This window comes from Podarcis raffonei, chromosome 10 (genome assembly GCF_027172205.1).
Source record: "Podarcis raffonei isolate rPodRaf1 chromosome 10, rPodRaf1.pri, whole genome shotgun sequence".
NCBI lineage: Eukaryota > Metazoa > Chordata > Lepidosauria > Squamata > Lacertidae > Podarcis > Podarcis raffonei.
In genome coordinates this window covers 68,364,116-68,501,104 of record NC_070611.1, presented here as the reverse complement: position 1 = coordinate 68,501,104, position 136,989 = coordinate 68,364,116, and the positions used below count along the sequence as shown (strand labels likewise).

At 44.9% G+C, this 136,989-nt stretch overlaps 2 protein-coding genes and 1 long non-coding RNA gene across 5 annotated transcripts; all 3 read left to right on the top strand.

Moving 5' to 3' along the window:
* The first annotated feature begins 44,333 nt into the window (after positions 1 to 44,333).
* On the top strand, positions 44,334 to 72,687 carry LOC128422744 (TRPM8 channel-associated factor homolog). Of its 2 annotated transcripts, XM_053407171.1 has the most exons (9): positions 44,334 to 44,910; positions 46,921 to 47,571; positions 50,829 to 51,479; positions 53,350 to 54,434; positions 56,521 to 56,615; positions 58,074 to 58,287; positions 59,700 to 59,939; positions 64,365 to 64,702; positions 71,472 to 72,687. In XM_053407171.1, the coding sequence occupies exons 2-9, from the start codon at positions 46,946 to 46,948 to the stop codon at positions 71,721 to 71,723; spliced, it is 3,501 nt and encodes a 1,166-aa protein (XP_053263146.1). In that variant the 5' UTR covers positions 44,334 to 44,910; positions 46,921 to 46,945; the 3' UTR covers positions 71,724 to 72,687. The 2 variants fall into 2 exon arrangements, with proteins under 2 accessions (XP_053263146.1, XP_053263148.1); XM_053407173.1 differs by lacking the exon at positions 44,334 to 44,910 and having other exon boundaries at positions 46,910 to 47,571.
* A 7,193-nt stretch (positions 72,688 to 79,880) lies between these two features.
* Positions 79,881 to 82,094, top strand: LOC128422760 (uncharacterized). Of its 2 annotated transcripts, none has more exons than XR_008332581.1 (2): positions 79,881 to 80,703; positions 81,350 to 82,094. It is a non-coding gene; the product is annotated as an uncharacterized LOC128422760 (long non-coding RNA). The 2 variants fall into 2 exon arrangements; XR_008332582.1 differs by having other exon boundaries at positions 81,202 to 82,094.
* An 8,893-nt stretch (positions 82,095 to 90,987) lies between these two features.
* IL2RA (interleukin 2 receptor subunit alpha) lies at positions 90,988 to 136,666 on the top strand. Its single transcript, XM_053406606.1, has 6 exons — positions 90,988 to 91,123; positions 123,789 to 123,983; positions 126,073 to 126,165; positions 128,430 to 128,660; positions 133,133 to 133,199; positions 136,144 to 136,666. Exons 1-6 carry the CDS (start codon positions 90,988 to 90,990, stop codon positions 136,163 to 136,165), a joined length of 744 nt encoding a protein of 247 aa, XP_053262581.1. The 3' UTR covers positions 136,166 to 136,666.
* The last annotated feature ends 323 nt before the right edge of the window (positions 136,667 to 136,989 follow it).

Genomic DNA, 136,989 nt, shown 5'->3' with positions numbered 1-136,989 from the left:
GCCTAAAGGCTACAAGGTATTTAATCTTGTCAAACTTCAGATCTTTGGCAGAAACTCATAGCAAATTATACCCTTTTTTGTCTAGCAAGTTGGAGTTGACAATGGGCTCAGTAAGTCTTAATTATGGTTAAAATGAGATGCCTCTGAAGTTTATCAGAGCAGCAAATGAATTTAAACTATTCCAGATTTTATTTCAAAGTAATTCTTGATCAGAAAGTTAACATCACAAAGTGGGTTATTTGGATTGACACAAAGGTTTTTTTTTAAATAAAAATATTATTTTTAGACATTTTTAAAATGGATTTGCTTTCTCTCTCTGTCTACACAAACACACACCTGGGGAAAAGAACCCTGGTTTTTTGCATTGGCAGAGAAGAAATGGGTCTAGGAAGATCTATATAAGCAACAAGGGTCTGCAGATGAGAAGAAATACAGTTGTACCTTTGATTCTGAAAGCCTTGCGAGTCGAACATTTTGGCTCCTGAATGCCGCAAACCGGTTTGCAAATGTTCTTTGGAACCCGAACGTCTGACAAGCTTCTGTGGCTTCCTATTGGCTGCAGGAACTTCCTGCAGCCAATTGGAAGCTGTGCCTTGGTTTCCGAATGTTTTGGAAGTCCAGCAGACTTCTGGAACGGATTCCGTTCGACTTCCGAGGTACCAATGTACTGACATTGGGATCTGCTGCAGTGGGTGGAAACTGCCGCCTGATGTGTTCACCTCATTTCACATTATGGGTTGTCTAGCCGGCCCTGCTGTTAGGGATAGATGAATCAAACTGGCTCCTTGCCATTTCTCCTCCCAAGTTCAGTATTCCCTATTTCTGTTATTACATGCAGTTTTACTTACGTTGCAGTATCACAGACGTTGGAGAAGTGTGGATTTTGTAAGATAGAGCTGCATTTTAGTTTGTGCACTGATTTGGAGAGGGCAAATTATATAAACCCCCCTTCAAATCCCAAGCATACAAATTTTCTATTCCATCCCTACCCATCGTATTTTAGACAATGACCACAATCTTATGAGATACCCATTGTGAAATATTAAGGGTTGTTGGTGTTTAGCTTCACGCGTAAGCATCAGGATTGACAGGTCAGTTAAAAAACTTTACAGTTGAAAGATGAAAGAATTAATGCCTTACCGTATTCAAAAGAGCTTCTGCCAAACTGATTACAGGCCCTCAAAGAATCCTTGGAAATTATACCAGATCATAACACTCTCCACTTATATGCCATTTGCATGAGGGGCGGGGAAAAGCAGATTCTTCAGAATTGTTTCAAAACGTTGGGTGGCTTTCGCAAGAATCCGAAATTGAAAACTGAATGAACTCAATAGAGCTGAGATTCCTGCATTTCAAGGGGTTGGACTAGAATGATCCTTGGGAATCTCTTCCAACTCTACAATTCTATTATTCTATGAGCAGCGGTCAATGTCTCTTTACGACAAGGCAGGGTTCCAACACGCCTCAAGGAGGCAGTTGCAAGACCTCTACTGACAAACCTCTCCCTGAACCCCACCATATTGTATCATTACAGCTCCATTTCCAGCATCCTGTTCCTGGGCAAGGTACTGGGGAGTGTGGCGTGCCTCCCCACCTCCAGGTGGGTTATCCAGACCCATTTCAATCTGGTTTCAGGCCGGTTTATGGGGCAGAGGCAGCTTTGGAGGCCTTGGTGAATGACTTCTGCTGTGAATTGGAAAATGGGAATGTGTCCAATCTGACTTAATTTACTCACCTGTTCTCCCCTTATTATTTTGCTTATAATTATATTTTAACATCCATTCGTTAGTTTTTATATAAACATATATTTCTATAAACTTAAACTTGCTTAAAACTTCGTAGAGAAAACAGTCCCTTGTACCCAAAAGTGCTACATTGGATGGGGCAGATAAAAGCCAAATATGGGGGGGCTAGCCCACCTGTCCATTTCTGTCTCTCTTTTCCCCCACCCTGTGAAATTTTGCTATTATATACTCTGTAATATTTATATTTATGCTATCTTTCTCTTTCCATTATGTCTATTCCCCCCCCCCTTTTTAAAAAGACGCCTACCCATTGAATCAAAATAAAATATTTCAATAAAGAAATCCATCGTTGGGTCACCTTGAGGAAACCGCTCAGGCTTCAAAGTTAGGGAATAAATAAGCATACATCATCTGGCAGAGTGCATTATGATTACTGCATCACACAGAAAAATCATTATGCGGTCCTCCAAGTTGCAGAATCCCTGGATTATTGGCATATTTATTACGATTCCTGCCCTGTTTATGATAGTGGGTGAGTTGATTCTTGGGAAATGTTTTGGATTATTGGAAGGGTTTCACAAGAACCTGAAATTCTTCACTCTCATAGTTGCAAGTAGTCAACATACAAAGTGCAAATTCATTCGAGTTTAATCTTTCACTTCCTCCCCCCCCCCCGCCTTTCTTGCGGTCACTTAGGCAAACAGACCAGTTCACTGGGTGAGGATTTTCAGGTTATTGCGAAACCATCCCAACAATTCAAAACATTTCTGAAGAATCAACTTGCCCATTATCATTAACAGCAATCCTAACCAACATGCCATAAACTCTTGAGTTTCTTAATCCACGGAGTTCCAAAACATGACAGACCACATAATGATTTTTCTACGTGGTGCAGCCATCATAATGCACTGTGCTAGACGCTGTATGCTTTTTAATTCCTTAGCTTTGAAGCCTGAGAGGTTTATTTTGCAAGGCACCCTTGTAAAAATGTGCACTTAAAATACTGTAAGGACACCAATGACACAATACTGCTTGAAGTAAATCTCTTTATTTCAGGAGACGGATACAGGGCCGTCTTAAGCATATCCGGTGCAAAGATCCCTCCAGCACCCCCCCCCGGCAACTCCAAAACAAGGGAGGGGGCGGTGGAAAATGTCCTCTGCCTCCCCCACTGCCCTGATCCCCGACGTGGTGGCGGCGATCAAGCAGGAAAACGTGCTGGCAGACATGCTCTCTGGTGTTGGGGAGCCAGAGAAGGCAGCCCTGGAAGGCTGCGCGCCACCTTCCGCCAGGAAGCAGGAGGACTACAATGACCGGGAGCAGGACCAGGAGGAGGATCGGGACCAGGGGTGTCTTTAGCAGATGCAGAAGCTTGGGAGGGAAGCTGCATGCCCGCCAGCCATATAGTTGGCGGGGCGCAGCTGGCAGGCGTGCAGGGAAAGGGGAGGCTGTTGGCACAGCCGCGCAGCTCCCCCACTCGCTAGGGCGCCCGAGAGGCCGGCGCCCTGGCGCAACGAACCACTAAGACCAATGGGAAAGACGGCTCCGGACTGATATACCTCTCTTATGTACCCCCAAAAGGCTTTGTTTGGATAACATATGTTGCGATTTCAGTTCCCACCAGCTGCGAGAAGCAGCAACATTGTTGACATCATGTGATGTCTCTGAGCGTGAGACAGGAAGTCTCTGCCAGTTCTCAGTGTAACCGGAGAGTTACTGAGTGTTGCTTTCCCTTCTGAGTCGAAGCTGGAGTCGAGTCGGAGACTTGTGTTGTACTGCTCAGGAGAGCAGACATGATTGTACAGTCTTAATAAAGTAGTGGAGTAGACTACGGACTGTCTCTTTCTTCTGTGATGGATTGGCAGAAGATTGTGAGTGTGCTCCTCTCAGGAGGGAGGGGTCGCTTATTGCCGGTCTCTCTGGACTGAAGGTGGATTCCAGCCAGAGAGTGACCATCGGAGAAAGGCCCCGGAGTGCCTGGGATGTTGGCAACCTTCCCAGGCGGGCGTTTTTCCAACAACATCTTCCTGTTGGGATGTGTCCAAGAGGACGGGGGCAATTTGCAGGCCCCCAGCTGGCTCCAGCCCACCGGCCTGCAGCCGGGCGATCTTCAGTCCTTGACACAGCATCAAACAGCAACTCACAGCTTCAGAAGCCTTCAGAAACTTGAGCACACTTTAACCAGCAGAGTGAATAACACGCAACAGAAGAGGCAGATAGAGGCTGTGTAAAGCGTATTTACAGGCATTTTATTCAGCATCAGGATGAAGGGGAAACATGTCTTCTCCCCTTCGTGTCCAAGCAAACAGCATAAGCAAAAGCTATACACAAACGGAAGTTCCCAGCAAGCTGTGCTGGAGTGTAAACAGGCATGTGACACACAACAGTCATGCCTGTTCCTTTTAAGGTGGAACGAAATATCCTAACAATTCCTCCCCACCCCACTTCCCATATGTTTGTGTTAACAAAATTTAAAAATAATGAAAATTATTCGAAAAGTAAGAAAGGAAAAGCAGAAGAAACCTCCCCCACTAATGCACTATTCTGTGTCAAGAGCACATTGCAGAATATACCTGTGATAAAAACAGAAGTCCGGAGGGCTCCATAATCTTAAGCGAAACCAGGCCACTTCAGGCACAGCAACACAGAAAGAGATGCTTATTTTTTAAAGTCAGCAGCCAAATAATCTACCTCAAATCATCTGTAGCTGGCAAGTGAATCACTACTAAGGGATTCATGTTGAGAAGGGTTGGTTTTATGTAGGCTCTTTCTGTTCAGTGAATAGGAAGCACAATCTCTGTCATTTTTCGCTTCTGCTTCCTGAGGAAGATGCATACTTCTTCACTGGACCCCCTGTCCATGGGGGGAAGGATGTGGCCAACTCCTGAGTGAGATTATCCTCAATCGGCCACCCCCAGGCTTTAAAGAAAGGGCCCAGATTCTTCTTCACTTCCGCAGAGAAGTGCTCTGCCCACAGGCTCATCTTGCAGATGTTGCCATTTCATTTGCTGGGCATCGTTTGGTACTCGACGAAGATGTGGATGTAAGGCTCCCAGCCAAAGGCCCCCTGCAACTGAAGAAATAAAAATTATTCAGCCCATTTCCTAAGGAATTTAAAACAATTTGTGGGTTGCCTGTCCTGTCTTTCTATTCTGCGAAACCCAAGCTCTGCTGAGTCATTACCCTGGTTGTGTTGTGAAATGCAAAAGAAAGGGCTAAGCCATGGGTAGGCAAACTAAGGCCTGGGGGCCGGATCCGGTCCAATTGCCTTCTAAATCCGGCCCGCAGACAATCCGGGAATCAGGGTGTTTTTACATGAGTAGAATCTGTGCTTTTATTTAAAATGAATCTCTGGGTTATTTGTGGGACATAGGAATTCATTCATTAAAAACAAAATAAAGTCCAGCCCACCACAAGGTCTGAGGGACAGTGGACTGGCCCCCTGCTGAAAAAGTTTGCTGACCCCTGGACTAGGCACACAATAAGGACTCCAAGATAGTCAGGTCACAATTTATTTGAACATCACCAGCTTAGCCATCCACCCAAATGTCTCCATTGGCTCTCTCTCTCCTGGGTTTTTTGAACTGAAAGTCAAATTCACACTTTCAGCTGTGTGGGTTGACTCCAACTCAATAACGCTTTGCCTAAGCCTCTTCATATCAAAGGACAGGGCTAAACTTAAGTCCATTGGCTCAGGTGAGATTAGCCTGAATATTGCAGCAACAAATGCAATGCTGAGTCATGAAACAAGGGGAAATCTGAACCTTCACGTGTGAACAAGCAGCAAGATTGACAGGCACATTAAAGTGCAACCCGAGAGCAATTTCATTTGTAGGGATTCCTACAAATACAGGGAGGGGGTTTGGGCTTGATGACACATTGGGTCCCTTGTTACTCTACAATTATATGGAAATCTCATTTCCAGCTGGCTGTGGCAACAGGACCAGTGTGGGCAGTTTCTGCCACTTCACTATATATGATTTTATTATTATTAATTGACATTAATAATAATTTATTAATAATTTACTTATCAGGTAAAACTGACAAGACAGAAGTACTGTTTTGGGGGGACAGGAGGCGGGCAGGTGTGGAGGATTCCCTGGTCCTGAATGGGGTAACTGTGCCCCTGAAGGACCAGGTGCGCAGCCTGGGAGTCATTTTGGACTCGCAGCTGTCCATGGAGGCACAGGTCAAATCTGTGTCCAGGGCAGCTGTTTACCAGCTCCATCTGGTACGCAGGCTGAGACCCTACCTGCCCGCGGACTGTCTTGCCAGAGTGGTGCATGCTCTGGTTATCTCCCGCTTGGACTACTGCAATGCGCTCTACGTGGGGCTACCTTTGAAGGTGACCCGGAAACTACAACTAATCCAGAACGCAGCAGCTAGACTGGTGATCGGGAGCGGCCGCTGAGACCACATAACACCGGTCTTAAAAGACCTACATTGGCTCCCAGTACATTTCTGAGCACAATTCAAAGTATTGGTGCTGACCTTTAAAGCCCTAAACAGCCTCGGCCCAGTATACCTGAAGGAGCGTCTCCATCCCCATCGTTCTGACCGTACACTGAGGTCCAGTGCCGAGGGCCTTCTGGCGGTTCCCTCATTGCAAGAAGCAAAGCTACAGGGAACCAGGCAGAGGGCCTTCTCGGTAGGGCCTCCCATCAGATGTCAAAGCGATCAACAATTACTTGACATTCAGAAGACATCTTAAGGCAGCCCTGTTCAGGGAAGTTTTTAATGTGTGATTTTAGTGTATTTTTGGTTTCTGTGGAAGCCGCCCAGACTGGCTGGGGAAACCCAGCCAGATGGGCGGGGTACAAATAATAAATTATTATTATTATTATTATTATTATTATTATTATTATTATCCATACACAATCTTAAGTACATGTACAAAGAAAAGGTAAAACTGATAACGATAGTAATAACAATCTTAAATAATTATACCGTTAAATATTGATTTAAACTTATACTTGTACATGCTCTTTTCTTATACTTTCTAGCTAAACAAAAATAAGCCAAGGTAAAAATCCAATAAACTAAATTATATCAGAACAGACTTTCTGTCATTTCCCGATGCAAGTTACATTTATGACATTGAATGTACTTATACTTCTTACCTTACTCTTACTATAATTTTTAGTGCTTTCTTATAACGTATCATACTGTTTTTCCTTATTTAATAGTATTTGATTTACGCAAGGGTCATTCAAACGCTGCCATAGATGTTATGTTGTTGTTATATAAGTTTTCTTGGTTTATAAAGGTATGCACAATGTCTATTTTTTCAAGTTACATTTTCCATAGGTCAGTTTCATTTGTTGAGACATTAGGGTTACACTAGGAAGAAAGGGGGTTGGGAGGCGATGTTTCTATTTTGCTTAATGTATGTGTGGGGTTTTGTGTCAGCGTTGTTTGTGCGGGTTCTCTTTGCTATTCACTTGTGTTCCTTTGGTGGTGAGAGAGGTTGGGGTTGGCCTAGGGTGCAGTCGCTTGTTTGTGATTGGCTGTGGTGAACTTTGTTTTCGTGTGTGAGTAGGGTGGATGGGCGTTTTTGAACCAGGTTAGCCATATTGATTTTGTAGGTATTTCTTGAACATTCATTTCTGCCACTTCTCAGTGAAGAGAACACTGGGCTAAATGGCCCAGTGGCCTGACTCTGTATAGGGCGGCTTCCTTATGCACTTGTAAATAAGGCTCCAGTGCTGCCCACCTTGTAAAGTCCTTCAGCTGAGCTCCACCTCCAATATATTTCTTCAACTTCTTCTTTCTCTCGTTTTAGTTTAGCTCTGGGTGGGCTCTCTCTCTCGGGATGTTCAGCACCGTCTCATTGACGTAAACAGGCCAGAGATTGCAGGTAGCTTGGCTGGTATGGGGCGGGAAGCTCCAGTCATGCTTCTGCTGGTTGTGACCCACCTCGTGGCTCATGTCCCAAGAGCCTTTGGTGGCTATATGTTGCATGTCCGTGATCCCTGTTGCAACAGTCACATTAGCCATGATTGGGTAACGGGCGTGCATCGAGCCTGCAGTGAGAGTTGGGTCAGGGGAGAGTTATAAGACCTTCTCTCCATCTAGCCCAAACCTCCTGCAAGGCAGGAATCTCATGCTCTACCGACTGAGCTATGGGTGTATTGCATTTTAAAGTATTTATACCCCACCTTTACAATGAGACAAATAAAGTAAAACCAAAACTGCACCGTTACTTAGAAAATGTATTTTCCTGCTCATTTCCATGTTTCCCTGTTGGCAACGTCTATGGGATACAGAGCTTACAAATGGGACCCTAAAATGGATTGTGCGCTCTTTGTTCCGTACTGAAAATAACAGAGTAAATTCTACGCTGAAGCACTTTTGCTACGGCAGGTTTCCAAGTGATTTGTTATCCCTTCATGCCCACAAAACATGGGAATGGTAGTTGAGGAGTATCTAGCTGTCTTTTCAGCCAAGCCACATATTCCAGATAGTCTTTGCAGAAGCCATGACAGCTGAAGTAGCCAGGTGCCAATACAGTGGTACCTCGGGTTACATACGCTTCAGGTTACATACACTTCAGGTTACAGACTCCGCTAACCAAGAAATAGTACCTCGTGTTAAGAACTTTGCTTCAGGATGAGAACAGCGGCGGCAGCGGGAGGCCCCATTAGCTAAAGTGGTGCTTCAGGTTAAGAACAGTTTCAGGTTAAGAACGGACCTCCGGAACGAATTACCCAAGTACTTAACCCGAGGTACCACTGTACGAGCCTGCAGCTCAGATACACCTCAAGATATGTATCTTTTACAGAACTCAGTGATTGCTTAAAGACAGGAGGGTTGTAAGAATGGTGGTGGTGCGTATATCACCAGTATTTTACTGTTTGCATCCATACATATATGAACAAGTTTGTACTTGCCAGCAGAGATTTGGACATCTTCCACTATCCTTTCTGGTCTGGAGAAAAGGGGGAGAGATGGCTGCTAACTTGACCACTGCACTCAGCATCTGGGTGGAGTAGTTCAGGAAGGTCTCCGGATTGTCCATGTGTAGTGAAGTTAGGAAATTTCAATAGACAAAACTTTGGTCAAGTAAGGAGCAAAGTATTATGGGAAGACCAAAGGCCATTAGGATTTATGGGGAATGTGTTTTGTTACTTTAAAACTGCAGACTAACAGTCTCCAAATGTGTGAAGTTGCTTATCTCAGGAAGGAACTTCTCCAGGTTGATGAGTGGCCTTCTTGCACTTGGTACCTAACCTATTCACACCCAGACAGCATTGTTAATCACTCTGGGAATGTGTATCTGCTGAGTATCTAAGGAAGGGAGGAACTCTTTGATCCAAGGTCCTGGGAACTAACGAGCTCAGCTGTCACAAGTTAAAATTATTAGTCAACCAGCTGACTCTTGGTGAATTTAAATATAATCAAGAATTTTGATTGGACCTGGGTTCCGTTTCTACGTGAGGTTTAGAAATAAAGATCCTAGGAAAGGGCTGAGAAAGCGCGCGCTCTGCAATCCGCCCTTCTGTCAGTTTGCTGACTGTCGTCCTGTTGCATTCACATGCGAGTCTTTGTAATGAAGATTCTTACTGCCTTTAAGATGCGGATCTATCCAAAGACTTTGAAACCATTCTAACTTTGTCTTTGTTCTTATATTGCGAGTATACTAGCTAGCCATATTCTGCAACGTTTTTGTTTTACCTGTTTGAAACGTATAAGAGACGTGTCTGCTTTTGTATGTTTAATCTTGTTTTTAAAATAAATTTTAAAAAGAGAACTTTCTCCTGTCTTGTGTGCCATTCTGAGGGAAAGCCTAATCCAGCGCCTGACCAATCAGTCACGCACTGCATCTGTGAATTTCTGCCTGCATTTTGTGGAAACAACTTGCAGGGTGGGGCAACCGGTAACTAGGAAGTATAATCTTCTCCCTTGGGTTATAACTTCTGGTGGCCTGGTACAGGGGAGTGGTGGCAGCAACTTCCCTTTTTTGATGCGTTTTGTCATGTAAAAGGTATATGCTGCTGGCCGTCTTTTCTCTAAACCTGTTCCAGCTGGATGGTAAGGACAGGTGAGGGAGGGGTGAGTGGCTGGAGCATTACTACATGGTGGCAGCGATGGGCTCGAGCTTCCCTAGTGATACGGAAGGAGGGGGGTACCTTTCTTGGTCCCTCCACCCACCACCAATGGACCCGAGGCGAGGACCTCGACGGTTCCCAACTTTCCCCTAACCCCTCAAACCCCACACCGTTGCACAAGCACCACACTGTACCCCTAGTCCTCTAAATAAAGGACTTTTCCCTCTTTCTACACGGGCGAAATAAGCCCACCATCTTTTCTTAAGCTTCCCTCTCGCTCCATTTCTAACGTGGGTAGACCGTGTCAAATTGTATCTCCCATAGACTATAATGGCCGCGCTTTGGCCAATCAGAACCGTGCATTCGCCGTGCAGAGCTAGCTCAGCGAGCTCTGCACGCCTCATTTAACCTCTTGACAAGTTGCTGACAGCTCCCTGCTGGGAGAACAATGGAACTGAAACTCCTGAACCCCTGAAAGTGTCAAAAGCTGCAACAATGTATCCATTTACTTCCGACTTCGATTAACAATATGAGAGTGAACTTGAAATAAGCTAAAACTTCTAAAATTCATATAAAATCAACCATAGTACCGATTTCCTTCGTTCTAGTGTCAATTGACTCAGCTCCTTCGGGACTCTATGACACCCTACTTGCCTCCATAATCCCTCAAGCGGAGAGTCACGTACACAGGAAGACCCTAATCCGGTCAGATCGTTCTGCCAAGCCCATCCTCCGGGCAATGCCAGGTGGCAGACGATGCATATCTGGACTATTGTTCTAACATCACCGGTACTTAGGAAGTGTTTGTCTATGCATATCTCTCACTCTGCATACTACCCCCTCCCTTCCCTGAAATGCTAATGCGTGTAACCCCACCTTTCTGTAATGTATTCATGATGTAAGCTGTGAAACCCAACCTTCCCATAATGTATTCATGACGTTTCTTGCACTGTATTCTGGGACTTGGAGGGAACTTTTAAAAGTTGATGTCACCCCATTCTCGGGGTTCAATCTCGCCTTGAACCTGCTGCGCAATAAACTTTGGATCTCCGCATCTTGCTCCTGTCTCCGGCTGAGCTCATTTTCTTCCGCTAGGACCCGCGGACTTAGTCCGACGAGCCGGGTGGCTGAGCAATCTCGCACCCGGAATTTTGCCGTAACATTTGGCGCCCAACGTGGGGCGGGCGGTTCTCCCGTGTTGCTGACCGGGGGCCCTGAAATCTTCAGCCGGCTCCGGGCCATTTTGCCTGGGAAGACCCTTTTGGACCCCTGGCCATCTTCTGGGCAGTAATCAAACGTCCCAGGGTTCAGCCGGGGAGCAAAGGACATCCAGCCGGCTTCTTCGATCCCGGGATCACCGCTGAAGACACGTGAGTATAGGAAACCCAGTGCACTGGTGGGAAGGGGGTGGAATCTCCTGGCAACTGAACTCTCTGCCCTCCTCTCTATCGCTCTTTCTCGCCTGTCTCTTGGTCCGATTGCTGAGAGAGACCGTGGACTGCTGCTCGACCCGAAAGGGGGGTTCTGAGCTCTATCTCTTTCTCCTCTCAAACCCTCCAGTCAGCCGCACCAATTGAGAGTCCGAAAATAAGACGGAGACACCCGGCTTGGAAAGACAGCCGACTCCCCGCAACGGACATCTCAGTTGAAAGCAAGGGGCTGGAGTTCTTCTTCCAAACTTCCCGAGCGCCCTTACGGAGGGGGCAGGAAGGGGTCTTCCTTTCTATCAATTAATCCCAGCCGCACCGGTCGGACCACGTAACACGTGTATCGTGCGTGAGCCCGCTTCCGAAAGCAAGGGGGATTTTCTGTCCAAAACTCTATCAAGGGATTACCCGATCTGGCACCGCACGGCGCGGGCGTCCAGTAGGGCCCCTTTTCCTGAGATTGTAATGATAGGTAGGAGGTTGCCAGGAGGGATAGCTCAAGAGGAATTGGGCGGGACTTGGCAGAGTGGGAAGGAAACCCCAGGAAATAGGATAAGTAAGGAAGGAAGAAATAAGGAATTAGGTAGGAAGAGCTCTCTAAAGGAAAACCCTGTTAGAAAGTTGCCAAGCAGCTGAGTATAGCATTCCCTAATAAACCCCAGCACCCCTTAACAAACCTCTCTCCCTTCTCTTTACCCAGACACGCGTGAATCTAAAATGGGTACCCAAGCTTCCAAACACGAGCGGGCTCACTCCGGGAGGAAGGCTTCCAGAAAGCCATCTGAATCCCAGAGAGACCCCGACTCCCCTCTCGAATTTGTCATCTCTTATTGGAAGGCTATTTCCGGGCATAAATTACTATCAAGACAGAAGTTAGAGGACCTTTGTAAAGAAACCTGGCCTACGGGCACAGCCTCCGCGAAACCTGAGTTACGTTGGCCAAATGGAGGCTCCTTTAATGAAGATCGCCTACAATATCTCAGGAAATACCTGATGGAGGAGAAGCCCCGTCAGTTAGAATACCTAGCCGCCTTTGAGACGGTCAGAGGACTACTCCAAGTTCCGAAGGAAGCTACGAACTATCAACTGCCCATCTTAAGTCCTGGAAGGCAACCTCTGCCCCCTTACGAAGGACACCCTGTAGATGACCATATGGAACAAACGCTCATCCCCTTCTATTATAGGGGAAATACTCCACCCGCCCTAAATGAGAACTCAGATAGCGATGAAGGAGCAGGAGAACCAGGGGCACGGGGGGGCATGAAACTGAGGACTACTAGGCTACGAATTAGAGAAAGAAAGAATGCTACCACAGAAGACTCTAGTCTTGCAGAGAAACCCAAAGAGACCCCAGGGACGTCACGGGAAACGGATCCTATAGCTACCCAGATGCCCCTAAGGGCCCTGCCGATCCCACCTCTGCAGCCAGACGGACCCCCTCGAATGGTATACACTCACCAACCATTCTATACGGCAGACCTGGTAACCTGGTCAAATCAAATGCCATCTTTAAGAGACGACCCGGACAAATGCCACCACCAGGTCAGCGCTATTTTTTCAACCCATAATCCGACTTGGCCGGACGTTCACGTTCTCCTAAACGCCCTTTTCAACGAAGCCGAAAAGGCAGATATTTTAGCCAAGGCTGCAGAAGCAATTGAACTCCCAGACTATCAGACGGGACGCCCAGAAGGGTTAACAGCACTCACGGCTCAATGCCTACGCATCGAACCGACCTGGGATTATAATACCACAAATGGGATCTGGTGTTTAAAGTTATTTAAGAAAGCAATCTTAGACGGCATTAAGGCTGCTGGGCAGCGTACCGTCAACTGGACAAAGGTCCAGACTGTATTACAAGGGGCAAATGAACACCCGTCCGACTATTATACCAGGCTGGTGTCAGCCATCAACACCTGGGGAGGGATCGATCCAGATAACTCCCAGCACGAGGTTATAGTGAAAGGCTTCTTTAAAGACCAAGCCTGCCCCGATATTAGAAAAGCTCTGAATCTACAAATAGGGTATGATGGAAAAAGCATTAGTGAAATCCTCTCCATTGCAAAATCTGTCTATAATTCTCGAGATGAGAGGAAGAGAAAGGACCCCAAGCCTGAAGTTGAGCAGATCCTTGCCCTTAGTATGGAACCACACTCCAGCAGGGGCAGAGGTTTCAGTCGAGGAAGGGGGGTCCGGGGAGGAGGACCTCCAAATCCCCATAGACCGTGGGGACCTACTGCTGGAAGATGCTTCTACTGTCAGGAAGAAGGGCACATAAAAAGGTTTTGCCCCTACCTCAATAATATGGCCTATGGCGTACTGCATCCTAATATGGCCCACGGGTATGGGAACCCAACACCCGTCACCTATACCCCTCACACAGCCTCTGCCTCTGCCCCTTTCAACCAACCAACGCCTCCAAATGTATCCGCTCAAAACCAAAGACCCCTACCAGGACCGAGGACCCAAATGCCCGCAATAACTCCACCCACTCACCCTTGGACAAACGCCACCGCACCCCCCCTACACCCCCCTAACCAACCTCCTCCGGACGATCTAGAAACTTATTGACAGTTAAAAGGGGATCCCAACCAAACTCAAACTATCTGCCCGATCCTAACTTTATCTTCCGAAGACCCGTTTTGCACCATAGAGATTGATGGCCATCCCTATCAATGCCTCTTAGATACTGGAGCCACATATTCCACTTTAACCGATAGCCATCTGGAACCAGGCTCAGAGACCAGAAAGGTTATGGGTCTGGATGGGATACCCCGTACTTGTCCACTTTCACGCCCATCTAAAGTTACCCTCGGACCCCTGCTGGCTGAACATACCTTCCTCCTAACCAGCAGCCCTGTAAACCTCCTCGGAAGGGACTTACTTTGCAAATTAAATGCGACAATTAAATGTTCCAAGGAGGGTATCTATCTACACATGCCTGAGGAATCCATCCCCGCGTTTCAGGGAATAATAGCAGAAGAAAAAGCAGACAGACAATTTCCGGAACTTCCTCCTGAGTTGGACGATTTACCCTCTTCTCTATGGGGCACCGAGTCAACTTCAGTGGGCCTCCTACTATCAGCAGTCCCAGTAAAAATTACCTACAAAACTGATTTACCTTTCCCATGCACAAAACAATATCCTTTACCCAAGGAAGCCATCGAAGGACTAACACCCATGATAGAGGACTTCCTCGAAAAGGGGATCCTGGTTCCTTGTGCATCCCCATGCAATACCCCAGTGCTCCCAGTAAAGAAACCGTCTGCAGAAGGAGCCCCAGTCCGATACCGCTTTGTCCAAGACCTCAGACTGGTAAATCAGTTTGTGATACCCCGCCACCCAGTAGTGGGCAACCCGAATTCCCTCTTGAACGCCATACCGGCAGAGACTAAATGGTACACCGCTGCGGACCTATACTCCACCTTCTTTAGCATACCCTTGGACCCTGCCAGCCAATTCCTCTTCGCCTTCACCTGGGGGCCTAGTCAATTAACCTGGACTAGGTTACCCCAGGGGTACGTGGAATCACCCGCGATCTTTTCAGCCATACTACACCAAGATCTGCAGGATGTACACCTCCCTGCTGGCTCCTCCCTCTTACTTTACGTAGACGACCTGCTCCTCTGTTCCACCAGTGAGGAAGCATGTAAAACTGACACCAAGCATCTCCTTGCTGAACTAGCCCGGAAGGGACATAAGGTGTCACCGAAAAAGCTACAATACTGCAAGCAAGAAGTAAAGTACCTCGGGCACATCCTAGGAGTAGGCACCCGAAGCTTAGCAACTGATAGGATAGAAGCGGTGACAAAAATTCCCCTCCCAAAAACTAAGCGACAATTACGGGGATTTCTAGGCATGGCTGGCTTCTGCAGAGCCTGGATCGCAGGTTACAGCGAAATAACGAAGCCCCTGTCCGCCATGACCCGCCAAGACCACCCAGACATCTTAATATGGGAAGAAGAAGCCTACAAATCTTTTGAGCGACTAAAACGAGAACTAAGATCTGCCCCTGCCCTAGGCTTGCCTGACTACAGAATCCCCTTCAACTTGTTTATCCATGAGCAAATGGGGGTAGCCTCAGAAGTACTGACTCAGCCTTTCCGAGACCAAGAGAGACCTGTGGCATACTATAGTCTGCAATTAGACACCACCGCAAAAGGGGCAGTAAGCTGCCTAAGGGCCATAGCCGCCGCAGCAATCCTCCTTGAAAAGGCTCAAGAGACAGTCTTAGGACACGAAATCATCATTCATGTTCCCCACTCTGTCTCCACCCTCCTAACTTTGAGAGGCTGCCATCACTTTTCAAACTCCCGACTAAAGAAGTATGAAGCCCTCCTATTAACACCATCAAACGTCACCATAAAACGAGTTAACTCCCTTAACCCAGCTACCCTTCTGCCTCTCCCTGATGATGGGACCCCACACCACGACTGCGCCACTATAGTTCGCCAAGCAGAGAGACCCAGGGAAGACTTAGATCATCTACCTTTGGAGAACCCGGACCTAATACTTTACACAGACGGTAGCTCAAAGGTTGTGGAGGGAGAGAGGAAAACGGGATACGCCGTGGCTACTGATTTTGAAGTCTTAGAATCCAACCCAATTAACCCACAGTATAGTGCCCAAGCTGCAGAATTAATAGCGCTCATACGCGCCTGTGAGATCAGTGAAGGCAAGCGGGCTACCATCTACACTGACAGTAAATACTGTTTCGGATTGGTACATACTACCGGTCAGATCTGGCTACAAAGAGGTTTCCTAATGGCCGCCGGCTCTAAAATTTCACATGCTGCCCTAGTAGAAAGGCTCCTGACCGCCATCCACCTACCTGCCGCGATCGCAGTTGTACATTGTAAGGCGCACACCCGGGGTAGGGATCCAGTATCAAGGGGTAACAGACGAGCTGATAAGGCAGCTCAGTCAGCCGCGCTCCGCCCTCCGAACGATGAATCAGAATTTCAAGCCCTACAAATCCCACTCAACATAGATCCCACACAAATTTACAAAGAAACCCCTGAGGAAGAAAAGACCCTCTGGCGTTCTGTGGGTGCATTCGAGCAAGATGGTGTGTGGATCCTCCCCGATGGCAGAACCGTCCTTCCAAAATCCTGGGTTCCAAAACTGGTGAGGGTCCTCCACCAACGAACACACTGGGGAAAAGGAAGGCTGATAGAGCATGTTAAGAGGTCCTGGTACGCTCCGGGACTTGCAGTCGCAGCCACAGCCGCATCAAAGAATTGTACGACTTGCAACTCCTTTAACCCCAAACGACAACCCCGAACGCCACCGGGAGCCAGGCTGTGGGCATTCGTCCCCTTTGAAAGCCTGCAATTGGACTTTATCGACCTACCGCACTGTCAAGGCTTCAAACATGCCTTGATCATAGTAGATAAGCTCTCCTCCTGGGTAGAGGGATTCCCCTACAGGAAGCCCACCGCTTCTGTAGTAGCCAGAGCCCTCTTACAAGACATCATTCCTCGGTTTGGCATTCCCCGTCGCCTAGACAGTGACAGAGGAACCCATTTCACAGCTCAAATAGTACAATTAGTGGCAAAAGCTCTACAAATAAAATGGGACCTCCACACACCCTATCACCCTCAGTCTTCTGGCCAAGTAGAGCGCATGAACCAGGAAATTAAAATACAACTGGGAAAACTCTGTAAACTCACTGGACTGAAATGGGTAAATGCACTCCCATTGGTTTTCCATAATATACGGAGTGCCCCAACTGGACCACTGAAACTATCTCCATACGAACTCTTATTCGGGAGACCTCCCCCCGTCTATAACACTATATTTCCCCTCTCTGAACTTGAACTAGGGGAGGCAGAACTCACTAATTATGTCATTCAGCTCCAGACACAGCTACAGCGCCTCCACCAGTACGCGGCCCTCGAGGGACAGAACCTGCCCATCGAAGAGGACTTCCGGTCGGCGCCAGGAGGACTTCCGGTCGGCGCCAGCGCTAATGGCCGCCTCCCGCTGAGCTCCGCTCAGGGAGGCTTCTTCACGAGTTCGGGTCTGACCGCTACGGCGAAGCGGGGACCCTTAAAATCTCAGGCACAGGAGCCTGAGAGCAAGGAGGCTCGGTGGGCACCTTAAGCGCCCCTCTTTACTGCAAAGGAGCCTTTTTAAAGGCTCCGGAGTGGCAGCGAGGAGCGCGGTGCTGAGAGCCGCTACCCAGCCCGTGAAGTGAAGCCGCGTCGCCATTGACGGAGAGCGCCGACTTCTTCCTGACATTTGGATTACAAATTGGACTACCGTGAGTAAGACTGAGCAACAAATTTAAAAGGAAATTATTACAAATTGGCTGAAAGCGGAGAAGGTAAAAAATAAGGAAGTCTGCCTTCTCCGGACTGCATGTAAATAAAGCATCGAAACAAGAAGCTGCAACTGTCAGAAAGTGCTTTAAAAGTGACGGACTCAGGCATTGGACTTAGCTCCCCCCCTTAGCAAGCAGGGGCAGGGGGGGGAAGATTTATGAACTGTCTTGCCTGCATGAAAGAGGCTTAGAAGGGAAAGTTCTGCCGTTTTAAACCCTTGGGGAGGACTGCCTGGGAGTGAGCTACCGGGACTGAGAACTGTCATTTGAGACTTGTTACAAAGTAGGTGTTCTGCTGGAATACAATTAAAGATTTGATCTGACAGAAGTCTGGAACTTTGGAAAGATACAATTTGGCTATTTAGAAGATATTGGACATTTGGTTGCCACTTTTGTTTATCTAGGAAGGGAACCTTTGTTACCTTGTATTGGAAATTCTGAACTGCTCCATCTAGAGGCTGTAGGGAAATAGCTATTATTTTTCATTGCAAGGAACAGACTTGTGGAATTTTCCACCTGAAAGTGATTCTCGTGGGAAAGACCTTGGGATATGAGTGGCCCAACAGAGGAGAGAACAACAAGGGCCAAAAGCAAAGCTGAACAAAAGAGAAGAGGTTCAATTGTACCACCTGCAGCTCCCTCCATGGATACAGTAACAATAACAAAGGCATTAGTCAAGATAAATGAAACCCTAGAAGTGCTAACAAAGCAGAGCACTGAAAATTCCAAACAGTTGAATCAATTATCAACAAAATTGGACTTGAATACAGAGACTATAAATAAATTAGTTCAAGAGAATGAGATAACTAGAAAGATTGCAGAGGAGGCAAAAGTTTCGGCAGAGGAAGCAAAACTTTCTGCAGGAAATACACAGGAACAGATAGTACCAGTCTGTAAAAAGCTGGAAGAACATGATGCTGCTCTGTCTTTATTGGAACTACAGAGAAAAAATAAAAATTTGAGACTGAGATCGATTCCAGAAAATGAAAAGGACAATTTGATAGACTATTTGACAAAAGAATTTCTGGAATTCTGGCAGGACAGCTTGAAAGAGGAGGAATTTAAGATAACAACTGCTTTCAGACTGGGAAGGAAACAGAACAGAAAGAGCCCAAGAGATTGCCTTATAACTCTGAGATCTCAGGAGGAGAGAGATAAGATATTGAATTTACATTTCCAAACAGCCCTTGAAATTGAAGACTCGCGTGTGCAGATTTTTAAAAATATTCCTAAAAATATCTTGGAAGCGAGGACCCATTACAAGGATTTGGTCACTCTATTGAGAAAGAACAACATACTATTCAGATGGGAGTTCCCACAAGGTCTGTCTTTTAATTACAAAGGAAAGAAAATCAAGATAAAAACAGTGCAAGACAAAGAACAGTTCCTGACAAGAAATGAGGAAGATCTTCTCAAGGAAACGGCGGAACCTACGGATCTAGAAAATCTACCAGATATTTCAAATCTATCTTTTGGAGCTAGAAAATCAACAGAAGAAGATCTCCTTGGTGCTGTTGGAGGGGCAACTGAATAAATAACAAGATGTCTCTGAAATTCTTAAGTTGGAACTGTAATGGTTTGAACCTTCCTAGAAAGAGACGAGAAGTCTTTCATATTCTGAAAAAAGAACAATTGGACTTGATTTGCTTACAGGAAACCCATGTGACTAGGGTACACCAAAAATTACTTATCAATAAAAGATTAGGACAAGAATTTATTTCATCGGATAAAGTGAAGAAAAGAGGAGTGGTGATTTATGCAAAGGAGAAGTTGGCCCCTAAACTAATATTTAAAGATGAACAAGGAAGGTATTTGGCAATTGAAATCCAAGTACAAGGAGAAAAACTATTGATAATAGGAGTCTATGCACCAAACGAAGGGAAGTCGGAATTCTTTAAGAAACTACATGAGACACTAATAGACTTTTTGGACTACAATGTAATCTTAATGGGAGACATGAATGGAGTGGTCTCTACAAATATGGACAAAGCACAAAAACAGGTGATCTCCAAGGATGGGAGATTACCTAAGACATTTTTTGAAATGACTGATAATATGAACCTGATTGACATTTGGAGAACAAGGAACCCTCTCGAGAGAGAGGGAACCTTTTTCTCTGAAGCAAAAATGACATGGACGAGAATCGACCAAATATGGATAACTAGTGGGATGGCAGCAAAGGTCAAGAAAGTGGAAATCTGCCCAAAGACTTGCTCCGACCATAACGCTGTAAAGATGGAAATGAACCCAACAACAGCTGGCTCCTTCAGATGGAGGATGAATGACTCCCTATTTAGAGATGAAGAGGTATATAAAAAGGCCCAGAAGGCGGTTAAGGACTACTTTGAGATAAATCTGAGAACAGAAGTGGAAAAAAGAATAGTTTGGGACGCAAGCAAAGCTGTCATGAGAGGATTTTTAATACAACAGAATGCCGTAAAAAGGAAGAGACAGAATGAGAGAAAGGATAAGATTATGGAAAAGATAAAAGAAGGAGAAAAAAGACTGAGATCTAAACCAAAGTCTCATGAAATTTTGAGAGAAATTAAGTTTCATCAGAGACAATATATGGAATTGATGAATCAAGAGATAGAATGGAAAATAAAACAAATGAGACAAAAGACATTTGAATCGGCAGATAAATGTGGGAAACTTTTGGCATGGCAATTGAAGAAGAGACAAAAACAGAATACGGTTACCAACTTAGAAGTTGAGGGAAAGAACATTTATAAACCAAATGAGATTAGAAACTGTTTTCAGAGCTATTTCAGGAAACTCTATGCACAAGGGCCGGAGAACGAAAAAGAAATTGAAGAATTTCTTAAAAAATATGGGTTACAAAAAACTTCGGAACAAAGTAGAGTGATTTTGAATCAGAAGATAACTGACCAAGAAATTGAGGGAGCCATTCAGAACATGCAATTGGGAAAATCTCCAGGACCGGATGGACTGACCTCCAGATACTACAAAGCTTTGAAAGAATGGCTTATGCAACCGCTGAAGGAGGTCTGTAACGAAATTTTGGAGGGGAAGAAGGCACCTGAATCGTGGAAAGAAGCTTATATTACACTTATACCAAAGACAGAGACTGATAAGAACCAGGTCAAGAACTACCGCCCCATATCATTACTCAATGTGGATTACAAAATCTTTGCAGACATTTTGGCAAAAAGACTGAAAAGAGTTTTGGTGGGGGAGATTCATAAAGACCAAGCGGGCTTTCTTCCAGGAAGACATTTGTCAGACAATGTGAGAAATATAATAGACATTATGGAGTTACTGGAAGTTAATATTAATACTAAGGCAGTTTTAATATTTGTGGATGCGGAGAAAGCCTTTGACAATATTTCTTGGAGTTTTATGAAAAAGAATCTCCAAGGGATGGGGGTAGGCCAAGGTTTTGAAAATGGTATAAGTGCAATTTATTCTGAGCAAAAAGCAAAATTGATTGTAAATAATGTGGTTACAGAAGAATTTGCTATTGAAAAAGGGACACGACAGGGATGCCCAATATCCCCACTACTTTTTATATCTGTCCTGGAGGTTTTATTAAACATGATTAGAGAGGACCAGCTGGTTAAAGGGATCCAGGTCGGAGCTAAACAGTACAAACTGAGAGCATTTGCAGATGATTTAGTTTTAACCTTACGAGAGCCAGACACTAGTACGAAAAGAGTTTTAGAACTAATACAAGCATTTGGTCAAGTAGCAGGTTTTAAGTTGAACAAACAGAAAACGAAAGTACTGGACAAAAATTTAACAGCGGTTGAAAGGGAAAAGTTTCAGAGTGAAACGGGTTTAATGGTAACAAAGAAGGTGAAATACCTGGGGATTAATTTGACATCTAAGAATGTGAACTTATTTAAGGATAACTATGAGAAATGCTGGTCAGAAATTAAGAAAGATCTAGAAGTATGGTCAAATTTAAGACTTTCCTTGTTAGGCCGTATTGCTGTTATTAAGATGAATGTCTTGCCTAGAATGTTGTTTTTGTTTCAAACATTGCAGATTTTAGACAAAATGGATTGTTTCAAGAGGTGGCAAAAAGACATATCTAGATTTGTCTGGCAGGGCAAAAAGCCCAGAATAAAATTTAAGATATTAACTGATGCAAAAGAAAGAGGGGGGTTTGCCCTGCCGGACTTAAAGTTGTACTATGAATCAGCGGCGTTTTGCTGGCTGAAAAGTTGGCTGCTTCTTGAAAACACAGACATTTTGGATTTGGAAGGGTTTAACAACAGATTTGGCTGGCATGCATATATATGGTATGACAAGGTAAAAATTCATCAAGGTTTCAAGAACCATATTGTTAGGAAAGCATTGTACAAGGTTTGGACTCGATATAAAGACCTGTTGGAAAACAAAACCCCCAGGTGGTTGTCACCAATGGAAGCTAAGGAAGTGAAAAAACTTAATATGGAATCCAAATGGCCAAAGTATTGGGAAATTATAGAACAGGAGGAGGGAAAAGTGAAATTGCAGAGCTATGAGAAATTGAAGTCAAAAGTAAGAGATTGGCTCCATTATTATCAGATAAATGAAGTCTTCAAACAGGACAGGAAAATTGGCTTCCAGGTGGAGAGGTCAAAATTAGAAACAGAACTATTGGAACCCAACACTAAGAACTTGTCAAGAATGTATAACTTGCTGTTGAAATGGAATACACAGGATGAGACGGTTAAATCAGCTATGATTAAATGGGCACAAGACATTGGTCATAATATTATGTTTGCTGACTGGGAGCAGTTATGGACCACCGGTATAAAGTTTACGGCATGTAATGCCTTGAGAGAGAACATTATGAAAATGATTTATAGGTGGTACATGACCCCAGTCAAGCTTGCAAAAATTTATCACATGCCCGATAATAAATGCTGGAAATGTAAGGAAAATGAAGGTACTTTCTACCACCTTTGGTGGACGTGCCCAAGGATCAAGGTATTCTGGGAAATGATTTATAATGAAATGAAAAAGGTGCTTAAATGCACGCTCGTGAAGAAACCAGAAGCCTTCCTCCTGGGCATGGTAGGCCAATTGGTGTCAAGGAAAGATAGGACGTTTTTTATGTACGCTACAACAGCAGCAAGAGTACTATTAGCGAAGTATTGGAAGACACAAGAACTACCCACACTGGAAGAATGGCAGACTAAGGTAATAGACTATATGGGACTAGCTGAGATGACCGGCAGAATCCGTGACCAAGGGAAAGAGACGGTGGAAGAGGATTGGAAGAAGTTTAAAATCTATCTTAAGAACTTTTGTAAAATTAATGAATGCTAAAATGTTTTGGGTGACGTAAAATAGAATTGCAGCGATTAGCAATTGGACATGAGAAATAAGATTTAAAGAAAGTATTATATTGATATTAGGGGATGCTGAAAAGATTGTCAACAGGGATGCAGAAAGGGGAGGTATGGGGAAGTCGCTGAAAGAAGGTTTATGAAATGAAAGGTCAAGAAATTATACGTGTTTGTATGTTTGTCTGTCTTGTATGGTGTTGTATTGTCTTGTATTATGTGTGGAAAAAAATAATAAAAAATTTTATTAAAAAAAAAGAACCTGCCCATCGACGTCGAAGCCCACTCCTTCCATCCAGGTGACTGGATCCTCGTCAAAGTCTATCAAAAGGAACCCCTTCAACCTGCGTGGGAAGGTCCCTACCAAATCCTCCTGACATCACCAACCGCCGTGAAAGTAGGTGAGAAAAATTCCTGGCTACATCACACAAGGTGTAAGTCGGCACCCCCCCCTCCAGAGACGGAAGAAAACCTCGGCGGCGACTTCACCTTTTCCACTTCGCCAACTTCATACATCGACGACGAAGATCAACAGACCGGACCAGATCGGGGCCAAGGTCGGGCTCAACAGACCGGACCAGATCGGGGCCAAGGTCGGGCTCAACAGACTGGACCAGATCGGGGCCAAGGTCGGGCTCAACAGACCGGACCAGATCGGGGCCAAAGTCGGGCTCAACAGACCGGACCAGACGCCACGACGCCCAACTGGACTTCCGAGATCATCCCGGACACCAACGCCATCAAACTTCGCTTTAAATGGGTTTGACAGCTCCATAGACTTCCGCTGGTTTTGACAGCTCGCTTTGACAGCCTATTTGACAGCTCCATAGACTTCCGCCGGTTTTGACAGCTCGCTTTGACAGCCTGTTTGACAGCTCCATAGACTTCCGCTGGTTTTGACAGCTCGCTTTGACAACCTGTTTGACAGCTCCATAGACTTCCGCTGGTTTTGACAGCTCGCTTTGACAGCCTGTTTGACAGCTCCATAGACTTCCGCTGGTTTTGACAGCTCGCTTTGACAACCTGTTTGACAGCTCCATAGACTTCCGCTGGTTTTGACAGCTCACTTTGACAGCCAGTTTGACAGCTCACTTTGACAGTTTGCCTCACAGCTTACCTCGACAACTCCGTAGACTACCTCCTTCCTTTAACCCCGTGTGACTACGACCTAATCATGAATTTGATCCTCTCCTTCCTTCTTCTCGTCGCCCTGACCAGAACGTCGCCTCTCTCATCAGACCACTGTACCGGACTACAAACGGATTATCATTTCCTGGATTACCACAAGGTCGAGACCGGGGGAAGGTCTAACCCTGACCGAATGGGGGACTTTGATTTCTGCCTTCCGGAATCCCGGACCCTTCTGCGCCATTCGCTTGTACCCCGACTCACGAACAATGAATACTGGGAACTTTTCATCCGAGATAAAGACCTACACCGCATCGGGTCAGCTGCCCTCACGCTTGATCACTCGTTTTACCGACTGCAGTGCTATAACGGGACATACCTTCTTTACAACAATGGGGAGATCACGCGGAGCCCTAATTGGACCGAAAGCAAGGTACGGGGAACTTCGCCGGCGTACACGGATTTGAACCATCCCTCCAAGAACTTGATCTTTGGATTCCAATGCCTCCTTATGACCCCAGGACCTCAGAAGTCTCAACTCCAGGGACTTTGTCTGAGGCAGTTCTGTTGTTTGTGGAACCTTGGAGTCACCCATGAGTGGAAGGGGGCCGAATACCTGGAAGGATGGCACCACCCCGTGCACCCCTCACGCTCCCCCTCATGGGACAATGTCGGACCACTGAGGTGCGGGGGCATTGCCAAAGATAGGCGGCTCCTCAACACTACCGATCCACTTCACCCAGTAGGTACTGCACCCCGGCGACTCGGCACAGACCCCTCCATCCCCGGAGAAGACCTCCTCTCATCCTGGGAGCAAAACTCCTACATCAAACTCCTCAGTCAGGTGGCAAAGGAAGCACCCTATCCTGACTGTTGGATCTGCACCCATGCGCCCAGCCACCTCCAACAAAGCCTACCCCTGGTCCCAATGCCAGTAACCTTGGAGCAATTTCGTTCCGGAGACGTCACCTCCTGGAATCTAACCGCATTGAACCTGACACACCAATACCTATATCTCACCGGCCCCACGAAAGGACCCCTTTGTCGTAGCTTCACCGGAGACAGGACCTTCATCGGATCTAGCACATGTAGTTCTAATTTGGAAATCCTACCCACCGGCGAGGTCACCGTTGCCGACACAACTGGCTCCCACACCTTCCCAAACCTCACTAGTGCTTGGGCCACTGTGGTCGGACACCCCCCCCATTGGAAGCCGCAGCCTATGGACTTTATGCTGCTGCAAGCTTTTGCCTCCGGGAGGATGGAATCCTACCTTAGCGGCTTATTCTGGGTATGCGGACACCGTGCGTACACTTGGATAAGCCCGCATATGTCTGGATCCTGTTTCGTCGGGTACATTGTTCCCGGAATCAGAGTGGTCCCACATCTACCCCCCGGGAGACAGAGGAATAAGAGAGAACAGAAGGAGCTGTCAGACCTGTCAGATGTTGCTGCAAATGGGGAGACGGTAGGCAGAGCCCTCTTTCCCGCTTATGGAGCAGGATCTAACCATGTGGACATTCTTCGACTCACCGACATCCTTCTCAAATTCATGCAGGAGGCAACCCAAATTACAGACTCCCTCGTGTCGGAACTGTCTGAGGTAAGACAGCTAAGTTTACAGACCAGAATTGCGACGGATTTTCTGTTGTCCAGTCAGGGAGGGACATGTGCCTTAATAGGTACCGAGTGTTGTACATATGTGACTGATCAATCTTTAAATATCACCGGACATTTAAACAATATCCATGAACTAGCAGGAAGGCTAAACGACATACAGCATGAGGGACTATCTGATATAGACTTGTGGGGATGGCTACCGAAGCTTGGATGGCTTCGACAATTGCTCAAGGTTATACTTATTACTAGGGACGCGGGTGGCGCTGTGGGTAAAACCTCAGCGCCTAGGACTTGCCGATCGCATGGTCGGTGGTTCGAATCCCCGCGGCGGGGTGCGCTCCCGTCGTTCGGTCCCAGCGCCTGCCAACCTAGCAGTTCGAAAGCACCTTCGGGTGCAAGTAGATAAATAGGGACCGCTTACCAGCGGGAAGGTAAACGGCGTTCCGTGTGCTGCGCTGGCTCGCCAGATTTAGCTTGTCACGCTGGCCACGTGACCCGGAAGTGTCTCTGGACAGCGCTGGCCCCTGGCCTCTAGAGTGAGATGAGCACACAACCCCAGAGTCTGGCAAGACTGGCCCGTACGGGCAGGGGTACCTTTACCTTGACCTATACTTATTACTGTTCTTATTGTAGTCCTTTGCATCTCAGTACTCTGCTGTACTATCCACTGTATAACCCCTTGCTGTTCTCTCCTTCGCTGTCCTACTCAATCTGCCCCTCTTTCCTTCCGAGCCTATTCCCGTTCACACAGCACCCCTGTCTTCCCTGAATACGTGCAGATGAGACACTTGGGAGAAGGGGAATACGAAATCACAGAAATATAGGGTGCGGAGAAAGGATTTGCAAGTTCTTACAGAACTTTAATGCAAATCTATCTCCGAATGGGGGACTGATACGGAAGGAGGGGGGTACCTTTCTTGGTCCCTCCACCCACCACCAATGGACCCGAGGCGAGGACCTCGACGGTTCCCAACTTTCCCCTAACCCCTCAAACCCCACACCGTTGCACAAGCACCACACTGTACCCCTAGTCCTCTAAATAAAGGACTTTTCCCTCTTTCTACACGGGCGAAATAAGCCCACCATCTTTTCTTAAGCTTCCCTCTCGCTCCATTTCTAACGTGGGTAGACCGTGTCAAATTGTATCTCCCATAGACTATAATGGCCGCGCTTTGGCCAATCAGAACCGTGCATTCGCCGTGCAGAGCTAGCTCAGCGAGCTCTGCACGCCTCATTTAACCTCTTGACAAGTTGCTGACAGCTCCCTGCTGGGAGAACAATGGAACTGAAACTCCTGAACCCCTGAAAGTGTCAAAAGCTGCAACAATGTATCCATTTACTTCCGACTTCGATTAACAATATGAGAGTGAACTTGAAATAAGCTAAAACTTCTAAAATTCATATAAAATCAACCATAGTACCGATTTCCTTCGTTCTAGTGTCAATTGACTCAGCTCCTTCGGGACTCTATGACACCCTACTTGCCTCCATAATCCCTCAAGCGGAGAGTCACGTACACAGGAAGACCCTAATCCGGTCAGATCGTTCTGCCAAGCCCATCCTCTGGGCAATGCCAGGTGGCAGACGATGCATATCTGGACTATTGTTCTAACATCACCGGTACTTAGGAAGTGTTTGTCTATGCATATCTCTCACTCTGCATACTACCCCCTCCCTTCCCTGAAATGCTAATGCGTGTAACCCCACCTTTCTGTAATGTATTCATGATGTAAGCTGTGAAACCCAACCTTCCCATAATGTATTCATGACGTTTCTTGCACTGTATTCTGGGACTTGGAGGGAACTTTTAAAAGTTGATGTCACCCCATTCTCGGGGTTCAATCTCGCCTTGAACCTGTTGCGCAATAAACTTTGGATCTCCGCATCTTGCTCCTGTCTCCGGCTGAGCTCATTTTCTGCCACTAGGACCCGCGGACTTAGTCCGACGAGCCGGGTGGCTGAGCAATCTCGCACCTGGAATTTTGCCGTAACACTAGGGAAGAATACTCTTCCTCAAAGACTCTTTTGTGCCAACTAAGGTCTGAGGACTAGGCAAAGGAGTAAAAGCGTCTTTTCAAACACTGACAGGTTATGGGCCCAGTGTTTCTGAGAGTGTGCAGAGTGCAAAATGACTGACAGCATCTCAGCAGGGAGCTGATGAGTCCTGGTGGTGTATGGAGCCAGTGGCTGTGTGTTGAAGCAGTTGCAAGCTGGAGTGGCTAGGATCTGAGCATCAGGAAAGCACTCAGCATCGGCTACTGGAACAGTTTGAATTGCTAGAGGATCACAGTAGGCGACTCACAGAGCAGCTACACCAGTTGCAAAGCCAGGCGGGACCTGAGGGTCGACAGAGGCAGCAACTAGAAGCCAGTGAGCGCCAGCCAGGACCGTCCAGTCAGACTCTGAAGAGTCAGGAGAGATTGCTGGAGGCCCCACAGAAGGGGCTCAGCAAGCACCAGCAGAGATGGCAGATTTCCATTCTTCCCAAGTCGTAAGTGTTGGGGGGGGGGCATTCCCTCTGAACTTCTCTCAGAAAGCAACTGGCTTGAGTTTGTTGGACCTGTTCCATATCTGCTATTGGGTCCCCGGAGCACAGATTCACACAAAACGGCAAAACGTCCTTGCAGGTTATTAACAGGGTTTTATTTGAAATGCATATATGCAGAACAAAGGTATAGAGCGATAAGCTCACAACCTGCACACCCCGGTAAGGGTGCGCCCACTTTTTATACCCCTTAGACACGTGTTCACATGTAAAACGTGATTTACACTAATAGCAGTAAGATGCGGCTTTGTTTCTTGTGTTACCCTCCTCCTTTTCAGTTCGCCTCCTTTTTAGTTTGCCTCCTCCTTTTCAGCCTCCCCCTGTCTGGGGTTACAATAACCCCCATTCAACTTTACTCTTATCTTCTATCCGCCTAAGCCAGACATTCCAGAGAGAGCGGCCCATTTTTACCGTAACATCTGAGAGAGGAGAAAAAGCCTAGCTCTTCTGGCTGCCTGTAAAAACCTCCAGGCCTTAAAGAAAGGGGTTTTTTGGATAACATATGAGAGAGGAGAAAAGGCCTAAAAGAGTTTTGGGGATCATATAGAGAACAATACTCTAATGGCCCTTCAAGTTGGTCGATAAAAATGCAGCAGTTGCTAAGGAGAAATGGACTGTGGGACTACGTTGAGACTGAGGTTTTCATAACGGACTCTGCTGAGAAAAAATGGCTGGATGAAAGGGCTCATGCCCAAATCATGCTGTGTTTGAGCAACTCTCAGTTATTGCCTGTAACAAATGCCAGCACAGCGTCTGAGTGCTGGAATTTATTAAGGGCAATGCATGTCAGAGAAACTGCTGGAACTATAATTTCTCTGACCAGAAGGCTCTTCAGGACTGTTATGAAAGAAGGTGAGAGTTTGGCAACTCATCTTCAAATGCTGAAATCTTTGCATCTTCAACTACAGCAGAGAGGTAAGCATTATGATGAGACTGACCCAACATACATTATCCTTTCAAGTTTGCCTGAAAGCTGGTTGCCTGTGATTAACAGCATGGAGAGTTTGCGTCCCCGAGATCTGACCCTTGAGTACCGTATTTTTCGCACCATAGGACGCACCGGACAATAGGACGCACCTTGTTTTAGAGGGGGGAGAACAAGGGAAAAAAATTCTTCCGCTCTCTGCCCAGCGCCCCTTCAGCGAAGTGGCAGGAGGAGCTGCGCAGAGAGGGGGAGAATTTTCCCCCTCTTGTTTTCCCGCTCTAAAACAAGGTGCCGTTTAAAGTGCGTTCAGATGGCTACCTTGGAAGCCTGGAGAGCAAGAGGTGTCGGTGCGCACCGACCCCTCTCGCTCTCCAGGCTTCAGGTTCCTTTCGACCTGCTCTTTGGGGCTGGCCAGGGGAAGCCCACCACCAGCCCCAAAGAGCAGGTCAGGGAGCAGCGGAAAGGCGCAGCGGAGAGGCTCCTGCCATAGCCGCGCATCACTTCTCCAGCCGGGAGAGGGTCGCGGGGGGCTGCCTTAGCCCCGCGCGCGCTCTCCCGGCTGGAGAGGCGACGCGCGGCTATGGAGGCTCCTGCCATAGCCGCACATCAGCTCTCCAGCCGGGAGACGGTCGCGGGGCTATGGCGTCTTCGCTCCATAGGACGCACACACATTTCCCCTTCATTTTTGAAGGGGAAAAAGTGCGTCCTATAGAGCGAAAAATACGGTATGTGGTTGGAAGATTGACCGAAGAAGCAGAAAGAAGGTCAGATAGACAGGCTGAACTTCAAAAGCCGAGGAATTGCAGCCGAGGAGACCAGCAGCAGAATCTGCCAATGGAGTAACGCCAAGGTTTGGACTTGGTCATGGCTGTGAGGAGGTGCTATAGATGCAAGCAACCTGGGCATCTCCAATGTCAATGCAGGGCAAGACTTTCAGGAGACGATGTGGAGCAGAGACAGCAATCGACACAGAAACGTAAGCAGAAGGGGTTCTCTTCAGGGAAGAAAAACACACGTTTTGCTCAACTTGTGTCTGCATTTACTCAAGAGGAGAGGAAGATACCTCGAGGAACATGGCTGCCCTACGATTGGAAGCGGGCTTATACAGCATCAAAGCCAAAGTATGGATAAGAACCTTATGCACTTGGCTAAGACTTAACAACTTGCCGGTTGGACTACTTTCCCTGATGCTTCTTGACAAATTCCAATCTAGTTGGTTGAAGGGCACTCTCAGAAAATTGGCCACATATGGTCTATCCCCAGAGTATTTATTAAGTTTAGAAAGGGGAAGGGCCAAGAACACAATCAAAGAAAGACTCAGGGACATTGAAGCCCAAAATGACTTTAATCAACTTCCGATAACTCATAAATTCCTATTCAATTCCCAAAGGCCCCATCTAGCAAACTATATCAAAGTTCTACACAACGCTAAACACTGATGGGCATTTTCCAGGGCCCGCTTTAACGCTCTCCCTTCAGCTCTTCTAGAGGGAAGATACAACAAAATACCAATCGAACAAAGATTATGTCACTGTAACAGCAACGAAATCGAAACCATTGGGCATGTCATCTTATACTGCCCATTATATCGAGACTCAAGAAAAGAGCTGATCGAGTCGATTCTGAGGAAAATACCTCGTAGTACAGACGACACCTATATCAGACACCTCCTAGCTGACAAAGAGCCCGAAATCAACAGGCCTATGGCAAAGTACTGTTACATTGCAACAATAAGAAGACGAGCAATGATGTCAGCAACGGAGTTCAAATTGTAAACATCGAAAGAACGATAATAAACAGTAGTGACATTTGAATTGAATTCTTAAAACCTTAAAAGTCGAAACCTGGTCATAAATATAAGCACCAATTCTGTGAATTAGCCATATTTCCACTGTTATTTGTAGCACAATACTACTTATAATGTCATATTTTTTATAAATTGCTTTCTGGTCATTGACCGTATTAAAGATATTTGAACCCATGGCTGCTGGACTCTAGCAGCAGCAGGATTATCTGCAACAGTAGGGAGGACTTTAAGACTCTGGGGAAGCCAGCTGATGGAAAAGATTCAATCTGTCTTGCTGATGGTCGTAGAAGCAAGATTGATAGCCAGGGAATATGTTTCCTGCAGTGTTTGTCAGCAGTTTGGACTATTGTTTACTTTCTGTAAGCTGTTTGATTAAAGCAGGGTATAGTGTTAAGTTCACACAGGATGGTTGTCTGATAAAAGAAGGGAACTCAGGTATGTGGCCATGCAAAGATGGAAAATGGGCTATATGTAACGCAGGACAAGTCTGTTAAAGCAGCCCAGGTGGTTCAGGAGGATTTGCCAGTTCATAACCGCATAGAAAACTGGGTCATGCAAATTTTCGTGTGCTTTCAGAAAGTGTGCAAGAACCTAAAAGTAAAAAGCTGTAACTGTTTCCTAGATTGCAATGTATGTAAAATGGCCAATTCTAAGAGGAAGCCTGTGGCTTCTAAAAGTGACAGAGTATCTAAAGAGGTTTTAGAACTTGTCCATTGTGACGTGATAGGTCCTTTTCCACAGAAGACTGAAGGGGGTGCCAGATATGCTTTTCTGGTGATAGATGATAAAGCACGTTTTAGTTGGTTATTTTTGTTAAAGGAGAAATCAGAGTGCTTCCCCACATTCAGAGAATGGGTTGCCCAAGCTGAAAAGCTCTTCGCTCGCCCTGTTGTGCAGTTGCAAACAGATAGGGGCGGAGAATTTCTGAACAAACAATTTGGGGCATGGTTGCGACGTATCACTCATCATTTGACTAACCCTTATAGCCCTGCTGAAAATGGTCTGTATGAAAGATGTGGAGCAAGCTGTAATAGTCAGTAAAGGACTGCCTGCTAGTGGATGCGGGATTAGGTCACAACCATAGGCTGTGGGGTGAGGCTTTCCTCACAGCAAGCTTTCTGATTAATAGAACCTGGTATAGCTCTATAAAAGATATTCCTTATCGTGTATTGTTTGGGAAAGAACCAGAGTGGACGATGCTCCATAACTGGGGTTCTTGGGCACATGTAAATATCCCCAAAGCTCAGTGCAAAAAAAGGGGGTGCTAGAGCACAGAGACTGCAGTTTGTGGGATATCAGCCCTACGGCAAAAGGTGGCGTTTCAATTTACGCCCAGGACGTGTGGTTCTGCCACAAAGCGCAGACTTCGCTCACCAGGACAGATGGACTGTGATCCATGCCAACCCAGATTGCTTACTGCCCCTGCGAGTAAAAGAGGCTTCTTCTCAGCCATTGGCAACACAGGAGCAGGATGAGGAGGTGGCGGCACAGATTTCCCCAAAAGATGTGATAATAGATAATACTACTTCTCTAGAGGTAGAGGAAGAAGAGCCAGGGATAAGGGAGCAGGAAGTAGTAGTTCTGCCTAGACACTCTCAGTATTCAAACAAGGGTGTATCTCCTCCTAGGAGTGAGAGTATGCAATGTGAGTTGTGTGGAACCACAAAGTTATAATGAAGTCTTAAACTTACCCCCTGGGAAACATGCTTTGTGGCAACAAGTTATGAAAGAAGAAATGGACTCTTTTAAATGTAACGAAGTGTTTGAGGTCATAATGCCGCCACCTGGTAGCAGAGTGGTGCCATGCAAGTGGGTTTATAAAAGGAAAACCCTTGTATCTGGGGAACCACATTTTAGAGCCAGACTAGTAGCCAGAGGGTTCACTCAGATTAAAGGGGAGTTATGATGAAGTGTTTTCTCCCACTGTAAAGAGTGAAATTTTTCGATTAATGCTTTCCATTGCTGCTTTAAGACCATTAGCAGTGCACCATTTTGATGTTAATGCTGCATATCTGCATGCAAATTTAGACCATGAAGTGTTAATGAGACAACCCCCTGGGTTTGAAGAGGGGAGTGGTGCAGTCTGGTGTTTGAAAAAGGCTGTTAATGGTCTCAAACAAAGTGGAAGGTGTTGGAACCAGTGTTTAAATGAAGCCCTTGTAAAACTTGGTTTTAAAAGGAGTGTGGCTGATCCATGCCTGTACACCAAGGGGACGGGCAACAAATATCTAATGCTCTTAGTCTTTGTTGATGATTTGCTTGTAGCAGGGAGCTCCACAGATGAAATCCAGAAGCTCATAAGTCAACTGGAAAAGAGGTTTAAGCTGAAAGCCTTAGGGCCCGTAAACAATTACTTGGGAGTAGAAGTAAGACAGGAAGCTGAAGGAAGCTTCCTATTGAGCCAGAAAGGAAAAATTCTTCGTTTGATAGAGCAGTTTGGCATGGAAAACTGCAAGCCAGTTCAGACTCCCATGACACCAGTAAAAGATATGCAACTGATGAGGGGCGGCAACCTAAAGAGGTTGTTGACCAAGCAGAAGGGGGGAAGGGGGGGTTTTCTCGTGTAAAAAGGGTTTTCTCGTGTGTGTGTTTCTTTGTGGCTGATTAGCTGCTCTCCCTGTGCAAAGGTCAGAGGGGACAGGGTTTCTGTTGAGGCAGCTGTGGGAGGAGCTTATTAGAGCTTGCAGGGCAGCAGCTGAAGAAGGAGCAAAAAGGGCTTTCTCGTGTGTTTCTTTGTGGCTGATTAGCTGCTCTCCCTGTGCAAAGCAGTTTGATCCATCTTTTAGATTTAGGGGAGCTAGTCTCAAACGTTTGTTGGGGGAGACCTAGGTTTTTTTTGGGGGGGAGTTATTTGTCCTGTCTTCACGCTTCATATGATGGAGGACCGCTGTAGCCACCCCCAACGACACGTTCTCAAGATGGAGGGTGAGGGAACAGCTGCAGTCGCCTGCGGTTCCTGCGCAATGTTTGCCATCTTGCCAAAGGTTGCAGGCAGCTTTACCTGCAGCAATTGCATGTTGATTGCCCTCTTAGAAGACAAAGTCCAGCAACTGGAGGAACATGTAGCTACGCTCCAAAGAATTAGAGAGCTGGAGCTCTTCTTGGAAGCAACAGAGCACACCGTCTTCACCAAGGAGGAGACAGGAGACTCCCCTGAGAAGGAGGCTAGTTCACCAACACAGGAGCCAGATATATGGAGAAACGTGACTCAAAGAAGTAGGAGGCCCAGGGTTCGCGCTGATTGTTTGGAAATACACAATCACTTTGAGGTCCTCTCCCCTAGCATGGAAGACGAAGGGCAGACTCCATTTGAGGATCTCTCCCTCATTACAGTTGATCAGGTAAATGAAGACGAGCAGCAAAGTCAGTCCTCAGGGAATGTGCAGGCGACCTTGGAACGGACAGCTCACGGAAGAACCCCGACCAAACCTAAGAGGAGGCGTGTAGTGGTGATAGGGGATTCCCTACTGAGGGGAACAGAAGCAGTGATCTGTGGGCCTGACAAGATGTCTCGGGAAGTGTGCTGTCTCCCCGGGGCTAAGATCCAAGATGTAACTGAACGACTGCAAAGAATCATAAAACCCACTGACAAATACCCCTTCCTCTTGGTTCATGTGGGAACCAATGACACTGCAAGCAATAGCCTCCAGAAGATCAAAAGAGACTACGAGGCTCTGGGCAGGAAATTGAAGCAATTAAATGCACAAATTGTCATCTCATCTGTCCTCCCAGTTGAACGACGTGGCCCAGGGAGAGAGGGAAAAATAGTGGAAGTGAACAGCTGGCTTCGCAAATGGTGTAAACAGGAACGGTTTGGATTCTTAGATCACGGACTGCAGTTTCTTGAAGATGGACTTCTGGCAATCGATGGGCTGCACCTCACAACGTTTGGGAGGAATGTTTTTGCCAAAAATCTCAGAAACCTCATCAGGAGGGCTTTAAACTGACTAATGTGGGGGAGGGAGACAGTGCTCCTGAAGGTAGGAGTCTATCAATTGATGAAGATGATCATCCAAATGTCATAGACCAAATGGAGCAAACAGCACGCAGACCTAGTGGTGGGAGGAAAAAATCCTTAAATAAGAGACACGGGGGAATGATTAATGGACTTCAATGTCTGTACACTAATGCGCAAAGCATGGGAAATAAACAAGATGAGCTTGAGCTCTTGGTTCAGCAAACTAAATATGACATAATAGGCATCACTGAAACCTGGTGGGATAAGTCCCATGATTGGAATGTAATAATGGAGGGATACAATCTATTTCAGAGAAACAGACCAGACAAGAAAGGAGGAGGAGTGGCGTTATATGTCAGGGATGTGTATACCTGTGAAGAGACCCAAGATTTAGAACCTCAAAGCCAAAGTGAGAGCATTTGGGTCAAAATTAAGGGAGAGAAGAATAACAGTGACCTCATTGTGGGAGTTTACTATAGATCCCCAAGCCAAACGGAGGACATAGATGATGCCTTCCTGAAACAGATGGCCAAGCATGCAAAAGGAAGGGAGATAGTAGTAATGGGGGACTTCAATTACCCGGATATTTGTTGGATGTCAAACTCAGCCAAGAGCATAAGGTCAAACAGATTCCTCACTGGCCTTGCAGACAACTTCATTGTCCAGAAAGTGGGAGAAGCAACAAGAGGAACAGCCATTTTAGATCTGGTTCTAACCAATGTTGATGACCTGGTTAGTGGGGTAGAAGTGGAAGGATCATTAGGTGCGAGTGATCATGCTCTTCTGAAGTTTACTATACAGCGGAAAGGAGCAGCCAAGCATACTAGGACTCAATTTATTGACTTTAAGAAAGCCGACTTCATAAAACTTAGGGAAGTGCTGGGTGAGATCCCATGGACAGTAATACTAAAAGGAAAGGGAGTTCATGATGGCTGGGAGTTTGTTAAGAGGGAGATAGTAAAAGCACAACTTCAGGCAATACCAATGAGATGGAAACATGGGAGGTGCCTAAAGAAGCCAGGGTGGCTATCTAAAGAACTTTTAACTGAGTTAAGATTAAAAAAGGATGTGTACAAAAAATGGAAAAGGGGGGAAACCACCAAAGAGGAATTCAAACAAATAGCCAGCACGTGTAGACACAAAGTCAGAAAAGCTAAAGCACAGAATGAACTCAGGCTTGCTAGAGAGGTTAAAAGCAACAATAAAGGCTTTTATGGGTATGTTCATAGCAAAAGGAAGAACAAAGAAACCGTGGGGTCACTCAGAGGAGAAGATGGTGAAATGCAAACAGGGGACACAGAAAGGGCTGAACTCCTCAATGCCTTCTTTGCCTCAGTCTTCTCCGATAAAGAAAACAATGCCCGACCTGAAGAATTTGGAGCAAATGATTCAGCAGAGGAAACACAGCCCAGAATAACTAAGGAGATAGTACAAGAATACTTGGCTAGTTTAGATGTATTCAAGTCTCCAGGGCCAGATGAACTGCATCCAAGAGTATTAAAAGAACTGGCAGATGTGATCTCAGAACCACTGGCAGTCATCTTTGAGAATTCCTGGAGAACAGGCGAAGTCCCGGCAGACTGGAGGAGGGCAAATGTTGTCCCTATTTTCAAAAACGGGAAAAGAGAGGACCCAAATAATTACCGCCCAGTCAGTCTGACATCAATACCAGGGAAGATTCTGGAGCAGATCATTAAGCAAAGAGTCCGTGAGCACCTAGAAAGGAATGCTGTGATCATCAATAGTCAGCATGGATTTCTGAAAAATAAGTCATGTCAGACGAACCTGATCTCGTTTTTTGACAGAATTACAACCCTGGTAGATGAAGGGAACGCAGTGGATGTAGCCTACCTTGATTTCAGCAAGGCATTTGACAAGGTGCCCCATGATATTCTTGTAAAGAAGCTGGTAAAATGTGGTCTTGACTATGCTACCACTCAGTGTATTTGTAACTAGCTGACTGACCGAACCCAAAGGGTGCTCATCAATGGTTCCTCTTCATCCTGGAGAAGATTGACTAGTGGGGTGCCACAGGGTTCTGTCTTGGGCCCGGTCTTATTCAACATCTTTATCAACGACTTGGATGATGGACTCAAGGGCATCCTGATCAAATTTGCAGATGACACCAAACTGGGAGGGGTGGCTAACACCCCAGAGGACAGGATCACACTTCAAAACGACCTTGACAGATTAGAGGACTGGGCCAAAACAAACAAGATGAATTTTAACAGTGAGAAATGTAAAGTATTGCACTTGGGCAAAAAAAAATGAGAGGCACAAATACAAGATGGGTGACACCTGGCTTGAGAGCAGTACATGTAAAAAGGATCTAGGAGTCTTGGTTGACCACAAACTTGACATGAGCCAACAGTGTGACGCAGCAGCTAAAAAAGCCAATGCAATTCTGGGCTGCATCAATAGGAGTATAGCATCTAGATCAAGGGAAGTAAGAGTGCCACTGTATTCTGCTCTGGTCAGACCTCACCTGGAGTACTGTGTCCAGTTCTGGGCGCCACAGTTTAAGAAGGACACTGACAAACTGGAACGTGTCCAGAGGAGGGCAACCAAAATGGTCAAAGGCCTGGAAACGATGCCTTATGAGGAACGGCTAAGGGAGCTTGGCATGTTTAGCCTGGAGAAGAGGAGGTTAAGGGGTGATATGATAGCCATGTTCAAATATATAAAAGGATGTCACATAGAGAAGGGAGAAAGGTTGTTTTCTGCTGCTCCAGAGAAGCGCACACGGAGCAATGGTTCCAAACTACAAGAAAGAAGATTCCACCTAAACATTAGGAAGAACTTCCTGACAGTAAGAGCTGTTTGACAGTGGAATTTGCTGCCAAGGAGTGTGGTGGAGTCTCCTTCTTTGGAGGTCTTTAAGCAGAGGCTTGACAACCATATGTCAGGAGTGCTCTGATGGTGTTTCCTGCTTGGCAGGGGGTTGGACTCGATGGCCCTTGTGGTCTCTTCCAACTCTATGATTCTATTCTATGATTCTATGATTCAGAGGAAGAAGCTTTTACAGTCAGAAGATGCTATTGTTGTGGGTCAACAAAGCATTTAGTACGACAGTGCACTGTGTCTGTGAGAGAAAACACAAGAAAAGGGCGGCTTGCATTTGCTGGGAAGCGAGGAGGCAGGAAGAGTCGAGTCCAGTCTGTTTCTGCAGCAGTTCAAGGCACCAGTCACGACGTTGGACAGGACTGGATTTTAGACTCAGCAGCGACAAACATTTTTGTTAAGTCTGCCCAAGTCCTTGTAGAAAAGCAACCTTGTAAATCTGTAAATGTAGTACTAGCTGATGGAATAGTGCATGAGTCAGCTGGAAAGGGTAGTGTGAATATTAACTGTTTAAGCACCAAATTTACCAATGTTTTATGTGTACCAAGTTTAGAAAATATTTTGCTTTCAGTTACAAATCTTGTTAAACGGGTTTGAGGTAACCTTCTCTAATTCAGGCTGTAAAATAGAGAAAGCTGGAAAAGTGGTTACAGCGTCACTAAAAAATGGTTTATTTGTTTTAAAAGACCAGCTAATAAGTGAGTCTGGGGCATGTGTTAAAGCCTGTAATAGAGCCTTGCATGATGAGTGCCAGCATCTGTGGCATCGTCATTTGGGGCATGCCAATTCCCGCAGTATTGCAAAAATGCCAGAATTAAGTAAGGGAATTAAAATGAAAAAATGTTCACTTTTTCTGGACTGCAATACCTGCAAGGAGTCTAAAAGTAAGCGGGGATCTTATCCTGAAAGTAATAGAATTAGCAAGAAGCCGTTTGCTTTAGTACACTCAGACCTTTGTGGACCATTTGCAGAATCTGAAGGAGGAGCAAAGTTTTTTTCTGGTTCTTGTGGATGATTATAGCCGGTATACTTGTTAAAACCCAAAGTGAAACTGGTCAACTCATTAAAAATTGGGTCAACTATATAGAAAGGCAGTTTCCCTACAAAGTTACCCAATTGCAGAGTGACCGTGGAGGCGAGTTCATGTTTGAAGCCCTTCAGGTATGGTTGAAAAAGCGTGGTATTAGTCACCGTAAATCGTGTCCTTTTCGCCTGAAGAAAATTCAGTTGCAGAACGCAAGATAAGGTCTTTACAAACAATGCTAGATTCTATGCTATGTGATTCTGGCTTATCCAGGAAGTTTTGGGGGGAAGGAATTCTCTGTGCTAATTACATACAGAACAGATTGTTTCATTCTACCATAAACAATACCCCTCATTATTTGCTTAATGGGAAAAAAACCTTTTTTGGACCATGTTAAAACTTTTGGTTGTTGGGCTTGGGTTCACATCCCAAAAGGACAGAGAAGGAAAGGAAAACCCAAGGCAAAGAGACTTAGGTTTGTTGGCTATCAAAGTTGGTCAAAGGGGTATCGTTTTGCACTAGGGCGTGGCAGAGTTGTGATATCAAGACATGCAGAGTTTTGTGAGCAACATGGAAATTCAGAAGTTGTTTTATCTTCAGATGATACAGATAAATTTGTGAAATCTGAGGAAGAAAAGCCACAAATTAAAGAAAGTTCTGAAAGTGATAGTGATGATGTATCGGGATGAGAGTCCCAGTCCACAATCTCCTAAAGCTGAACCAATTTCTCCTGAGCAAGATGAATCAGAAGGGGAAGATAGTTCAGAGGGGGAAAGTGCTCAAGTTAGAAGATCACAAAGAAGCAATAAGGGGGTACCTCCAGAAAGGTTTACTATACAAGAAGTTAAAACTGTTGATGTGAAGAAAGAACCTTGTGATTATGAGGAGGTTTTAAAGTTACCACACCAGGAAATAGTAATGTGGAAAAATGCAATGAAAGCAGAAATGAAATCTTTGGCAGAACATAATGTGTTTACTATTGAGCCATTGCCAGAAGGGAAAAAAGGCAGTGGACTGAAGATGGGTGTATAAAATAAAACACTTGGCAGATGGTAGTGTTAAGTACAAAGCTAGGCTGGTAGCACAAGGCTTTCCGCAAGGAGAAGGGGAAAGTTTTGATGAAACCTTTTCTCCTACTGCAAGGAATGCAAGTGTACATTTATTGCTAGCTCTTGCAGCACAACGTGGGTTTAAGGTAAATCATTTTGATATTGCAACAGCTTATCTTAACGCAAATCTGCATGAAGAAATGTTTATGAATCAAGCACCTGGTTCTGAGGCAGGCAAACAGAATTCTGTATATAGATTACACAAAGCAATTTATGGACTAAACAATCAGCTAGAAATTGGAACGAGTGTCTTGTTAATGCTTTAAAAAATCTTGGCTTTAAAAGAAGCTTAGCTGACAATTGCTTGTACACTAAAGGAAAGGGTGGTAAACAAGAATTATGGTTGTCTTATGTTGGTGATTTGCTTTTTTCTACAAAAAATGACAAGCAAGTGGAAAAAATTGCAGAACAACTAAGTCAGGAATTTAAAGTAAGAGATTTGGGGCCAGTACAAAATTATCTCGGTTTAGAAATTCAAAGGACAAACGATGGAAGTTTTTTGTTGAGTCAAAAAGATAAAATAATGGAATTACTTGAAATAAACAATATGCAAAACTGCAAGGGAGTAAAAACCCCAATGGAAATAGGTTTTTTCAAGAATGAAGGAGAATGCACTGAACCTGTAAATCCTGAAACGTACCATTCAATAGTTGGAAGTTTATTATACATTTCATTGTGGAGCAGACCAGATTTGAGTTATGCAGTTGGAATACTAAGCAGACTAGTAAGCTGTCCCACAGAAAATGGCTGAAAGGCTGAATACTGTGCTTTAACAGAGTTGTGTAATGAAGTAAAATTTTACGTTCAAATCCTCAATGATTTAGATATGCAATGTGATTATCCAGTTCAAATATGGGAAGACAATCAAGCTGTGATAACTTTGGCTGGATCTGAGCAGTTTAAAAACAAATCCAAACATTTAGAAATTAAGTATCAAAATGTAACTGAAAATGTGAAACAAAACCTTATAATGCTAAAATACTGTGAGAGTATGCAAAATGTGGCTGATATATTTACAAAAGCACTAACTTTTGAGAAACATGCACAACCGGTGACAAAATTAGGAATTGTTGTGCATGATGTATAAATAACGTTTTGTATATGTTTAAAGTACTGTTCCTATTTCTTTGAAATAGAGACAAAGAAATATAGGAAAACAACAGAATGGGAAGAACCAGAGATCTGTTCAAGAAAATCGGAGAAATGAAAGGAACATTTCATACAATGATTACCATAATAAAGGACAAAAGTGGTAAGGACCTAACAGAAGCAGAAGACATCAAGAAGAGGTGGCAAGAATACACAGAGGAACTATACCAGAAAGATATGGATGTCTCGTACACCCCAGGTAGGGTGGTTGCTTACCTTGAGCCAGACATCCTGGAGAGTGAAGTCAAATGGGCCTTAGAAAGCACTGCAAATAACAAGGCCAGTGGAAGTGATGGTATTCCAGCTGAGCTATTTTAAATTTTAAAAGATGGTGCTGTTAAGGTGCTACACTCAATATGCCAGCAAGTTTGGAAAACTCAGCAGTGGCCAGAGGACTGGAGATGATCAGTCTACATCCCAATCCCAAAGAAGGGCAGTGCTAAAGAATGCTCCAACTACCGCACAATTGCACTCATTTCACACGCTAGCAAGGTTATGCTTAAAATTCTACAAGGAAGGCTCAAGCAGTATGTGGACCGAGAACTCCCAGAAGTGCAAGCTGGATTCAAAAGAGGCAGAGGAACCAGAGTCCAAATTGCAAACATGCGCTGGATTATGGAGAAAGCTAGAGAGTTCTAGAAAGACATCTACTTCTGCTTCATTGACTACACAAAAGCCTTTGACTGTGTCGACCACAGCAAACTATGGCAAGTTCTTAAAGAAATGGGAGTGCCTGATCACCTCATCTGTCTCCTGAGAAATCTCTACATGGGACAAGAAGCTACAGTTAGAACTGGATATGGAACAACTGATTGGTTCAAAATTGGGAAAGGAGTACGACAAGGCTGTATATTATCTCCCTGCTTATTTAACTTATATGCAGAATTCATCATGCGAAAGGCTGGGCTGGATGAATCCCTAGCCGGAATTAAGATTGCAGGAAGAAATATCAACAGCCTCAGATATGCAGATGACACAACTTTGATGGCAGAAAGTGAGGAGGAATTAAAGAACCTTTTAATGAGGGTGAAAGAGGAGAGCGCAAAATATGGTCTGAAGCTCAACATAAAAAAAACGAAGATCATGGCCACTGGGCCCATCACCTCCTGGCAAATAGAAGAGGAAGAAATGGAGGCAGTGAGAGATTTTACTTTCTTGGGCTCCATGCAGATTGTGACAGCAGCCACGATATTAAAAGACGCCTGCTTCTTGGGAGAAAAGCAATGACAAACCTGGACAGCATCTTAAAACCTTGCCAACAAAGGTCTGTGTAGTAAAAGCTATGGTTTTCCCAGTGGTGATGTATGGAAGTGAGAGCTGGACCATAAAGAAGGCTGATCGCCAAAGAATTGATGCTTTTGAATTATGGTGCTGGAGGAGACTCTTGAGAGTCCCATGGACTGCAAGAAGATCAAACCAATCCATTCTGAAGGAAATCAGCCCTGAGTGCTCACTGGAAGGACAGATCCTGAAGCTGAGGCTCCAATACTTTGGCCACATCAAGAGAAGAGAAGACTCCCTGGGAAAGACCCTGATGTTGGGAAAGATGGAGGACACAAGGAGAAGGGGACGACGGAGGACGAGATGGTTGGACAGTGTCCTCGAAGCTACCAGCATGAGTTTGACCAAACTGCGGGAGGCAGGGGAAGACAGGAGTGCCTGGCGTGCTCTGGTCCATGGGGTCATGAAGAGTCGGACATGACTAAACGACTAAACAACAAAAAAGTACTGTTGCTTCTGTTTCTGTTTCAATGAGAGGGGTTATTGGGAATCATTCTGTACAGAAACATGTTTGTACCTTTAAGAGCAGTTTCTGTAAGCTCTGGGCTGATTGGGTGCAGCTGGCCATGGCTAGAAAAGGAGAAAAGCTGCAGTTTGAACTCTGCCTGCAGGAAAAACACCCAAAAGCGTTGCTGTTTGTTGTTTTGAAATAAAGTCCTTATTTAACTTGGTTTTACACCGGTCTCATGGAGTCACAGTTTCTGTTCATCTGCCACCAGTGAAAAATCCCCCTCTAACAATATATACACATGCTGTATTTGGTATGAAGTTGTAAGTGGGATGGGGGAGGGGGGTTAAGTAGGCTCTGTGTTCCTGTTTTTGAAAACGCAAATAAAAAAATAAATAAAATTAAATAATAAAATTGCTTGTTCTGACCTTTAAACGGCCTCCGCCCAGTATACCTGAAGGAGCATCTCCACCCAGACACTGAGGCCCAGCTCTGAGGGTCTTCTGACGGTTCGCTCCCTGCAAGATGTGAAGCTACAGGGAACCAGGCAGAGGGCCTTCTCAGTAGTGACGCCTGCCCTGTGAGATGCCCTCCCGTCAGATGTCAAGGAGATAACTCTCTGAATTTTAGAAGACATCTAAATGCAGCTCTGTACAGGGAAGTTTTTAATGTTTGATGTTTTCAATTTGTTAGAAACCACCCAGAGCGGCTGGGGCAACCCAGTCCAATGGGTAGCATATAATTTTTTTTTTTTAATTATTATTATTATTATTATAGTGGTACTTCAGGTTACATACGCTTCAGGTTACAGACTCCACTAACCCAGAAATAGTGCTTCAGGTTAAGAACTTTGCTTCAGGATGAGAACAGAAATTGTGCTCCAGTGGCACGGCGGCAGCAGGAGGCCCCATGAGCTAAAGTGGAGTCTCAGGTTAAGAACAGTTTCAGGTTAAGTACGGACCTCCGGAACGAATTAAGTACTTAACCTGAGGTACCACTGTATTATCATCTCTCTATGACCATATCCAAATAAGGAATTCGTAGCCCCTCCCTTGACTTTTTGCTGCCCAATGCAGTTATTTTTACTCCAGCTGACATATGACTTGTCAAGCAGGTGACTTTGCAGCACACGAGCACTGGGTTCGTGTTCCCATTTCTTATTCCCATTGTTTTCTTAGTTTTACGAACGGGCTTTTGCAGTCTGCCATCCTGAGTACCGTGGCTGCAGCAGAAATCTGCTTAAATAAACAACATTAAACTATCAGAGATTATTTTGGCCACTTGCCCAGAAGTTCCCGGAACTACTTCTCGGACACGCTGGCGAGAAAACACGACTCTGGAACACGACATTTAATTCTGCCCTAAGGTACAGGCCAAACTGAGACAGCCGAATTGCAGAAAGAATAGCACTGTAAAGTGACACGCCGGTTCTGCTCACCTGACAGTTCCGAGGAAGGCATCAAAAGGACAACTTCCTGTGTGGCTCTTGCCAGGTATGTGAAACAGAGAAGCAGGTGTGCAACAGTGCTGGCTAGAAAAGAATCCTAGTACTGTATTAGAAAGGGAGCAACTAGCGCAAGCAAATTGCCTTGTCTGTTTTCTTATAGCAAAGAGCAACCAGTAGCCACGGCAAAAAACAAGGGCAATTTGAGGCTGCAATGATAAACACATTTGCAAGGGAGTAAGTTTCCATTGCGATAAGTGAGACTTGCCTCTGAACAAACTGACTCAAGATTGTCCTCCTTCAGCTACAAAGGACAGGCTCAGCAAGAAAACTTTCCACTGCCTGTGAAAATGTGGCAACACTTGCTCATTAGAAGCTTTAAGCTATTTCTTACATTCTGAAGGCAGCTAATAAACTGTGGATGAGTTTCATCTGCAAAGAAGAAAAAGGAGTGTCTTTAATTAAAAGAGAAAGAAATCAATGTAACTTTTTGTGTGTGTCATATGCTTTTCATTCCAGGTCGTTGACATGCAAAGTACAAATTTGGAACAGTTTAATCTTTCACTTTCACTTTTTACGGTCACATAGGGAAACAGACCGTACTAGCTCCTTGCACTCTGCATATCAGATTCATGCAAAAGCCTTACAAGAATTCAAAGCAGTTCTGAGCAACCTGCCCATCTGAAGCAGCGACTCAGCACCAGACACAGCTCTCCGCGAAAGCAGAAGAGGGAAAGCTCTGTCGCCACTGCTTTTCAGTTGCAAGTTTTGAGGAATCTTCTGGTAGCGGTAAGCCATTAATCCACTCATTCTTAAACAGCCTTGTAGATCCAGATTAAGGGACACGGGTGGTAATGTGGGTTAAACCACAGAGCCTAGGATTTGCTGATCAGAAGGTCGTGGTTCGAATCCCTGTGACGGGGTGAGGGATCTTTGCACCACGGCGCCGGATATTCTTAAGACGGCCCTAACACCTTACGCAGGGGTCCAAAGGCATGGCCCAAACCCAACTGAAAGTGTCAAAGTTAAGGAAGAAGCCTAAGAGGTGTTCTAGGGCGCAAAGCCGGATTTAGGTTTGATGAGGCCCTGAGCTGCTGAAGGTAATGGGGTCCTTTATATGCCCAGCTGTCCTTGGTCAACAACAAACTGTCACTGTTTTTTTGTGTTGAATATATGCTATATTGTAATTTATGGGCCTCATAGGTATCTAAAGCCATTTGCACATAACATTACTTTTATCAAAGTAATTTTTGAACTGAAATACAATTAAGAAGTAGGCTAGCAGGCAGGGCCCATTACTTACACCAGGCACCCCCAAACTTAGGACTACAACTCCCATCATCGCTAGCTAACAGGACCAGTGGTCAGGGATGATGGGAATTGTAGTCCCAAAACATCTGGAGGGCTGAGTTTGGGAATGTCTGACTTACATCTTAGGAGCCTACACAACACAAAACACTGTTGTTATGTAGGTTTTATTTTATTTGTCTTTTATCTTGAATTTTGGAAATGTACATCCAGTAGTTGTTTTTCTTTTAATTTTTTTGGGGCTCCCCAAGAGAGTGGGGCCCTAAGCTATAGCTTGTTTATCCTAATACGTAGATCCGGCACTGCTAGGGTCTAAATGCAAACCTGTTTGAGATCTGGATCTCACAACTCTGGGAATTAACCCTGAGAAACTTATACCCAGGAGAGTTGAGCAGACAGGAAAAGCGCTAATTAACAATCAACCTGACATCACTTTATTACATCAATGCAATATGGGGACAGGGGCACAGGTGGCGCTGTGGTGTAAACCATTGAGCCTTGGGCTTGCTGATCGGAAGGTCAGCAGTTCGAATCCCCGCAACGGGGTGAGCTCCCGTTGTTCGGTCCCAGCTCCTGCCAAATTATCAGTTCAAAAGAACGTCGAAGTACAAGTAGATAAATAGGCAGGAAGGTGAATGGCGTTTCCGTACACTGCTCTGGTTTCACCAGAAGCTGCTTAGTCCTGCTGGCTACATGACCAGGAAAAACTCTGCAGACAAACACCGGCTCCCTCGGCCAGTAAAGCGAGATGAGCGCTGCAACCCCAGAATCATCCACGACTGGACTTGGGGGTCCTTTAATATGGGGACAGGCCTTCAACGATGCATGGCAGCTTGTGGAATGATAATTTTGGGTGGAATGATAATTTTGGGTGGAATGTTAGATGTACCGTATTTTTCGGTGTATAAGATGTCCCCATGTATAAGACACCCCCCCCCATTTTGGGGAACTCCAAATTAAGCAAACACCCCTCAGCACTACCCGTGTGTAAGACGAGCCCCCATTTTAAACCTAATTTTTTGGTTAAAAAAACCTAGTATGGAAATGTGCTTTTGTGGAGTGGAATGTAGGGTGGTACAATATACACTTACACCTTGGAAGTTGAACTGAATCTATTCCCGAAGTCCATCTGACTTCCAAAACATTCAGAAACCAAAGCCAACTGGAAGTTGCAGAAGCCCCATCGGACGTTCGGCTTCCAAAAATAGTTCGGAAACCGGAACAATCACTTCTGGGTTTGCGGCGTTCCGGAGCCCAAACATTCAACTTGCAAGGCGTTCGGGATCCACAGTACAACTGCACATTGTTGCTTCTTGTATAAATGTGCGACAACAACAAATTTAAGAGAATGATCACACACACACACAAGATGGCTTGCTTGTGTACTTTATGTAGGTTTCACATGGGAAATATGTATGGACCTTGCAGGTGGACAGGAAATTTTTAACGTGTTTTCTTTGGGTGTGTATGTGTTATTTCTTGGTCTTCCAGTTCTGTAAGCGGTCCAGCAGTCTCAATGTCCCAGATGCACTCCAGAAATTCTTATTCGTCACTGGTGAAAGGTATTCAGTATTTTGATGTCACCGGGGGCTTCAACCCTTGCAAGCTCCTTCTCACCGGAGACCAAGCTTTCCCTGTGTTGGTGAGTACGAAGGGTAACGTACTAATAGCCGCATCCTGGTACGGGGCAGGCCGGATGGTGGTGACGGCGCATGAAGCCATGCTACAAATGCCCCAGTTCCTGCCGTTCATTAGAAATAGCCTAGAGTGGCTCAAGCCGTCCCCAACAGCAGAAGTGGGCGTCCATCGGAACATGGCCACTCTCTCTGATCTGCTGCTCAGGAATTCTGTTCAGGTGCATCCAAACGCCAGGCTTGGAGACTCCTTTGGGGTCTACTGTATCAATGCCTATGACGACACACAAGCTGGCAGCCTTGCTCAGTTTGTAGAGAGAGGCGGGGGTCTACTCATTGGAGGGCAGGCCTGGCATTGGTCCTATCAACATGGAAAAGAGAAGGTGCTGGCTGAATTTCCTGGCAACCGGGTGATTGGCATGGCTGGAGTGTACTTCACCGCTGCTGTGGGAGACAACGGAGTATTCCCTGTGCAACAGGATATACCAGAGGTTCCCCCAAGCCCTGAGTAAGTATACCTCTTTATCTCCATTTATTCTTCTTGGGAGAAGAAACAATGCTACAGTCAAACTTTGGTTCTCAAACGGCTCCCTTTTTTAACATTTTGGCTCCTGAACGCTAAAAACCTGGAAGTAACTGCTCCGGTTTTCGAACGATTTTCAAAAGCCAAACGTGGTACACGGCTTCTGTTTTGAGTTTCCCTATTGTATTAAGGCTTCCATTTTCAGTTGTCGAATGTTTCAGAAGTCTAACAGTCTTCCAAAGCAGATTACGTTTGACAAATGAGGTTTGAGTGAAAATTTGTTTGAAATATTCCGTCCCTGATATCATGTCACAATTTGGGATGACCAACAGATAGACCCAGCAAGATTCATTATGGGGAAATTACCCCCTCCCTATTGGTGCATACGGAGAGGAAGAAAACCATAATGAATCTGCCTGCCCCAAATAATCAGAAAAGCGAAAACTTATCCTAGCTGTCAGATGCATTATGGGCCCTTAAGCAATGCCAAAATAATGACAACATACACACCCATTTTTTGTGTGATAGAATGCGTATAGAGCGCATAGATATTCTTTTAAAGCATAATCTATCCTAAGTATAAATTTGGGGGTGGGGAACGACCTACCTGCCACATAAATAGGTTATAGCCCTCAGCAGGGCTTTTTTCCAGCCGGAACTTGCCGGAACTCAGTTCCAGCACCTCTCAGGTGGGCTCCATTGCCATTATAAGGGCAGCAGTGATGGTGCTGGAAGTGAATGACTGTCAGACTTTGAAAAGCTGTTATCAAGGTCATCATTTGCAGATATTCACAGACACACGGCAATTCACAAACAAATTCAGGTATAGAGAACCCAAGGCTGGCCAGTTTATTTTGACAATTGAGGGAAAACCTAATCAAGATGTTTTATAGATGGTGCTTAACTCCTACCCAAATAGCTAAAATGTTTAAGACAAAAACAAATCTGTGCTGGAGGTGTGGTAAAACAGAGGGGACCTGTGAAAAAAAAAAAGCTTCTGGAACGCAGTGTATGACGAGCTTAAAAAAAGGTTTAAATATAACTTTATGAAAAATACAGAAGCTTTTCTACTAGGGATAATGGACACAGGCACAGCAAGAGATTCCTCTATGCCACAGGAGTGGCAAGGATCCTAATTGCTAAAAACTAGAAAGAAGAAACTGTGCCAACAAAAAAGGAATGGCAAGATGTTAAGAGTATATTGTACTGGCTAGATTAAGAGAGGCAATTAGAGATCACACTAGACAAGAGTTTCAAAAAGCATGGGGGAAATGCAGAGAATACTTCACAAAACAGTGTTTTGATTAATGTCTGCAGGAGACTTTGTGGATATTTAAGTTATAATTAGAAAAATCTTAATAATTATTCATAAAGGAAACAGTTTATAAGAAGTAAATAAGGAGGCCAGATACAGGATAAAGGAAGTCTTTTATTTGGTTGTTTGTATTGTTGTATGTTATGCTCACTGTATGTTATGTTCACATTTAATGAGGGTAGATTTGTGTATTGGGGGGTTTGTGTTATGTTGTAAATAAAATTCCAATAAAATTAAAATTATGGCATTGCCATTGTAAGAGAACAACGGAGGCGTTCATGGTGAGTTCCGGCCCCTCTTTGCACAAAGAAACAGCACTGATCCCCAGGACGATGCCCCAAATAAAATTGGCTTCTAAGCACCAGTACTGTAAGCTCTGTAAGTAGGGCGTTTTTGAGGCTTTTGCTCCCCTTATTAAGAAACACAGGTTTCACTCCAAAGTTTTCGTGGGAAATAGTGAAGGATGAGCATCCCCATGCTCTCTTCGGATAAATTAAGAAATCACCTAAGTTATTTCAACCTGAGCTCCCTCTGCAGTGACTGCCCTTCAAAAAAGTAGGCGTTTTGTCCAGTGTTTAAAAAATAGGGTAGAAAAGCTATTTTGACACATGGCTCCTGGAAAGTCTAGCAACCATTTTGTCAAGGGTGACTCTTGCTGCATTGAGAAAAGAGGCACTTTCTTACTTGAGTCGGGGAGGGAGGAATAGGCTGCACCCTCAGCACCAATTTTATTCTTAAGTCTGAGTCACCACACATGGCGAAAAGACTCCTTGAAGCTTTTGCATTCTGACAATCCTCAGCCTCCTGGCTAATTCTGAACACTGGTTTTGTCCGAATCAATCAGGTCAGAGCCAGTGTGGTATAGTGGTTCAGAGCGGTGGACTCGTAATCTGGTGAACCGGGTTCACGTCTCCGCTCCTCCACATGCAGCTGCTGGGTGACCTTGGGCCAGTCACACTTCTTTGAAGTCTCTCAGCCCCACTCACCTCACAGAGTGTTTGTTGTGGGGGAGGAAGGGAAAGGAGAATGTGAGCCGCTTTGAGACTCCTTAAAGGGAGTGAAAGGCGGGATATCAAATCCAAACTCTTCTTCTTCTTCTTTTTCAATGGGCTTACGAATCTATTAAGGACACACCAAATAGGATGGAATAGCTCCATTAATTGTTATGGAGGCGGCAGAGACACAGGAAGGATGGTCCAAAGACCAAGGGCTGGGCAAGCTACCTTTTACCCCACTGAATTTTTTCTCAAGCTAACTGCTGCCTGGGTATTAATATAGCAGAGCTTAACAAGTATATGCAGTTGCACCTTGGATGCCCAACACCCTGGAACTCAGATGTTTTGGCTCCTGAACACTGCAAACATGGAAGTGATTGTTCCGGTATGTGAATGTTCTTTTGGAACCTGAACATCTGGTGGGGCTTCTGATTGGCTGCAGCAGCTTCCGGCAGCCAATCAGAAGCTGCAGTTAGGTTTTCAAACGCTTTGACAGTTGAACGGACTTCCGGAACGGATTCCGTTTTACTTCCGAGGTACAACTGTACAGGGAAGAGCCAAAGGAACTGAAGTCTGGTAAGATTGTACATTTTTAGCAAGGTTTCATGGGGAATTACAGATGGATATTGTTATGTACTGAAGTTCTCACCCTGGGCCAGCAGGGGGATACTGTAGTTAGTTTTCACTCAGGTCTACATATGCAAATAAGGGACTGAAAGTGACATTCAGTGATTGGATAGTTACAGAAAACGGTTACTGTTGCCTTCTAGTGGAACTCTATATAAGCAGGCTGGCTGAACCCTTCAGTTCAGTTCTGTTCTGGCCTGTGAATAAACAAGAGCTGTTTGAAGAATCGCTGTGTCGTCTGATATGTTCACCCACAACTTAACAGATATTGCAGGTGCAAAGCTCATGCTCTTTTGTCCTCTCAGATACACCTGTAGACCAGCATTCCCAACAGTCCAGACGGAGTCCAGGAAATCTTACGAATCTTTGGTGAAAGGTATTGAGTCTCTGGCTGTCACTGGGGAGTTCAATCCTTGCGAGCTGCTTCTCACCGGAAACCAAGCTTTCCCTGTCCTTGTAAGTCCCAACGGGCAAGTACTAATAGCCGCATCCTGGTATGGGGCAGGCCGGATGGTGGTGACAGCTCACGAATCCATGCTGAAAATGCCCCAGTTCCTGCCATTCATTAGAAATAGCCTGGAGTGGCTCAAGCCATCCTCGACGGCGCAGATCGGTGTCCACAAAAGGCTGGATGCCCTCTCTGAGTTGCTCCTCAGTAGCGGTGTCAAGGTGCACCCAGATGCAAGGCTTGGAGACTCTCTTGGGGTCTACTGCATTGACGCTTATGATGCCACGCAAGCTGATGGCCTTGTACAGTTTGTAAAGAGAGGCGGGGGTCTGCTCATTGGCGGACAGGCCTGGTACTGGTCCTATCAACATGGAAAGGGGAAAGTGCTGGCTGAATTTCCTGGCAACTGGGTGACCAGCGTTTCCGGGGTGTACTTCACTGCCAACATGGGAGAGAATGGGATCTTCCCGGTGCAAGAGAAAATGCCAAAGATTCCCTTGATCACCCAGTAAGTGCACTATTTATTGTCTGTTTTATTTACATATGTCTAATGCATACTTTTTTCTTGGTTTTATATAATTTTAACTTGAACTGTTTCAAACATTAAAATAAAAGGTTCATTCAAACCTTCGGACCTCCTTTTCTCACTACATCGGTTCCATATTTAAAATAATGTATTCTGCATCTTTTACCCTTATCCATCTATTATATATCTATAGTTACCATAGTTAATTCCACATTACAAGTGTCATTATATCCCTGCCAATGATTTTAACTGTTTATAGAGGTCTTTTAAATACAGTGGTACCTTGGGTTACAGACGATTCAGGTTACAGACTCCGCTAACCCAGAAATAGTACCTTGGGTTAAGAACTTTGCTTCCGAATGAGAACAGAAATCGTGCTCTGGCGGCGCAGCGGCAGCGGGAGGCCCCATTAGCTAAAGTGGTGCTTCAGGTTAAGAACAGTTTCAGGTTAAGAACGGACCTCCAGAACGAATTAAGTTCTTAACCCGAGGTACCACTGTATATTAAAAATTTACTCCAGTCTTTTAGGAATACTTGATCTTCCTGGTTTCTGACCTTTCCCATCAGTTTACTTTCATAGGATGTAATCAAGGTGGTGTGAAGCAGACAACTGTAAGAAAATAACATCTATAAATATCTGTAAAACATAATTAAAGACATCAGTACGACATCAGTTGATAGTGCTTGGTTAAAAAGTGGAATTCGTATTGTGAAGGCCTGTCTAAACAGGTCAGTTTTCCGAAGATGTCTCAAAGAAGGCGTCTACTGGCAGGGAGTTCCACAGGGCAAAGCCTGCCACCTTAAAGGCTCAGACCCTAGTGAAGGTCGACTGGACCTCAGAGGTGTGTGGGATCGCCAGAAGTGAAGCACTGGAAGACCTGAGCGATCAAGGCAGAGTGTAGTGTCTCAGATGGTACATTGGGCCCCAGTTGTTTAGAGCTTTGGTGAATTAATACAAGAACATTGAACCCAGCCTGGTAGCAAATCACTAGGCAGGGAAGCTCTCACAATAGCCAGGTGACATGCTGCCAGTAGTCTGCTCTTGAGAGCAGTCTGTCTGGGTGCTAAATTCTGCACTAGCTACAGCTTCTGAACCAGATACAAGGGCAGCCCCACATAAAGTGTGTTACAGTAATCAAGCCTTGACGCTTCCAATGCACGAACCACTGTGGTCAGGCTGTCATGATCCAGGAACAGAATACCACCCCCAAGACATTGAGTATTTAAACTTAGTATGAAGTGTTTAATCTTAACACTGCATTTGTTTGTCACGAATGGCCTTAAATTCCAAGGCGCTCCATTGTCCTGATAGACCGCAGAGTTGCAGGAGCCTATTGGGAGTTGGCACATCTGGTTCCAATATGTCAGGCAGAGCCAAAAGTTCATTAGCAAAGAAAACTTTTGACTAAGGATTTTCAGCTTCATTACAGGGGGGGAAAACTTCAGAAAACTTAGCAGACAAGAAGGGTAGGAAAACAAAAGCCCACTGAGCAGAAGCTTAATTTTACTGTTTACTATCGAATCGGATTGTGGCCATCAATGTTTGGTGTTTTATTATGTTTTTATATGTGTTGGAAGCCGCCCAGAGTGGCTGGGGCAACCGAGCCAGATGGGCAGGGTATAAATAATAAAATATTATTATTAGCCGCACATGGAATTGCCAAAGCAATGGCTTTGGTTTCAATGCAATGAGCCTCCAAGTGTTGGGACCCCCAAGATCATTGGCTAAACTAAGAGGCCTTGATAGAATCCAAAACATTAGGAAGGGACCGAGTTAGGCAATAATGATTCAGATGATCACACAGGAAGTGATAACCTCGTTTAAAGGATTACCGATTCTTTTTTTAAATAGGCATGGATTAGACATTGAGGGTGACTTAAAGACTCTTCTGAATGGCGTGACAACCTTCTGTTTTAAGGGCATGATCCCTTCTGAACTGCTTATCCATGGGAATCTGGCATTTCCAGTGGGCATAACTGATTCTTTCCAGTGCTTTGCTGGAGCCGCCCACTACGGCAGGGGACGTGTTGTGGTCTTCTCCCACGAAGGAATGCTCAACAGACAATCCATGAAAACTTTCCTCCTCAACGCCATCAACTGGGTTACTGCTGGAAAGGGAGGGAAAGTTGGCGTCGGAGACCAACTGAAGGAACTTTACTCCATGTTAAATCAGGCTGGGGTCCCTTGTGAGCTAACCGATCTTAAGCCTGGCTTGAGCGTGTACTGCTGCAACGCCTACAGTGACCAAGAGAAGGAAAGAATCCACGAATTCGTCTCTGAGGGAGGTGGTCTCCTCATCGGTGGACAAGCTTGGTACTGGACTTATCAAAATCCCACCGCCTGCGCCATCGCACAATATCCAGGAAACAAGATACTGAAGAAATTTGGAATTGGGATCACCGGGGAGTGTATCAACCTACCTGGTGAAAGCTACCCAGCGAGACAGGCCGGTGCTGTTGCTTCGAGCTATCACTTCCGCAAAGCGCTCTTCCAATTCAAGGAGCACATTCAGAGCAAGCAAGCTCTGCAGCCTCCATATTCCTCATGGCTCAAGAAGCTAGGAAAAGACTGTGCCACATTCCTGAGCATCCCCGCTACCGACTCTCCACCTCTCTCCTCGGTCCATGAGGATATGCTGCAGCTGATCAAGCTCGAGTTTTTTCAGCCGGAACTCACCAGAACTCAGAGAATAATGGAGGCGTCCATGTTGAGCTCCAGCACCTCTTCTTCTAGAAATCTTCTCTGCGGGATTTCTGGTGTCAGGGCAAGCAACCCAATTAAAAGCAACTCGGATGAAGCCATTTTAATTCAAATGGCATTCCTGCTCTACAACAATTTACCACGTTTTCAAGACCTAGTACCCCATCTAATTCAAAACCTTCCAAGCTATCCCACAGCACCTCCTCAAGTCATTCAGATTAATGGAATAAATGAGGGTGAGAGATTTTGTCGCTTTAAACCAGTTTGTTCCACAGTATATCTCCCTCAGGTGAATCTGTTCCTTTCAGATTGTCTGATTGCCTCCTTATCCGAAAATGGGTCGTTTTGCGAACTTGGCTCAGAACTCATTTCTCTCAGTTCCAGTCATGCTCCAAGTTGCAGTACAAAGCATCTCTCTCATTTATTAACAGTTCTCGCAGTGTCATAGGAGCCCCTGGCACATTTAAAGTGAGGGGGTTGCACACGTTGGCCTCCCCGCCCTGCCATTCCCAGGAGCAGCCAGTGAGGAGGGGGTGACCTTGCTCCTCCCCATCTCCCAGCAGTAGCTTTTCCACTGGCCAGGTGGGAGGGGAGAGGGGGCAAGGTATGGGAATGTTCAGGGATGAAGGGGAAGATATATTGTCTGATTATAGCCTTTCCAACTTGTGTAAACAAGTTCACAATTTAGCAGAGTAACATTCTCCTTTTTAAACTCGCAGCGGATGCGTTTGCTCAGGCTCGCTAAACCCTCTATAATAACCGTCCTGGTATTTTCCCCTTATTCCCTTATAAAAGATAAGACACGACACAGTCTTCTATAAGAATATAAAAAGAGTTTACTCACATTCTGTTCACAATCGGGTCCCAGAAGACAGACATAGCTTAGAAAAGTAACATACATCTGGAAACTACAGTGGCACTTTATTACATACGCTTCAGGTTACAGACTCCGCTAACCCAGAAATATTACCTCGGGTTAAGAACTTGCTTCAGGATGAGAACAGAAATTGTGCTGCGGCAGCAAGAGCCCCATTAGCTAAAGTGGTGCTTTAGGTTAAGAACAGTTTCAGGTTAAGAACAGACCTCCGGAATGAATTAAACCTGAGGTACCACTGTATCTTATAAGGAGACAGTCCCTTTGTCCTCTCTTGGGAAGCCAAGAGCATCTTTGGCTAAGCAGACGTTGCTTCTTCGATGCATTTAGTCAAACCGAGAGATGGCTGCCCTGCCCTGTGCTTTTGTCGTTACCTGCACAGGTGAGGCCACGCCCACCTCTAGTCACATGCAGAGGAAGTCTGTCCCACCCCAGAAGGAAACAGGAAGTTTACCTGCTGGCTGGACAAATATTCCTCCCCATGTGTAAACATGTTCACTCTAGGAATGTTGTACTTAACTACTCTTGTGTTTCACATCCCACACAAGGTTTTGGGGGAGAGGCTGGGGCTGTGTGGGCTCACCAGCTGTCAGGCATGCAGAGTCCTTCCCCCCTTCCATATCTTCACATGTAAGAATTAACAAGCAGTTGATAAGATTTATAGTCCTTTTATTGCAGCATCACGTTGTGAGCACAATCACACAGCTCTGCACAAGGAGGTCAATTGGCTGGTCTAATCCAACTTCCACAGCATTTTGGGCGCCAACAGGAAATCCCTCCCTACCTCTGACCCCTTTGCTAATACGTTCAGACCTCCGAGTCTGTGGTGAAGGTTGGTCCCCCATGCTCAATAGATGTCTCAACCAGCTACCCCCTTCCTTCTGGTTCTCGTCATTATCTCAGAACTGGGTAACTCCTCCTAAGTCATTCAGCTTCTCTCTCTCTTTGATTTTGAACATGCTGTGGACAAGGGGGGAGACGCTCCAGCTCTCCATCTGAGAGAAGCTGGTCTGCCATAGAATGCATCCCACAGTGCTCGCCTTCAGACCATTCTGACACCAGCAGGAGCAATGGATTGGCCACACTGGGGCGCCCGCACAGCCCCAACCTGCTGCTTGGAGGCCAGGTGTGCGGCAGGGCCTCTTGACATTGGCTGTTCCTGGCTGTGACACAAAGTAGCCACATTAGGCAAACTTGGATTTGTGCCCACATTTGGCTGAAATGTGTGCATGCAGCGCATTCATTCAAGAAGCAATCCTGATTATTTAACCTGGATAAATGAAAATATTAAGTAAAAGGGTTTTTTTTTTTTTAAAAAAAAGCAAACTGTGAGAGGGCTCTACAGAACAGGCTTCCTCAACCTTGGCCCTCCAGATGTTTTGAGACTACAATTCCCATCATCCCTGACCACCAATGATTCACCTCCATGTCTTACTTTGGCCTTGCAGGAGACGAAGCTTGGAGAAGCACCGGCCTTTATGTTCCTCCGGCAAAGACTGTCAGCTTACTCTTTCCACCCAATGCCATCAGTGCTCAGCTGCAGGTGATGCTTTTTAAACATCAGTCAGGGCTTTGACTACAGCTTTGAGGGAGCAACTGGGTTGAAACAATTAGCTCCTCAAATCTCTGTCAAGAGGATCGGGACCAGGCTGCTGGGAGGAATGGGGGTGGTTGATCATTTCCCCTGGTGCTGTTTTCTTGGTAACCCTTCTCCCTCCCGGTAGATTTCCCTATCAGAATAGGTGCCTGGAAACACTCCCCTGGGGACAGACTTGACCCCATCCCCTCTTCCCTAGCCGGTATTTCTGATTGATGTGTTATATTCCACTAACTTTTACTATTCAAGAGTATATCTACTGAAATCAATGACCATGACTGAGGTTAATTATTTCCAATGGGGCTACTCTGAAAAAAAGTTCGTTGAATACAAACCTTTATAACATTGGTATTTTACAAGTATAATACAGCACAGGATGAGGTGGATTACAAGGACAGGTGCAGAAAAATGCACCTTTGGGAGCCAAGCGTAGCACAACCAGGCCCCATCCCCCAGCTGAAGGGTGTTACGAGGTCTACTTCTTTGACCCCCAGGCTCCATCTCCCAACATGTTGTCTCTGCCTCCCAACTCACCAGGCTCCATTAATTTCAATGTGACTACTCTGAGCAAAAGTTAGTTGAATACAACCCTGTATATAATTAGTATTTTATTCATTGATTTAACTGTACACTGGGTTTTGATGGGATTGTTTTATTAGCCACTTGTGTTGGGATACTGCCAGGGAGACAAAGTCCATCTTAGCCCCAAGCCGGCTGCCAGACGATCCATCGATCTCCCGTAGACACGCAGTATCATCTCTTAGCGACACGAAGCCTCAGAATAGATTGCCACATTCTTAGGCTGGTGCACACTCTATCAGCAGAATTCACACAGCAAAAGATGCACAGCAGGAGAGCATATTTACAGTTTATTCAGCGTTGGTCAGAACAAAGAAACCATGACCGCCTGCTCCGGTCTGCTCAGGCAAGAAGGAAGGAAACGAAAGCAACGACACAACAGAAACATCCTGTGAGACAGGAAATACGCAGGCTGTGACACAAACATCCTGCTCCCTTTTAAGGTGGAACGGAAATATCCTAACAACTTGTTGTGGGACCTACAACTTTTACCTTTTGTTTTTTTACACCTTTGAGCACCAACCTGCAATTCCCAGCATGCCAGTCCCTCCCCCAACTAACCAATCTCCACTTCCTCACTCACAGAAAGACCTTCTTTGCCACCTATGCGCTTATCCCACCTCACAAGATTGCTGTGAAGATCGCGTGTGATTATAACCGAATTGTATCATGCAGTCCCTTAGATAAAGAGTGGAAAGAAAGGCAATCATTCCTTGAGTCTTCAAAAATATTCGGTGCCTTCAACAACAGCAGACCTTATCAACTGCCCCTTGGGGTTAATATTTTGCACCACCTGCTGGTTGAACCCAGTGTCTTTTTCTCCAGGTCCAGATTGGCTGCCATTCCGATGACCTGAGCAATGCTGAGAACTTGCTGCGTCCTCCAGTAGTGATCAGGCGGTTTAAAGTTACGAGTGAAAGAATGGAAGTCTCCAGCTTGTGGGGCGGCCTCTTGTACATTGTGCTGCCAAAGAAGTCTTCCGTGGGCACCATATCAGTCACCGTTGAAGGGGCTTCACTGGCTCCTTATTTCAAGCATGGTAAGGGGGCTCCCTTTGAAAGAAGCAGGGGAGGTATTTCATGAGATCAGAAATCTGTTTGAATTAAGATGTGCAGGAACCCAACTGCATCATTATGTTCTCGCTAAACAGGGCTGCCTTCAAATGTCTTCTTAAGGTTGTATTGTTGCTTATCTCCTTGACTTGCGGGTCACGTAACTCCATACCTTCCAACATTTCTCTGATGAAAATAGGGATGTCCTAAGGAAAAGGAGGGGGACGGGGTGGTGCTGTGGGTTAAACCAGAGCCTAGGACTTGCAGATCAGAAGGTCGGCGGTTCGAATCCCCGCGACGGGGTGAGCTCCTGTTGCTCGGTCCCTGCTCCTGCCAACCTAGCAGTTCGAAAGCACGTCAAAGTACAAGTAGATAAATAGGTACCACTATGGCGGGAAGGTAAACGGTGTTTCCGTGCGCTGCTCTGGTTCGCCAGAAGCAGCTTTGTCATGCTGGCCACATGACCCGGAAGCTGTACGCCGGCTCCCTCGGCCAGTAAAGCGAGATGAGTGCCGCAACCCCAGAGTTGGCCACAACTGGACCTAATGGTCAGGGGTCCTTTACCTTTACAGAAAAGGAGGACCTTCTGTGACCAAATCAGAAACCAGGATGGCTTCTGTAAATCTGGGACCATCCTTGGAGGTTCAGGCATTTTCTAGATTATGCCACATCACACCCAACTACATAATGAAAAATAAAGCCCACTCGGAGCAAGGGCAAACCTTCCTGAATCCATCTGCCCTTTCTCTGGAGGTATCATCAGAACCTGAGGCTCCTCACAAACAGTATCTGTTGATTCAAGCCAGCAGAGCCAGCTAAGTTCAGAGGAATTGGCCACCCTCCAGGTGCCCGGCTTGAATCCTTGTTGACCTCCCTGCCAGCGACTCCCGGCAAGACCAGGGGAGGTCTCCAATCGGCGATTCTTCCCAACGTGAAGAAGAACACACCATTCCTCCCCCTCCCATTCCCAGGGAGGGGACGGAGACAGACAGAAATATATTTACATGCTTTTATTCCTGTCTTTCCAGCAGTACAGAGAAATCATGTCTGTACCCTCTCATCCCAACTGCAGAGAGAGAATAACTCCACCCATGTACTTCCAGTACAGGGTCATGTGACACTCTGAGCTAACATCCGGTGCTCAGTGCACAGAATAGACCGTCCCTGGTTCCCACGGTACAGTCCCATAACATCAACATCCTGTTTTCCATTCCAGCCACCTGGAGCTCGCTTCTGCATTGCTCCTTTTTCACAACAGTATCGTCAAGAGGGAGCTCTTACTGAGGGGAATACACTGACCAAAACCCATCCATTCCTTTTTTTCTTTTTCCCTTTCTCCACACTAGAATATGCAGTTAATTGTTATTACTTCATTTTGCAACAAAATAAATGCATTTAGGTGAAACCAGCCTATCTGCCTGGAAGGACACTATCCGCCACTACCCTGCTCCCTGGGCTGAGTTAGAAACGGAGAACATCATCTTGACAGTGGCCTCAGAGGACGTGCGTGGAATGGACAATCCAGGGGTCCTACTGAACGCCTGGGCCCAGATGATGAGAGCAGTGGCCAAGTTAGCAGCCATCCCTCCCTTTTTCCCCAGACCAGAAAGGATAGTGGAAGATGTCCAAATATCTGTTGGTAAGTACCAACTTGTTCATATACAGGTGGGTGAAAACAGTATAGTCTCCAATCCATTTTGCACAATCCTCCTGTCTTTAAATAAGCAGCCACCCGGATCTATAAAAATATCCTCAGAGATGCATCTGAGCTGCAAGCTTGTATTGGTTTAAACCATCATGGCTTCCACAAAGAATCATTGGAATGTGTGGTTTGGTAAAAAGTTGGCTAGAGGGACTCACCTGCTGCTGAGGGCCTGAAGGGCCTTGCCTTCCTTCTTGGTAACTGATGTTACCAAGGGAGGCCAGCATGGGGCTTGGGATCACCACCGTTGAGGGCTGAGGGAGGTACGGCAGTGGGAACAGATATTATAAGCGAAGGGCTTTGAGATATGGATATGCTCGAACCCCTTCCAACCTGCGCCCCATCCCGAGGAATGAAGGTAGGGTGAGCAGGATTACCTACCTCTATCTTTGGTGTAATGCAATGCCAGGTCTATAGGCAATAAAACCACAAAACTTCTTTGCCTCACAGAGGGTTGATCTGGCTTGTGTGGAGACCTGGGTGCGCAAAGGCGAAACAGTCACCTTGTGTGAGATGGCACCCCTGGGTTTCTCCATCCTTCACCAATCGCGAATTGTGGGCCGGTGTGGGGGGAGGGGTGTTGTTAATCCGGTAGGATTGCCCTTTCAGGGCTCTGCCAGTGCCATCGTTCACTGGCATTGAACGTGTTGGCCTGGTGTGAGGCACCGAGGAGAGCTTGGCTGCCTGGCTGGTGTACAGACCACCTACCACACCAGCAGCCACCCTGTCAGGCCTACTGGAGGTGGTGGCAGGCTGGGGCTTGGAGTTCCCTAACCTATTGGTTTTGGGGGACTTAAGCGTCCATGCAGATGCCACCCACTCCTCACAGGCTCTGGACCTCGTGTCTTCCATGGCGACACTAGGGCTCTCCCAATTTGTTTCAGGCCCAACACATCAAGCAGGTCACGCTGGATTTGATCTTCAGTGCAAGTATAGATATGATCATGTCCCCCCCCCCCCACTGTGGAGTTGCCATGGTCTGATCACCATGCTCTGAAAGCCAGGATTGACACTCCCCCCCTTGGGTGGTGAGCCTATTTGGGCTTGCCCACGAAGGCTGAAGGATCCTGATGGATTCCATCAGGCCTTGTGGGACCCTGCTCCCCCTGGCGGTTCATTAGATGAGCTCGTCAAGGGTTGGAATAACTGGCTCTTGGTAGCCATCAATGAGATCGCATCCAGGCGCCCTCTGCGACTCTGCCGAAACTGGGCCTCTTGGTTTACCGAGGAGCTCCAGAAAATGAAATGGGACCTCAGACAGCTAGAGTATGGTGGCATGCTTGCGACGGAGCCTCAAAAACATCCTATAGGACGTTTATAAAAGCCTATGAGATGGCAGTGAAAGCTGCTAAGAAGTCTTAAATTCTCAGCTTCCATTGCATCTGCTAACTCCCACCTGGCACAACTTTTTAAATTCAAACATTGAAACAGACGAAACAGTACAAGTAATTAAAAAGAATGTAAGTAGGAAAAACACCGGGTTCAGGTGGAATTTCAATTAGGTATTATAAAATATTAGAAGTGGTTATACTTCCAATCCTTAAAAAGATTATGAATAATATACTAGAGAATGGAAAAACTCCGGAATCAAGGAAAGAAGTCTTAATTTTAATACCAAAACAGAGAGCAGATCTGACAAATACCAAAAACTATAGACCAATTTTATTATTAAATTCAGATTACAAATTTTTTACAGGAATATTAACAAATAGACTTTAAAAAGTACTGAATATAATAATTAATGACAACCAGGCTGGCTTCCTGCCAGGAAGACAACTATATAACAACACAAGAACAGTAAATATTTACCAGAATATTTGGAGATGAAATCAAACAAAAGAATAGCAATGTTGTTAGTGGATGCCGAAAAGGCTTTTGATAACATTTCACGGGATTATATGTTAAAACCACCGAGGATCAACAAATAGGATCAACCGCAACTGTGTTCAGGTTGAGAGTACGCCCTGCTTGCTGGTCGGGGCGTCTCATTCACTGAAAAGAGCAGAAGGGGAGTAGTGGCAACGCAGACCCCTAAAAAGGCTCAGAAATAGAATTCTGAGCCCCAAAAGTGTCACGGTTAAAATGGCCGCTGTTTCTTTAATGCTTAAAAAAGCTGGGTCAGCATGAGTATATATAGAGTGAGAAATGTTAATTTGGTGTTGGGTTGGTTGGTTGGTTAGTGAAATCTGGTAGTGTTGGTGTGTACAGTTTGTCAGTCGCTTTTGCAAAAAGACTTTTAAGAATAAAAGCAGAAAGTACTCTGCAAGGATACTATTCTCGTGGACTCTTTTGTGCCGACAAGGGTCTGAGGACCAGGTTGAGGCGACAAAGGGAGGTCAGAACCTTTTTTTTTTACAAACACTGACAAAAAGGTAGATGGAAGTCTATAACTAAAATATATAAGGAGATTCAATCCATATGGAAAAGTACCACATCCAAGGAATGCTACTATACAAATGAATCGTGTTGAACAGTATCTAACACAATATATTGAAGTATTTGTTTTTGTATTGTATTTTCTTTCTTTTTTCCTTCTTTTTCTTTTCACATAGGTTGAGATGTATGGTTTCAAATATTTGATATTATTTGCCTTTTACAGAGGTTACCAATGGAAGTATTTGTAAACTATGCATTTATTTGTATGTTTGAAATCAACAATAAAATAATATTAATTTACCCATATATTTTTAGTGCAGAGCAAGATCTGCTAGCAAGTCCCATTTTTAAGCTCAGCATCTTGGAATCACGTAGGCATTGCCTACGGAAAAACATGGATATTGCCGCAACTCAAGTTATTTTCAAACTAAGGATACAGTTTAAGTTTTATTATACTTTGTTTTCTTTTTAAATTTTTTTTATTAGTTTTCCAAATTTATAACAAAATTTCAACAAACATAAAAAGAAAGCATCAAAAAACAAACATTTATCCTAACTGTAATAATTCCATTTTTGTTATCATTGTTGGGTGACTTCCTCGAATCCCCCTGGCTGAGTTTCCATATGAATTAATAGTAGCAGTTTTCCGAAACTATTTTCACATAAAATTTACTTGGCCAATGAACATCTTTCTTTTCATTTTGACTTTTATCCATAGTATTCTACAACATCACATATTTAAATCCTAGACCAATCTGTTACTCACAAGTATTTCTATTTAAGTTATCTTAACATATTTAATTAAATAATCTTTAAATTTCTTCCATTCCTCTTGATACTCCTCCTCCTTCTGGTCACGGACTCTTCCAGTCAGTTCGGCTAGCTCCAAAAAGTCCATCTTCATCTGCCATTCCTCCACTGTTGGTACTTCTTGTAATTTTCAATTTTTGGCCAGCAAAATTCTCGGTTGGCCCCATAAATCACTGTGAATCATTTGTGGATCGAGGGCCCGACCCCCGCTATGTGAAATAAACACACAAGGACACGTGATATAAGGTTAATGGGCAAGAAAAAGGCCACAACTTTATTGATTACAGCAGTGAAAAGGTATTGGCTTAGGCATTGGATGACTATAGGAGGTGGGTTTATTCAACAGTAGGTGGAGCCTGTTGATGCTAATCCAACTATAGGCTCACCCCTGCTGTCACCGAGGGTCGTGCCATGGCCTCCCGCCAAGCAGGCATCGGACGGAATACACGACCGCCAGATTCCTTTAACGGAATAACCCACGGTAGATAGCATAGGCGATGGCCACACCTAGCCCTTGACACACATGAATCCAATGCCTAACCTACCCACCAATACCACAAAAGTTGTGACGATTGCTACGAGGTAGGCGAAAAAACCAAAAAGCCTAATGCCAAATGGAAAAATTCCTACCAGGCCCCCCAGACAACCGGGGCGACCAACCTAAGGTCCATAGCAAGGCCAAAAAACCTAGACCCTGAGCTAAATGGGAGTGACTCGCTGTGGGACGACGACGACTGAGGAGGCGGAGCTGGAGCCGCAGCATTAAGCTGCTAAACACGCCCCCGGAGACACCTGGTTGGCTGCCTCCGGTGGGCGTGGGCACCAGCCAGGTGAGGAGGGGCGGGGGCTAAGGCCCCCGGCCAGGGGCGGAGCTCGGGCTCCCGCCCACAACCACTCCCCTCTCTTCCAGGGAGGAGAGTCTTTACTTCAGCAATTTTAAACCCAGACACAGAAAGCAACCCCCATGGAAATCAGATTTTCTGTATGTTAAAATTCCAATATTTTTTTAGGGAGAAATAACCACACAGTACAATACATACACAAACCACAGTACCTTATTTGTTTTAAAGCTGAGGGGAAAGATGCAAGTGATTTATCTGCAAATGATTTATTCTGCTTTCATGGAGAAGCATGCGTCTGTCTTACAAGTCCCCCTTGTCCCAACTCTCTCGCCAGGTGGGATGCACTCTGGCTACCCGATCATGGCTAACGTGGCGGCGTCAGAGGAGATCACGGATGTACAGCGCATGTACACCAAAGGCACTTGGGGCCCGATCCATGAGCTGGGTCACAATCAGCAGAAGGGTGGGTGGGAATTCCCCCCACATACCACGGAAGCCACCTGCAATCTCTGGTCTGTTTACGTCAATGAAACTGTGCTGAACATCCCCAGAGAAATAGCCCACCCAGAGCTTAAACCAGACAGCAGAAAGAGGAGGGTGAAGGACTATATTCAAGGCGGAGCTCGGCTGAAGGACTTCATGGTGTGGACTGCACTGGAGCCTTACTTGCAGGTACATAAAGAAGCTGCTCTATAGAGTCAGACCATGGGACCTTTTTAAAAAACAAAAACAAAACCCTTCTTGCTTTATACTCTGCCAATGAAAGCCCTGCTCTTTGTTCCTTTCCCTTGGAGCACTCAGAAGTCGCTTTCAAAGAGTCAATTGACTGAAGTAAAATAATTATTTATTTTGCCATGACAAAAATGGTACAGACAAGCTAATGCTCATTGCCTGCCCCAGCCTCTCTGGGCTTGCCAGCCTTTTTTATACCCTCTGGGACGGATGATGATTTGATTTCCCAGAAAACACGTGATTTACGGGAAATGGTATAGAATTTAGCTTTTGTTTCTCCATATTTGGATCAACTTCCTTATTTCACGTATTTCCAGCCCCTCCTTCCTCCTGTTTCAGCCTCCCTCCCTCTGGGGTTACAATAACACCCATTCAACCTTACTCTTTATCTCTACCTGCCAGACATTCCTGAGAGAGGCCTATTTTCACTGTAACATCTAAGCAACAAGAAAAAGCCTTGTTCTTCTGGCTGGTGTAACCCCCCCCCTTAAAGGAAGGGGTTTTGGGATAACATATGAGAGAGAAGAAAATGCTTCAAAGAGTTTTTGGGATCATATATAGAACATTTTAATGGCCCTTCACTAGGATTATCAGACAGTCAAATTCTCTCCAGCTGTCAGCTTATATCTTCTTTTTATCCAAAAGGACAACTTGACACAATTGTTCCTAACATATATCCAAAAGAAGGAAACAAAGTCAGAGTCTCTCTGTTACCACATCTCCATGTCTGTAGGCAATTCTCTTTGTCCCATTCACAAAAACGTCCCTTCCAGAGCCTGTCCGCAGAAATTGGAAGCTGACTTCCCATTGGGCCTCCGTTTCGCCAAATTAATTAATTTAAGCCTAATTTCTTTAACAACTTTATTTGGCTTTTACCTCTAATTGGAAGTGTTACCGGAAAAATCCGAGGGCTCCCTTGGACAAAAGGTAAAGACACCAACCAGAGTAACTTGGAGCAAATCAGCAGCCTGTAGGCTTGGCCTTTATTGAACTGTTGCAACAGGGTGTTCCCCTCACTTGCAGGAGAGAGTAAAGACATAGAAAAATGGTGTGCAAGACCTTATAAAAACTTTTGAAATTCCCATCCTGTAGGTCAAGCCCACCCCCAGAAACATCATGCATACATTACAGAAAGGAGGGGTTGAGGGAGGAGTTGTGGTGGTAACCTGAGTGTCCTGTCACCTGGCTGGTTCCCTTCTCCTCCTCCCCATGAGTCATTTTCTGAAGACAAAAGGTAGTCGCCGTTTCCTGCACCCTGAGGGAAGATCTGATCATTGCCCTTTGTTCCAGTCCATGCTGAATCCACTCCCATATGCAAGTTCTTTGTGATCTTGATTTGTCTTCTGTCTAGGACCATCAGGGTTGGCATAGCAACTGGGCAGGGCTCCTGTGGATGTGCTGGGCTGGCCTGTATCAAACCTTCCCCATTTTGTAGTCCTTCTTTCATGGAGTAAAATAAAAGTTGTTGTTGTTGTTTAGTCGTTTAGTCGTGTCCGACTCTTCTTGACCCCATGGACCAGAGCACGCCAGGCACCTCTGTCCTCCACTACCTCCCGCAGTTTGGTCAAACTCATGCTGGTAGCTTTGAGAACACTGTCCAACCATCTCGTCCTCTGTCATCCCCTTCTCCTTGTGCCCTCCATCTTTCCCAGCATCAGGGTCTTTTCCAGGGAGTCTTCTCTTCTCCTGAGGTGGCCAAAGTATTGGAGCCTCAGCTTCACGATCTGTCTTTCCAGTGAGCACTCAGGGCTGATTTCCTTCAGAATGGAGAGGTTTGATCTTCTTGCAGTCCATGGAACTCTCAAGAGTCTTCTTCAGCACCATAATTCAAAAGCATCAATTCTTCGGCGATCAGCCTTCTTTATGGTCCAGCTCTCACTTCCATACATCACTACTGGGAAAACCATGGCTTTAACTATACGGACCTTTGTTGTCAAGGTGACGTCTCTACTTCTCAATATGCTATCTAGGCCTGTCATTGCCCTTCCCAAGAAGCAGGCGTCTTTTAATTTTGTGGCTGCTGTCACCATCTGCAGTGATCATGGAGCTCAAGAAAGTAAAATCTCTCACTGCCTCCATTTCTTCCCCTTCTATTTGCCAGGAGGTGATGGGACCAGTGGCCATGATCTTCGTTTTTTTGATGTTGAGCCTCAGACCATATTTTGCGCTCTCCTCTTTCACCCTCATTAAAAGGTTCTTTAATTCCTCCTCACTTTCTGCCATCAAGGTTGTGTCACCTGCATATCTGAGGTTGTTGATATTTCTTCCGGCAATCTTAATTCCAGCTTGGGATTCATCCAGCCCAGCCTTTCGCATGATGTATTCTGCATATAAATTACAATAAGCAGGGAGACAAAATACAGCCTTGTCGTACTCCTTTCCCAATTTTGAACCAATCAGTTGTTCCATATCCAGTTCTAACTGTAGCTTCTTGTCCCACATAGAGATTTCTCAGGAGACAGATGAGGTGATCAGGCACTCCCATTTCTTTTAAGAACTTGCCATAGTTTGCTGTGGTCGACACAGTCAAATGCTTTTGCGTAGTCAATGAAGCAGAAGTAGATGTCTTTCTGGAACTCTCTAGCTTTCTCCGTAATCCAGCGCATGTTTGCAATTTGGTCTCTGGTTCCTCTGCCTCTTCTAAATCCAGCTTGCACTTCTGAGAGTTCTCGGTCCACATACTGCTTGAGCCTTCCTTGTAGAATTTTAAGCATAACCTTGCTAGCGTGTGAAATGAGTGCAATTGTGCGGTAGTTGGAACATTCTTTGGCACTGCCCTTCTTTGGGACTGGGATGTAGACTGATCTTCTCCAATCTTCTGGCCACTGCTGAGTTTTCAAAATTTGCTGGCATATTGAGTGTAGCACCTTAACAGCATCATCTTTTAAAATTTTAAATAGTTCAGCTGGAATACCATCACTTCCACTGGCCTTGTTATTTGCAGTGCTTTCTAAGGCCCATTTGACTTCACTTTCCAGGATGTCTGGCTCAAGGTCAGCAACCACACTACCTGGGGTGTACGAGACATCCATATCTTTCTGGTATAATTCCTCTGTGTATTCTTGCCTCCTCTTCTTGATGTCTTCTGCTTCTGTTAGGTCCTTACCACTTTTGTCCTTTATTATGGTAATCTTTGTACAAAATGTTCCTTTCATAGCTCCAATTTTCTTGAACAGATCTCTGGTTCTTCCCATTCTGTTGTTTTCCTCTATTTGTTTGCATTGCTCGTTTAAGAAGGCCTTCTTGTCTCTCCTTGCTATTCTTTGGAAATCTGCATTCAATTTCCTGTATCTTTCACTATCTCCCTCGCATTTTGCTTGCCTTCTCTCCTCCGCTATTTGTAAGGCCTCGTTGGACAGCCACTTTGCTTTCTTGCATTTCCTTTTCATTGGGGTGGTTTTCGTTGCTGCCTCCTGTACAATGTTATGAGCCTCCATCCATAGTTCTTCAGGCACTCTGTCCACCAAATCTAAATCCTTAAACCTGTTCGTCACTTCCACTGTGTATTCATAAGGGATTTGACTTAGATTGTATCTTACCGGCCCAGTGGTTTTTCCTACTTTCTTCAGTTTAAGCTTGAATTTTGGTATAAGAAGCTGATGATCTGAGCCACAGTCAGCTCCAGGTCTTGTTTTTGCTGACTGTATAGAGCTTCTCCATCTTTGGCTGCAGAGAATATAATCAATCTGATTTCGATACTGCCCATCTGGTGATGTCCATGCGTAGAGTCGTCTCTTGTGCTGTTGGAAAAGCGTGTTTGTGATGACCAGCTTGTTCTCTTGACAGAACTCTATTAGCCTTTGCCCTGCTTCGGTTTGATCTCCAAGGCCAAACTTGCCAGTTGTTCCTTTTATCTCTTGCCTCCCTACTTTAGCATTCCAATCCCCTATAATGAGGAGAACATCCTTCTTTGGTGTCACGTCTATAAGGTGTTCTAAGTCTTCATAGAATTGGTCAATTTCAGTTTCTTCAGCACCAGTAGTTGGTGCATAAACTTGGATTACTGTGATGTTAAAAGGTCTGCCTTGGATTTGTATCGAGATCATTCTATCGTTTTTGAGATTGCATCCCAGTACAGCTTTCGCCACTCTTTTGTTGACTATGAGGGCCACTCCATTTCTTAAAAGAAAATAAAATAAAAGTGGAACAGTGCAAATCCAATGTATGGTTGTTTTTCTATGAATTTATAACAGAAGTGTAGCGTATGTAGTGTGTGTGAGTGTGTGTGAAGTTTGTACAAACTGAACGATGGGGGGGGTTTCCTGCTACAGTTCCCCCCTTCGGAGATAAGATTGCAAAGGTGGCTACTTTGCAATCCTTTTCTTCACACAATTTAAGGTGGTAAATATTAACCTGCTATTCTCCGTCCCAGATGCGTGTGTCCATGTGAACCTGAAAGGGACTTGGATGTCACGATTCTCAAGGATATTTGCATAGAAATATAACAATGTAACAGTGCACAGTTAGACATAAAATTAATATTTTGTTGCTCAGTTACTTGTGGTATTCTAGCACCTTGGAAGAAATATTTTCTCAATAGTGGTCTATGCTTTAAATTTAGCAGGAAGGTCCACTAATGACTGAAAAATGCAGTTTGCTTTGTCCCCCGCCATTTTGTGTTCTCAGGTGTCAAGGTAGCTCTTCTGTGGTCTCACACCGGCATGGTGTCACAGTAGTGGCAATCCCTGGTGAATCCACTTAGGGCTTTCATATTAACCATGTTGCCTGGCACTCACCACAGCTGGCACAGGTTTGGAAACGTCATGAGATTAATGTCTTTGCCTTGGCCATTCTATGGGATTTTATTATTATAGGCTCTGGTTTTGCAGTCATGGGAAGTTGCTCACTTGCACTTTAAGGACCAAAAAGCTAATTGCAGCCTGGATACACTTGCCCAATTCAAACTGAGTCAAATTTGAATTTTTCTTGCCCCATGGTTCTCAACTTTTCAAACCAATCTGTTAAAACAAAACCATTCTTAAAGGGCACTTGTCCAAATAAGTCAATTTAACTCTATAAGGGATTATTCCTGCTGAACCAAAGCATATACACCTTCCTGAAGCTTCTCCTTGGTAAAGTGAGTTTTAGCACATTTTAAAATGGGTAGGGAAGTTGGCAGAGTGGCAGGTGAAACAATGAAATGTGGTTATAAATTTATTGAATTCTAAACATTGGGCTACACAATAGCGTGACCTATTAGAACGCATAAAATGCATGAGAATCCTCCACTGGGGTGTAAGGAATAAGACATTAAACATAAAAACAATTACACACAAAAAATAACACACTGTTAGACACATTTCACATAATACAAAACAAACTAAGTATCAGTTGCATATCTTGAGACAATTGTGATATTTTACGTATGTATCTTCTCAATGCTGGAGCACAGTCTTGAGGTTCAAAAGTGAGAAAATGTCCTTGCAATTCAACTCCTCCCCCCTTTGTCAGCCCCACTTCCCCTTTGAAAGAAATTGCTGTGGCCACTTTGAAAACTTTGGTGTCTGTTGTTGCTGCTGCAGGTAATAGTCTCGTGGTGGCGAAGCTTTTCATTGGATCTGTAGTAACACATCTGTAGAAGTGATATCCTGTAAGGGGCAGGGTTTGGGGGACTTAAAAGACAGAGTTAGAAAAGGGAAGGGGCAAAAGGCAAAAAGGATGTCCTTCAGTTTCCGTGGGAAGCTGCAAATAATAAAAATCTTAGCGGATTAAGCATTTCATTCATTCCAATATTATTATCACATTTCCATATAATTATTGTTATTACTGTTATTATCTGCCAAGTTTGCTTTCCTTCACTTAGTTTGGCTGTGGAAGAAACGAAGGGACAAAACCTTTGTTGATTTGAACACAATTGGCAAGTTATTAAACATTTTGCTTATGTGGGTCCGAGTTCACGTATCCTGTTTTAAAGGGAAATTTTTTATTTCCTGTGAAAATCTCTGTCAGGAATGCTGTTCCTATAATGCACACAAAGCCTGTTATAAAAGTTAAATCCCATTGGGGGGGGGAAACTAGTCAAGAGTGGAACTCACAGTGGGAGCGCTTTGATAATTTACCTGTGAAAAGAATTTGGCATGTTAAGATTTGAAACTTGGCAACCTCTTGACTTTGATGGTCCAGTACGTAACCCTTTTGTCTTACGTAGCCCCTGGAGCAAAGGACACATTAAGGGCGATTTCCCTCAGTGGTTCCAAGTTTTACATAAGGAAATTTGGATAAGTTTCTCCCTGCAGCCCAAGCTCTCCAAACCTCCTCTCCCCCCCCCTACAGTTCCCCCTCCTTCCTCTCTTTCTTTTCTTTTTTTTAAAGCTGATCTAGCCTCTGTGCATGTGCAGAGTTCATGTCTCAGCAAACCTCTTATACTATTGAAAATGTTGAATCTTTTGGCTAAATTACCATTTGAATAAAGGAAATGAAGGGTAAGGAGTCAGTGGTGGGGAGTGGAGGATCATGGGAGGACAAAGGGTAATGCCGTTCAGTGAAGTAGCCGGAATCCTGAAGAGCAGCACTTCATACTGCAACATTTTGTTGCGGCTCTCATTTGTTCCCAGAATTCTCAAGGGCCGGGAGGGCGGAGCCACGTAAGTCATAAATGGTGTAAAACTGATAATGCTTCGGTAGCATAGACACCCAGTTAGACAGGAAAAGCAACAGTGATATATTTTTTAAGTCCTTAGTAAAGGGACTGATTAATTATTTTTTTCAGTTGCAGGAGGCCTTTGGATGGGAGCCCTACATCCACATCTTCGCAAAGTACCAAGCAATAACCCACATCCCAACTGACAACAGCTCCAAGATGAACCTCTGGACACGCCATTTCTCTCAAGAAGTGAGCAAAAATCTGGGTCCTTTCTTTAAAGCTTGGGGGTGGCCAATTGAGGAGAATCTCACTCAGGAGCTGGCCAGATCCTTTCCCCCTTGGACAGAGGATCCGATGAAGAAGTATGAATCTTCCTAAGGAAGGGAAACTAACAGATTGAAATTGTGCTGAATAGAATATACTCGCAAACCATCAACCAACATAAGCGCCCGCTATAGAGCTGTAATCCATGTTGACAGTGGTCAATGAATGTATTCGTAATGCTTTCTTCTTCCATTTAGCCGTTATTCTCAGTTCATCAGGACCTGAGAATGCAACAGCACTCTCCCCACTTGCGATTCCTAGCAATGGAATTCAGAAACATTAATGCCACTGACCACGGCTAGTAGCCATTGATTGTCCAATTCTCCATCCCCTTGTATATGTTTTTTTTTTAAAGATTTGGTATCTGGTTAAAACTATTATAAGGGAATGCAAACTAATCAACCTCATGAACTGAAGGAGAAATGAAGGTTCTTGATGCCCTGGAGTAACAAAATCAATGATAATATACATGCAAATTACTATTACCAAACTTTTTTCATGCAGTCGTTGCAAAAACGTGGAAAAGAATCATTTTTTAAAAAAATTGTCATTTGGTCCTTACACGCTGCTTGCATTGTTCTGCATCCAATGAAGTTCTACTCAGAGTAGACCCACTGAAATTCATGAACCCAAGTTTGTACTCTCAGTTTATTTCAATGAATGTATGCTTAGTACAGCTAGCATCCGATATAACCATTTTTATTGAAAATGAAACTTTCTATGTGTAAATTGCCTGCAGCAGTGGGAAGCACTAGGAGATCTTGACGCCTGGTGGTCCAGAGGCAATTGGATCCACACCTCAATGCTGGACTGAAGACTTTGCAGCTAATAATGGTGCTGCGAATCTCATGGGCGGCTGGGTCAAAATCTAAAGGAACTGCTTCTAACATGAGGTCTCAGGTCACTCCGCAAGTATGTTATTCGTAACTGGCCAGTAATAACGCCTAGTGGTATTTTGCTGGCTGAGGCAGAAATCCAAGCAGAAATAACAACACATTTTAGGATTATAATACGACAGAATTTTTGGACAGAATTTAAAGTTTATGATTTTTCTATTTCCTTCTGAGGAAACTGAATAGTTCAGTGAAACAAGGTTTGTAGCTGGCATCCCGTTAAGGCTTTGTTCTATTTCAGGTTTTTCTAATTTTTTCCTTAAGCTTTTTGATTTTTATTGTTTAGCTTATTTCCACAAGATAATATTTCTAGTCGATTACTTCTCATTTCAGGGATTTTCACGGTATTAATCTGATTTGAACTGATTTTATAATGAAATGATTTTATAATCGTATCATTTTACTGTTGTTAGCCACTCTGAGCCCAGCTTCGGCTGGGGAGGGCGGGATATAAATAAAAGTTTATTATCATTATTATTATTTATTTCATTTAGTGGTATTTTGCTAGCTGAGGCAGAAATTCAAGGAGACATAACAACACATCTTAGGGGCGGTCCCTGAAAGCCACCAATCAGAAGATGATCACATATGTATCTTATAGGTAAGGAGCGGATTTGTAGAAATTGTCCAGACAGTAGGGAGTGGGAGTTTGAGGGGAAAGATTCCAGCACTCGCAACCTACTCCGATAATATCCAGATTCGCTCAAAGAGTCAGGGAGGGAGGGGTTCTGGTTCGTATGTTGAATTCAGAACGTTCAAGGAAAGGGGAGCTGAGTTATGGACACACTTCTGGGGGAAATGGACTGAGAACTCACCAGAGACTCTCCCAGACCGCCCAACAGAATCAAAGATCCTCAGGTATAAGTGTGCGCCGAGAAACAAAGTAAAGGAGGAGAAATGGGGAGAACATGTAGTCTACCTGTCTCCTATTGCCCTTGGCATAACCTTTTCTACACTCCCCCCTGAACCCATCAGGAACTGGATCCTAGTCTGCACCTGGCTTTGGCCAATGGGGATGCAGGCTGGGGACATAGATGTTAGTTTCTGTTTTGCCACTGTGCAGCTGCTTAGAGTTACAAGGACTCTGTTTACATTCCTGGGATTCCATACCATTGGAAGTCTCACGGGAGATGGGAAACGGATGTGACGTACTGGTTTCCTGTTTCCCTTCAGTTGCTCTCTGCTTTCATGGAGAAAGGATGTATATTTCTTTGCTGTCAGCGTAGTAAGAAATAAGGCATAGCGATGTAGCCATAAATCTCATCACTTCCCTGTGCTGGAAACTCTGCTGAACGGGACTGTGCCTGAGGCCTCATCAAAGGCTCAGGTCGTTAATTATTCGTTGGCGGTTATTCCGAACGACTCGGGAGGAAGATGAGCTTTATCAGCTTGGCCGAGCAGAGATCCCAACAATAGGCTGTGCCAGGCGGCAGAGCTGACAGAGCAGGTAGGCTTCCCTCGGATCTGGCCCCTTGCCCACTTAAGCAGCCCGCACCTGGGGCACTACCCGTTTGTTCCTTTGCCGGGTTTCAGCATGGATTTCCGTCGGATCCCTGCGTCGCCACTCCAATCGTCCCGAGCTCACCTCTGGGATCTCCTCCATGCTTTCCTCACCGTGCGCTGGGCCTTTGTAATGATTGCCAGAGAAAGAGAAAGGGACCCTTAGAAGGGCCATCGTAATTCATGATACCAGCGGCTGTGCTAATGCCGTCAAGAGTTATCTGTTTGTTTTGAAAATAAGTAATCCTTTTTAATTAACTACGCTCACTGTGTTATCAAGCTGGGGACCTGACTGTTAAGATATTTTGTTCCACCTGAAGAGGAACAGGCTGTTGTGTGTCACATGCCTGTTTACATTCCAGCAGAGCTTGCCGGGAACTTCCGTTTGTGTATAGCTACCGCTTACGCTGTTTGCTTGGACACGAAGGGGAGAAGACATGTTTTTCCCTTTGTCCTGATGCTGAATAAAATGCCTGTAAATACACTTTACACAGCCTCTATCTGCCCTTCTGTTGTGAAGAGTTTTATTATCTGGCTTGCGTGCTCAGCTTCTGAAGCTTGAGTCGCAGTTACATGATGATCCAAGGACCGGAGATTGCCTGGCTACCAGCCATCGGGCTGGAGCCAGCTGGGGGCCTGCCAATTGCCCCGTTTCCTTGGACGCATCCCAACACTGACAGTATGGCACAGCATTATGAGTTGGTGAAGCTGACCACCACCTCAAACGCACCCAATCAAAATCCCTTCATAAAACCCCAAGCTTGCCAAACTGCGTTCCGTATGCAGCCATGTGAACAATGGCTTATGAAAACCTATGAGTGTGGCTCACTACTATAAAAATTATGGGTACACCTCTATTTCAAGTCTGACCCCTTTTTTTAATTTTTCACGTGCTATAGGAATCCCACCATTCCAAATGGTTAGCTTGTATCATGAATAAAATTAAAACAATTGGATCACCACTGGATTCACTGCTTCAGGTTGCTGAGTGCTTTGTTTTCAATGACTGCGGGATAACATTCTTTTCTGTAGCGTTCATACCAGGATTAAATAATACTACAGATGCTCAGTTTCAAATCCAGGTCAACTGTTTTCATGCACTAGAGGCTCTCAAGGCATCACAATTACAGAACCCATTTCCAGACGAACTATGGGTTATTGGAAAAGAATCATACACTGAGTCGCCGTTGCTTATGCTCCCACTGTTAGAAGAATTTCCGACAGCTAGAAACAGATTACTAAAGAACATGAAAAATCTGCAGAATGGATTGCGGACTGCATACTACACACTTTAGAAAAACAGGGATCGTCCTGGATCAAGTTTCAGCTTTCAGTGCTGACAAAGCCTATGAGATCTTCAGTATTCACAATTTGGTCTACATGATGTGAAGCAGCAAATATATATATATATATATATTTGGAGGAGCTGCAATACCTATATTGTTTATTTAATAATTTTTATTAATTTTCAATTGCCATAATCCACTAAAAACTGCAATTTTCACAATACCAAATTAAACAATTTTGATTGACTTCCCATGTGTTGAATTTCAGGAGTTTGTACCCTATGATTTTTCTATGCAAGATGTTTATTTTCCTTTTGTTTCTTCATTCTTCCTGTTGTAATCCATCATATACAGCTTCTCTCAATCTCATGGGCCAATTCTCACTGTGTCACACACGTCATCTTTGTCAAAGTCTAAAAAAGAGACTGGCATCCCGCCATAGCCTTAGGCTATGTTTGAAATGATTTGATTTTTCAAACAGCAACTGGCTTTACTACCTCCAGAGAGAGAGAAGGGAGAGACTATTGCCTCAAAACAATGGGGATTACTGGTTGGACATTTCCACAGAAAAAAGTTGAATGGGGCTTTGAACCTGGGTCGGCCTGGTTGTACTCCAACCACTATGTAACACTTCTCTTGCCCTGAGGTCCTGTACTACTACTGATTTTTCTTAGAAGGGAAGTAAAGGACATGGAAGGAGGCAAGGGACACAGCTCACAGCTGAATGCGTATTTCTTCCTACTGAGCTCTTGGACAATGATGGATTAATAAGGAATGTGATTAGGGCCAATTGTCCTATCCAAACCGGGAGGAAAAGGACCTGGTGGACAGCAGCATCCAGCATTGCTGGCACAGGCATTAAGATTCAACAACATGGGTACGAATTGCAGGTGGAAGAACTGAAGGAATCCAGAATAAAAACGCTACTGGATTTGCACAGCATCTGGGGGACCAAGAAAGCAAAGGCCAGCACCTGAAGGGAAATGGTTGCTTATGCATAAGCGCATGGGCGAAAGTTTATTGCAGGGTTCAAGCAAGAAGCGTTGCTTGGAGCATGAACAGCGCGTGAACAGCTCATGCGATCTCAATGATTGGTCCACGTAGCATAGCCTGATGGTGGCATGATATCCATGTATGGTATTGTCTTTATCTGCCGGCTGATACAATGTTGTATGTTTTTACTGTTCATAATAAATGTTGGGCTGCAGCAGCTCCTGAGGCTGTTAGGCTCCTTCAATCCATCTTGGCGTGAGACTGATTATTACTGATGACGAGCAGGTTCTCGTCATTTGGTGCCCCATGTGTTTGATTCCAGACTTCGCGACGCTACGAACCTCTCAGCACTCGCCTCACCCAGCAAGGGTTTCAGGCGCCTCTCATCCTCTGTGGATCCCGGTGAGTGCTCCCCTTCTTTTTCGCTTCTCTAGCTACCATGGGGCAATCTCTTTCTGCACTGCAGAAGAAATTTTTTGATGAACTTAAATTTCTCCTGGCCAGTAACAACCTTGTTGTTCTGGATGCCGATCTTAAGGCACTTATAGAAGCTCTGGACACTCACTGCCCCTGGTACCCCCAGGATGGCACTTGGGACCTAAAAGACTGGGGAAAAATAGGACATTTTTTCCACAACCATCCTCAAATTGATGTCAAAGTTTTGCATGCCTGGTGTAAAGTCTACAAAGCTATGTCGAGCTTAACTCCTGCAAATATCCTCCTGGCTGCCACATCGGCTGTTTTACCTATCTCCCCGGCTCCTCCTTCGTCTTTGTCTCCCACGTTGCCTTCTTCGGAACCTCCGGTCTATGTACCTCCTAAACCGCTGGATCTCTCTCCTTCGGCTCCTCCTGTCTCACCACCACCGCCTCCTCCGCCTTCTACACCACCCACTACCACTCCTATTCAAGAATCTCTCCGTGCCGCTGCTCCGTTGCTGGCTTTTGATTCTGCCACCCCAAATCTTTTTCCTGTCCTTGTTCCTGCCGCTCCGGCAGGTGGGCCACCTCGGCACGAACAGTTCGATTTAAGATTTATAAAGGAACTGTATTCCTCTGTCCGGGACAATGGCTTGCATTCCCCTTATATCCTGGGACTTTTCGGTACCCTTTTCCAACAAGATCTAATACCAGAGGACATTAAGTTGTTGGCCCGCACAGTAATGCAGCCTCATCAAATGATTTTGTTTGTACAAGCCTGGCACTGGGCTTGTCAACGTCGCGTTGACGATATTCGCAATAATCTCAACAACGCTGCACAGGCTGCACCCCCAGCCCCTGTTATGTTGACCCAAACTGATGTTCTTGATGGGTTAACGGGTGGGGGCAATTTTCTTACTATTGCCCAACAGTTGGCCCTTGATCCTATGTATTGGGCAGCCACCACCGCCACCGCCCAAGAGGCTTTGTCCTCGGTTCCCGATGACAAAAACGAGTGCGGTGGCCGTTGGGGCAGCGTCCGACAGGGCCCTGCAGAGCCTTATGGACAATTTGTCGATCGCTTGTATAACACCCTTAAGCGGCAAGTTCAGGACGTGGCAGCCCAAGAAGTGATTGTCTGCCAGCTTACGTTTGATAATGCCAATGAGGACTGTAAGCAAGCGCTGTGCCCTTTGATGACAACTCCCAATATAGCCATTGCAGATATGCTTAAAGCCTGCCAATCGGTGGGGATTGAGACACATAAAGCTCGCCTGCTAGCCACGGCTTTGTCCTCCACCGTGTCCCAGAATCCTGCCAAGGATAAAACCTGTTTTGGATGTGGCAAAGTGGGCCATTTTTGTGTGCAGTGCAGATCCACCACACAGCAACGTCGCCCTAGCACAAAGTGCCCCATTTGTAAGAAGGGTTTCCACTGGGCCAACCAGTGCCGCTCCGCCACATCTCAGCACGGTCAGCAAAATCAGCAGAACCAGCAGGACCAGCAAAACCAGCCGATGGGAAACCGGCAGTCGGGCCCACCCCGGGCCCAGGCTCAACAATAGGGGATCCAGCACATTCTCCGGTCATCCCACCTCCAGCTTTACCTCGCCTCTTTTTAACTCAGGACTTACGCCTGCCAGTCCCCTATGTGCCACAACAAGTTCGAGTGTCAGTAGGGGCTGGTTTTTCTTCTTCAGCACAGTGCCTTGTTTTTCCATTGTCAGAGGTCTTGCGGCAAGGGGTCCATCTTGTTCCAGATGTTTTACATGGGTTACAACAAAATGACCCCTATGTGACTGTATTCTCTGATCGTCCGGCGCTTCTGCGATCTGGCTCTCCTATAGCAAAAATCATATGCGTCCCAGGGTCAGCCCAGCACCATGACCCTCTTGTCGCCGCTACCTTCTTAGTCATGGAGGAGCGATCAAAGATCCAGATGATTCTTGGGGGCCGCACGATTGACAGCGTGCTGGACACGGGGGCAGACTGTTCCGTGATTGCCACCAAGGATTGGCCCCCCACCTGGCCCACCGAACCAGCTTCTTCTGTTGTTGGCGTTGGAGGCGCCGCCTCGGCCCGCCACAGCAGGAACCCTATTTTGATCCAAGGCTCACAAGGCTTTGAGATGACCATCTTACCACTGGTTTTGGACATTCCTGTCTCCCTTTGGGGGCGAGATCTGCTTGCTGCAGCAGATACCACTATTTCTACAAATTTATGTTGAGGGCCGCCGCTGCCATGCCCCGGACTGCGCTATCTCTTTGCTGGACCACTGACACCCCCGTGTGGGTAGATCAATGGCCCTTGTCTAAAGAAAAGCTTGCAGTGGCGGCCCAGTTAATTTCGGAACAACTCGAACTGGGGCACATTGAACCTTCCACCAGCCCGTGGAATACACCCATTTTTGTCATCAAAAAGAAAGCCTCGGAAAGATGGTGCCTCCTTCAGGATCTCCGAAGGGTTAATGAGCAAATGCAACCAATAGGGACCTTGCAACCTGGCATTCCAAATCCCAACATGTTGCCACAAGACCATCAGCTTGCAGTCATCGATCTCAAGGACTGCTTTTTCTCTATCCGTCTGGCACCACAAGACAGACAGCGGTTTGCTTTTACCCTGCCTGTCCTGAACAATTCCCAACCTACCCGGCGTTTTCACTGGGTTGTTCTCCCGCAGGGAATGCGGAATTCTCCAACTTTGTGCCAATATTTTGTGGACAAGGCACTTCAGCCGTTCCGCGAGCGCCACCCAGCCGTCATTTTGCTATCATTACATGGATATTTTGCTCTCAGCACCGCATGTCTCTGACGAGCTTCTCAAGGATTTAACCTATGCTATGATGAAGGCGGGGTTGACAGTGGCTAAAGAAAAAATCCAACGGACCCTGCCTATTATGTATTTGGGACACAAGTTGACCGCAGCTGCTGCCATTCCAGTTGCGCCTCAATTACAGTTCCCCGATCATCTTAAATTGGTGGACTTGCAACAACTCCTTGGACAGTTAAATTGGATCAAGAGTTATTTGGACTTGCCTACCTCTACCTTGTCTCCATTGTTTTCTGCCCTGAAGGGACACAAGGATCCAGCAGACAAGGTCACAGTTACCCCTGCAATGGAAGAGGCTCTAACAACCGTGAACAACCATCTCCGCAGATGTATGGTGGACAGGATCCCTTCTCTTTCCATGGAACAGTTATCACTTGCAGTGTTTGCCACCCCACTCCTTCCAACGGCCGTATTGTACACCACTGGCCAGAAGCCTGGGACTGTGTCTATTGTGGAATGGCTTCATTTGCCTCATACTCCCCCGCGTAATGTATATGCTACACCCAATAGCGTCATGGATCTTGTTGCCAGGGGCAGACATCGAGCCCTGGCTCTCTCCGGACTGGACTTATTATCAGTCTATCTGCCCTTCTCCCAGGAAGAATTTATGCATTTGATGATGACCGCCGTTTGTACTCAAATAACTTTTGCTGATTTTGGGGGGGAAATTGTTCACAATCCTCCCGGAGACACTCGTCTATCTTTCCTTACAGAGCTGAGATATGTCCTCCGAACTGCTTTATCCCCCTTGCCCCTGCCCTCCGCCCTCACGGTTTTTACTGATGGCACTAAGTCCAGGGGGGGTGTGGGAAGAGGAGGGGGGAATGGAGAAGTTTGTATACTACTGAGCAGTCCTCAGCACAACGTGCTGAATTGGCAGCTGTAATTTTAGCATTCCAACAGTTTGCTGATATCCCTTTCAATCTCATTGTGGATACTCAGTATGTATATAATCTGTTGAATGTGTTGCCGTTGTCGTATATTACTCCTGCTATTGATGATAATTTGTTTACATTGTTCTCCACTTTGCAGAGCTTGGTACAAGCCAGAATTTGTCCGTTTTATGTAGCACATCTTAGATCACATGCTGGTCACCCTGGCTATTTGGCAGAAGGTAATGACCGGGCAGATCAAGCTTTGAAGAATGGCATCTTTTATTTTCTGACCCATTTGAGTCATTCAGTATTTCATCAAAATGCTAAGGTGTTAGCTAAATCCTTTTCATTACCTATTTCTCAAGCTCGAGACATTTGTGTCACAGTGCGCTGTGTGCTCTAAATCACCCACAGTCATCCCTTATGATGCAGTCAACCCTAGAGGCCTGCATCCCCTGGCAATTTGGCAAATGGATGTCACCCACACGCCATCTTTGGCTCCATTTTCTAAAGTACATCTCACTGTGGACACTGCCTCTGGCTTTATTTGGGCCACTCCCCTAAAAGGAGAGACCACTCGTCATGTTATTCAACATTTGATGTGTTGTTTTGCTGTTATGGGAAAACCCCATACTTTAAAGACTGATAATGGTCCTGCATATGTTTCTCAGGCCTTTTCCACATTTTGCTCTCTGTGGGATATAAGGTTGATTCATGGTATCCTTTTAATTCTACAGGACAAGCAATCGTCGAGCGTGCCCACTTGACTTTTAAGACCCTTCTCAACAAGCAATTGGGAGGCCGCTCGGCTACTGTTTTTGAAATACCTAATATTGTACATCAAGTGTTGCTTACCTTAAATCATCTGTTGTACCCTCACAATAGGAATTTTACGCCTGCTGAACTTCATTTCAGGAAGGAAGAAGTATTGCAGCGCCCTTTAGTGTCTTACAGGTTGCTTCCAGATCCACAGTGGAAGGGTCCAACTTCCTTGATTTCCTGGGGTCGCGGATTCGCTGCCATTGACGTGGACGGAGAAACACGATGGGTTCCAGCCCGGTGCGTTCGACCTTGGCGCTCTTCTGTTGCCTCGTCTTCGCCCAAGGAGACACCAGCGCCTTGAAACCGTATTTTACGCTGTCTGCCAGTGATGACCTCCCACCTGACCTCAACCCGCATTGCAGTTGGAGACATCACCATATTGATGCGCCCTGGATAGAGTCACCTTCCACAGCTGTTCCAGTGTTTCCCGGCACGTTGAAAGGCCATCTTCGTCCCTACCGCATTGGCCCCCCTTCCCCCTGGGAAGCCACTGTGACTACCAATTACCATTATAGTTTTGCCGCCTCTTGTTTGGGAAATGAGCCTGGCTCATTTGAAGGATGCCCTCGCCGGACTGGCATTGCTTGGGTTTTGCCCCCCAATAGCGGCCATCCCATCTGTGCCATCACGTTCCGTTGGGTTTGGACTTTTGGCTCAGCAGTATGAGGAGCAGTAAATGAGGCCTATTTACAGCAAATGGGCTCCTGTGTCTGCAGAAATGGTTGTGTGGCTTCTTCTGGATTGTGGTTTTTACATGCCAATAATCGAGCCACGAAATATCACGCAGGTTGCTCGGAAGCGGCCATTGGAGTGATTTACCATTCTCATCCTTATTGCCCCCCCAAGCAACCAGTATGGCATCGTCCCGATTGGCCACACAATTCTACTTCACACAGGTGGAGCCCCTCTGTGGACACTGTGAAGCGCCGCCTTCGTCGTGCTGCTCCTTTGCAGAAGGCCCGGAAGCCTGAACCTTATCATCAGATTTGGAGTAATAATACTTATGTTAGGGACATAAATCATTTTGCTTCTATACTTAATCTTTCTGAATGTTGGGTGTGTATGCATATCCCTCCTCAATCAAAGAGGTCTGGCATATTATTGCAATGGTATTCCAGTAAATGCTTCATATAAGATTAGTAATAGTATGAAGGACAATCGTACAAGTTCACCCCCTGTGTTTTTGTCACTTGTAGAAATAGCGTCTCATTGTTTTCGTTTCAATCATAATAATAGTAAATTTTTAGGTCATTATCCATATTGTAATTGGACCTATTGAGTATATTAATGGATCTTCTTGTTTTCTTAATGTTACCGCTATGAGTGGCAGGCCAAAAGTTTTAGTTAATAATGTCACGACCAACATGACTTATGAACAACAGGCTGCGTGTAGAGATTTTTATGTTTGGTTGGGCTGGATGAAGAAGAGCAGCAAATCTACATGTTTGCTTCAATCTGATTTATGGTTATTCTGTGGCACAAGAGCCTACAAAGAAATCCCCTTTGCCTTTTCTGGAACCTGCACTTTAGGAGTAGTCATACCCCTGGTGTATAAAATGGACGAACTCCCAGCGGTCCGTTTGCGTAACAGAAGGGAAGTACAATCACCTGTTTCTCGATATATAGGGACAGCCATCTCTAGGTCCCTTATGCCCTCTTTAGGTGTAGCCATGAATTACCGTGATCTGCATAGATTGGCAAACTGGACCGAGGCTTTGTTTAATTCTACCATCTTGGCTTTAAAAACAATGAACAAAGAAATGTCAGAAATAAGAGATGTAGCTCTTCAAAATCATTATGCTTTAGGTGTAATCCTTGCCTCCAAAGGTGGAGTTTGTGCCTTGATTCATTCTCATTGTTGTATGTATATATCTGATCAATCGGCCAATATTTCTGCTACTATTGATTATATGGAACAAATGATAGCCCATAATCCTTTGAATCCACCCGAAGGTTTTGATCCATGGGAATGGTTGTCTTCTTGGTTACCTAATAGAGCATGGTTAAGAAAAATTTTGCTAATTGTAATTTTGCTTGTTGTAGGATTCATTGTGTTGTGCTCCTGCATTCAATGCCTGCCCTCTTTGTTTGCCTAAGGTACTACGTGGTGGTACAAACCACGACCCGCCACAGGGATGACGAGAGGAATTTATGTTGCAAAATATAAGCGTTTAGGCAATGAGATAAATGATTTTGATTAGGTTTTGTTGAAAAAAAAAATTTTCTTTTCATAAAACAAATGAGAAAAGAGGGCATGTAGGGAAATGGTTGCTTATGCATGGGCGAAAGTTTATTGCAGGGTTCAAGCAAGAAGCGTTGCTTGGAGTATGAACAGCGCGTGAACAGCTCACGCGATCTCAATGATTGGTCCACATAGCATAGCCTGATGGTGGCATGATATCCATGTATGGTATTGTCTTTATCTGCCGGCTGATACAATGTTGTATGTTTTTAATGTTGTATGTTTTAATGTTGGGCTGCAGCAGCTCCTGAGGCTGTTAGGCTCCTTCAATCCATCTTGGCGTGAGACTGATTATTACTGATGACGAGCTGGTTCTCGTCACTGAATTTGGAAGAACACAGGCTAATAGCTTTAATGGCTTTGCTTCCCCTTTTAAGGGACTCAAGAGTCCCAAAGTTTGTTATGGCTCAGAGAATCAGCTGTGGGCTCCAGTGAAAGAAAGGCTGGTCTTTTATTGTTCTGTTGCAACAGGTCACCCTCATAGGAGGAGAGGTGCCAGAACATCCTAGACCATGGGAGCGTTTCAGCCCTGTGAGTTTCTTTAAAATCTAAAACAGCTTATCTGGTATTCCTTTCTTTGAATTTGTGCCATTTAGGTTTGTAAACCTTTTTGTAAAAGGAACACTAGAATTTTCGCAGTTGAGTCCTCAACCCTTTATTACTGTGCTTTGCTTTCTTCAAGCTGGGCTTTGTTTAAAACTTGCCATTTTGGTTTTGTAAATTCAGTATTAGAAACTGTACTTTTGAGTTCTCTATCCTTTATTACTGCGTTTTGATTTACCTAGGTTGAGCTAGGCTTACAATACTTCAGCATTTTGGGTTCTACCCCTTTTTTTGAATTTTCGTCATTTAAAGTTTATGATTTTTCTATTTCCTTCTGAGGAAACTGAATACTTCAGTGAAACGAGGTTTGTAGCTGGCATGCTTTGTTCAATTTTAGGTTTTTCTATGGTTTTTTCCTTAAGCTTTTTGATTTTTATTATTTAGTTTATTTCCACAAGCGAATATTTCTAGTTGATTACTTCTCGTTTCAGGGATTTTCACAGTATTTTTGTTTTGTGCAATTTCTCAGTTCTGTGATTTTTTTTTTTTTCCTATTAAGAGGAACAAATAAAAGCATAACAGCAGTACTGGAGGCATGTCATGGAGAGAATTATTGCTGTTAATATGCACTCCAGTAGAACGAGGCTTACCATTCAGAAGAGACAATGAGCACTTTGGATCTCCAAATAATGGCAATTATCTTGGTCTTTTAGAACTAGTGGCAAAATTTGATCCATTTTTACTTGCTCTTATCAGTATGGACATTCTGGATCAAGCAATCCCTCTTATTTGTCAAAAACTGTATGTGAGGAAATTGTTCAGCTCAGGACAAAAAAAGTTAAGGATGCAACTCTGGCTGATGTGAGAATGACTGGATATTTCAAGCTTTTCAGTAGATTCCACTCCTGACATTTCACATACTGATCCGTTGACTTTAATTATCAGGTATGTATCACCTGAAGATCGTTTGCCAACACAGATTTACAGTTGAACACTAATTCAGCCGTGCTTTCTCCTATTTTACTACTGAGCTTGAAATTGACTTTAATGCTACCAACATGGCTGGCAAGTACGACGATATGCAGCAATAAAACATTGGGGGAAAAACAATTTGCAAAATTTATTCCATGCGCACGTCACTCTTTAAATCTGGTGGGCAGTTCAGCTGTGAATTGCTGCCTTGATGCAGGGAACTGTTTTGGCATTATCAATGAAATTTATACCTTCTTTTCATCCTCCACAAAGAGATGGGCAGTTCATTTTTGCCACCTCAGTCTAAAGTGCCTAAACAGACACCTCAGTCTAAAAGTGCCTGTCAGACTCTAGGACGGGATGCACACGCAAAAGCCACAGCAGCTGTTTTGGAAAGTTACAGTGCTATCATTGATGCCCTCAGTCATTTGTTCTGATGTTAATGGGAAGAGGGAGACCAAGCACAGAGTTAACAGTCTCCTGCAGAAAATGGAAGAACTGGAATTTGTGTTTATGCTGCAATCTTGGACCCGTGTGCTAGGTCATTTTCACAAGGTCAGCAAAGGCCTTCAAAAACCAGACCTGTTACTGAGTTCTTGTGCAAGTTTGTACAGTTCACTCCTGGATCTTTTTAAGGAAAATAAGGAATGATTTTGATGAGCTTGAAAAACAAGCAAAAGCCACTTTGCCAAATGTCAACAACAAAACAAGGAGACGAAGAGTGAGGGAACGGCAAAGAAATGACAGAAGTGCAACTGATGCCTTAGATGCACTTTCTCGAAGAGATAGGTTTAGGATAAAATCCTTTATTCCTACATTAGATGCCAATTTGAAGCCAATTTAAAAAGAAGCAGTACTGCGTAAAGTGATGTTGCACAATTGTTTGCCGTTCTTGCTAATTTTGACAGCATTGAAGCAGGAAATTCAGCAAGTTGTTGAACTGTTGTTAGAAGCATACCCACAGAACATATTGACCTGAGACTTCTGGATGAACTTTTGCACTTTCACCTGTATGTGACACAAAGCCATAGACTTACGGCAAAGCACTTTTCTCATACAGACCTTTATCAAATTATAGAGAAGGAAAAATTCAGATAGCCTTTCCTAATGTGGAAGCAATGGTCACCAACTGCTCAGGAGAGGAGAAATTTTCCAGAGACCTCACAACTGGAGTAGCCTAGGGCCTTCTCTTCATCTAAATCTGGCCCTGTGAAACACAACTACTACTAGTCCTTGGCGACATCTTCCCAAGCATTGATATGGTTTCTCCCCTGTATGGAATCTCTCGTGTGGTTGACTAAGAGGGATCTCCCTCCCCAAAACCCTGAACTTGGAAGAGAGCACAGCTACTTGCTGGCTTCTCCCCATTCGCGCTGGCTGCTCTGAGAAATGTGTTTCACCGTTCAGAAGCACAAATTGCTCAGCCCTGGAACAAGCATCGAACAGATCAACGTTGGAAGGAGGTTGCAGGGGGGGGGGGTCCAGACTGGAACTGTTTCTTCCAGAAATCCAGCCCGTTCCCCCGAGCACAACATTGTCTAGGGTGCAGAAAGACACACACACCACAAACAGCATATTGTGGGATGTGTTACATCCGTACAGTCAATTGCAACACACTTTACTTCCTAGAGTGGACAGAGGGATGTGTAACTTCCTGTTCCTCTATAAAAGCAGAGTCACACAGCCATTTTGTCTCTATTCGATTCAACTCTGTTAAGTCTCATTCACTTTGTTGTCTGCTGGCTCTCAGCCAGCAGCACTTGGGCCCATCCTCACACAGGATGTCAAGCCACGTTACGTGTTTGTAACCTGAAGCTTAAAGCCTGACTTTCTAGATGTGCACTGTGAACAGCTTGTGAGTAAACTTAGTCCTAAGTCTTTGTTGTATTTTAGGAGGGAGGAAAGGGGACACCAGGAGCAACCCACCTGGGCAAACCAGACTGGATTAGTCATTTTGCAGAGATTCAAACCAATCTATCAACAACTCGCTTCCGTGAAAATAGAGGGGATTTGCTCTGCTACGTCACTCACTAGTGTGGGTGAAGGAAGGATACTTAAACAATATTTCCTTACCTATTATCCCAAACATCCCCACACGTTAAGTGAAGAACTCAGTGACACAAAGCCTCAAGCAATAACTCCAAATCCAACCCCCAGAGAGCCACATTGTACAGTGACACCAAGATCAGAGAAAGTCAGTGAGCAGGCAGGCTTCCATCTCTTGGAGAGCCATCAAGGGTCCTCGCAGGCAGTTATCCCACCCTGACAGGAGCCCCATTCTTGTGTTTGGCCTACATCTGTTCCTGCCTTGCTCAGAGAATAGCCCAGCCTTGGCACAGCAACAGGAAGCAAAACAAAATGGCTGGCAGGAAGAGCCCCATTGGCCCTAGACCTAAAGCTTTCTAGAATGGTGAACAGCTTGGTTTTCTTTCTCTTTTCCCCTTTGACTTTTGGAAGCTGTGTTCTTTGGAGCCAATATTTAAAAACCACACAAATTTATTGGGAAGGACATCTCCCACCCCAGCTACTGTGTTATGGGTGGGAACAGAGAAGCACCCCCCATCAGACGTGTGGATTCGTGGGCTGCATACAGGCTCAATGCTCAGAGAGCAGGGCTAGCAGGCAGGAGACCCTTTCCTCCAAGGAAGGACCGATGGGCCTGAAGGAACCAGCACCACCTGAACAGATGAGAGGCCCACTAGACTGCAAAAGCCCACACTTGGAAGCAGAGAGCGGGGGGCACCTCTGATGCAACGGAGGAACTAAAAGGACATGTTTTCAGAAGCCCGAACCATCGAGACAATGCAATGCATGTTGAAGTAATGTGCTGATTGTCCAATCAAAACGACCGGGAGGAAAAGGATCTAGTGGACAGAAGCATCCAAGCTTTGCTGGCACAGGGATTAAGGTTCAACAACATGGGTTGGAATTGCAGGAGGAAAAGCTCCAGAATAAAAATGCTACTGGTTTTGCACAGGATCTGAGGGACCAAGTACGCAAGAAAGCAAAAGCCAGCACCACTGGCGCCGACTCCATGGGGCCTGAGGGGGCTCGAGCCCCCTCAATAATTTGTTTGGGGGGGCTCAGCCCCCCCAATAATCTCAGGCGCCCCTCCAGCAGAGCGCCGCCGCCGTCCCCCGCCTCCTCCCCACCTGCTCCCTCTCCAGCCAGCCAGCCAGCCGCGCGCCCTAGCCGGAGAGCCCCGCGAGATTAGGGAATCCCCGGGCGGGGGCTCCTGCCTCGCTGCTTCGCGAGAACAGGGGAATCCCAACCGGCCACGCCTCCCAGCCAGCCAATCGGCTGGCTGGGGGGCGTGGCTTGCCCTATTTAGGGCCGGAGCAGAGGGGGCTCGCCCTCTCTTCTCCGGCTAGCCCCCACGTTTCCCAGCTGATCCTGTCGTCGTTGGTGCCTTTTTCCTTCTATCACGTGGAGCTTAAGCGCAGCAGGCGCTGATCCTTCCGGGCAAAGCTGCAGCTGCTGTTTGCATTTTGAGCTGAAATCACTAAAGGAAATTTAATTCCTTCTGGAGTCCGAGCTCCACTTCAACTGCTAGCTTTCTGGGGCTGAAATCACTTGCAGCGCAGCTTCAGTTGCAAGCTTTCCCGGGCGGAAATCACTCGCAGCACAGGGGTGGGCTTTATTCTCATAGGTCCTTTTGTCTGAAAGTGGCTGCTTGGAATAGTTCAGCGCAGCTTTTCTCCACATCGGCTTAAGAGAGGTAAAGCCGACAGTAGCAGCTGCATCGTTGCCGGGTGAGACGCGTCCTTGTATTGTGGTATTGTGCACTGGCTGCCTCTGCGCCAAGGATCACACGTGAGTAGAAAAATCTGGGAGAGTCCAGGGGATCCTTTAGCAGCACGCCGGCTGTGAGAAGGGGCGGCGGGGTTGCTTAGTAACGATCTCTTCCTGATAGCCCTTTAAGGAGCCACGTGACCAGGGGGACGGCCGCCATCTTAATAGGGGCAATTTTTGTGGGAATATTCCTTTAAATCAGTACAGGTCTTCGACTTGAAGCATTGAAAAGGGGAGTGAGGTGTGTGCCTGGTGTGTATTGTGTAGTGTGATTTGATTTGCCGGCTCCCACAGGGTGCTGTGGGGGGGGAGCTTTTCTTCAGTGCGCCCGGGTTGAGGCTTATTGTTTCAGACACAGAGGCAGGACGCTGGCAGCCAGGAACAGGAAGTTGATAGCTGTGTTGCTTGGTAACCAGGAAGTTGCGGTCGCCATTTTGAGCTAACCACGTGGTTTGGCCCGGCGGCCATTTTAGGTGAGGCACTCTGTTGTGGGAATTGGATACTCAGTGCTCAGTGTGAGTGCTTCTGCTGTTTATTTCTCTAAAGCTAAGCACAGGAGGCCGATTTTCATAACCTTTAGGCTTTATAAGTGACAATATAGCTCAATTGGTGGATTGGAAGAGAACAAGTTATTTAAGTTAAGCATTTTAAGAGCTCATAGAGGTTTGACTCTGAGTGTTATTATATTAAAGCGCTTTAATTAGGGCTTTAGCGCTCCAAGGATATATATGCAACCCTGAAATATAATAAATTTGATTGCTTTAATAAGTGCTTGCAGTAGTCAACTTATTGCTTGATTCCAGTTGTATTTAAACTTATCGAGTGTGGATTCATTTTGGTAATTTAATTCATTTGGTTGGAACTTTAAATTCATTTTGGTTGACTAAGAGAAAGGGAAGATCAATTGCTGCTGGATTCTGATTGTATATCAATTTAATTTAATTGGTGATTAGATTCATTTGGTTGATTTAAGTCCTTTGGTTAGTTAATTACCTCATTGCCTTAGTGTGTTGTTAAGAAACAGTATTTATTATTGCAGGCCAATTTAATTACTTAATTCCGTTTAAATTAATTGGAAGTTGGTTCATTAGGCCAACTCATTTTATTTAGTGGTTACTTTAAATTTATTTGCTTGATCAGGAGCAAGGGCAGTTACTGCCCCCTGCCTACAGTACCCACCCCTTCTGTTTAAAAAACAGTTGAACGCATTATATATATATATAAATAAAATAATAATAATAATATTCAAAATAAGATAAAATAAATTTTGCTAGTTGGATTTAATTTCAGAAGGAATCAAGGGATTTAAGTGCATAAGTGATTTAATTGCTGGGGATTTTAATTGCATAAGGTTCTGCATAAGGTAGAGGCCATATAGATTATTGCAATTAATTCACTTTCGTGGTTCTTATTGGCGGAATTTGTCCTGCTTTGCCTCAGTGCCGAGTAGAGTGGAGGTTTGGGACTGCAATTTGAATGCTGTAAATAACTCTACGTGAATTTTGCTGAGGGGGCACAGTGCCTGGTTTAGCGGTGATTCTTGGCACTGGCTACTAAGCCTCTCATTCCTCCCTCTAGCTAAAAAATTACAGCCTGCAAGCAAATAAGGGTTCTTACACTGGGAATTTGTTGCCTTAATTAACAAATAAAGGTTCTCTTTCACTAGGAATTTGTTGCTTCATTAATTGATTTGGGGAAATTTTAAGTAGAGCCTTTTGGATAGAAACACAATTCTAGATATAGTTAGAGAACTAATAATAGCATATTCATTAATAATAATAATAATAATAATAATAATAATAATAATAATAATCTGGGCCTGAGCTAGCGTTAACGGGATTTGAGTCACAGCTACCGGGGTACGTTTTATTGGAATAGGCGCTGTTTAATCCTAAAGAGTAAGGTTACAGCTAAGTCAGGGCGAGATTGACTCAGCTGTCACAGCCAGCAATTTTAATTTTAAGTGGAACCTTACCCAGTGCTGACAATTCTGAGCTGGCTTGGCCGGTGCCACAGTTTAGGAACAGTGGGTCAGTGTAGATAATACTGAGCTTGGCCATCCAGCCTAGCCAGCTTCTACGTTGTGGCCGTCCCCGTCCCCTATATTTTATTCGTTTACTTTAGTCTCAGTGTATTGTGAATTAAGTTTGCAATGGATAAATTTGTAACCAAAAAGGCACGCTTGGAAGTTGATGATACTGTAAGTCAACCTCCGACAATAATTGTGTCGTCAATTGCTGCGTTGTCTTCATCCGAGAACCGTTCACAGCCGAAACCTGGACAATCCGGTAAGGGAAGATCATTTCAGAAGTCTTGGTTGATCAAATATACATGGCTAGAATATGAAGAATGTACCAAAAAAGTTTTTTGCAAAACCTGCAAAGAGGCAGATGCTAAAAATCTATTACAATTTTCTTCAAAAAAAGAAGATGCATTTATTTCCATAGGGTTTTCTAACTGGAAAAAGGCTTTGGAAAAATTCCGTCTTCATGAAAATACGTTTACGCATAAAGAAGGTGTTCTGAAACTAAATTCCATCACTAACCGAAGTGTGGCCTCCCAATTGAATGAACAGTTACATAGTGATATGAAGAAAGGCCGTTTAGCTCTTGAGACAATTTTTACTACCGTGCTATTTTTATGCCGACAAGGACTAGCAATTAGAGGGCACGAAGATGTAAACTCAAATTTTTTTCAATTGTTGGAACTCCGAAAGAATGACGTACCTGAGTTAAAAGATTGGTTTGGGCGTTCTGGGTATAAGTGGACGTCCCACGATATTCAAAACGAGATCATTGATCTACTAGGAAAGTCTGTGTTGAGAAAAGTATTGGCTTCAATCAAGAAGACTGAACATTTTTCTATTATTGTTGACGAAACAAGTGATTCTTCGCTTCACGAACAAGTGTCATTTTGTATTCGTACTGTCGATGATGATTCCTTAATTATCAACGAAGACTTTATTGGCTTATACGAGACCCCCAACACTGAATCACAAACTCTGTTTAGTATTTTAAAAGACGTATTTGCTCGTTTTGATTTGTCAATGGATAACTTAAGAGGACAGTGCTATGATGGTGCCTCGAATATGAGAGGCAAGTTCAAAGGACTTAAAAAGTTAGTTTTGGATATACAACCAAAAGCACGTTATGTGCACTGCACTGCTCACAGTTTAAACTTGGCAGTTGTAGACAGTCTCCGCCATCTTACGTCTATGAGGGATATTATGGCCTTAGCCAAGGACTTAATAAACACCGTAAGGGAATCCAACAAAAGGATGGAACTTTTCAGAAGCATACGCTGTGATAGGGCCAACGGCCAAGCTGGTCTACGACCCCTTTGCCCGACTCGATGGACTATGCGAGCTTCTAGTATCTTGAGAGTATTGAAAAACTTTGAAGAACTTCTAGAGTTTTTTGAAACATTTTCTGCAGAGGACAAAACAGAGGCAGGTTATAAATGTGCAGGCTACCTTGAGTCAATGTTACAATTCAAAACTTATTTCTTTTTACGTCTTTATTGCCATGCAATGAACCCAGTAGAGGATGTCAATGAAAAAATTCAATGCCCTCATCTAAGTGTTTCTGATCTGGAAAAAATATATGAGGGCTTGATTTGTATATTGAATGGAAGGCGTGATAGTTTTGAAGACTTTTGGGAATTGTGTTTAAAAGAAAAACCTTCACAAGTTGATGATCCTTCGCTTCCTCGGAATCGACGTATACCAAAGAAGTATGAAAACAACGAAGCCAGCTCACCGCACACTTTCAAAACCCCAAAGGAATACTACAAAGCTATTTACATTGAAGTTTGTGAAACGGTGCAATCTTGCATTACTGAGCGGTTTGCATCGACTGGATTCACACAGGTCATTGCAGTTGAACAAGAGTGCTTGCTTTTAGTAAACAGAGGTGAAACAAATTTTGAAAAATCAACTGAGTTTTTCAAAAATGACCTGGACATTGAGAGACTGCGCTTACACTTGAATATGTTAGCCGATATCGCTAATAAAAAACAACTGGTCTTAAAAAACATGCGTGATGTGAGAAAGTACATTACACAAGAGCCTGCAATTGGAGAAATGTTATGTGAAGTAGTGAAGTGCATTAAGCTTCTCCAAGTAGTTCCAATCACGACAGCAACAGCAGAACGGTCATTTAGCGCCCTTAGACGTCTGAAGTCATATCTCCGATCAACAATGGGACAGAAGCGATTGAACAACTTGGCTGTTCTTCAAGCCCATCGAGATGTTTTGGATGAATTGGATATCCGACCAGTCATCAACGACTTCATATTCAGTAATCCTGTCAGACGGTCGACATTTGCACCTTTCTAAAGACACTCTAGACACTTGGTTCTAAAGACCCAATTAAAGCCCGTTATTTACATACAGTATTACAGTATTTACATACAGTATTACGCATACTGTATTAACTTTATTAACTGTATTAAAGCATTAACTTTGAGATATTATTTTTATTTAATGAACCCTCAGCCTTATTCAAAGTAAGCTTAAATTAGCTATTTCACTTATTAATCAAAGTGCTATTACTGTGTGACAGCAATATTTTATGTTTTATTCTTTTAATGATAGTTTAGGATTTATTTAAATATCATTTCAGTCTTTTCAGAGCTATATATTCACTGCTCTGTAATAGTCTATAAGCATAATTGTTACTGTAAATTAAATTAGCTTTTTACGAAAATACCGTGCGTGTTTATGTTTTGTTTCTTTTTTCAAAGCCAAAAGGTGTTTCAGGCTTGTCGAGTTTCCCGGAGTGTGGAGTTATAGAGAGTCGAGTTTTCGGGGTTCTAATGTTGATCATATGACTCTAAAATACTTTAAAAAAACTTTAAAACTCACTAATTTTCATCTAAAATTTAGAAAACTTCCCGGGGCAGGACCCCGGTATGGGCCCCCCCAATATTTTTTATAAGTCGGCGCCCCTGGCCAGCACCAAGCCCTTATCTGGCAAAATCATGCAGAAGGCAAGGTTCTATGAAACAGGGAAACCAAGTCAAGAGATAGATACACCTTATACCAAAAAGGTGAAGGAGTTCACAGCCCTGCTAAAGAGGAGCAACCAGGACAAACATGCCCAAGGCTGAACTTGACTGCTGGAACAAGGAGCGCTTCTTTTAAACTCTCTAGTGCCACCGCGGCACCGGGCAAAGTGAGCCAAGGCCATGGCACAGAGCAGGCACTGGGAGCGCCATACAGATTCCATATAAGATCATGTAAAAGGCCAATAAATGGCCAGGAGACTGTTTAGGAAAGAGATTTGGCGGCCAGCAGCATCAAGACCTTGCTGACACACGCATTAAGATACAACAACATGGGTACGAATTGCAGGTGGAAGATCTGGATGAATCCACAATTAAAACTCTTCGAGATTTGCAGGAGCTGGGGGACCAAGTACGCAAGAAGGCAAAGGCCAGCGCCAAGCCCTATTGCTGAAGCTCCACTCCTACCACACCTGCACTTGCAACTTTATCTGCCTCAACGTCTGATACTCCCCCGGAAGTGACAATTCATGACGATGTAGTGGATAGTCCTTCTTTGTGGCCTCAAATAGTTCCAGAGAATTTAAGATTGTTTTTAATAGATCACGGGCCACTTCAAATGAAAAAAACCAGCTTATCCTACAACTGGTAGTAATAGGGCATTTTCAGATACTCATTAGACAAGAAAGTTACAAAAAACGAAACTATTAAGAGACTGGCTCTTGTACTCCAAATCAAGCGATACAGTATTCTGGAAGCAGAGAACAGGGGGGCACCTCTGATGAAACGGAGGAACTAAAAGGACCTGTTTTCAGAAGCCCCAACCATCGAGACAATGCAATGCATGTTGAAGTAATGTGCTGATTGTCCAATCAAAACGACTGGGAAGAAAAGGATCTAGTGGACAGAAGCATCAAAGCTTTGCTGGCACAGGGATTAAGGTTCAACAACATGGGTAGGAATTGCAGGTGGAAGACCTGAAGGAATCCAGAATAAAAATGCTACTGGGTTTGGAAAGGATCTGAGGGACCAAGTACGCAAGAAAGCAAAAGCCAGAACCAAGGCCTTATTTGGTAAAATCATGCAGAAGGCAAGGTTCTATGAAAGAAGGAAACCAAGTCAAGAGATAGATACGCCTTAACAAGTCGCATACCAAAAAGGTGAAGGGGTTCATAGCCCTACTAAAGTGGAGCAACCAGGACAAACATGCCCAAGGCCATGGCACAGAGCAGGCACTGGGAGCGCCATAGATTCCATATAAGATAATGCAAAAGGCCAATAAATGGCCAGGAGACTGTTTAGGAAAGAGATTTGGCGGCCAGCAACATCAAGACCTTGCTGACACACGCATTAAGATACAACATGGGTACGAATTGCAGGTGGAAGATCTGGATGAATCCACAATTAAAACTCTTCGAGATTTGCCGAGGAGCTGGGGGACCAAGTACGCAAGAAAGCAAAGGCCATCGCCAAGCCCTATTGCAGAAAGCTCCACTCCTACCACACCTGCACTTGCAACTGAATCTGCCTCAACGTCTGATACTCCCCCGGAAACAATTCATGAAGATGTAGTGGATAGTCCTTTGTGACCTCAAATAGTTCCAGAGAAGTTAAGATTGTTTTTACTAGATCACGGGCAACTTCAAATTAAAAAAAATCAGCTTATCCTACAAATGGTAATAATAGGGCATTTTCAGATACTCATTACACAAAAGTTACAAAACAACGAAACTATTGAGACTGGCTCTTGTACTCCAAATCAAGCGATTCAGTATTCTGCTTTTATTGTAAACTTTTTGACGATAATGTCACTGCTTTTAATGACAAGACAGGTTTCAAAGACTGGAGGCATTTATCTAGTAAGTTTAATTTTTTTTATTCAAAGTTATAACAAGACATATTATCCAAAAACATAGCTTTATTCCCCCTACCCATTTTTCCTCCCTCCCACATGAAGATACTCTTCATGTATGTAAAGGAGATACCCTCAGGAAATTCCCATTTGTATCTGATGTCGGCTTTCCTAAGAGCCGTTGTCAAAAACCGGTATTTTGTTCTTCTTAATCTCAATTTCAGAGGAATTTCTCTAAAAATGTCTACTTTCTATCCAGCGACCATGAGATCATTTTCAAAGCTATTCTGAAAGATTGCGTCCTCCACTTTTTTTGTCACTAATGTTAACAAAATGTCTCCTGGACGGTTCTGTTCTCTGCTCTGAAACGATTTAATTCTAAAACAGCTTTCAACTGAACCATCCAGCCAGTCTGTACTTTCCCCCATCCACTCCAAAATTATCTGTGTCACGTATGTCTCTAGGTCTGGCTCAGAGTCAGGTAAACCTGCAATAAACCCAGATGCCAACTTTGCTGCCACATCCACCCAGACAACACCATCACTGGACCCAACATCCAACACACCATCTCAGGGCTGTTTAATTGCTCACCTTCGAACATCGTGTATGCCATCAAATGCCAACAGTGCCCTTCAGCTACGCCAAAGGATAAATGGACATAAATCTGACATCAGGAATCACAAGACAATAACAGCCAGGAGGAGAACACTTCAATCTCCCAGGACATTCAATACAGGATCTCAAAGCAGCCGTCTTAATACACAAGAATTACAGAAAGAGAAATTGCTGAATTACAACTTATTACTAAACTGATATGGAGGGACCTGGTCTGAATAGAAATATTGGATTCTTGTCTCATTGCACATGCTAAAGCTGTTTTTGGTCATCTGCATACTATCGCCTGCTTCTTCCTGTAGTACTAATTGCAGTCAACAGGTTTACCATACCCATTGAGTCAATCACCCATCTCCTACTACCCTTCTAAGAAATACCCCACCCCACCCTCCCACTATATATAAGGTTCTGGTGACTTCTGTTTCAGTGTCTTAGGAAGTGTGCATGCACACAAAAGCTTACTCCCAGAACGAACAAGTTGGTCTCAGTGCCACTAGACAATTTTTTATTTAAATCGTGCAGACTCCACGTTTGACGATATGCTGTTAGAAGCTAAATCAATTGCTGAGTAAATAGAATGCGAAACTGAATTTACATACACTGCATGCCCTTATGCCAGGAAATGCTTTTTCAGTTATGAGTCTACCAATGAGCCAATTACAGATCCACAGAAAAACTTTAAATTTTTATTTGTTCAACACATCAATCACAAAATTAAAGATTTGAACTACTAAGTGAACACAATAACCATTTTTCATTTTAACAAAATAGAGACATGCCAGAAAAGACAGCAGTGTTTAAATTTGCAACAGAAATTTGATTGCCGAAAGGGGGGCTGATATAGACGGAGAAGATTTGTTTCTCAAACTAGAACTATTACCAATTGTTTTCAATAGAGACATAAATCTAGCGGATGTTTTCAATTATATATATTCAAATAATTTGACATCAATATTTTCTAACTTGTCCATATCACTACCGGTGACGGTAGCTGAAAGATCATTTTCGAAATTGAAATTAAAAAAAAATTATTTAAGGTCAGCTATATGACTTAAGGATCTGTTCAAGAAAATTGGAGATATGAAAGGAACATTTCGTATAAAGATTACCATAATAAAGGACAAAAGTGGTAAGGACCTAACAGAAGCAGAAGACATCAAGAAGGGGTGGCAAGAATACACAGAGGAATTATACCAGAAAGATATGGATGGCTTGTACACCCCAGGTAGTGTGGTTGCTGACCTTGAGCCAGACATCCTGGAGAGTGAAGTCAAATGGGCCTTAGAAAGCACTGCTAATAACAAGACTGGTGGAAGTGATGGTATTCCAGCTGAACTATTTAAAATTTTAAAAGATGATGCTGTTAAGGTGCTACACTCAATATGCCAGCAAGTTTGGAAAACTCAGCGGTGGCCAGGATAGGAGAAGATCAGTCTACATCCCAATTCCAAAAACGGGCAGTGCCAAAGAATGATCCAACTACCGCACAATTGCGCTCATTTCACACGCTAGCAAGGTTATGCTTAAAATTCTACAAGGAAGGCTCAGGCAGTATGTGGACCAAGAACTCCCAGAAGTGCAAGCTGGATTTAGAAGAGGCAGAGGAACCAGAGACCAAATTGCAAACATGCGCTGGATTACGGAGAAAGCTACAGAGTTCCAGAAAGACATCTACTTCTGCTTCATTGACTATGCAAAAGCCTTTGACTGTGTCGACCACAGCAAACTATGGCAAGTTCTTAAAGAAATGGGAGTGCCTGATCACCTCATCTGTCTCCTGAGAAATCTCTATGTGGGACAAGAAGCTACAGTTAGAACTGGATATGGAACAACTGAATGGTTCAAAATTGGGAAAGGAGTACGACAAGGATGTATATTGTCTCCCTATCCATTCTTAAGGAAATCAGCCCTGAGTGCTCACGGGAAGGACAGATCCTGAAGCTTGACAAACCTAGCCATGATCAGCATTGAAAAGGAAGTAGCAATAGATACAGGGACCCTACCCAGATGCTTACTGTTACATATTCAGACTGGCTGCAGTTCTCACTCTGGGCCACCGGTATGCAAATGAAGGATTGAGAGTTGCTTTCACCGATTGGGTAGTTAGTTGGAATTCGTTACTGTTACAAGTTATTGAGCATTATACATTATAAGGCAGACAGCTTCACTGTTGTTCAGAGACACTAAGATCAGTGCTAGCTGCTGTAATAAAGAGCTGTTGCTTAAATAAGCTGTGTCTTGTCGCCCATCTTAATAAAATAAAATAAAATGGAAGCCCCTTTGAGGTTCTCTGTGCTAACAAGCAGTGTTTCAGTCTTAGGAGACCCACCGGGCAGAGCTGCCCCTGCCGTCTGAACTGGAAGGGAAAGACAATTTTGACACTGTATACTTGGGGCGCAGGTTTGTGTGAAGTGCATCTACTACTAGTTCCTTGGTGACATCTATCCAAACATTCATATGGTTTCTCCCCTGTATGGAATCTCTCATGTGGTTGACTAGAAGGGATCCCCCCCCCCCTTCACGAGTTAACACATGTCCCTGGGGGTCACTACAAACAAGGCATGGCAATTCTCTTCAGCCTGCGTTTCAGCCCAGAACTAACCCTTTCCAAGCATGGTGAGGGGAAAAAGGAATTATCCATTCTACCTTCTTATTTTCCACAAGTATCTGCTGTGAATCCCTCACGCCCCAGCTCCCAAGAGGATGAGATCAATTCTCGAAGGGTTATTTGTTGGGGAGATCGCGATTAGCCCCCATCCACTTTAAACAGTGTATATGCCGAAAAGGTGGAGTTTACAGCCCTCTGAAAGCAGCAAGCAATCAGAAAAACACAACTGCAGGGTTAAGCAGCACTTCTTTAAAAATATCCGGGCTCCCCCTCAGCACCAGGCAAAGCAGGTGGAGCCCACAGGACAGAAAAAGCACTGGGTGCGTCGTAGAAATTAAGAAAATATTGTATGTGATGCCGATAAAAGGTTTGATGATGATGAATTAAGAAAATAAGCTGTAATATGTGGGGGTCCAGATCGCTGAGCAAACAATGGTTGGAATGTGGAAATATGAGGGAGGGGAGGCTTACAGAGTGGAAACTTGGTGGTAGTCAAAAGCCAGTGCTGGCGGAGAAGAAAGCCAAGACGAATATTCTGCATTGCTTTAGGGGCAATAACATTTATCTATTTTACTCAAAAGCACTGATATAGTACAAAAGCAAAACAAAACAATTCTGCAACATTAAAAATTTAGCAATCATTCCACCTACAATTTCCCCTCCCTGGTTCCCTCAAAATTTCAACTGATGCTGTGGATTATACTTTACTTTATACCAGGGGTGCTCCAACTATGGTCCGCTGGCCAGGTCTGGCCCGCCAGGGTCCTGAACCCAGCCCGCCTGACAATTGCCGAACCAGCCACTGTCTAATGGCTCTATGGCAAAAGGAAGTACAGCGTGGCCTCTGCATCCAGCATCCGTTGCTACTGCGAGTGGTTAGTTGGTTGCGGGGAGGGGGAGCAGTGTGTGCACAAGAGGGACGATGCGATCCTGCGCACACGCAGCAGGCGGGCTGCTGCTTTTGCGTTCTCTATGGTCCATGGCTGAGTTTCTTCGGCTGCGCTGCACAATGTGAGCGACGTGGGTGAGGCATCGGGGGGGGGGGGGTCGGTCGGCCGCCCCGGCAGAGCAGGTGAGAGGAGGCCGTCTCAGGATTGAGACAGGCAGCTGCTAAGCCATCTCTCCTCCAGCCTCCTTGCTGGGGGTCAGCCATGACCAGGTTTCAAAACGGGCTCCCCCGTATTTAATGTGCATCATCACTACTAAGTCGCTATTGCTGTTATTGTTTTTGTAGCGTTGCAGAATTTATCCCCGTCAATACAGACAGACAAGGGTCCCTTCCAAGGATGGTCTGGTTTATTGTTTTAAGCTGCGCAGCACAGCAGCAAGACCATTCTCAAGGACTGAGCCCCATTTCCTCTTTCAGGGGCCCTTTTATAATGACTGACAAATGCACATGCGGAGCTAGATTACAGTAATTATTTTGCAAATTAGCAGATTATAAAAAGAACAGTCTCCCTTGCGCAGACATTACCCAAGCAAATTCTAAATCTCTCTACGTCCTCATCTATTCCCAGACACACATTGCTTGCACAAGATTTCAAGACCCTTCCACTTCCGCTTTTCTAACTGCCGATTCCTGCACTATTTCCTCAGTCAGAAATTTTCTGGTCATGTTTGGGGCAGGGGCTGCTGGGGGGGGGTACATAAATTCTATTTGATCTATCAGTAGCTCTGTATTTATTGGTTTTTTTTACTAATAGATTGCTATGTCCAAAAAAAGAAAAGGAAAAGGAAAAGAAAAATTGACTCAAGAGTGCAGGGTATTCAAAGAACAGTGGACTTACGATTACTTTTCAATGCGGTACAAAGAAAGCGGTTTCATTCTGCACCCGCTGTGGGACAGTTTCAAGAGCGTACAGTAGTCAAGCCTGGAGGTGACCGTCGAATGGATCACTATGGCCAGGACGGGGCGGGAAAGGGAAGAGACCAACTGCTTGATACGGCGAAGGTGGGAAAATGTCGCCTTGGCTGTTGCTGTAACCTGCGCCTCCATGGAAAGGGAGGCGTCAAGGATTACACCCAAACTCTTAATGGAAGGCAATGGTACTAATTGGGCCCCCAAAAGAGAAGGGAGTTGGTCCCATTGGTTTTGATGCTTACTCCTGTTTCGAGTCACACACACAGCCTCTATGCAATTCAGCTTTTACCATATTTAGTAAATTCTCTCTCAATAATAGCATCTGAATATATTAATTTCAGTAATACTAATCAGCATAAACACTCAACCACCTTTACAACACACTACCCAACTTTTCTCCTGTTCCAACATTCTCACTTCTCTACTCTCTCACCTTTTCTACTTCCCTTTACCTTCTCCAGCTCAGACTACTTCAATACCTTCTGCATAACATTTGGGACACAACTGTTCATCCCTTCTACAAATAAAAATACGTATTTCAAAACTATAAGAAGGTAGTGCAAAAATCAATTTTGGTATCAAATAGGGTGCTAATCCTTATTCTAAACTGAGCTGAGATTTATAATAAAATCTAACTTGCACACCCCTTTAAGTTTTAAAAGGTACAAATTATAATTAAAGCACATAACGTCTCGTGTTTCACGGGGGTCTTTGGAAACAGATTCATCATACAATCAGAGTTAGCAAGATGCAATCTTGAAAAGACTTGTGAAGTACGCACACAACAGGTCTGCAAATATTGCAAATTCCCTTTGCTGCTACCTGCAAGATGTAAAATATGTCAAATTTACAGGACCACCTCTATAACAAAAAGAGGTCCTATGTTTTAATGACACAGGTACTCTTGCTCCTACTTACTCTTGTTTCAAGTGCAGGTAAAAATTAAAGCCTTCCATTTTTTACCTCAAAGCACAAGAGGGTAGAGATTATATGCACAAGACTAATCTGTTTATTACGTATTCATCTTAATTTGTTTGCAGGGCGATTAAAAGGACACTGCCTGTTTAAAGAGCATTCATTCCTATTTCTTTTCATGGAAGTGGCACGTCAAAAGGTATCGTTATCCCCCTTTTCCAGTGCATTTTCCTGGCATGTTCTCCGTTGCAAAAAAAAAAGTCTTATTTTGGGGGGACGTTAGGTGTGCTGTGCAAAACGCCCCAGTCAAGTATAGCAGTAGCACAATGTAAATGTAGCATAACTGCATGTAATTGAACCCTACCTGAAAATAGAACAGTCTGGAAGCAGGGTTAAGTCTATTGACTACAAATACGCTGTGCCGCTCCTCTCCCAATAGCAGTGCAGGAAAAGGGAGGCAGAGTTGTGCGAAAGGACCACACTGGCTCTGTTGGTGCATCCGCACAGCCCCAAATTCGCCCCCGCTGTGTTAAGGAGGTGGTGATGCACCACCTCGTCACACCAATAATGGTTTTCAAATAAAAAGCAAACCATCTAAATACAGTAGCAAGATCATGGGGAGTAACAAAAAAATCACGACTGCAACAAAACTGAAAATTTAGTGATTGAAAGTTCATTTTAACATGTATCCAACAATATCCTACAGTATTAGAGCCCAGAACAAATGCCACTGTTTTATCGAGGTTTACACAGAAGGGAGTTGGTCTTGGTTTCAGTGGGGTTATTGGGAGATTCAAGTGTGCGCAGGATGCGATGCTTAAAACATTTGAACCTGTCCTGGGTTGGAAAACAGCTTCATTTGATACAGTCCTGGGCCTCTAATGAACAACTGCCATGGATGTTCAGCCTGCAAGCCCCAGGTAAAGGCACTTGTATTGCTTCTCTCCTGTATGGCATCTCCCATGCAGACTGAAATTAACACCCTCCAACTGAATGTTTTCTAAAGGTCACAGAATGGATTAGAAAACCTTTGGGCTTGCTATTGAAAAGGCAATTTTCAAGAAAATTGGAGATATGAAAGGAACATTTCGTACAAAGATTACAATAAAGGACAAAAGTGGTAAGGACCTAACAGAAGCAGAAGACATCAAGAAGAGGTGGCAAGAATACACAGAGGAATTATACCACAATGATATGGATGTCTCGTACACCCCAGGTAGTGTGGTTGCTGACCTTGAGCCAGACATCCTGGAAAGTGAAGTCAAATGGGCCTTAGAAAGCACTGCAAATAACAAGGCCAGTGGAAGTGATGGTATTCCAGCTGAACTATTTAAAATTTTAAAAGATGATGCTGTTAAGGTGCTACACTCAATATGCCAGCAAATTTGGAAAACTCAGCAGTGGCCAGAAGATTGGAGATCAGTCTACATCCCAGTCCCAAAGAAGGGCAGTGCCAAAGAATGCTCCAACTACCGCACAATTGCACTCATTTCACACGCTAGCAAGGTTATGCTTAAAATTCTACAAGGAAGGCTCAAACAGTATGTGGATCGAGAACTCCCAGAAGTGCAAGCTGGATTTAGAAGAGGCAGAGGAACCAGAGACCAAATTGCAAACATGCGCTGGATTATGGAGAAAGCTAGAGAGTTCCAGAAAGACATCTACTTTTGCTTCATTGACTATGCAAAAGCCTTTGACTGTGTCGACCACAGCAAACTATGGCAAGTTCTTAAAGAAATGGGAGTGCCTGATCACCTCATCTGTCTCCTGAGAAATCTTTATGTGGGACAAGAAGCTACAGTTAGAACTGGATATGGAACAACTGATTGGTTCAAAATTGGGAAAGGAGTACGACAAGGCTGTATTTTATCTCCCTGCTTATTTAATTTATATGCAGAATACATCATGCGAAAGGCTGGGCTGGATGAATCCCAAGCTGGAATTAAGATTGCCGGAAGAAATATCAACAACCTCAGATATGCAGATGACACAACCTTGATGGCAGAAAGTGAGGAGGAATTAAAGAACCTTTTAATGAGGGTGAAAGAGGAGAGCGCAAAATATGGTCTGAAGCTCAACATCAAAAAAACGAAGATCATGGCCACTGGTCCCATCACCTCCTGGCAAATAGAAGGGGAATAAATGGAGGCAGTGAGAGATTTTACTTTCTTGGGGTCCATGATCACTGCAGATGGTGACAGCAGCCACGAAATTAAAAGACGCCTGCTTCTTGGGAGAAGGGCAATGACAGGCCTAGACAGCATCTTGAGAAGTAGAGACGTCACCTTGCCAACAAAGGTCCGTATAGTTAAAGCCATGGTTTTCCCAGTAGTGATGTATGGAAGTGAGAGCTGGACCATAAAGAAGGCTGATCGCCAAAGAATGGATGCTTTTGAATTATGGTGCTGGAGGAGACTCTTGAGAGTCCCATGGACTGCAAGAAGATCAAACACATCCATTCTTAAGGAAATCAGCCCTGAGTGCTCACTGGAAGGACAGATCGTGAAGCTGAGGCTCCAGTACTTTGGCCACTTCATGAGAAGAGAAGACTCCCTGGAGAAGACCCTGATGCTGGGAAAGATGGAGGGCACAAGGAGAAGGGGACGACAGAGGACAAGATGGTTGGATAGTGTTTTCGAGGTTACCAGCATGAGTTTGACCAAACTGCGGGAGGCAGTGGAGGACAGAGGTGCCTGGCGTGCTCTGGTCCATGGGGTCACGAAGAGTCAGACACAACTAAACGACTAAACAACAACAACATTGAAAAGGCAGGGGGAACAACTTTGTGAGAGTTAAAAGAAAGCATAGGGCCAAGCTCGTTACAGCGAGCATGCATTGTTTTTAGTATTTTTTAAAGTAGTTTCACAATTAAACAAAATCACATTAAAACTAAATAAAAAAATTTAAGCACAAACTATGTGAATACAGATTGAAATCTTTTATTAAATCCACATTTCGGGATTACTCAAATCCCTTGACTTCCCTCCAACTCCCTCCCCTGGTTCCTTTGTGTTATCTTGATTTATGCACGTCAAACAACTTTATCTTTTGATTTTCTCCAAATTTAAACATTGAGCCTACCAAGTGGCAATGATGACTGTAAAGAGGACATCCTTCGTCAACTTCTGCATCAGCAGAGGACAGGAACCCCTTTCAGGTGTTTTGTAGTCTAACAGAACCATCTTCGCCATTGGGGTCCAATAAAGACTCCCAAGATCTCCTGTTTAGGGAAGCTTTTAATGTTTAACAGGTTATATTGTATTGTGTTTTGTTGGAAGCCGCCCAGAGTGGCTGGGGAAACCCAGGCAGATGGACGGGGGTATAATGAATTATTATTACTGTAACGATTTTGTAAAGGTTCGGAAAAAAGTAGGCTAGACCGTGGGGGGCCAGGGCGGGAGAGTGCCGGAACGCTGTCTAGTCAAGTTGTATGGTTTAAATCTCAACCTGTTACCTCTTAGGATGTGGACAGGCTGCTTGGAAGAGTGAAACCTGTCTCCTTGATCTTTGCCCATCCCAACTCATAAAAGCGAGCTGGGCAGGCCTGGGCAATGGGCTCTGTGGGGTGTGGAATGCTTCCCTCTGTTGAGAGGGTCCTCACAGGACCCCTGCAAGAAGCCATAATCAAACTGCTTCTTAAAACCATTATGGCCGCTTAGTCTCCAATATTCCATATTCCTGGGAAACGGGATGTAGTGGGTAGTCACTGAACAACTCCAAAGGACGTTTGGGAGGATGTAGAACATTGGGATCCTTCCTTTTCAATTGGGTTTCACGTCCTACCATGGAACTGAACCCACATCCTCCTTCACTCTCTATCCATTTCCCTCAGAAAATACTTTCACTATTCTTTTTTATCTTTTGGGTGAGGGTATCACCCCTTAAATCCCTGAGGCAGAAGCTACGGGTCCCAGTCAGAAAAAGCAACTCAGTAAGAATCCAAAATCTGTTACAAAAATGTAGTCTGCCACAATAATTTTAGGCTTATTTAAGACAGAAAAGGAAGCAACAGGTTAGATAAAGAGCAAGATAGATAATAAAGTTTTGACAACGTTCAAAAAGTCTCAATTTTATCATTCTTTTTCCACACCAAAAAGGGGGGCATGAAAAATCTGTAGGCCTTTTCCCCAACAGATTAAATCTTCTGCCATTTGGGGGCAGTAGATAACAGGTACACAAATTGGTTGGGAAACTGCTATGGAATGAAGAATGTAAACCACTATGAATTGCCATGTTCTTCAAAGGATAGCAATGCACACAAAAAATCCCAAGCCACATTTCTTCTAGCTCAACAATCTACTGATCGAGTAGCATTATCTTGTAAGGATTTTTACCCGCATGTAATATATAATACTTTATTATGTGCTTTAGCTGCAAGAAAACTGCAAAGCATAAATAGTGTAACAGTTAACATCTCAAAGTCCTAGAGTGTACACATTTCAGTTCTAGATTAATTGCTGTTTATACATAGTATTGTTGTCACATTGTTGTACTTGTTCTCTTAACTTGATTTCCTTTATTCAGTTGGCACATTAGCAAAACTGAATACAATTCTGGTCTTAATGGAAATATACAATTGTGATCCAACTGCTCATTTCACAAAAAGTAGTGACCGTTAAGAAATATAAACCTTGCAACTAAGCCTTCTTAGTTGTCCTTTTTAAAAAAGGTCAAGTGCTACTTTACCAACTTTACCATGGGTGGTAGGTCTTTAAAAGTCTACACTTGATAAAAGCAGACAGGCACAATTTTCCTGTCCTACACCTACTTCTTGAGGTGGAAACAAAGACCTAACACAATTTTTAAAAAAACCACGTCTGAAAAATGCAATTTGTTTTGCATTTTGATTAATAATCAAATTTAGCCAAAAACTCCTGTGAAGTAAGTTTTTAAAACTGTAAATCTGTCATATAAACACTTCTTTCTGTTCTGCCTTTCCTTCTTAGGCGTTAAAAACTTGGTTAGCTTTCTTAAGTCTATCCAAATTATGTATAGGAATTCCTAAGAGACTTGATCACACCAAGGTCCCAGAACAGCTGAATGCAGATTAACAGCAGCTGAGACTTTCTATTGTTTTCTTAGCTAGGTATTTTAATTTTTCGTTGTTTTGAATGGTTCTTCGTTTCCTTGTACTAAAGGTAAAGGTACCCCTGCCCGTACGGGCCAGTCTTGACAAACTCTGGGGTTGTGCGCCCATCTCACTTAAGAGGCCGGGGGCCAGCGCTGTCCGAAGACACTTCCGGGTCACGTGGCCAGCGTGACAAAGCTGCATTTGGCGAGCCAGCGCAGCACACGGAACGCCGTTTACCTTCCTGCTATAAAGCGGTCCCTATTTATCTACTTGCACCTGGGGGTGCTTTCGAACTGCTAGGTTGGCAGGCGCTGGGACCGAGCAGCGGGAGCGCACCCCACCACAGGGATTCGAACCGCCGACCTTTCGATCGGCAAGCCCTAGGCGCCGAGGCTTTTACCCACAGCGCCACTATACACAAAAAACATTTCTTCATCCCAATTCCTCCCCCTGAAAACCCAATGAATTCAGGTAATTGTGCAATAAAGGTGCAAAATGGTTCCAGCTGGAGGGCTGCCTGGTTTGTAAGAGCATTTCATAAGTACATAGGCCTTTAACATTGGGGAGTGGTCCACTCAAACACTTATGTTTAGCCAGATTTCTCAAAGCTATGCAGTGCTCTGTAGATTCTGACTTAATAGATGCATTTCTGATGCAAAAAGCTAATGTATTAAATGTGCTTCAAACTTTTAGTCAATTGCAAAGTTAAATTCTTGAGTGTTTTAAATAGCTTTCACTGTTAATGCCATCATTTGAGTCTTTGCAAACCCACTGAGCTTGTTTGCTTTTAAGGCTGCGTATGAATTTTATGCAAAGGTTTTACACCAAGGCCTAACCCTATACATGGCCAGGTTTAAGTAGTTTTGAGGACCCCTGCCTTAAAGACTAGCAGAATTATGGTATATATGGGTAAGGTTCAGCAGATGCACCAAGTGATATCGCATGTTGAAGGTACATACTTAAGTTGCTTTTGAGCCTATTTCTGCTGCAATTTAAGGAACCTTGTGTGATTGGAGACCTTTCCCATACTGTTTTAGCTTGTTTTGCGAACCTCCACACAATTCGTCTTCCTCCTGGCTCTCAACCACCTGCCCAGATTCCCCAGTCAGGAGCTGCTGTTTAATTGAATAGCATTTTGCAGCTGCTGTAACCGCTGCTTAACACACAAAAAAAAAACACCCTAATTTCAGTGCCTTTCGTGCTTCGTAGCCCCATAGAATGCCGCCACCCCAATTCCTGGGGCCTTCTTGGCAAACTTGCAACTAGCACTTAGCAGGGCTAACTGGGCAACGTATGAAACATAGAACCAAGCAGATCAAACCTTCCCCAAATCATATTAACTTTTAATTCAAATTGCTTTTCTTTTTGCTGGTTTTAGTTTCAACTTTGTTTTTACCAATAATTCTACTTTTATAAATTGAAAGTTATTTAAAAGCCACTTTTTATTCTTTTTAATGTTCTAACCTGTGCAGAGACCTCAGGAAGGGCAGGTGAGAAATTATCCTTATTAATCACTAACAGCCAACACCTGCATTCAACCAGATTAACCACCAGGTGGAACATCTAGTTAAGAACCAATTAAGGGGGGGGGGAATCCCAGCGTTTTCCTTTAGAAAAAACTGATAAATTCTCAGGCACACAACTGCAATTCCTCTGAGAAGTGCAAAAGCAGAGCTATTAGGATAGCAACTGCCCCATAGTTTGCATTTCACACACTTCCTAACCATTGCAGTTCCATTTAACCGTTGTTAGTAACTGCAACCAAACTACTTGTTTCTGCAGCAAACAGCAACCAAGCTTTTTTTAAAAAAAAAACAAGATTCTCCAAGCTTTTAGGTTTACCAGTAATTTTCCCTTTTAATTTAAACAGAACCCTTTGCAACAGCATTTCTCACTACAATGAGTTAACAAATTCCGTTTTGAAGTAAAATTTACATTGGGTGGTTTTTATCGACAGCAGTTCTGTAAGAATGACTACCTTTCCACAAACACACATCCGCTTTTTGGGAACTGCCAGTAGTTAAGTGTGAAATAAGCAGAGGTAGCGCTTTGCTTTTTAAAAAATAAAGCTTTTGCATGTTGCATGTCAGCTTCACACAGGAGGAGAGGGGCAGACTAACTTTCCTGGCCCTTAAAAGTTAAAATATAAAGCATATGACTTATTTAAAAAGAGGAAAGTCTGCCGAAATAATCACTGCACAAAAACACGCAAATCCTTAAAAAAGGCAGCATTTTTTAAAAAAACAACTGTGCTTTTCTTCTTAAGCTGCTCCCCCTCCACTCCCCCCTAAAGCTCAACTTGAAATGGAAAATAAGCTTCCCTAAACAATTACACTACTTTAATTTAAAATAGAATTGCTCCAAGCCAGCAAAAGGTTTTGATAAACAAGCCCTAACTCTCCCCACCACCTCCCTACTCCGCTAACGCGCCGCGCTCATATGAGGACACAGCTCAGCTCGCAGAACAGATAAGGGGAGAGAAGCGATGGGTCGTACCAACTCAAGAACGACAAGAGGGGAGAGCTCTTCCCGATAGCCTCTGCAGAACACCCCAGCTCAAACTTCCTGCCCTGGTTGCACACATCACCACAAACACTTTTTATGTACTACCCTTGGTATCTGTCAAGCTTACACTGGGTTTCCCTTGCAGCGTCTCCACCTAAAAATACTCTTGCATGCACCCCCCCCGTTCATCTGTTTGGAACAAACCTTCCGAAAGGCTTGCAAAAGCTCCGGGACGCTCAAGCGCATGGGGTTTCCCTAGTGCTCTGAAGGGGCTGGAGTGAAGTTGTTAACCCTTTCTTCCCCTCCCAGCGTTGTGCACCATATGGTTTTGCAGGAACCAGTCGATTCCCAAAACAAGGGTCGTACTGGTTAGCATAGCAGCCAACTCCTAGGGTTCGAGGGCTCTTCAGATCCACACACCCCCAATAAAATATTTGAAGTGCCCGCCCCCCAAGTTGATGGGTATTGCCATTCAAATGGTGTGCCTGCACCACGTCCTGTGATCAATTCTGTGGAGGGTCTCCGTGGATTTTTCTGCCTGGTGCAGCAATTTGTTGTTTGTTGTTGTGTGGTCGTGTCCGACTCTTCGTGACCCCTGGACCAGAGCACGCCAGGCACTCCTGTCTTCCACTGCCTTCCGCAGTTTGGTCAAACTCATGCTGGTAGCTTCGAGAACACTGTCCAACCATCTCGTCCTCTGTCGTCCCCTTCTCCTTGTGCCCTCCATCTTTCCCAACATCAGGGTCTTTTCCAGGGAGTCTTCTCTTCTCATCAGGTGGCCAAAGTATCGGAGCCTCAGCTTCAGGATCTGTCCTTCCAGTGAGCACTCAGGGCTGATTTCCTTAAGAATGGATAGGTTTGATCTTCTTGCAGTCCATGGGACTCTCAAGAGTCTCCTCCAGCACCAGAATTCAAAAGCATCCATTCTTCGGCGATCAGCCTTCTTTATGGTCCAGCTCTCACTTCCATACATGGTGCAGCAATAAATACACTCATACCTCGTGTTGCGTCAGCTTTATGTTGCGGCTTTTTGCATTACGTCCCGTGGCGACCCAGAAATACTGGAATGGGTTACTTCCGGGTTTCGCCGCTCACACATGCGCAGAAGCGCTAAATCATGCTTTGCTCCTGTGCAGAAGCACCAAATTGCGCTGCGCGCCTGCGCAGACGCAGCACTTCAAGTTACGGGCATTTCAAGTTACAGATGGGCCTCCAGAACAGATCCCATCCGTAACACAATATACCACTGTATTGGAATTCTGTGGCATTGAAACTGTAACGCAATAAAAGACCATCTTTAGAAATAAAAGAAGCAATAAAAATCCAATTAAAGCCCAATATGGATACTTAACACGGCAGATATGCAATCTCTCTTATTGAGCCACTTATCCACAGACACGCCAGGCCTAGATCCACACCATATATTTTTGTAAAAATAAAAAAAAGTGTGCCACACATAACTTTCCCTCAAAGATTCTTGGGAACTGTAGTTTGTTAAGGATGCTGGGAAAGGTAGCTCTGTGAGGGGGAGACGCATTTTCTTGATTTTATTGTTTTATCTTTTCGTAAACTGCTTTGAGGTTGTTGGTTTTTTTTACAATCAAGCAGCGCATACATCTTATGAAAATAAATAAATAAATGGGCACTGTGTTTTAAATGTGCATTGAATGGGGTTGAAATACATGGTGTCGATCCACCCAGTGTCTGGCAGTAGGAGCCATTGTGATAGGACAGAGCTACAGAGACCCTTTCCCCCACAGGAAACCTTTTTTTAATGGTGCAAATTGCACAACTTTAAAAGGAAGAAGTTTCTCCTTGATACGGCACAAGGTTGGAAAGAAGCGATAAGCCTTAAAATCAGATAAAGAATTAAGTAAAACCAACTGTCTGATACGGCCCTCCAAAACCCCCTGTGGGTAGCTGGAGGGCATGAATTCTTAAGAGAAGTGTTTACGAAGGTTAGGAACGGAAACCGTACCCTGTCAAATTGATAAGGTACTGTTTGGCTCCTTGTCTCTCAACATCTCAGAGCCTGCCTGAGACTGTCCCAGAGCCCAGTAAGCAAGTCTGGGAGCTTAAAAGTCTTTTCCAGGAAAACCCAGCACAGAGAAAGGTTTTAAGTTCTCCACTTTGCATGCATTTAATTTGTGTGATGTCAGCTGACCTGCTGGCAAGTAGGCAATCGATGGCAAAAATTAAATGCGCACAAGATACGAGTTGACTGTACAGTGGTACCTCAGGTTACATACGCTTCAGGTTACAGATGCTTCAGGTTACAGACTCCGCTAACCCAGAAATAGTACCTTGGCAGCGGGAGCGGGAGGCCCCATTAGCTAAAGTGGTGCTTCAGGTTAAGAACAGTTTCAGGTTAAGAACAGATTTCTGGAATGAATTAAGTTCTTAACCTGAGTTCTTAACCTGAGATACCACTATAGTTCTAATTATAAATACTCCAAAACCTCCTGAAGGACACAGGGTTCTCTGTCCTCCTCTGATCTACTGGATTACAGTGGTACCTCCGGTTGCGGACAGGATCCGTTCCAGTGGTCCGGCCGTATCCCGGAGGCACTGCTTCTGCGCACGCACGTGGCGCAAAAAAGCACTTCTGCGCATGAGCATAGAGCGCTTCTGAGCAAGCGGCAAAACCCAGAAATATACTTCCGGGTTTGCCACTTTCGCAACCCGAAGTTTACGTTACCCGAAGGTTAATTAATGTGGAGTGATTGAGCAGGAGTCTTCTCCTAATCCCGCTTGGGGTCAAGGAACATATAAACATCTGAGTTCAGGGATACATAAACTTTGCCCCTTTTATTAGTGTTCCAGACATCTGAGCGAATTAGGAATATGGCAAATTAAGCTGTTGGAGTGCGCCAAAATGGCCAAACTGACCGGAAAGCTCAAGAACCAAGAAGACAAAAACTTTAAGAAAGAATGGGGAAAACTTACAACTTACCTAGGAGACCACTGTAAGCAGATAAAAATGTTAGCAGGATTTTAATAACACTTGCGATGTAACAAATACTATGGATAATATGGAGAGGTACAATACATGAATTATGAAATAACATGCAGTTGATGATGTGGACAGTTGGAGCCATGGAAGGGAGGTGGGAAGTCGGGAGATTCAGAGAAACCTCAATATATGATTATGCATTTGGTATTGTTTTAACTTTTTGTTTGTAAAAACACATTAAAATAATTTTCAAAAACGATGACTATGTCAGCAACTGCAGAATCCTGGTTACAGGTAGGTAGCTGTGTTGGTTTGCCATAGGCGAAACAAAACAAAACAAAACAAAACACAAATAAAATTCCTTCCAGTAGCACCTTAGAGACCAACTAAGTTAGTTATTGGTATGAGCTTTTGTGTGCATGGACACTTCTTCAGATACGTGTGCATGCACATGAAAGCTCATACCAATAACTAACTTAAAAGGTAAAGGTCCTTAAAAGGACCCCTGACCCTTAGGTCCAGTCACGGGTGACTCTGGGGTTGCAGCGCTCATCTCGCTTTACTGGCCAGGGGAGCCGGCGTTTGTCCGCAGACAGCTTCCGGGTCATGTGGCCAGCATGACTAAACCACTTCTGGCGAACCAGAGCAGCGCACGGAAACGCCGTTGGCCTTCCCGCTGGAGTGGTACCTATTTATCTACTTACGCTTTGATGTGCTTTCAAACTGCTAGGTTGGCAGAACTGGGACCAAACAATTGGAGCTCACCCCGTCGCGGGGATTCAAACCACCGACCTTCTGATCGGCAAGCCCTAGGCTCTGTGGTTTAGACCACAGCACCACCCGCGTCGCCATAATAACTAACTTAGTTGGTCTCTAAGGTGCTACTGGAAGGATTTATTTTATTTTATTATTTTATTTTATTTATTTTATTTTGCAGAATCCTGGTGAATCCCATTGATTAGCTGGACAGACACCCTTCCAGGCATCCACTCTCCCAGCTGTCATGGGACTCCCCTTTAGCCAAATGCACAGAGTGGGAAGAATCACACCAAATTACAGAAGGCATCACCAATTTAGCTCATGGGGGAAATCAATGCCTCCCCACCTACCCTGGCTATGGTCCTTCCATATACCAGCCAGGTGAGGGTCGTTGTGGAAGGCTCACCCATTAGCCTGTGACTGTGCTGCTTACCCAGCCCCAGTTCACAGCCATTGCCTAGACAAGGAGTTGGCAATTATCTTGCAATGGTCCAGATAGCAACAGAATCCTCTATCAGCTTTTCACCCCGACTGGGTACAAGACTCCGACAATCAGAAGGGCACCATGTAGACTGAAACCAACTCACAACAAGACATTTGCTAAAATGAATTTCTGGCGAAATGGCTCTATTGACAAATAAACTAAGGGGTAATACAAAACAACCATTCATTCAAAAATAGGATACGTTCAATAGATATTGACAACAATGTAACAGTGATATGACATCAAATGACTCTTGTGTAGATATTAAGAAATAAGGAAAAATGGTACGACGTTGTAAGAAAGTACCGGTATATTAAGAGTAAGGTAGTAATTATAAGTACATTCAGTATTGTTGTTGTTTAGTCATTTAGTCGTGTCCAACTCTTAGTGACCTCATGGACCAGAGCACGCCAGGCACTCCTGTCGTCCACTGCCTCCCGCAGTTCGGTCATTCAGTATTACAAACATCAATTACATTGGGAAATGATGGGAAGTCTACTTTATTTTACTTAACTTTATTTTACTTTATCTTATTTTAGCTTAGCTTAGTTAGAAAATAAGTGGAAGGAGTAATATTTAACTGTAAATTTATGTAAGGTTATTTTTTGGATTTAAGATATTGTATTATATCCATGAATTTCAATAAAGGATTTGGGGGGGGGGAGAAAAAGAAAACCCCAGAAAAGTATGCCACAGTAAAAAAAAAAAATCTGGCACTATTTTAAGTGCAGCAGCAAAATATTTAGCCATCCTGGAAGAGACGAGGGCGCCCTGATCTGAAAGGGGCAAAAGAAGCATCAAGTGCATACGATCAACCTGGGAATTTCCTAAAGAAGTAGTTCAGTAAACACCGAAAGCGTGTCACGCTAAAAAGAGCAAGAACTCTTGACTCCACCTGCCATCTGACTCACCCATCCCAGCCACCAATGGGTACACTAGGATAAGTAGTTCCCACTGCCTGCTTGCTCTTTGACTCTTTGCCTGAGCCAAAAGGTGGAACCAACAAGGAGGACATTGCAGCACACCTGACAAAGAGGTACAGGAACAAGACCCATTGTGGAAGAATCCCGGGGAGAGTGCTTGACCCAAGAGCACTCCAAAACCTGGAATACTGCATAGCACCTGCTCTCCTGTAGCGCCGGATGCATCCAAGATAATAATTTATTATTTGTACCCTACCCATCTGGCTGGGTTTCCCCAGCCACTCTGGGCGGCTTCCAACAAAGATTAAAAATACATGAAAATGTCACACATTAAAAACTTCCCTGAACAGGGCTGCCTTCAGATGTCTTCTAAATGCCAGGTACAGTGGTACCTCCAGTTACGTACTTAATTCGTTCCGGAGGTCCGATCTTAACCTGAAACTGTTCTTAACCTGAGGTATCACTTTAGCTAATGGGGCCTGCTGCCGCTGTGCCACCGCTGCACGATTTCTGTTCTCATCCTGAAGCAAAGTTCTTAACCTGAGGTACTATTTCTGGGTTAGCGGAGTCTGTAACCTGAAGCATATGTAACATGAAGCGTATGTAACCCGAGGTACCACTGTAGTTGTTTATCTCTTTGACATCTGATGGGAGGGTGTTCCACAGGGCGGGTGCCATTACCGAGAAGGCCCTCTGCCTGGTTCCCTGTAGCTTAGCTTCTCGCAATGAGGGAACCGCCAGAAGGCCCCCGGCGCTGGACCTCAGCGTCCAGGCAGAACGATGGGGGTGGAGACACTCCTTCAGGTATACTGGGCCAAGGCCATTAAAGATGGTGCTTTAATTCTCCTTTTCCTTGCCACACTTCAGTCCATCCTAGACCAGAGACGAGCAACCGTCCGCTGGGTTGTGGGTCACTATAATAATGGCCACACAAGGAGTTTGGGTAGAGCTGTCCACTCTCTGCCAAGCTCTTCCGCAGAGCGTTAGCCAGTTGTGAAAACCACTTCCTCCTCCTCCACAGCAAGAGCAAAGCTGTGTCACACCTTGACAAGAAAATGTGGCTTCCTGGATGAGTAGTCCTCACACCTGAGAAGGCCAGTTTCGCCTATTCTTAGACAAGGAGGGGGGTGGATGGGGGAGAGTCAGAGAGAAGCGCTGATCAGACTTGAGACAACGTGCATATAAGTATGTTATCAAGTCCCTTTCCTCCGGCTCTGCACTAGAGAGGCGTGTCGGCTCGCAGTCAGTCAGTGGAAAACCTCCTGCCACCTTCAGAACCAGCTTAGGGCTGGAGAAGAGATGGGTGGCTTTTGCACTGGATTGGGGCTACTTCTCATATGGGGGATTTTCCAACCTACCACTTTGGCTGCCACTGATGGTAAGTAGCAAACCGCTGCAGCTACCCTCTGGCTGTCCTAACTGTATGGGTTTGACCTGATGAATTACACCACAATCCTTACCAGTTTTAGGTAAAGGTAAAGGGACCCCTGACCGTTAGGTGCAGTTGCGGACGACTCTGGGGTCGCAGCGCTCATCTCGCTTTATTGGCCGAGGGAGCCAGCGTACAGCTTCCGGGTCATGTGGCCAGCATGACTAAGCCCCTTCTGGCGAACCAGAGCAGCGCACGGAAACGCTGTTTACCTTCCCGCTGGAGTGGTACCTATTTATCTACTTGCACTTTGACGTGCTTTCGAACTGCTAGTTAGGCAGGAGCAGGGACCGAGCAACGGGAGCTCACCCCGTCGCGGGGATTCGAACCGCCGACCTTCTGATCGGTTTAGACCACAGCGCTACCAGTGTCCCTGTTACCAGTTTTACTTGGAAGTAAATAAGGAAATAAATAAGGTTTGTAATAGGACTTACCAGTTTTACTCAGAAGTAAATAAGTCCTATTACAGACCCTCCAAGTGTCCCTATTTTCCAGGGACAGTCCCAGATTCACAGAAGTCATTCTGGTTTCTGATTTGATCCTAGAATGTCCAGCTTTTCCTTAGGCCGTTCCAACTGGAGAAATGTTGGAGGGTTTGGAGTTATGTGACACCCCAAGCCAAGGAGATAAGTAGCTGTAACAACCTTTAGAAGATATTTGAGAGCAGCCCTGTTTAGGGAAGTTTTTTTTAATGTTTTATCATGTTTTTAGATGTGCCTGTTGCAAGCTGCCCAGAGTGGCTGAGACAACCCAGTCAGATGGGTGACATACAAATAATAAAATTATTTTTAATTTTATAAAAATAGGGGGTATACTGTAAATAATAAAATTGTTGTTGTAGTTGTGGTGGTGGTGGTGGTGGAATAGGGTGTCCCTATTTTCACTGGGGAAACGTTGAAGGGTTTGCTATTAATTAAGTGGGACTTTCTCCTAAGTAAGTGGGCTTAGGACATGGGTAGGCAAACTAAGGCCCGGGGGCCAGATCCGGCCCAATCGCCTTCTAAATCCGGCCCGCGGACAGTCCGGGAACTAGCGCGTTTTTACATGAGTAGAATGTGTCCTTTTCTTTAAAATGCATCTCTGGGGTATTTGTGGGGCATAGGAATTCGTTCATCCCCTACCCCAAAAAATATAGTCCGGCCCCCCACGAGGTCTGAGGGACAGTGGACAGGCCCCCTGCTGAAAAAGTTTGCTGACCCCTGGCTTAGGAGGTCAGCCTTGCTGGATTAAATGTGGACATAAGTAAAAACAGTTTGAGAAACATAGAAATTTGCCTTCATCGGGTGCCGGTGACACAAGGAAGCTAGCTCAGATCTTTGGTCCCTCTCGGATAGCATTGTCTACAGTGACTCTCATGGGATTCAGGCATGGGGCAGTCCCAGCCCTTCTTGCAGGTGCCAGCAATTGAACCTGCGACCTTCTGCCTGCAGTGTGCATGTTGTGCCACTGAGCTACAGGATCTTTCCAAATAATGCGCTCCAGAATGGGCATGCACACCAGGAAAGGGCCACCTAACGCAATGGCTGATCATCTGACTTGCTCTGAGGTTAAATCACTGGCATCTCCAGTTCGGGCAACGAGAGACCTAATGAGTGTGGACAACACTGAGCAAGATGGACCAATGGTCTGTCTCCATATAACACAGTCTATTTTTAAGGGATGTCATCCATTATACGCTGGAAGAAAGGGAAACACATAGGATATGTTTTCCAGAACAGAAGTAAAGCTTCCCTTAAGTGTTGCTGAAGTATATCCATGATAGAGATAGATAGATGATAGATGATAGATGATAGATAGATAGATGATAGATAGATAGATGGATAGATAGATGATAGATAGATAGATAGATAGATAGATGATAGATGATAGATGATAGATAGATAGATAGATAGATAGATGATAGATAGATAGATAGATAGATAGATAGATAGATGATAGATAGATAGATAGATAGAGATAGATAGATGATAGATAGATAGATGATAGATAGATAGATAGATAGATAGATAGATGATAGATAGATAGATAGATAGATAGATAGATAGATAGATAGATGATAGATGATGGATACATAGATAGATAGATACACATGCATATACACAGAGGTGTGTTATGGCTCTTGGATGGCTGATACAACAAGGTCCTGTACACAGACAGAGTTTGTATTAGTGGTCAACCTGAGGTGGAAGACATCATAGCCTGCCCCTTATATACTCAAGAAATTGCTTTCTGAAACCTCGGTTCACACAAGCAAGCAGCTACACCCAGGTAAAAATGGTCCTCATTCTTTTGAGTGACAATAGTAGCTTCGTAACACAAAGAGTGGACCTCTATTCTGCTGGCTTCAAGGGGAGGAAATCAGGAAAAAGGAGTTAGGTAAAATCGATGGAAATGGTTGTGGTGAGTTGGCGGTTTAATTTGAAATCAAGCTGGATTTCAGTTTGTTGGTGTCCTTGGTAACCTCTCTTACATTGCAGATGTTGGCTCAAATTATGGGTGTATGATCTCAATTACTTTATTGGTACTGCTGCTGCAGGTTTCTCATAGACTTTGGCTAGAACAATAAACTTATATTGAATTGAATATATTCTGCCTTGGGCAGACCACACCTGGAATACTGTGTCCAGTTCTGGGCACCACAATTTAAGAAGGATGTTGACAAGCTGGAAGGTGTGCAGAGGAGGGTGACCAAGATGATCAAGGGTCTGGAATCCCTTCCAACTCTACAATTCCATGATTCTGTCAGGGCCAGCTCTACGATGAGGCAATGTGAGGCAACTGCCTCAGGCTTGGGCCTGCCCTGTATCCCCTAAGCTAGAATCCAGTGGAAGACATTGCTTCCAAATCCAGTGGAAGACATTATCCTTTGAAATATACTCGGAGTCGAGAGTGGATTTCATGCTCTTTATTCAGCTCATAGCGGTGAGGAGGAGGAATGGAAGTTCCCCCAGAATGTCTGCTTTGTATACATTATTTACACAATGGGCCCCACGTGATTGGCAAATTCCAGGATTCTCCTAAAGGCCAATCAGGTTGCGGATTCACTTCCACCTGGAGCTGGATTGGGTGGCTCCTGTGGACCAATCAGACTGCTGCATTCTGGATCCTATTGTTCTAGGATCAATCAGACTGCTGCATTCTGAATCCTATTGTTCTAGGGCCAATCAGACTGCTGCATTCTGAATCCTATTGTTCTAGGGCCAATCAGACTGCTGCATTTTGGATCCTATTCAACTCAGTACATAACATCCTTTCACCCGTATTGGAGTAAGATTCAACTACTAGTCCGACTGGATTCTGTATGTACCTTGGGGGAGGGTGCCATCTTGTCTTTCGCCTCAGGCTGCAAAAAGTCTTGAGCAGGCCCTGAATCCTATGGTTAAAATGACTAATAGGCACCCTGAACCATTTGCTGGTCCTCAGCCAAAACAATATGTCTGTGCATGTCCTTTGCGTGTATATAAGATGAACGGTTTTAAGGTCACTCCCCTCCCCTTCTCTAACCTAGTAGCAGGCTGTGGTTCTCCTGCAGGACTGATGATCGGAAGAGAGAGAGAGAGAGATTAACCGCACACCTCAGCCACATATTCTGAAACGAAAGCAGGCTTATCAAATAAAAATGTCTCCGCAAGCTACTTCCTCATAAAGGGGTGACACATTTCTGCGAAGGCTTCAAACGGTTCTTTGAAAGCAGCGGCAGCCTGGGATTTCCATTTTTCATCTGTTTTTGACGCTTATCTTTCGTTCATTCCCCCCTTTGCCCCAAAACTGTCTATTCTAAAGGGCACTCTTGATTAAATGAGTCACAAGAGAGTCATAGCGCAGTTGCAGGGTGAAGCTCAAAGCCATGTCTAATGGGCATTTACAGGAAAATCCTAATACGTGTCTGCTAACACTGTTTGTGTTGAGAGAATTGCATTGTAAGGGGTTGGGCTAGAAGTTTGGGACTACAATTCCCATCATCCTTGACCACTGGTCCTGCTAACTAGGGATCATGGGAGTTGTAGGCCAAAAACATCTGGAGGGCCAAGGTTGAGGAAGAAGAAGAAGAAGAAGAGTTTGGATTTGATATCCCGCCTTTCACTCCCTTTAAGGAGTCTCAAAGCGGCTAACAATCTCCTTTCCCTTCCTCCCCCACAACAAACACTCTGTGAGGTGAGTGGGGCTGAGAGACTTCAGAGAAGTGTGACTGGCCCAAGGTCACCCAGCAGCTGCATGTGGAGGAGCGGAGACGCGAACCCGGTTCCCCAGATTACGTGACTACCGCTCTTAACCACTACACCACACTGGCTCTCGCCTGTTCTAAAGCCACAGTCACCACACCATACATGTGAATAACTATGACACTACTTCAAATTGCCATCACTTCCCCCAGAGAATTCTGGGAGCTGTAGTTTGTTAAGGGTGCTGAGAGTTGTTAGTCCCTTGCCAGAACTACAATTCCCAGAGTTATCTGGGACAAGGGTTTGTTACACCACTCTGGGAATTGTAATTCTGTGAGGGGGATGGGGGCCTCTGGCAAACTCCGGCCCTCCAGATGCTTGGGACTACAATTCCCATCATCCCTAGCTAACAGGACCAGTGGTCAGGGATGATGGGAATTGTAGTCCCTAACTTCTGGAGGGCCGGAGTTTGCCTATGCCTGTGATAACTTAATAAACTACAGCTCCCATAATTGGTTGGTGGGGAAAGCCATAACTGTTTAAAGTGGTATCGTAGTCCTTTGTATGCATGGCGTGTGAATGTGGCCTCAGTTTCTCATCCTTCCAATCTTCAGTTCAGTTCCTCATAATTCCACACCCGTTTACAACTTATTAATTTTTAAGTCCTCGTGAAAACATGTCAGCATCTTAATGCAAATTTCCCCAGATGTACACATTTGCTCTAGTGATCAGGTGGGATTGCTATGAGGAATTATAACAAATATAGAGTAAGCCATCTGTGTCAGCAATGAAAGCGTTGCGTTGACTGGGTTTAAACTATTTTGATATGATTCTTGATCAATCCACATCTCTGCATCCCTGTTCCATTTCTCTTTCTTGACAAGTCATGTACACAGCCCAGTTGCTTCCAGGCATCCTGGGTCATCAAAGACAGTGGGCAGTTTCTTTGATGTAGCTTTTCTGATATGTTAATCTTAAAATGTTAATTTTAGGGCCAGAAAACAGATCTCACCTGAAGGTGATAATGATCGCTGATTTCCTGGCCATCCTTCTTATCATGTATATTGCTTGTTTATCACCTCCGGGTTTGCCAAATGCACTCTTTTGTAGTTCTGTTTTGATAGTTTAACTTTGTCCCCACGTGGGGTTTGTTGAAATGCTCAGAAGAAATCTGATTGGTTCTTACGAACACTCTGTAAAAGTTCTTTTGTGAATAAAATGACCTGGAGACCTGGGCCGAGGGGTGGAGGCAGAGAGAGATTATTATATGCACCCTTACCAGAGTCTTGCTGGTTCAAGCCTCTGTGTGTATTCTTATTAATCAAAATTCAATCCTTCCTTTACTTTGTGAACGCCTCAATTTGCGTGTGCAGTTTTGCCCGTTATACACATTTTTTCCAAAGCAATTTCACCCAATATAATGTCTTTTCATACGCTGTTTTCGGCAATGAGTGCACACTTACCCCAACATTATACATTAACTGGCTGGAGGACTGCACTGTGCAACTTGGAGAAGTGTGAATTTCGAAGGATGGCTGTGTTTCGATTTGCATGTTGGTTTAGAAAGTGTGAATTAGGTAATTTCCCCTTTAAATGCAACTGAGTTGAATCTCTCTCCCATCCCTCGAGTTGTGATTTGTGGACTTAAACCCCAGTAATATTTCCTAGGGGAGCAGCAAAAGCAGGAGGAGCGATGGATGTATATGTATTCTTATCACACACACAAGCAAGAAAGAGCATTTTCAGAGTTCAGGGACGCATTCTGGCTAGAGGCACGAGCCTGAGGAGGCTGTGGAACAGGACTGGTGAGGGCTGTGGCGGGGGGAGAGTCTTGGGGACTGACCAGAGAGATTTGGAAGGCTGCGTTTGTCCCCCAGACCTTGGAAATGCAACAACAAGGATCATCCAGTTTGCAACTAAAGGGTTAATTCTGTTAAATTAAATTATTATTTGTTATGTACTGAGTTGAATAGGATCCAAAATGCAGCAGTCTGATTGGTCCTAGAACAATAGGATCCAGAATGCAGCTGTCTGATTGATCCTAGAACAATGCAGCAGTATGATTGGTCTGCAGGAGCCACCCAATCCAGCTCCAGATGGAAGTGAATCCACAATCTGATTGGCCTACAGGAGAATTCTGGAAGTAGCCAATCACGTGCAGCCCATTGTGTAAATAATGTATATAAGCAGATACTTTGGAAAAACTTTCATTCCTCCTCACCACTATGAGCTGAATAAAGAGCATGAAATCCACTCTCGACTCTGAGTATATTTCACTATTATTATTTAAAAGACATCTGAAGGCAGCCCTGTTTAGGGAAGTTTTTAATATTTAATGCTGTATTGTTTTTAGCACTCGATTGGGAGCCGCCCAGAGTGGCTGGGGAAACTCAGCCAGATGGGCATGGTATAAATAATAAATTATTATAAATTATTATTATAAACGAGAGAGGGACTGGTAGAGACATTTCTTAGCAACCAGGCAGTGTGTTTACTGAGGTAGCATGTGATTGGCTGTTCTGTTCTGAGGGAGTTCCCCCCACCCCCTCTGTATGACTGGTTGAATGTCTTCCCACTCTGAACCAGGCCTGAAGTAAGAAAGGCTTCTCTGTTCCTTTCCTCCCAAATTATCCGCTGTTTCGTTCAGTTTCTTCAGTGACGTGTTGTCAGGATTTATTTCCCTCCTGGACTCTGCTTGCATTATTACAAATTTTGTATCTGTGGACTGCTACTGCTTTAGATCTAAAAACTGATTACATTTACGTATGAGTTTACACATCTGAGCATGGATTAAGTTTGCTTTATTTCTGTCATGCCATATGGGTCACTTTAAGAAATAAATTTTGTATCAGTGGATTGCTGACACTTGTTACTCAAACCAATATTGTGCTTGTCCATATAATCCTGCTTTGTAACAGTTGCTGTTTATTGCAACCACTACTGTGCTCTAAGATGCACTAGCCTGTAATATTACGCATGGTACATACAATTGTTTATAGTTTTTTATATTATTTTTGCTGTAAAAATGTGTGAGATTATGAAATTGTATTTATTTGCATTACCTAGAGCCTGTTCTACTGATGAAGCCTAGGATGGCGAAACAAGGCTAATATTCCGGAAATCCTTGTCTTAGACTCTGTGAAAGGATTCTGTGGAACTGTAGCAACCCTTTATGCGGATTATTGGACTCTATGAACAGACAGGTGGAATAGACACTTATACATGTATGGATCTTATGCATGAACTGAGTAGAGAATGAACTGATCTGCTGGGTCTTCTGCTTTCTTCGTTGAACTTTATGAAACTTCCGTTGAAATCTACAGTTTGATACAATGAATAGTCTTGTCTTGTTTAGTCGTTTAGTTGTGTCCGACTCTTCGTGACCCCCTCGACAAGAGCACGCCAGGCACTCCTGTCTTCCACTGCCTCCCGCAGTTTAGTCAAACTCAAGCTGGTAGTTTCGAGAACACTGTCCCGCCATCTCGTCCTCTGTTGTCCCCTTCTCCTTGTCCCAACATCAGGGTCTTTCCCAGGGAGTCTTCTCTTCTCAAGAGGTGCCCAAAGTCTTGGAGCCTCAGCTTCACGATCTGTCCTTCCAGTGAGCACTCAGGGCTGATTTCCTTAAGAATGGATACGTTTGATCTTCTTGCAGTCCATGGGACTCTCAAGAGTTTTCTCCAGCAACAATGAATAGTATACCTTATTTATTCAAAAATACAGCCGGTTACTTCTTATTATGCACTATTTGAATGGCTTTGATAACATTCCGTATGCCTGGTTCACACATGCACACTTCTTTTCTCTTTTGCAGAAGAGTGCCCCATTCCACAGAAAATCAAGTTTGCGAAATACACTGCTCCTGAAGGGTATGTCGTGGGCACACCCGCTCGTTACAATTGTCATAAAGGGTACCAGAGAATACCAAGGAAAAGCAATCTTCTGACATGCAGGAACGTGGGCGGTACAGCTAAGTGGAACAGAACTTCTCAACTCCCGATTTGTGTAGGTAAGAAGTTGTGTTTCTGGGAGACAGAATGAATTTCTATACCTTGTCTTCCTCTTTGAAGTCAGCTGGAAGAGTTGAGAAATGGAGAGATGCAGGTAAAAACTTCTGTTTTTGCATGTAACGCCGCTTTACAAAAAAGAAAAATGGCAGCCGATCGCAGCCATACTCGGCTTGACCTCCTGGAACCAGTGGTGGTGGCGAAGGTCCTTTGTGGGTGTCTGGAAGCAGTTGGAGGGTGGTTAATGGATTGAAATTGAATCCCAACAAAATGGGGAGACAGGGGGCAAGGAAGTGTGAGGGACTCGCTGGTCCTGAATGAAGAAGAAGAAGAAGAAGAAGAAGAAGAAGAAGAAGAAGAAGAGTTTGGATTTGATATCCCACCTTTCACTCCCTTTAAGGAGTCTCAAAGCGGCTAACATTCTCCTTTCCCTTCCTCCCCCACAACAAACACTCTGTGAGGTGAGTGGGGCTGAGAGACTTCAGAGAAGTGTGACTGGCCCAAGGTCACCCAACAGCTGCATGTGGAGGAGCGGAGACGCGAACCCGGTTCCCCAGATTACGAGACTACCGCTCTTAACCACTACACCACACTGGCTCTCCAGTAACTGTGCCCCTAAAGGACCAGGTGTGGAGCCTGGGGGTCATTTTGGACTCACAGCTGCCCGTGGAGGTGCAGCTCAACTATGTTTCCAGGGCAGCTGTCTACCTGTTTCACCTGATGCGACAGCTGAGACCCTACCTGCCTGTGCACTGTCTCTCCAGAGTGCTCCATGCGCTGGTTATCTCCCGCTTGGACTACTTCAATGCACTCTACCTTTGAAAAAACCTCAGAAACTATCACTCATCCCAAATGCAGCTGCTAGACTGGTAGCAGCCACGGGACCACATAACAACTATGCTAAAAAAATCTACATTGGTTCCCAGGATGTTTCCAAGCACAATTCTAAGTCTTGGTGCTGACCTTTAAGCCCTAAATGGCCTCTGTGCTGTCAACCTGAAGGAGCGTCTCCACCCCCATTGTTCAGCCCAGACACTGAGGTCCAGGACTTTTTGGTGGCTCCCTCACTGGGAGAAGTGAGGTTACAGGGAACCAGGCAGAGGGCCTTCTCGGTAGTGGCACCTGCCCTGTGGAATGCACTCCCATCAGATGTCAAGGAGATAGGTTAATAATAATAATAATTAATAATTAATAATAATTTTTGTACCCCGCCCATCTGACTGGGTTGCCCCAGCCATTACGAGCAGCTTCCAACATACCGTATTTTTTGCACCATAACACTCACTTTTTTCCACCTAGAAAGTAAGGGGAAATGTCTGTGCGTGTTATGGAGGAAATGCCTACGGGTGGCATGCCGACGGATTTTCCTCCTCTAAAAACTACGTGCGTGTTATGGTCGGGTGCGTGTTATAGAGCGAAAAATACGGTATATAAAAACATAACAAAACATTAAACCGCTTCCCAAAACAAGGCTGCCTTCAGATGTCTATGAAAAGTTATACAGAAGACATCTGAAAGCTGCCCTGTTCTGGGAAGCTTTCAAGGTTAGATGTTGTTGTTGCTTTCCTGTGTTTCTGTTGGAAGCCTCCCAGAGTGGCGGTGGCAATCGAGTCAGATGGGTGGGGTATAAAATATTATTATTATTATTATTGTTATTATTATTATTATTATTATTACTCTGCCCGCCTTTGCTTCTGGCTCCACCCACCATGGTTAAGTGGACCTTGGACTGAAAACAGACACTGCTGCTTTGCTGTTCAACGCATGATGCGCCTAACAAGCAAGCACTTCTACAGTCATACCTCAGGTTAAATGTGCTTCAGGTTGAGCATTTTCAAGTTATGCTCCACAGCGACCCAGAAGTAACGGAGCGCGTTACTTCTGGGTTTCGCCGCTTGCGCATGCGCAGATGCTCAAAACAACATCATGCACATGCGCGGAAGCGGCAAAATGCGATCCACGCACACACAGTCGCGTCTTACGTTCTACTCAGGATGCGAACGGAGCTCTGGAATGGATCCCGTTCGCATCCAGAGGTACCACTGTATATTGTTCGGAGTACCTTATTTTCTTCCTCGTTCTTCTACACAGCTGACCCGCGACAGACTATTCCTCCTACAGTACATTCTACAGCAGGAAACTGGAGCATAGCTTCCACCAGCCCCCAACCTACAAATCGGGCAGGTAAGACAGATGCTTCCATCTTCGTATCCTATAGCCTAAAGTCACTCCGCAAGTAGAGATGTAGCCACACAGGAAACAAATAAAGGCAAAGAGTAAACTGGTGCCCTGTGTGCCGCTCCAGTTAGGGGCATTATCCTTCCGAATATCATTACTTTTCAGTTTCATTTGTTTTCTTTCTATGGCCTCTTTCCACTTACATGAGTCACAAAGCGGCTTGCTTACAATAAGCAATCACACAGAGCATCACCATTGTAACATAAATTACTGTATTTTCCCGTGTATAAGACTATATCCCCCCCAAAAAATGTTTAAGTTTAAAATTAGGGGGCATCATACATGGAATGTTTAAAATTTCTTAATTTGGGGCTTATAAATAGCGGTCATCTTATACAGTGGTACCTCGCAAGACGAATGCCTCGCAAGACGAAAAACGCGCAAGATGAAAGGGTTTTTCGTTTTTTGCGTTGCTTCACAAGACGGTTTTCCCTATGGGCTTGCTTCGCAAGACAAAAACGTCTTGCGAGTTTGCTTCCTGTTTCTTAAAGCTGTTAATACCCAGCGAATCCGCGCTCCACAAGACGAAAAAATCGCTAGACGACACAACTCGCGGAACGAATTAATTTCGTCTTGCGAGGCACCACTGTACATGGGGGCATCTTATACATGGAAAAATACGGTATATAAAACGATTAACAAATCACCAATGAAACGGCCACCTTCCATACGACATTAACAAAACAACTTAAAAAAAATATAGATCAAACAGCACAACCACAAGAAAAGTCGTATTATAAAATTCACAAAGCATTGCAGCACTCGTAATCCACAAAACAATTCACAATACCTGTTGCTGGCAACCACAAGAGGGAAGAGGGCTCTTGTGCTTAAATCCTGCCTGTTTCCCATGGGTATCCAGTTGGCCACTGTGAGAACAGGATGCTGGACTTGATGAACCCTTGGCCGGATCCAGCAGGCTCCTCTTCTGATGTTATATTAGGCCAGCAGGGTTGGAAAAATTTTGGAACGTTCAGAAGTAGCAGAACATCTCAGGGTGGGTAGGGGAGACTCCTAAGGCATGGGGTGCTATTAATCCTGTACATGTCCCTGATCGTGCATTTAACACAAATGTAACCATGGAAAGAGGGACGCAGGTGGCACTGTGAGTTAAACCACAGAGCCTAGGACTTGCCGATCAGAAGGTCAGCGGTTTGAATCCCCACAACGGGGTGAGCTCCCGTTGCTCAGTCCCTGCTCCTGCCAACCTAGCACTTCGAAAGCACATCTAAGTGCAAGTAGATAAATAGGTACCGCTCTGGCGGGAAGGTAAACGGCGTTTCTGTGTGCTGCTCTGATTCGCCAGAAGCAGCTTAGTCATGCTGGCCACATGGCCCGGAAGCTGTACGCCGGCTCCCTCGGCCAATAAAGCGAGATGAGCACCACAACCCCAGAGTCGGCCATGACTGGACCTAATGGTCAGGGGTCCCTTTACCTTTACTTTAACCATGGAAGAGTGATCTCTTTGAGATCTTGGACCCAGAATTGTGGTGACAGTCCGGCCCTATCATTAGGTAAAGTTAAGCAACCACCTCAGGTGGCAGATACAGTAGGGCCCCCTTGCCATACCTCTCTGTTGGGTTGTTGCACCCCTATGCTAGACCTGCTGCATTTGGTGCCATAGAAGGTGCCAAACAGCTTTTTAAAAAGTTATTTTTATTAACAAATTCAACAAAACAAATCAACAATACAAATCATCTTCACTGTTTTCCCCCTCCCATGTTTTTTCCTCCCACCTCCCCAACAAACCCTCCCTCCCTCCCCCCAAGACTTCCCTCAGCTCCTCTCTCTGATTTCTCAACTCATGTTGTTCTCTGCATATTATAAAATTGTATACATCCTTATGTTATCTATCCACCATATTAACTCAATAAATTTGTGTATGTTTATTCAAAACCTGCCAAGGAGTCCAGTTCATTTTGTTGTCTGTGATTTTAAAGAAGAATGGGAACCTTTTACAGTCTATTTAAAAAGGCAACAAAAGGTGCCAAACAACTTTTGAATCTCTGTCCTTGATGTTCTCGTGTACCCGCTTCTCATTTTCCCCTGCCTTGGTTTTCATACTACCTGTAAAATAACAGCGATAAAAATGGGTTCACGAAATTGAAAATAAAAATATGTGGCCCTTAAAAACAAACAAACAGCCCCTGCTTGTTCCTGGCTCCATCACTGACTGCCGGGCTTCTTCACTTTCTTCTTCCGCCCTGTAGGCTTCTGCGGAGAACCAGAACCCCTCAGCAATGCCGACGTTAAAGTGACAATGTACCATGTGGGGCAGAAACTGCGCTATGAATGCCTGGAAGGCTATCGAGGAACCATCCCCTTCTCTGAAGTCAGCACCTGTGAGGCTTCTGGTGGAAAAAACGTTTGGTCTAAGTTAAATCTCCATTGTAGCACACAACAGGGACACAACAGGGACACACCACGGGGTTCTGGTGCAGGTAAGATGAGGTTTAAGAGTAAACGTTGCATAGTAACAGGGCACTTTCCCCCTTACAGAATATCCTAGGTTCGAACTAATAACGACGATGGCCGCCATATTTGTTGTCCGCCTGTCTCCACCAACCTTCCCCAACTTGGTGGCCTACAGATGATTTCTGCTACAGCTCTCATCATACTTGACTACTGGCTGTGACGGTTGGGTCTGATGTGTCAGGAGTCTCTGCGTGTTGGCTTCCCTCCTCCCCTACTTCAGCTTCTGCCGCTGATTCTAGACTTCTTTCATCATCATTGTTATGTGTGCCGGCGTGGTTGCTCGAGAGCGAATAGGCAAGACCCCCACTGGTCTTTTCAAGGCTTTATTATCGGTACAAAAACATTCACAGTGCAGAATGTCTCAATTCCATGTCTTGCTCAGTCACTAGCAGAATCTGGGAGTGGGTGGTCCTTAAACTTTCCCCAGCAGAGCAGTCTTTTGACCCCCATCCTACGCCTCCCCTCTCTGCACATAAACCAACTGCGCAGAGAGGGTGTGGGCAAAGGGGGACCTGCCTCCCCCCCCTCCTTTGCTCAGACTCGGTGTTGTGGCTCTCCCTTGCATCCTCCAAGCCCCGCATGCCTTCCCCACTGGAGGCGTGGCTTTCCTCCGCAGAGGAAGAGCTACTTCTCACAATCTTCGGAGGCTCCCTGTAACCCAACTGCCCTTCCACCTCTCGCCTCTGAGCTGAGGGCAGTTCCCTGGCAATCAGGATTCCTTTATATGCCACCCATCCAACTGGGCTGCCCCAGCCACTCTGGGCGGCTTCCAACAAATTATGAAGCCGCAGTAAAACACCAAACACGAAAAACCTCCCAATAAAGGGCTTAATTCAGATGTCTTCGGAAAGTTGTGTTAATTGTTTATTTCCTCGCCAGGAGGGCGTTCCACATGGTGGATGCTTTCCAGTCACAGCACAGGCAGAAGTGTGGACCATAGTTAAATAATGAAACTCTCTCCCCCAGGAGACAGTGGTGATCCCCAACTTAGATGGCTTTAAAAGAGGATTAGACAAATTCAGGGAGGAGAAGGGTACTGATGGTTATTAGCCATGATGTCTATGCTCTGCCTAGAGGTGGCAATGCTGCTGCTGCTGCTTCTTCTTCTTCTTCTTCTTCTTCTTCTTCTTCTTCTTCTTCTTCTTCTCCTTCTCCTTCTCCTTCTCCTTCTCCTCCTTCTCCTTCTCCTTCTCCTTCTCCTTCTCCTTCTTCTCCAGCGATCACTAGTAGCCAAGTAAGATTGTCTTCCATAAACCCGGTTTTAACAGCAAGCCCATAAGTGGCTGTGGAGGACAATTCTGGATCCACACGTCCTTCCACAGTGGGGACTTAGGTTTCTGGGCAGGAGTTGATCACGGTGAGGGTTTGCCAAGCGTGCCTTCCTCTTACAATGTTTCTCCCTTGTGTTCCAATTTTGAGCATCTTCAAAGCCCATGACACCTTTGGTGAAGGCTGTTCTCCACTTGGAGCACTCGCAGGACAGTTTTTATACTACATTTTTTTAGATTTGTCTTGAGAGAGTCTTTAAACCTCTTTTGTCGACCACCAGCATTACGCTTTGTTGTTGTTTCGTCGTTTAGTCGTGTCCAACTCTTCGTGACCCCATGGACCAGAGCACGCCAGGCACTCCTGTCTTCCACTGCCTCCCACAGTTTGCCCAAACTCATGTTTGTAGCTTCAAGAACACTGTCCAACCATCTTGTCCTCTGTCGTCCCCTTCTCCTTGTGCCCTCCATCTTTCCCAACATCAGTGTCTTTTCCAGGGAGTCTTCTCTTCTCATGAGGTGGCCAAAGTATTGGAGCCTCAGCTTCAGGATCTGTCCTTCCAGTGAGCACTCAGGGCTGATTTCCTTCAGAATGGAGAGGTTTGATCTTCTTGCAGTCCATGGGACTCTCAAGAGTCTCCTCCAGCACCATAATTCAAAAGCATCCATTCTTCAGCGATCAGCCTTCTTTATAGTCCAGCTCTCACTTCCATACATCACTACTGGGAAAACCATAGCTTTAACTATATGGACCTTTGTTGGCAAGGTGATGTCTCTGCTTACCTTACCAATTAAGTAAGAAGGGGAGAGTTGGTCTTGTGCCCGGTTCCCAGTTGCAGGTTTTTTACAGACACCTGGTTGGCCGCTGTGAGGACAGTATGCTGAACTAGATGGGTCATTGGCCTGATCCAGCAGGCTCTTCTTATGTTCTTAAGGCAGAGGAGAGGAGGGTTCTGTTGTCCTCACAAACATCCTCATTTTGATGTTTACCTCTTAATGGGGTGACTCTCCTTGTTCCACCACCCTATTCAGGCAGCCGTGTCTGCTTTCGCATGGGGACCAGGGCCTGATGGAAGCAGAAATATCACAAAATATTTCAGGCTGGTTAGGTTAACCAATCTAATTTTATCATTCATATTTGAGCAAATAGTTTAGGAAGGTTAATACTTATCTGACCATTCTTATACTCTCTCGTTTATATATGACGAGCAAGCAGCCTTGTAGCCAGCGTCACTCTGGAATTCTGAAGTACCCATTTTTAAAATCCGTCGTTAAATTCAGTGCAGCTTTGAAAGGTCCAGTCCACCAACTTGATTCGAAATGGCATCTAGCTGTATCCAAACATACATGAAAACCTTCTCCTTGGTCTCTGGACCCTCACGCAAAATTTGGTCTGAGGTATCGAAATGCACAACAAACAACGGGCTTCTCCAAAATACCTTGTAGGTGCATGCATGCCGTTCTGTATTTTATTCTGTTGCTTAGACAGCCTTGATTGCAGGAGGACCATAAACATTTTAGGCAAAATAAGAGAAAATTAATAACCAGAACAGAGCGGCAAGTTAAATACTCAGCAATTGCAAACAGCAATTATATATTTACATATTAAATATTTAAATATATTTTAAAATTATATATTTAAATACTTAAATATATATATTTAAGTTCTAAGAATTGCTTGTGTCCATAAAGACACATCCACACTATGCGTTTTTTAAAAAATTACTTTCCCCAAGGAATTCTGCGAACTGTTGCTTACTCCTCACAGAACTTAAACTACAGTTCCCGTTTTTTGGCGGCAGTGGCAGCAGTGGCGGCTGGGGGAGTCACCTGCTTTAAATGTACCGTATTTTTCGCACCATAGGACGCACTTTTCCCCCTCCAAAAATGAAGGGGAAATGTGTGTGCGTCCTATGGTGCGAATGCAGGCTTTCGCTGAAGCCTGGAGAGTGAGAGGGGTCGGTGCGCACCGACCCCTCACGCTCTCCAGGCTTCGCACACCTCTCCGCAAGCAGCGGGAGCCCAGCGCTGGGCTCCAGCTGCTTGCGGAGAGTTGCCTGCATGCTGAAGCCTGCGCGCGCTGAGCTCAGCGCGTCCAGGCTTCGCGGACCTCTCCGCAAGCAGTGGGAGCGCTCCCACGGCTTGCAGAGAGCTGCCTGTTTGGGGACTGGGGTCGGGGGAAGCTCGAGCTTCCCCCGCGCCAGCCCCGCGCCTGGGGGGAAAATAATTTTTTCCCCTTTATTTCCCCCCCAAAAAACTGGGTGCGCCCTATGGTCCGGTGCGCCCTATGGTGCGAAAAATACGGTATATTGTGGATGTGACCAAGGAGCTGTGTTATACTGACTCACGCCAATCATCCACAGAGTCCAGCACCATCCTCTCCAACCGGCACCAGCTCTGGTGTGTTTCACACATTTGCCCCATACAAGGGTCTCATTCCAGTTTCCGATTTTTCTTCTTCCTCCTCCAGAGTTAGGAGAGAGCATTTTGCTAGCAAGGAGAACTCATTATAGGAGTAACAGGTATTGGGTGGGATCAGGGCCGGATTTAGGTTTGATGAGGCCCTAAGCTCCTGAAGGTAAAGGGGCCCTTTATATGTCCAGTTGTCCTTTGTCAACAACAAATTGTCACTGTTCTTTGTGTCGAATATATGCTATACAGTGGTACCTCGGGTTACAGACCCTTCAGATTACAGGCGCTTCAGATTACAGACTCCGCTATCCCAGAAATAGTACCTCAGGTTAAGAACCTTGCTTCAGGATGAGAACAGAAATCACGCAGCGGCAGCAGGAGGCCCCATTAGCTAAAGTGGTACCTCAGGTTAAGAACGGACCTCCAGAACGCATTAAGTTCTTAACCATGGACTTCATATGTATCTAAAGCCATTTGCACATAACAAATAGGGAGCCTACACAACACAAAACACTATTGCTGTATGTCGGTTTTATTTCATTTATCTTGTATTTTGGAAATGTACATCCAGTTCGTTTTCCTTTAATTTTTTTGGGGGGGGACAAGAGAGTGGGGCCCTAAGCTATAGCTTGTTTAGCTTACACATAAATCCCACTGTGGGGTGATAAAGAGTACAAGCAGAACGTGGACCTGAAGCACTGATAGTATAAGCCAGCCATCTCCTCACTCCCTGACTACGTGGTTTCCTTTTCGTTTTAAAGCTGCTCTCAGCCTTGCTGCAATGACCAAGTTCATCATCTTAGAAGGAATCCTCGCAGGAACTGTGGGGTAAGTGGCCTTATAAAGTGCCTTTTGCACCGGAAAAGCTGTAACCTAAAACTGTAGTTTCTGTCAGGGACCGGGCAGAGGAGGAATGGTGGAGGGCATCTCCCCAGCCTGACCCTTCCAGAGAAGAAGAAGACAGTTCAGAATTACAGCCGGGGTTTGAGGGAGGTCACAGCTCAGAGGCAGATGAGGGGTGTGATAGGAATTTTGAGGTCTTAGATATATGTTAAATGTTCGTAGCACATACATAGATCAGCACAGGAAGACCATTTTTGGTTCCCAAACTGACCAGGTGTTTTCTCTGCAAGGAGGGGGGGGGGTCAGGGAGCCTTCCCATTGTCTCGGGAATTGAGTAATCAGTATTTTAATGGGTGACAGACTATCAGGAAAGGCTATCAGGAAAGGCAATCAGATAACCTGGCAGACAGGAAAAACAACATTTTGAGTGCCTGCGCATGCGCGAGCGGCGAAACCCAGAAGTAACGCGCTCCGTTACTTCCGGGTCGCCGCGGAGCGTAACCTGAAAACGCTCAACCTGAAGCACATTTAACCCGAGGTATGACTATATAAGGCCTTGCGCGCCGTTGTTCTGGGTTCATCCCCCTTTCCTGCGTGTGAGGGGAGCACCCTGTTGCAACAGATCAATAAAGATCAGGCTTCCTAGCTGCTTTGCTTCTCAATGTTCTCTGGTTGGCCTCTGTTATCTTCTCCTACCAATAGGGAACCTACGTAAGGACTCTATATGGGCTCTTGGATACCCCATAAGGGAAAAGGGCAGATTTTGGTTTACAACAAGGGAAAAGCTAGGAAATAATGGGAGAGGAGGAGGAGGAGGAGGAAGGAGCACCGGGGGGGGGGCGACTGCTGACGGACACAGTGTATTTAGAAAGCATTCCAGACCCCACCCTCTCCCAGAACATGGCAGGCCTTGAAAGTAAGAAAACAAAGAGCTAAAAGGCAGAGGGCACTTTTCAGCACCCGTAACGATGTCTCATGCAGGGGGGGGAAAGGGGCGGTGGGGGCGGATCACCCTGGGTGTCACCCCGGGGGGGTTTACAAAATTCCGGGCGGCACTCAGCACGGGGCCTGCAGCGATCACACAGGGTCCCTGGACGTTTAACAGTCTCTTGATCCCTGGGCCACCACTGTGCTCGCTTCCCCGCTGCCACCAACCAGTTACTTAAGTCCAGACAGTTGTTAAAAGTGAACCAAAAAACCCGTTTATTTTACAATCATTAACAAGTTTATGGTTTCTCAGATAATATTCCTCTTAACTTTAGTGTCTTTATCTTCCTAATACCTTCTGACTGATTATCTCAACTGTTTGACCAACTCCTCTTAACAGATTCTCTCTCTCACACACACACCAGACTAGCCCAACCCACTGACTTATCTTATCTGTCTCTTCCCACTCCAGACTGTCTTCTCTACAACTCTAACCCCCTAAAAAACCTCTGTGCTCAAACCTTATACACAGTTAACTCTGCCCCCTGGGTTCCCATTGGTTAGTCATTTTACAATTAGTTAACGCTTTCCCTATGAACCCAGTATGATGTCACACACCTGGGAGGGCAAATGCCACACCTGGCGGCACTCAGCACAGGGCCTGCAGTGCACCTGAGCCACGCGTCTCTCCTGGGAGTGACGCGGTGGCTTGAGCACTCGCAGGCTCTGCGCTGCCCCAAATGGTCCACCCGCCGTCTGCCCCTCAGCTGTAGGGCGGCTGAGTGGGAGGAGGCAGGCAGACTCCTTGGAGGCCCTGTGGGCGGCTGGGATGGCTGGCCGTGCCTCCATGGGTGGCTGGCCCCACCCCTGGTGCAGGGTGTGTGCGCCGCCCTAGGCACCCAATTGGCTTGCTCCGCCGCTGGACTCATGAGGAAGTGGGAGAGATGGAGCGGGCAGAGTTTCACTCGGGGCAATGCCGTTACAGTGGTACCTCGGGTTAAGTACAGTGGTACCTTGGGTTACATACACTTCAGGTTACATACGCTTCAGGTTACAGACTCCGCTAACCCAGAAATAGTACCTCAGGTTAAGAACTTTGCTTCAGGATGGGAACAGAAATCGTGCTCTGGTGGTGCAGCAGCAGGAGGCCCCATTAGCTAAAGTGGTGCTTAGCTAAAGTGGTGCTTCAGGTTAAGAACAGTTTCAGGTTAAGAACGGACCTCCGGAACGAATTAAGTATTTAACCCGAGGTACCACTGTACTTTTCCTTGTCTTGTCGGTTCCTGGCCACCTGCTGTGGGGGCTGGTTCCTCTGCCGCCTGATAGTTACGTTCTTAACCTAGCACCCTGAAGCCACCTTAATTTGATCATGAAGGCTTTCAAAAGCAGTAGGACTTGAGCTAGCTTGGTGGGACTATCTTTAGCTTGGGTTGGAGGTCATGGATGCGGCTTGCACAGGGGTCAGCAAACTTTTTCAGCAGGGGCCGGTCCACTGTCCCTCTGACCTTGTGGTAGGCCGGACTATATTTTGAAGAAAAAAATGAGCGGATTCCTATGCCCCACAAATAACCCAGAGATGCATTTTAAATAAAAGGACACATTCTACTCATGTAAAAACATGCTGATTCCTGAACCGTCCACAGGCCAGATTTAGAAGCTGATTGGGCCAGATCCAGCCCCCAGGCCTTTGTTTGCCTACCCACGGTCTTGCAACTTGACCGCAAGTGTCGGTTCAGTCGCTTATCTTGCTCTATCTGTTAACCTGGCTGCCATTTAGCAGCTGCGGAACAAGTCTTAGTTGTGAGCAAAGGTGGAATTAGAAGAACCAATCAAAGTTGGGGAGAGAGTTCTGGGATGTTGGGAAGCAGAGAAAAGTTTGCAGTTTCTTCTGTGGTCAACGTCTTAGCTTCATCTTTCCAGACACTTTTTTTTTAGTGTGTGTGTGTGTGTGTGTGCGCGCGCGCGTGTGTGTGCAATAACTTACCTTTTCTTTCTTTTTTAGATTCTATTCTTGCTGCTTGTAATAAGCATTTTTCTACAGTTTATGCCTGGACTAATCTTCCATCTGGATTTTCCTGGACTGTATATCCTGGCAGCCCAACTGTTCTCTAGTAATGCGAATCTAAGACCACGGAAGTTTATGCCTCCCGGAATTTCACTTTGGGTTGGTAGTTGGTCTTCTTCTAAAGGACTGTGTAGTTAGGACAGCCTTGCTAATGCAGTAAACTTTTGACTAGAGACATTCTGGGCTTTAGGTGCCCCAACACAGCATTTAGCAGCTGTTAATTTGTAGTTAATTTAATCTTGCCTATTGTTCTGCATAGAGTTAAGTTTAAAAGTTCCATCCTCATATTCTGTTTCGTTTTCCATGTAAACAACATTTGCCCGAGATTCATTCATGCATAATATGATGTTGATTTCCTTATTATTATGATGCTCCTCTCGTTCATGACCTGTTAATGCATTTACTGGACTCCTGCTGGTGTATTTTTGAAAAAATAAATTCCATATAGATTTTAGCCTCTTGCAATAACACCCCCCTCTTGCACATTGGGGAAAATTAAGAAATATAAATTATTGTATTTTTCGCTCCATAAGACACACCAGACCACAAGACGCACCTAATTTTTGGAGGAGGAAAACAAGAAAAAAAATATTCTGAATCTCAGAAGCCAGAACAGCAAGAGGGATCGCTGCGCAGTGAAAGCAGCCATCCCTCTTGCTGTTCTGGCTTCTGGGATAGCTGTGCAGCCTGCATTCGTTCCATAAGATGCACACACATTTCCCCTTCCTTTTTAGGAGGGAAAAAGTGAGTCCTATAGAGCAAAAAATACGGTATCTTGCCCCC

Coding starts and splice junctions, on each gene's coding strand:
- LOC128422744 (XM_053407171.1), top strand. CDS start 46,946: ATGTCCCAGATGCACTCCAGAAATTCTTATTCGTCACTGGTGAAAGGT. Junction 58,288..59,699: donor GGCTCCTTATTTCAAGCATG/GTAAGGGGGCTC, acceptor AAATGCATTTAG/GTGAAACCAGCCTATCTGCC. Junction 64,703..71,471: donor CACTGGAGCCTTACTTGCAG/GTACATAAAGAA, acceptor TATTTTTTTCAG/TTGCAGGAGGCCTTTGGATG.
- IL2RA (XM_053406606.1), top strand. CDS start 90,988: ATGGATAAATTTGTAACCAAAAAGGCACGCTTGGAAGTTGATGATACT. Junction 126,166..128,429: donor CCAACCTACAAATCGGGCAG/GTAAGACAGATG, acceptor TCCGCCCTGTAG/GCTTCTGCGGAGAACCAGAA. Junction 133,200..136,143: donor ATCCTCGCAGGAACTGTGGG/GTAAGTGGCCTT, acceptor TTTCTTTTTTAG/ATTCTATTCTTGCTGCTTGT.